This window comes from Mytilus galloprovincialis, chromosome 12 (genome assembly GCF_965363235.1).
Source record: "Mytilus galloprovincialis chromosome 12, xbMytGall1.hap1.1, whole genome shotgun sequence".
Classification (NCBI taxonomy): Eukaryota; Metazoa; Mollusca; class Bivalvia; order Mytilida; family Mytilidae; genus Mytilus; species Mytilus galloprovincialis.
Window position 1 is genome coordinate 45,798,236 of NC_134849.1, and position 144,179 is coordinate 45,942,414.

At 31.5% G+C, this 144,179-nt stretch overlaps 5 protein-coding genes and 1 long non-coding RNA gene across 9 annotated transcripts; 3 read left to right on the top strand and 3 right to left on the bottom strand.

The window, feature by feature from the left end:
- Window positions 1-5,011: 5,011 nt before the first annotated feature.
- LOC143053941 (uncharacterized) lies at window positions 5,012-9,065 on the bottom strand. The gene is made up of 2 exons (XR_012971513.1): window positions 8,894-9,065; window positions 5,012-6,867 (listed from the first exon to the last, which is right to left on the bottom strand). It is a non-coding gene; the product is annotated as an uncharacterized LOC143053941 (long non-coding RNA).
- Window positions 9,066-12,923: 3,858 nt separating this feature from the next.
- Window positions 12,924-50,687, bottom strand: LOC143053943 (exocyst complex component 3-like). Of its 3 annotated transcripts, XM_076226755.1 has the most exons (26): window positions 50,451-50,687; window positions 47,742-47,839; window positions 46,531-46,587; window positions 44,924-45,036; window positions 43,527-43,617; window positions 40,887-40,993; window positions 39,958-40,039; window positions 39,402-39,550; window positions 38,883-38,996; window positions 38,288-38,393; window positions 36,915-36,998; window positions 35,009-35,082; window positions 31,941-32,036; window positions 29,830-29,896; window positions 28,877-28,969; window positions 27,986-28,079; window positions 26,539-26,609; window positions 25,210-25,364; window positions 24,534-24,611; window positions 23,313-23,465; window positions 22,418-22,526; window positions 21,074-21,085; window positions 17,770-17,853; window positions 15,740-15,832; window positions 13,286-13,341; window positions 12,924-13,166 (listed from the first exon to the last, which is right to left on the bottom strand). In XM_076226755.1, the coding sequence occupies exons 2-26, from the start codon at window positions 47,826-47,828 to the stop codon at window positions 13,142-13,144; spliced, it is 2,250 nt and encodes a 749-aa protein (XP_076082870.1). In that variant the 5' UTR covers window positions 47,829-47,839; window positions 50,451-50,687; the 3' UTR covers window positions 12,924-13,141. The 3 variants fall into 3 exon arrangements, with proteins under 3 accessions (XP_076082870.1, XP_076082869.1, XP_076082871.1); XM_076226754.1 differs by having other exon boundaries at window positions 12,924-13,341; XM_076226756.1 differs by lacking the exon at window positions 21,074-21,085 and having other exon boundaries at window positions 12,924-13,341; window positions 50,451-50,686.
- Window positions 50,688-50,735: 48 nt separating this feature from the next.
- Window positions 50,736-66,433, top strand: LOC143053942 (uncharacterized). Its single transcript, XM_076226753.1, has 8 exons — window positions 50,736-50,789; window positions 53,033-53,143; window positions 53,998-54,288; window positions 56,221-56,450; window positions 57,077-57,687; window positions 58,048-58,170; window positions 59,122-59,244; window positions 61,914-66,433. Exons 2-8 carry the CDS (start codon window positions 53,033-53,035, stop codon window positions 62,726-62,728), a joined length of 2,304 nt encoding a protein of 767 aa, XP_076082868.1. The 5' UTR covers window positions 50,736-50,789; the 3' UTR covers window positions 62,729-66,433.
- Window positions 66,434-77,219: 10,786 nt separating this feature from the next.
- Window positions 77,220-80,909, top strand: LOC143053944 (C-type lectin domain family 12 member B-like). Its single transcript, XM_076226757.1, has 5 exons — window positions 77,220-77,324; window positions 78,141-78,220; window positions 78,657-78,750; window positions 79,721-79,972; window positions 80,870-80,909. Exons 2-4 carry the CDS (start codon window positions 78,161-78,163, stop codon window positions 79,795-79,797), a joined length of 231 nt encoding a protein of 76 aa, XP_076082872.1. The 5' UTR covers window positions 77,220-77,324; window positions 78,141-78,160; the 3' UTR covers window positions 79,798-79,972; window positions 80,870-80,909.
- Window positions 80,910-85,544: 4,635 nt separating this feature from the next.
- On the top strand, window positions 85,545-105,890 carry LOC143053945 (uncharacterized). Of its 2 annotated transcripts, none has more exons than XM_076226760.1 (11): window positions 85,545-85,907; window positions 87,895-88,002; window positions 91,574-91,714; window positions 93,112-93,231; window positions 94,870-94,989; window positions 96,853-97,011; window positions 98,093-98,227; window positions 99,173-99,222; window positions 102,186-102,283; window positions 103,286-103,474; window positions 105,489-105,890. In XM_076226760.1, the coding sequence occupies exons 1-11, from the start codon at window positions 85,736-85,738 to the stop codon at window positions 105,712-105,714; spliced, it is 1,518 nt and encodes a 505-aa protein (XP_076082875.1). In that variant the 5' UTR covers window positions 85,545-85,735; the 3' UTR covers window positions 105,715-105,890. The 2 variants fall into 2 exon arrangements, with proteins under 2 accessions (XP_076082875.1, XP_076082874.1); XM_076226759.1 differs by having other exon boundaries at window positions 85,547-85,907; window positions 93,031-93,231.
- Window positions 105,891-109,765: 3,875 nt separating this feature from the next.
- LOC143053686 (uncharacterized) lies at window positions 109,766-130,916 on the bottom strand. Its single transcript, XM_076226473.1, has 14 exons — window positions 130,903-130,916; window positions 126,081-126,202; window positions 125,005-125,112; window positions 122,956-123,063; window positions 121,977-122,084; window positions 120,318-120,533; window positions 116,632-116,739; window positions 115,820-115,927; window positions 113,356-113,463; window positions 111,827-111,934; window positions 111,437-111,544; window positions 111,120-111,227; window positions 110,549-110,662; window positions 109,766-109,937 (listed from the first exon to the last, which is right to left on the bottom strand). The coding sequence occupies exons 1-14, from the start codon at window positions 130,914-130,916 to the stop codon at window positions 109,933-109,935; spliced, it is 1,443 nt and encodes a 480-aa protein (XP_076082588.1). The 3' UTR covers window positions 109,766-109,932.
- Window positions 130,917-144,179: the final 13,263 nt, after the last annotated feature.

Below are 144,179 nucleotides of genomic sequence, written 5' to 3' on the forward strand. Positions count from 1 at the left end.
TGATAGAAGGTTACTGCTCATAAGGAAGCTATTAAACCAAGAGTTCTAAATGGTGAAGTTGAAATCATCCCTTCGTAAATTTTACGGACGCCATCACGAGTTAGTTGACCGTTATGGAATAACCGTTTCACAAATGATATCGGATATGTTCCTTATGTCGTAACTACAACCCCCTTCCCTTTCATGAATGTGACCTATCGAATTAGACTATTTACCGGATTTTTTATAACATGAGCAACACAACGGGTGCCACATGTGGAGCAGGATCTGCTTACCCTTCCGGAGCACCTGAGATCCCCCCTAGTTTTTGGTGGGATTCGTGTTGCTTATTCTTTAGTTTTCTATAATGTGTCATGTGTACTATTGTTTGTCTGTTTGCCGTTTTCATTTTTAGCCATGACATTGTCAGTTTATTTTCGATTTATGAGTTTGACTGTCCCTCTGGTATCTTTCCTCCCTCTTTTAAGGAGGAGGAGGTATCATTTAAGGTTTTATTTAACAACTTGAAGTAAGGATTTGTATAGAAAATCAAGTTACAACACTAGACTTTCGATCTATCTAGTTTAGTTTTCAAGATAAAAGATCATAAAAGGCAAATGGCAAACAATTGTTACAAAATTATCATTTAAACAATAATTTTATACTGCCATACATAGATCTTACACAGAGCTGCATGTTTTGCTTATATTATTTTTAAAGCTGTTATCCTATCTATTATTGTTTTCAAAATTATAAATAAACAACGTAAAAATTTAGTAAATTATCTAATTGTATATTTAACCGTTTACTCCAATAAGAAGTAATCTGACATTTTTTTTAAATAAATTATTAGAAATAAACCGTGACAGTACAAAATGTAGTATAAATACATGCATTTGTTCAATAATTTCCTTAATATTACACTATTACAATTATAACATGGTAAATCGTTTCATATTACTTTAAACGTCAACGAAAAGTTGAGATGCGGAAAAATTTAGTTTTAAATCAGTGAGATGTAAGTGGGACGCCTGTACCTTTTCTTCTTTAAAAATTATCTTGTCACCTCTATCCAAATCAAATACATTTATGTCTTCTGCGTAATTGCGGAAAAAACTAGAATCAATACTAAAGGTATATATTTTATAGAGATCAACAGTAGGTGACGCATAAATAGTTTACAAAAGCACCCTTTGAATAACAAAGCTGTTTGCTATTATGTCGAGTTTTTCAAGTTTTCATTTCTTGGCTATATTGGATATCTAAATTAAACTTCCTTATACTTTTTAATTTCCTTGTACTACTGCACTTTTTACCTTTACATACTAAAGGAACACTTAATAACATAAATATCAAAGCAAATAACAGGGTAATGGATACATAATTTTCAACCTAAAACTAATCCAAGAATTTATCATTATCAAGAATTCCTATTATAATAATATTTTCTTCAGTATAGATTTGATGATTTTAAGACAAAATTAAGAACATTTTTTGTCGAGTTATTTACTATGTGTTTTTTTTTATACAAATGTGCACATATTATGAAGGAGCTAAAGTTTCCGCCAAAGCTGTATACAAAATACTGTAAATTGACCAAAAGTCTTTGTTTTTTTTTAAGGAGGACTCCAGCCCATGAGTAATATAACGTGAACTTGATTAATCTTGACGCTAGTAGCTCAAAGGGATAAATTTGTTACAAAGTGTATTTATTCTTTCTTTATCATTAAATATTATATCAAGCTTTACCAATTAATTGTTTTCGCAGAATGTTTTAGATATCAGGTAAGGTTTCATTAGAATCATTATAGATCATCATATGACTGAAGATTTAAATGAAACAAAACTCTATTTTACTTTCATCAACGAGAGTTCATATATATACAGTCCGCCAAAAGTTAAGCACCACCTACTTTTATTGCATCGATTTTTTTTCAAATTTAAAAAATCAATTGTTCCTCGAAAAATAGAAAACAATCATATAGCAATTTTGCTAATGTATACCATAAACAAACCACAAATATAATTTTGGTCACTTATGAAGGTTCTATGCATATAGGTTTTTCGTTCATAGAAATAGTGTAAATTACACAATTAAGAAATGGAATTTAAGTTTCACTGTGATTTTATTTTTTTACAACAATTAATCACCCAATACCATTAAAATTTTCTACACATAATCTTTGGTATGTTTGGCAAATTTAATGTCAATATTTGAGTCAATAGCATGTGTAACAACCTCATTTCCGGTACAGTTTCATAACACGACCTATCTTTCTCGGTACAAGCCTTCAAGACTTTAGTTGAGGAAATCTGTTGCATTAAACAACAAATGCCACTTTTAAATCGACAAACTTTTGTAAAGGTGAATCTCTGCGATTGAGATTTCCGACAATGGCATCTCAGACATGTTTGATAGGGTTCATGCATGGAGTCAAGGAAGGCCAAAAATTAGTGTAAATGGCTGGTTGCTCTTTGGACTCGGTTAAAATTCTTGCCCTGCGTGGTATAACGTTGTCATTCAGGTACAAGTGTCTTGACAATGTTGACGCAAGTGGGGGATTACTAAAATGACGGACTACAATATGTTAAGGCACCAAATCTCTGTATGTCTGTCCGTTTATGTTACCCTGCAGAATATGCATACCCAGCTTATAACGGTATAAGAAGCAATCCCGTACTGGAACACAACCAGCAATGCATGCAGTCCTTGTGCAAATATTGTTTTTGGTCATAGGCCGTTTTTTTCCCCTGCGAAATTCGTATTATGGCGTCTTCTGGCAGTAAAGGAAACTGACTCCCATCTGACCAATGAGTGTTTTGTCAGGTTCTTATGTTCAAGCATAGATGTTCATTATCCCATTTAAACCTGACGGTAGAGTGCCTGCTTGAAGGTACAGGTCTCTATACACCACGACGTGCTCTTCGTTTGCCTCTATAAAGTCGACGGACCAATGTACGAACACTTACACGACCACCTGGAGAAACAGTGTATTTATAAACGCACAATATGACCTTTGATAAAAGGTTGGTTGACTGCTTTATCGGAGTGCAATCTTTTTGGTCGTAATGAATTTTTTTAGTGTATGTTAAAGGTAATTCATAACACCAAACATTAATATTTTTTTTGCAATAGTTAAAAAAATATTGCCAGTTATATTTCGGTGGTGCTTAACTTTTGGCGGACTGTATATATATGGTCTGCATTGACTTGAAAGATGTTCTTTTTAGATAATTCCTATAAATCAATATCATGCATCAACATAAGTCTGCTTGTGATTAAGACAAAAGCAATAAATTGACTTCTTCGGTAACCTGGTAATAAAATGTAAAATAACAATAATACCGAATAGCAAGACAAATCCAAAGGAAAGTCCTTGATAAAATTACCAAATAAAAAGCCGAAACACATCAAATGAATGGGGAACAAATGCATATTCCTAACTTGGTGCATGCATTTTCATATATGTAGAAAATGGTGCATTAATTCTTGTTTTTTAGCTAGCTAAACCTCCCACTGATATGGCAGTCACATATAATTCCATTATATTAGCACACAATTACCTTCTTTCCAAATGGGCGTCTTTTTAATGATTTGCACGTCTTTGCATAAAGTTTTTTTATGAAGCAAAATGTTACATTTATTATTTTTATGTTGTGCCATAAATTATTTAACTTACTTTTTTGGCTTATGGCTTGCCGCTTAGTTATACATATTTTAGGATTTCATCATTTTTTTTAATATTGTCTCTTACTTTTCATGTCGCCTTTTTATCATGATTTTGAATTGAATTGTAAAACATTTATAAAAAATGTGTATGGTAATGATGAATTAATCAACCACAGACGGTTTTTGACGAGTTTGAAAATCAGCACTGATCAATTATTTTCTAGGAGTAATGTCTCCTTGAAATGTAATTAACATTGAACATTCGATTTGCAGTGTTAGCACTCTCACATTTACTTTTCTTTTCTGATTTTAAACAAACAACGGTTTACAAAGATAGCAGCATTGATTTTGTTGACCAATTATTTTACCAAAAATTATGGCCATTGGAAATATATTTCATATGAAAACAGTGTTAGCGGCTTGAATTTCGTAATTACATTGTCGGGAGATGATGAAATGAAATGAAATGAAAAGTTAAATTATTTGCCCTCGAACAGATAAATTGTAAACCACAGGGGACATTGAAACTTTTTTTTTTACTATTAAAACTCCTAACTAATATTGAATTTTAGGTACTAGCTACTTCAGATCGCATAATACAACTCAACTATAAATATAGCAAGTACGTATAGCAGCACAAAATATAATTAAATTCAAATTTACGATTTCGTTATACAAATAAGAACATACAAATTCAGAGATCTACATTTCAATCAAACTCAAAACAACATGTAAATGTTTCAAACCGTTCAGAGGAATAAATTGTGCTCTGCATTCATTTAGAAAATTAATAAATTTTGACCTTATAATCACTATTCATGAACAAACTTTGACATTGAAAGTTCCACCAAAAATGGTATACGAAGGACACAATTACTTTCCTTTCTGTTAACATGGTTAACAGATAAAGGCAACAGTAGTATACCTCTGTTCGAAAGTCATAAATCGACTGAGAGAAAACAAATCCGGGTTACAAAATAAAACTGAGGTAAATACACCAACTATAAGAGTAAACATATTCTCCTTCTTTTACTATTTGTTTTTAAATATCTATATTCATAAATATGCACGACATATGCAACTTTAAAATTGAGAATGGAAATGGGGAATGTGTCAAAGCGACAACAACCCGACCATAGAGCAGATAACAGCCGAAGGCCACTAATGGGTCTTCAATGCAGCGAGAATCTCCTGTACCCGTAGGCTTGCTTCAGCTGGCCCTAAACAAAATTTTTCACTAATAATGGACGTCATACTTAATTCTGAAATATGACCGTTTGTCAAATGAGTCGCAGTGCTTTGCTTACATATTAAACAAAACAGAACTTCCATTCGTTATACACTAAGCAATGACCTAAAACCTAACCAAACTTATTTATTGATTTAACATTTACATCATATTTTTGACAATATAGAGACACTGGTTTGCAATTTTTAAATTGGGCTCGTTTGGAATGATAAAATATTTATCTCGAATCGTTAGCTCCAGATTTCGCAGCGCAGTATGTAACCCTCGAATATCTTCAAGATGATATGAACACAAAAATGTTAAACTATTTAAGTACACAACAGCAGGAATAAATTTAGCATGCACAACGCTTTCAATCAAAGGAGTAAGTTCTACAGGCAATAACGTAAACGGTGGTCGAAACCAAACATTTTCAACAACTAAATGTTTGCAAGTTGATAAGAATCCAACTGATTTTCTCATTTGCTGGAAATACGTTTGATCCTTAAAAGTTTTATCTAAATGCAACAGAATTTTATCGGGAGTACATTTTGACAAACTGTAGTTAATGATATCTATACATTCGTGGAATCGTCGATATTTATAATATAATGATGCTAACAGTAACCAAGTGGCTGTAACATTAAAGTGTATCCCTGCCTTGAAGCAATTTAAGCTTATTTGGTATTGTTCGTAAACAGATTTATTACTTTCCGTAAATTGATATCGGTCTGGTAGTTGTAACAATTCGTTGAAAACCTGTGACATCATGTATGCAGAAAGTTCTTTATCTTTGATTTTACGTAAAAGAGCTATGTGAATAGGGAAGACAGGACTAAACGAACATTTAGTGTATGATAAGCATGCGAACGCAGATGCTGTCAAAATAGGCGAGCTAGATAACATATTTGTCAGTTTATGTTCTATTATAAACCTTTGAAATGTAGCCGTATTGAAAACACAAGTCCATAGCGAATTGTATATATCATGTAATTTATCCAATAAAGATCTGTGTTGGTAATCAGTAAATCTGCCTTCAAATAAGTTATTTTCGGGAATAAAGTAATGAAGACACGTTTTATATTGCACACAGTAAATCAGTCGCCTCAGACAGTTCATAAAACAGGGAATCATATTCGCAGGATTCCAATCTGAAGGATTTGATTCTTCACATAACCAGAACATTATAGTTTTAAGGAAATATGAACAAATAAGATCACTGTGTTTTGTCTTAATAATGTCTTTCAAAATGATCTTTAACAAGGCGTAACATAATAACTGTGTATGAGAAAAGGAAAAAATAAGTTGTTTTTCTGCCATGGAAAACGATATCCGCCATTCCAAATCTTCATTTGCTGATCCTTTACATCCAATAGGAACAAATAAAACGCCGTACTGCACAACAGAAGTAACGAGATTGTTATCGGGCCAAGACGATCTGGATCTATGTATCCAATGTTGAGCCGGTCTTATCCATTCCTTACATCTAAAACTATTTGCAAAATCATGTGTACCGTTTGCTGTAGATGTACATGGTCCATGGATAACATAATCGTCTATTAAACCATACTCCCGATAAAGTTTACTTGAAAAGTATGCATCCCCTTCTTTAATCTCGCAAAATAGGTATGTGTCCGGTAGGTCTGACATGTCATAAAGCTTAAGCTTCGTAAACCCTGGTTTTGTGTCATTGATGTCCATGATTATGGGTATTTCATCTGTGAAGGTTGACGCATTATTTGTACTATCGTAAACACGACAAAATTGACAAACAGTCATTTGATCATAATCACTACCTATGAAGTCTATACCTTCTGCCTTACTCCCACTACTTACGATAATGTAGGAGGAATTTCTACATAAACTGTCTATTGCGCAAAATATCTTTCTTCTTGTATTTACAACTTCTTCTGATCCAACTACATTACATAAATATTGATAAAGCTTGATGGAAAGTGTTTTATCTGCTTTGCTCATATTGTTTTTGAATCTGTAATTGATAAAGGAATACCCTGTTAATTCTAACACTTTTTTTACACTTTCAAAAATGGTATATGCTCGGGCTAGTCCTGAGTTTTTTCCTTTTGGGTTCTATTGTACTAATGAGTCAAACGTAAGTTGTGTATGCTATTGGGTCAGTACGGAATGCACTTTGTGTATTTCGAATTTTCCTTCGGATAAAGTATGTAAAAATGTGCTTGTTACTTTCATTTTAACATGTATCCCAGTGATTATTAGGTAGGCTTCGATGAAAAGTGTAAGCCAATATTTTTCATTCGAAATTGTCTCGGGTGGTAATTTTTTGACGTCAAATAAGGAACAAATATGGAAAAAAGTTTTTAATCTTTGGAATCTTTATGTATCCACATATAATTAACGCCGCCACTAAAGTAGGTAGTTTCAGAGTAACTTTAAAGCCATGCTTTGATTGCTGATACAGTTAATGTTAATAAGTTCGAAAGAATTTTCGTGGAGCATTTAGAAGAACAATGGATGTAATCAAAAACTCAACCACTTCAAACAAACGAAAAACAACTGCCATATTTGGTATTTCCATAAGTACAACATGGTGGTTTAAACCTGGTTTAACGGCTCGCTAAATCTCTTACTTGTAAAAACGTTACAGTCGCATATATATTTCCATTATATTGACAACAATGTGTGAGCAAAACAAACAGACGTTATTGTATAAAAATGTCAAAGTTAAGATACAATATAAAAAAGAAGATGTGGTATGATTGCCAATGAGACAAAATCGTACGGCCTTCAACAATGAACAAAGCCCATACCGCATAGTCAGCTATAAAAGGCCCCGATAAGACAATGTAAAACAATTCAAACGAGAAAACTAACGGCCTTATTTATGTAAAAAAAAATGAATCCACAATGTGTTATAATGTTCCGAAACAATAAAACTATTAAAACAAACAAAAATTCCAACAAAGAAAGCACAAAGGTATATATCATATTTGGTTGAAACTTCAAAGGAAGCATATTTGGTTGAAACTCCAAAGGAATGTGATGTGTGATAAATCTGGATTCCCTCCCTGGTAACTGCTGTTCTTTTAACAGAAAATCAATGTGATATTTCTTAATATATTACTTCTTAATCTTGTAGTGTTATTCGTCACAAGATTTTAATCATTGCATGAAAATTTGTAAAAAGTAAGGTGAAAAGTAAAATTACTGAACTCCGAGGAAAACTTAAAATGGAAAGTCTCTTATCAAATGTCAAAATCAAAAGCTCAAACACATCATCGAATGGATAACAACTTTCATAGTCCTGACTTTTCTTATATAGAAAATTGTGGATTGAACCTAGTTTTATAGCTAGCTAAACATCTCACTTGGAAATGTATGACAGTCGCATCAAATTCAATGGTATTGACAACGATATGTGAAAAAAACAAACAGACATTTCGGGGCCTTTTATAGCTGACTATGCCGTATGTGTTTCGCTCGTTGTTGAAGGCCGTACGATGACCCATAGTTGATAATTTTTGTATCTTGTGGAGAGTTGTCTCATTGGCAATCATACCACATCTTCTTTTTTATATAACAGGTAAAAATGTCAACAATGGGGGTACATCAGTCAACATTGTGTTATAATCTAAATCAACAAAGAAGCACACAAAGGCATATAGACAAAGCACACGAGGTAAAAATGAAAGACAATTATACCTTGAAAATTTGAGGTTAGATATTCAAATAGCTGAGAACATTGAACACGCTGAATATATAGGGCTTTTCGAGAGAGAATAGAGAAACAAAACTGAGATTGCATTTAAATTTCATTTATCTATAGGTCCACGGCAGCCATTCTGAATAAAACTCCAGGTACACAGGATTGTCTTAACTCGGAATGAAATTGGTGTAAGTCCATAGCTTCAAAAGTAACCTTAAAAGGTATTGGACTAACCGTCATTTAATTATATCATATTACAATTGCACTTTCCGTATTCCTGACGACGTAAATTTGCATCGGAACTATGGTTGTTTTTACTTATATCACTTACCCCTGTAGATTTGCTGTTGGTTTGCCTTTAATTATCTTTTCGATTACTGTGTCTTGTTTCCTTTGTGTACAGATATTCTGTGGCTTCTACTTGTTCAAGATGAATATCTATCACCCCACACATCATGCATATTGAACAAAGCAAATTTCTATTATGACCCAGGTTTTTCCAGTTTCCACTTCCTGGTTGTAGTACTGGTTGAAATACCTTATTAGGTTATACTTCTTTGTTACAATTGTTAACTTTGCATCAACAATAAATTACTATCAAAACAGTGTAACATCTGACAGTTTTTCAATCAAGATGAATAAGAAATAAAACTACTTTACCTTTACACTACGAGATGATTTCAGGTTATATTTCCGCAACTGGATAAAAGTTGTTATATAAATGAGTTAGTTTAACCAAAGAGGTTGTATGTAGTAATACAATCTCCATTTTAGTATACCGATCTTAAATTATCCGTTGTTAAATTGAGAAATTATTAAGAAACTGAGGTTCTCACTCACTCAGGTAAAGTCGACATAAATGGATTTGGCAACTCCGTTAATAACAATTTTTTGTTTCGAGTTTCGAACAGCGGTATACTACTGTTGCCTTTATTTGTCATATAGCTCCTCTGTATTTTATTTCTTATTGAACTATCAAAAGTATTAGCGCATTCCTTACAAAAAGCTTTTCATTGTGAATTCACAAGAAAAGACCAGATAACAAACAAAATCAAAATGAAAGCAAAAATACCTAATGGAGCTAATGTAATGGACCTCTTGAGAGATTTATTGACATCATAATGATTGTTTGCTGTTATTTAAATTTTGCGTTACTTCTAAACATATATATATATATATATATATATATATAGATACATAAATTGAGCTTTACAACTGCTTCTTTCAAGTTGATCATGTCATGTACACAATGTCAAAAATACTTGGTAATGTCAACTCGCCATTTGATAAGGGACTTTCCGTTTTGATTTTCCTCGTAGTTCAGTAATTTTGTGATTATATTTTTTGGGAAGGAATTGCGGGATTAAGGCCAAGTAGAAAATGTAATCTTGCCTTCAATAAACGAAGAGACTAGCAGTTTTACGAGTAAAACGTTAAATCATATGGTTGATCATTACCAAAGGCATAGCAGCAAATGTTTAAGCTAGATAAATCCCCCCTAAAAACAAACCAACTCACGATAAAAATGAAATATTTCAAATGAATGGTAGGAAGAAGAAATGTGTACTTTCTCAAACAAAGAACTTTAATGTTGTCCAAACTGATGAAAACGCTGTAATATCACCGATTTTGTGAGAGAGAAAAAAACAAGGCAAAACTCTTTCTCTTGGCAATATGCAGAGCCTGATAGAGTTAACAAACAGCCTGTTGAATAAAAACCATTATTTGCAAAATAACTGAAAGTCGAGTTAGAAAAATGTGTTGCAATGCTAAATTCGAAAAGAAATCGTTATTTGACTGTTTCTAATTTCTATCATCATACAATGATTAATATCTTATGATTCTCATCTGATGTTGTGAATGATATTTACTTTTCTATTAAAACAGGCTTAAATCTTTTGTGTAAGACTCTTCTGATAATTCTGGGAAGCGGTTAAGCCATCGGTGATACAAAAGTTGGACAAAATGATGACAAAAAGGACGGAAAGGTGGATAGATGGCAATCTATAAGATATTACAACAGAATTAAGAATTGTAGGGAAAAAAGTGTAAAACAAAGCTGTATATACTCTCTACTAATTAATAAACTGTTATTAGAGAGATATGTCTCGCCTTTTTGTTATTTTGATTATGCAAATGTTGACATTAAAATCATAGGTCCTTGAGGACAGGATCCTGTTATGAGCCCCCATTAGTCCCTCCCCCTTATTATTATAAATCTCATATTTTTTAAAAGAGGGACGAAAGATACCAACTAGGGGTGATCTCTGGTGCTCCGGAAGGGTAAGCAGATCCTGCTCCACATGTGGCACCCGTCGTGTTGCTTATGTGATAACAAATCCGGTAAATAGTCTAATTCGGTAGGTCACATCCATGAAAGGGAAGGGATTGTAGTTACGACGTAAGGAACATATCCGATATCTATCAAATATATACTAATATATTCCATTCTCAATTTTATTTAATATACCATCTTTTTACTCTATGAGATTTATGATAATAAGGGGGAGGGACAATGGGGGGAAAATTGGGGCTCATAACAGGATTCTGTCCTCAAGCACATATGATTAAAATAGCAATACTTAACATGTTACATAAGTTAGGCAAATATTTGAAGTCAATGAACCATAACTGAGGTACATGGCTAAACAATCTCCATATAAATGAGTTGTGCCAATGCTAATTAAACTGAATACCAAATATCATTGACTTATAATAAGTCATTCCCCTTTTAAAACAAACCTAAACACAAACATTAACTTGTAAACTATGAAAAAGTTTCAAAGTCGATGAACCATGAAGAGGGGTTGGAGCTATGTTAAATATTATAAATAACAATAAATTTGCATATCTATTATCAATGACTTTAAATTTGCAGTTCATCTTAAAATGATCTAATCACAAACTAATACATGTAAGCTAAGCAAAAGCTTTAAAGTCAATAGACCATGACTGAGGTGCAGAGCCAAATAATCTCCATAGAAATGAGATATGCCGATGCTTACAAAACTGCATATTAAATATAATTGAATTGACCTACCACTTATGGTTCCCCATGAACTGACCTAATCACAAACAAATACATGTCAAATAGGCAAAAGCTTCAAAGTCAATAGACCATGGCTGAGGGGGCGTAGCCAAATAATAACCATGGAATTGCGATGTGCCAATGCTAATACAACTGCATACCAAATATCATTGACTACCACTCATGGTTCACCACAAATTAGACCTAATAACAAACTAATACATTGTTGATGCCGTTCCTGGAAACAGCATACCTATGTCTCCCTTTTTGACTCCATCAGTATATAGTATCAATTTTAATTTCTTAATTTTTACCTAACCTCACCTAAGTACATCCTTAATTGTAATAGATATTGGATGTGAAACATAGTATTATCCTATACTGTATGCTTTGGGTTTTAATAACAAATTATTTCAAACATCAAATGTATTTATAATCACTTGATACACAATTATAGTCACATTTAGGATTACACATGCTAAAATGTCTCTCCTCCTTTACTGACCAAAATTAATTTTCATACCGAATCATTTAGATCAAGGTTTTACTAAAAGTAACAACACAAGAAGTTCATTATAAATGAAAACAAGATCATGGCGAGATGAACCTATTGCCAAACTGGCATGTACATTTTCAAATCTTTCTATACATTATTAAAAATTACCTATTGGTTAAAGTCTCTTAGAAACAGACCTCATAACAAAATTTTGTGAAACCAATAAACCTGGAATATGAGGTCGAGATAAGATGAACCATGCCAGACAGACATATATACCTTATAATCTTTCTATATACCAAATAGAGCTCATTATTGTCTCTGTAAATATGACTAAATTTAATGTTTACCAATGAACAATGAAAATGAGGTCAAGGTCAGGTGAACCATGCCAGACTGATATATTTATTATCCATTATTCTATACACAAAATAGAGTTGATCTATTGCGAAAAGTATGTAAGAAACAGAACATAAATGGCATCTCAATTTTGAGCATTGATCCATGAAATGAGGTCAAAGTCAGGTAAATTTCTAATAAATGAGGTACATATGCAAGACAGAAACTTCATAACAATTTACAATGCCACAAGATAAGCATCTATATGTCTTACTTTTGTGACATTTATCAGCAGAATGATTGAAATCATATGTTAAAATGTGTAACCATCAAAGAGTGAGTTTTGCACTGATTATGTCTAAATATTATAAGAAAAAAACCCATTGAAGTATGTTTTTGAATATGGAAAGCCTCCAAAATTACTCAAATCTTAAATAAAAGAGTAAGTGCACAACTTCACGTCCAAATGAAGAATCTGTCAAAAATTTCTTTGACACATTTTGTAGTTTATATATTTATTATAAATACATATTCAATAATATTGCACTTCATGAAATAACAAACATACGAAACAATTATAAACATTGAAAAGCAAATGATGGCAAACTTAGACAATAAATGTAAATAACAAAGAAAGCACTATGAATTAAATTCTTTGATATATTGTCAATTTGAACATTCATTAAATTTTGCTATATCTTGAATTGCTCTTCTAGTTATGACATAGCGAGTTCAGAGAAAATGTTGGGTAATTTGAACATTCGTTAAATTTTGCTATATCTTGAATTGCTTTTCTAGTTATAACATAGCTAGTTCAGAGAAAATGCCTTTAGGTTTATGACATAGCAAGTTCAGAGAATATGCCTTTGGGTTTTGGTCGTAGTGGATCGTCTTCTCCAACAATATCCTGAACCATCTACAATACAAAAGAAATATTACACCAATTGATGATGACATCATGTCTAGAGTATAAATTATAAGCCTGGTATCTTTGATAATTATTTACACCACTGGGTCCATGCCACTGCTGGTGGACATTTCGTCCCAGAGGGTATCATCAGCCCAGTAGTCAGCACTTTGGTGTTTGTTTGCAAAAGCATGAATTATTCAAAATACTAAGGATTTTCTTATCCCTGGCATAGATTACCTTAGCTGTATTTGGCACAACTTTTTTAAATTTTGGAGCCATAATGCTATTTAACTTTGTACTTGTTTGGCTTTATCAATATGCTGATCTTAGCGTCCCTGATGAGTCTATAAATGTAGACTGACTGGCGTATCAAATTATAAGCCTGGTTAAATTGATAACTACATAGATAAGATAGCTGACTAAGAGGTAATTTTTTCTTTGTCAAATATTAGATGCTTTTGAAACTGTGGCATGATTTTTCATCATTTAAGGGGGCTCCTGGGTATAAATCAATTTTTTTTTCTAATATAGGATTTGGCTATATTTTTTTATAAATGAACTTTATCATATACTTAAAAGAAAAATGAAATAAAAAAATGGGGTCACCGTTAATTTAAGCTCACAATTTGCCTCCGGAAGAAGCAAACATTTTTGTTAATGTCCTTTTTTTCTGTTGAACTAATAGGAGAAATAGAGGTAATATCGAAATAAAAAAATAACCTAATTACAGAAATCGCTTAAATTTTACAATTATTTAGTTTATGTACAGCTTATATGAAAACAATAATAAAAATTATAGGTCACCGATGAGTTAAAAAAGATATTTCAAATTTAATGCAAAAAAATGGCATTTTTGCACCAAAGGGAGATAATTTGGAGCTTTTTCATAATATAAACATTTTAAAGTCATCTGGGGCCAAACCGAATCGATTTTTTGGGTTGATTTTTTGTACCATATCATAAAGTAATAACTGATAGTGTAATAAATAAAATTTGTAATGAAAAAATAAAGGTTCAATTTTTTGCTGAAACTTTTATACCCACGAGCCACCTTAAATCATGGGTAATATGTTTACATTTTGTGTCTTCCAGATATCTTCATTATGGATAATCAGTACTTTTCAAGTTCATTTGTTTTGTGTGACACTACATTTGATTTTCAGTTTATTAATCATTACTACCAAATTATTGAATTTTGTTTTTTATTTGCATTTTTGGATTTCTAGGAAACGTCAAAAAAATATTATTTATCATTCATCTTTTGAAAGGACTGCTTTTTGATGGTTTGTTATTGTTGAGAAACCTTGTGTGCAAATCCTTATCACCCAAGAACAGTTCAAACTGAAATTATCGTTAATATTTATTTTTAAATGAAACATTTATTTGTGTTCAGAAATCTTTCAAACAAGTCTGCTGCAATACCAAAACATGAAATTGCAACACAGCTCTGACCTAGCTAAAAAATTATATCTCTTAATAATGCTCAACTATTTGTATTGACAATACTGAAAACAACAATGCTTCAACTCTTATCAACCTATAACAGTTTTATATAATTTGAACATTTAGACAATTAAATATGCTTTTTTTTAGAATAATCTATCATTTACTCCTGATTAAAAACATCATTATTGTAGAAATAAACCATTTTTTACATTTTTCCTTTCACAATCATTAAGATGTTAAAGATAGAGCATCTTAAGGATGTTCGCTGCTCAGTTTCAAAATAAATAACTTTTCATAAAACTAGTAAGTATTGATAGGGAATAAATTGAGGAATCAAAAATGCAAAAAAAATATAGGAGTCAATGTGCTTGTTTTCGAGATATTAGCCATCAGAATTTTGGCGGGAAAATGTTCTCTCTTGATTTTTCATAGCTTTATCATTGACCAGTTAAAAATCTCAAATACTATTAAAAAATAAATAAAAGTTTATAAGACTTTTACAAATGACTTATAATTATACATGTAAAATCTTTATAAAAAGAAAAATGGGGGTTCATGGAGAAAATTTTTTAAGGCATTCAAATGGATAAAACCAGAGGATTCCGAAAATCTGACAAAAATTCCAAAACATGACAAGCAGACATCCTTAATGATTGTGAAAATAAAAATGTCTACCATATAGTTAAGAAGAAAAATTAAGAAACTGAAGATAGCCAAAGGCTGATATGTCTTGAAAATTAGTTTATTACTAAGATAATGTAGTAATATGTTCCCTATTGGAATTTTTTAAAACAAGGTAAAAATATCAATTTAAGATTACCAAAAATATCTGATTTTTACATCTTACTGTCTGTAGCGGTCTGTTTATTAAATTGATAAAATTTATCCAATGAAAGGACAAAAAAAAAAAAAAAATAAAAAAAAAGATGAATTTTCAAAGGGCTAAAATTATCCATACCTGTCTTGCATCAGCTCTATTCATGTCTCCTCTCAATACCAACAAACTGATCAGGTGTTCTACACGTATATCAGGGTACTTCTTCACAACTCCCTATATACAGAGATAAATTGTTATACATACATATGTGCCTTTATCACAATACATGTAGTGTACATAACAACTTCTTATACTTACTGTCAGAACTATATTTTTTGATAGTAATACATGTATAAACCATTACATTTTAAATTAAAATAAAGGTTCATAACTGCAATTCATATTAACTCTTATTCAAATGAATTTATTGTTCTTTAGATTCACATGCTCCTTACAAATGGTTAAAATTTTGAAATATAAAACAATCATTTTATAATTTCATTCAATTTCAAACAAGGGAAACTCAAGTTACCACCTGGGATCAATTGCCCCTCAACCAAATGTATTATTACTAACAGTGACCATGAACTTTGACATATTGACCCAAAAACCAATATGATTCTTACACACCCCTTTATCTTCCATTTATATTAGATTTATTCTAATCAAGCAGAGAATACTCAAGTAATTATCAGGAAACCATTTGTTTCATACCCACAGATTGATGGAGGGACAGACTGGCATATGGACAAACAATGACCAAATTCTTCGAGAAGAAAACAATCATTCAATATGCTATATGTTCCAGACCATATGAGTATTTGGACCGTATACGTATACTCGTACAGTCCGACCATACAGGTACGGTCTGACCGTATGAGAATACATGTATGGTCCAGTACGAGCTGACCATACATGTTATTGGATCATATGGGTTAAATTTAAACAAACATTTATGACAATCTTTATTTTTAGTTTTACAAATAGTTATTATTACAATAACTAGTAGATGGATAAAATGAACAAACGAACAATTGAAACAAGTGAAACTGCCAGTTACTGCTCACTGATGATACTCCCGCCACAAGTGGATAATTTTAATAGTGTAAAAATATGCAAGTGTTAGGTTAACAGGAAATTGTTGAGTGATGAATCTGAAAACGCATCACACGGTAAAGCTGGCTTGTATAAATCCTGAAACCAAACTTCAGAAATCCTTGTATTGTAGTTCCTGAGAAAAATGCGACAAAAAATATTCATGGGACAGATGGATGGACGGATGGACTGACGGACAGACAGAGGTAAAACAGTATACCCCCCTTTTTTCAAAGCGGGGGTATAATTAAATATTTGTTTAATTGTATATCTGAATCCTATTTTGGCACTCTCGTCTAAGGTGACACTTGCTACCACAAGTTACGTAATATGTTCATAAATATACAGTTTTTATTTCAATTACCATTGAACTTTTTTTTATAATAATTTGAGAGTTAAGTTATGTTGATCTTTTATATGCATTTGTATCTAATAAACTTGACCAACTTCCTAATATCAGTCAGACCGTACGCGTACGGTCCGACAGTATGAGTATTTTGAAAAAATACGCATACGGCCCAGACCGTACACGTACTGTCCAAATACTCATACGGTCTGGAACATATACATGTAGTTGACCTAACTTAATGAAACTGAGAAACAGACCTCACCACGTACTCAAAATTTACCAAAATATCAATTCCAACGAGAAAATTAAAGGTCTTATTTATGTACGAAACAAACAATAGAAAAAAAGGATATACAGTAAAAAAAAACAAAAAAACAGTCAGTTGCAGGCTCTTGACTAGGGAGAATCTCATACAGAATGCGGTGGAGTTAAATGTTAGTGTGCATCCAATACTTCATCCATTTTTAAAAGAATTTGATGTTGATTGCATATTTGATAGCTGATAGCTTCTGCGTGAATAATACCTACTTAGTGACAGCAATTGAAAAAAACAACAAAAAACAATATTATACAAATTTCAATGTGCATGGCACATTTTTTTAGGAATCAAGCACACTTTCTTTACCATTAATTATTCATGTGTCATACTGTGTTTTACCTTACATATCAATAAATTAAAATAATGGTCAAATCATGCATATTTAAATTTTATATACTGTCAGCTTACCATAATTTCTAAAGATATCATAGATGTATCCTTCAGCTTCAGTACCTCTGCCAGTACTGGTAATACATTGAATATATTCTGTGTCTGTAAAAATAGGAGTAAAGTAACAGATAAAATAGAGGCTCTAAAGAGCCTGTGTCGCTCACCTTGGTCCATGTGAATATTAAACAATGGACACAGATGGATTCATGACAAAATTGTGTTTTGGTGATGGTGATTTGTTTGTAGATCTTACTTTACTAAACATTCTTGCTGCTTACAATTATCTCTATCTATAACAGTACTTTCTGTGGAAAATGTTATTGAAAATCTTCAAATTTTAAGAAAATTGTTAAAAATTGACTATGAAGGGCAATAACTCCTTAGGGGGTCAATTGACTATTTTGGTCATAGTGACTTATTTTTAGTTCTTACTTTGCTGTACATTATTGCTGTTTACAGTTTATCTCTATCTATAATAATATTCAAGATAATAACAAAAAAACAGCAAAATTTCCTCAAAATTACCAATTCAGGGGCAGCAACCTAACAACCGATTATCCGATTCATCTGAAAATTCCAGGGCAGATAGATCGTGACCTGATCAACAATTTTACTTCCTGTCAGATTTGCTCTTTATGCTTTGGTTTTTGAGTTATAAGCCAAAAACTGCATTTTACCCCCATGTTCTATTTTTAGCCATGACGGCCATCTTGGTTTGTTGGCCGAGTTACCGGACACATTTTTTAAACTAGATACCCCAATGATGATTATGGCCAAGTTTGGTTAAATTTGGCCCAGTAGTTTCAGAGGAGAAGATTTTTCTAAAAGATTACTAAGATTTACGAAAAATGGTTAAAAATTGACTATAAAGGGCAATAACTCCTAAAGTGGTAAACTGACCATTATGATCATGTTAACTTATTTGTAGATCTTACTTTGCTGAACATTATTGCTGTTTACAGTTTATCTCTATCTATAATAATATTCAAGATAATAACCAAAAACAGCAAAATTTCCTTAAAATTACCATTTCAGGGGCAGCAACCCAACAACGAAATGTCCGATTCATCTGAAAATTCCAGGGCAGATAGATCTTGACCTGATGAACAATATTACCCCATGTCAGATTTGCTCTAAATGCTTTGGTTTTTGAGTTATAAGCCAAAAACTGCATTTTACCCCTATGTTCTATTTTTAGCCATGGCGGCCATCTTGGTTGGTTGGCCGGGTCACTGGACACATTTTTTAAACTAGATACCCCAATGATGATTGTGGCCAAGTTTGGTTAAATTTGGCCCAGTAGTTTCAGAGGAGAAGATTTTTGTAAAAGTTAACGCAGGTCGACGACGACGGACGACGACGACGGACGCCGGACGCCAAGTGATGAGAAAAGCTCACTTGGCCTTTCGGCCAAGTGAGCTAAAAATGTATTATTCAGTTTTGTATAAGAAATAAAATGTCTGCCTTAAACACAATCACTGAACAATTCTTAATAACTTTAAAAGTATTATTATTGGTAAAGTCATTTTTTTCTATATCTGATCATGTACTGTAGTTTCTCCAGACATTCATGCTTTTTAATCAACATAAAATTAAGTGTATCAGATAAACATTTTTTTTTTTATATAAATAAGGCCGTAAGTTTTCTCGTTTGAATTGTTTTACATTGTCTTATCGGGGCCTTTTATAGCTGACTGGGCTTTGCTCATTGTTGAAGGCCATACAGTGACCTATAGTTGTTAATGTCTGTGTCATTTTGGTCTCTTGTGGACAGTTGTCTCATTGGCAATCATACCACATGTTCTTTTTTATATATACCAAAGCAATGTCCTCTGTCATAGGTTGGGCATTAAAACAGCTTTTAATGCATTATATGTTACCTTTCAATACCAGTATTGTTTTGGCTTTAGTCTCATGTATATATTCTCCATATCTCCCTTTACTCAAAACTCAAATGTTACACAAAAGTTTAAAATGCTTTTTTATATATTAAATCTGCATTACAACAGCATCTGAATATATATATTTTTTTAAAAAGCAACTTAACCAAATGTTACTGTTTCATAGAATATAAAGATTCACTTTCCACTGAAATTTTGAATTTAAGTAGCATATAAGCAAAAGGTCAGTGCTACTTGGAAGAAAAATGTTGGTACAATGTGCATGTTCTAGGTTTTGGTATGGCCTGTATATAGAACTTATTCTGATAGAAATAGATTGCCATGCAAGTATCAATTTTATCATTTATTTTCTACATAAACAACATTTTTACAAATATTTATTTTTTCATGCAAATAAGTATACACTTAAACTTCTAATAGATGTAAACACCAAAATTTCTTATTGATTTAATAAAATATTTGCAAAATATTGATTAAACAATAAATTTGCATAATACATTGATTTAACAATAAATTTGCATACATTGATTTAACAATAAATTTGCATTATGTTGATTTAACAATAAATTTGCATAACATTGATTTAACAATAAATTTGCATAATGCTACTTTAACAATAAATTGGCATAATATTGATTTAACAATAAATATTGATTTAAAAATAAATTTTGATAATATTGATTTAACAATGAATTTGCATAAAATTAACTTATTTGTTATGTGTGAAGAAATTGTTGTGAAAGAAAAGAAGATGATGTTGTTATATAAAAGGACTTGTCTTGTATATGTAGGTCATGCATTGGAGGTCATGGCACAACAGACATATGCCAGAGAGACTGCTTTGTACTACATTATAATTTACTGTATTTTCTTTCATTATTTTAAATATTGAGTTATGAACTTCTTTATAAAGTTGAATTTTTCTTCTTCAAAAATTTCTAATCCATTAATTTCCAAAACAAACCATCATGTTTATTCCTAATAATCATAAAGTTGGTATGTACTCAAAATCAATAAATAATTACTTCAAAAATTATTGTGATTTTGACATTTTAGACCAAAATGTGATTTTAATTTTTGTGATATTGAGAAAAAAACCTGCTCCATTAAAAATTACAAAATGCTAGTTAAAATAATTACATTTACAACACATTTTCACAATAACAAAAACATCCCAACAATTTCTGAATTAAAAGTAAAGATGAGAATTTGTTTTGGTCCTATTTTTTTAATAAATATATGTTTTACAAACAATTTTAAAACAAGCATGATTTTTCATGAACTATGTAAAGACATATTCATAATGAGCAAATAATCAAATAATTAATGAAGAGAAAATATAATAAACCAAATGTAATACAAAAACAGATATACAAATTTTGGAATTATTTAATAGGAAATACAACAAGATATACACTTACTGGCTCAGATCCCTAAAAATACATGTTTTAATGTATATTTTTACTAATACATTTGTGCTATATGTACAACTGTTAAACTGAATCCTTCGGAAGTATCAAATTTAGATTTTTTCTTATAAAGATAAACCCAAAATATTCAGTCACCGAAATTGTTTATCTAAATAAACAAATCTCCAGAACTTTCTTTTTATTAATGAGTTACAGCAGTTAACCTGAGGTCAGTTGGCTAAAATGATGTCATTGAACAATCAACTCTTACTGTGATATAACATAAGCATTGTTACTTCTGAAATGTACAGAAAATGCATGAATTTGAAATCGTCAGAGGAGTTCACACATAATCTGTCCTTAACGGCATACCATAGAACAGGGATCTTGCATTGAATTTCCCCTGAAATTTTGACACTTAGTTCAATAGAAATTGTATTCTACAAGAATACAAAGAAAAATTTTCAAGATACTTTAGATTTATTCAACGAAGGAAAAACATGAAATATCAATATCAGGGTTTCCCCTGGGTCAATTAATTTCTTCGCCACCTCTTTCGCCACTTTTTAATTTTTTCGCCAAGTAACATTATATATTTTTTGTTTATATAACTCGTAAAATATATTTCTTTCATCAAATTCTTTCGCCAATGATGAATTTTAATCGCCAAAATTATTATTTTTTTCGCAAATTGCAAAAAGGCGACCGCCAGCGGAAACCCTGATCAATATTCAATATTTCAAAAATGAGCACATTATTATGACAACTTTTATAACTTTCGACCCTCTTGTAGATTTCTCCTACTGTAATAAATGACATTCCATTTCACATGCAACTGCTTTCAAATTATTGCAATCAGATTTTATAAAATCAATGGTTTTTCCACAAATTTGGAATATCTATCATTTGCAATGTGGAAAAAAAATGAGAAGAAATCACTAAAAACGGATGTTTTTTTTCTATCTGAACCTTCTTCCAAATCGTACGACCTGAAGTTTAAAAAAATACATTCTCAAACATATTTGTTAGGTAAAAAAACAATCTATTACTGTGAATTCATCATTTCTTGTGGGAAACCATTTTTTTGTGTATTTCTTGGATAAAGTTTAACCTTAAATTTGAATGTACAACAAAGTACCAATTTCAAATTGGCTTGTAAGCAGGGATTGGCAAAGACATGAAATTAGATATCAACAAAAATACAACCTTTCCACAATCCACAATAAATTGGTACTCACAAAAATAAATGAATACATATTATTTGAGAAAAAAATAAACTGTTTGAATTTCGATTCATCTTGTTGATTTGAAATCAGTAAGCAAGCACCAAATTTATTTTCATATAATTATACATACTACTTTGGAAGTACCATATTTCTGGAAAAGTTCCCCAAGCTGGGATCCCTCTTTAATCAATTTTTCCGCAGCTGCTTTTCTTTCATCGTAAGTTTTAAACTGCAATTTTCTGTAAATGATTTAAACACAGGTTACTATAAATATCTATAAAATCACATAATTAACCCCAGCACCTGGTGTTGATTCATAACCTGACTGGTTTCTGTCCCTCACAGACCTTCTTCAGAAGCGGTACAAAAAGTTCTATTCAAAGTTTTGTGTTTAGATAACTCTGATTTTGAAATATCATTATTATATTACTCATCAGATTAAGTAAATGCCATTTACATACTTTTTTACAATTCTTTTCTGTAATACTGTCTTGGTGCTATTTAGTTTACTATTGTGATTACAACTGTAGCAGGCATTTCAACCAGTGACATGATTATTTTCTTTTTGGGGTAGGAATAAGTAGATTACCCATACATTGCCATAGTCCTTTAGATTTTAAAACAGCCAATCAAAAAGTTGAATAGGCTTAGCAGCAGTAAAAAGCTTTTGCTTGGACAAATTTATTATTTTCTAACAGTGTATTAGTAGTTTTATTGCTCTCCTTTTTTCTCATTCTAGATGTCAGTAAGTGGAGAATGCGTCTATTAGACACACTTGCATATAATTTTATAAAGGGCATAATTCAAGAATGGTATAAGTGACGCCATCCAAATTTGCACTTTATATGGTAATAGCCATTGTGTATAAGTTTCATAATATTTTGTAGAGACAAACTTAAGTCAGAAAAGGAAACTACTTTTGGGACATGCGTACGTATCCACAAGGGGGCAAAAAAACTTAATACTCTTTGACCTACTTAGTAAATAGTGATTTAAGAAAATCTATAAGTACTCGTTTGACTTACTTAGTAAAGAGTGATTTAAGAAACTCTATAAGTACTCGTTTCTGTCCTGCTTCAACGACTTCACCATTAAACCTTGGCTTTAAATGTACAAAGTCATTACTATAATCAGCCCATGTGGCACAGATGATATCTACTGCATGTGTTCCTGTTAACCTATTAATAATAACATTCCAACAAGTTATCGACATAAAGAGATGGAGTAGACAGTATTGTAGGCTAAAGGTTTTCTCTTTTATTAGTAAAATTTCCCTCTAATTTTCAATTCAGTACTGTGAAACATTAATAGCTACCAATAGTACAAGCTAAATTAACACACTTTCATCTAATGCATTCTGGGTAATAATTTACAAAAGTGTACACCTTCCGCTATTTTATGCTTAGGTCGGGTTGTTGTTTCTTTGAAACAATCCCCTTTTTTCTTTCTCAATTTTACACTAACTATATATATTGGTAAACATTTTCATTAACAATGAAAACCTTAAACATTAGAATATTTGTAATCTTCAACGCGTAAAGGAGTAGGTCCGGTAAGACCCCTTTTTGGCCCCAAAATATAACAGTTTTACAAAATTGTTAAAATGTAAACTTTTAGTCATTTATTGGACAGTTGAATGCTTCTCCTACATAAATATGGGCTGTTTTTGACAATACAATGCATATATATCGGGTTGTAGCACCATTAAGTCATGCTAAATTACTGAAATCTTCATAATTCTAGCATTTAAGTTAAATTTTAGACGGTTTCCTTGTAAAACGAAAGTGGCCGCATTCGTGTTCATCCTTAATATTGAAATGTAAGTTGTATTTTATGATAATACATAACATATATAAAGGTTGTGGATGAACACGGATGCGGCCACTTTCATTTTTGACAAAAACCATCTGAAAAGTGACGGTTTTTGGCATATTTGAGAGATTTTTCATATTTGAGCTTGAATCGGATCGTTTTTAATGACTAAATCAGTTAAAATCTTTCACTTATACTAATTAAATCAAGTGAAATAGACACTTAAGTCTTCAAAAAGTGGTCAAAATCTTTCGTCCGATGAAACTGAAATTTGAGGCCAAAATGAGTCCTTACCGGACCTACTCCTTTCACAATTAACAGTAATTCTTCAGTTATGCAGGTATGAAATGTTAATAAACAATGAGCAATGCAAGTTTTAGATACTGGTTACCAGATTTGGACCAAAATGATGAAGTGTTGATAAGCAGACTTACCAGTTTTTTGTGAGTATTTCCTCTAAACATTTACTGTTCTTTAAGTCAATAAACACCTCTTCTATAATAATTCTTGTTCTGGAGAAAAAAACATATCAATTAGTAATTTGTAAATTTTTTACAGCAGGTAATATTTAACAACAAACACAAGGGAACTGTGATTGATTTGTTTTGTGTTTTATACACACTAAAAAATACATTAGCTGTGTTGTAAGTTTCTTAATTTTGATTCAGTGTTTTTGTTGTATATAGATATAAGAAGATATGGTATGAGTGCCAATGAGACAACTCTCCATCCAAGTCACAACTGTTATAGATCAAAGGTACATTGTTCAACACAGAGCCTTGGCTCACACTGAATAGCAGCGTCCCAAAAATGAGCATGAATTAAAAGCTGAAATATATTAGCTACACATGCTTTCAAATATTTGCACTAGTTTTGTGTACTCATCACCACAAATTAATCTTAATATAAAGCTGTGAATTTTCTGATGTTCAATTTCATTGGCCGTGTATCTAATCATTGCATAAAGAATGAGAGTTAGAATAGTTAAAATAGTAATTTCATTTTGCAAAACAAAACAATATATAGATAAAACTGCTTGCGGTAAATTTATATACGATATAGTTTTTAAAGTTGGTATCAATAAATTGTTGAAATCTATCTTTTACTTACCCTATTTTAGCTATTTTTAGAAAGGTGTCATTAAGTTTCTGAAATCTATCTTTTCGTATATTTTCCTCATCTTCCTCAAAATCTTCTTTCAAATAGCGATTTCTCAGTTGTTTCATGTACTCTCCAAAAGACAAACTGTTGTTTATATTGGCTATCTACAAACAAAACATAACAAATTTAGTTTATAATTCCATATGAAATCAAGTACATGTATAACCTTTAACCAGATCAAGTTCAGAATAAATGTAGCTTTGTACATAATTCTTAAACGAGAAAGAAATATAAAAGTAGTCATCAAACTGCATTTTCTAACACTAGATTTGTTACTCTGATGTTATTTTGTTATTTCTTTGAAATTGAACTGAAAGGGTCCTAAACTATACATAATCAAATACAATTTAAGAATTATAGTATGTAGCTTTTTGTAAGCTTTCTTAACTTTTGTCTGACATATGTCCTTGGTGCAAGTCTGCTGGCACTACATATATATTTGTTATGCATTGTCATAGGTTTAAGAGAAATTGATCTTAAGAATTTCTATATCCAACAATCATTATGAGTCATCCTTCTCTCATTTGGAATTACAATATACTGCAAATCAACTCATGTTTGCAAGCGATTTATTTTTGAGACTTTCAAGAGTATAAAAATAATGTATTAAAAGTTGCAAATATATTAATGGCTGTACAGTTGCCTATAATTGTTTACTTCTACTCCATTTAAACTGTGGTTGATTATTGTCTCATTGGCAATCTAACCTCATCTCCTTGTTTTATTAACATGGATCCTGCCTTATATAAATCTACAGCAAATTGGACAATCACAAAATGTAAATTGCAGTGAAGTCAACTTGAAAGAGCTGAATGCGAAAAAAAAAAAGAAAAAAAAAAAAGAATTGGGATAATTGGTTGGTTTCAATTTTCATTAATTTTCATGATTTTTAAAACATCTATTTTTTCCAAATTTTAAAAATAAACAATACATTTCTAGATTTTGTATAAAAATCTTTCCAATTTTATTAGATCAACAAAGTAACATTTTTTTGGGGCAAATTTTAAAGGTCAAATATAATGACCATATATATATATGTAATTTCAAAAATGTCTTACACAGAAAAAGTCATTTTAAACAAGATACATGCATTCTGTTGTCTGCTCTATGGTCGGGTTGTTGTCGCTTTGACACATTCCCCATTTCCTTTCTCAATTTTATTCTTCTTGCTTCAGTGGTTCTATATTTTCTAACAGATTAGTTATTTCAAAAGTGCAATTCAAACAGATGAAATATACAGAATAATATATTTGAATTCTTCTAGTAAGCACCACCTACCATATAATGTAAAAAGAATTTGATTTCTGATCTGTCTTGTAAATGTCTGTCTTTGTAACTTTCTATCTCAGCTGAAATTGAAGAAAATATAAATTTTGCATCTGTAATTATGTAATTGTAGGAAGAAAGATTAGTTTTTGATCCTATTATCAATAATTTAATTAAGGATGTAACAGGTCTTCTGATTGCCTGAAAGTTCTTTTTATCAGCTCATAGTTATATATAGACATAACTTTGTCATGTGACCGTGACATTATCAAAGTTTTTTAAATGATCTACTTCCTTAAAAATGAAATCTTGAAACTGTTTATTTTTCTAACTTAAACTTCTCATGTGGAACTTGGATAAACCCAAATAGAGGTCAAATCAATCATGCTGATTCCAAGAAATAAAGATTGTTTAAAATAGCTCTACACAAATTTAAATTATCCACTTTTCAGAAGTGGGTGGAACATGAATGGCTTGTGTTGTAAATTTGGTGATTTTTCCAATGTTTTTATTCATGTATTTGATCTTAAAACTTGATCTTTCCACTTTCTTATTTTCTCAAATTTGTAGAAAAATAAGTAAAAGGGTAAGTGAAGCAATAAAAGTAATTGATTTCAGATTTTAGCACAGGTCTCATCTGTTTTGAAAATCGCCGTTTCAGAATCTAATGCATCCTGGGTAATATTTTCAAAAGTATACTCCAAAACATCGTGTTTGGTTTAAAATGTCATTAACAAATCATTTTGGGCTAGGAACAATGAAATTACCCATGATTCTTTAGATTCTAAAAAGTCAACAGGTGAAGTTTAGTAATTCAGACAATTTTGTGATTATTTATTTCCCTTATCTTGTCATATCAGAATGGTTAAGTTTCAACAGTAACAAATCTTTCCGGCATACATTTTCAATTCAAAACAGTCAAATTCTTTTTTAAATCAATCAGTCAGGGGAAAGTGTATTTCATATTCATATACTTTATTGCAACAATTGAAACCCTGACAGGTTAAAATGTAAACATAATATACACAAAAAACATACAATACATGAAAAAGGTGCTAAACAAGTCAAGTATATGATAAACTTGTTAAGAAATTAGGAAAATATTTTTAAAGAGAACATTTCTAAGGTTGTCCATTCTTGATTAAGATTATAAAACAATGTTGACTGCTGTATATTTGACATTTTTACCTATTATGTCTGTTTTGTTCACACATCGTTGTCAATATAATGGAATATGATGCGAATGTCATACAAGTGAGAGGTTCAGCTAGCTATAAAACCAGGTTTAATCCACCATTTTCTACATAAGAAAATGCCTGTACCAAGTCAGGAATATGACAGTTGTTATCAATTTGTTTGATGATTTTGAGCTTTTGATTTTACCATTTGATTAGTGACTTTCTGTTTTAAATTTTTTTCGTAGTTTAGTATTTTTGTGATTTAACTTAAAATATCAAACCTATATAATCCTTAGAGAATAAGTTAAGTTCATCAGCAAACAGTTCCAATACTTTCTTTACAAGATCTTCACTAATTAATCTGGTAACTTGAAGCTAGAAAATAACAAAATCAAAAACTTAAATCAATTTTTTGAAAATGAACTTTTCTTTGTTGCTATAATTCTACAATACTCGAATGCTACTGAAATGCACTAAAGCTTTATCGAGCTAGCTATAGATGGAAGGTTCATCACTTTAGTAGTCAGTACTCCGGTACTGACATGATTACTAATCAATAACATAACTTTACAAAATTGCCGCTTATAAATTTTAAAATTATAAGGTTTTTACTCTCTCAGGCAAGGTTGGATTTGAATTTGTTTTGGATGCTGTTTGATTATATAGCTCTTCAACTGTTATGGTTCTTATACATCCTCAGCTTCCTCAGCTTTTGAATATTCAGTATTGATGTGATTAACAAAGTGTTTTTGAGTAAAAAAAATTTATACAACACACATATTGTAAAAGGGTTTATTTAAATAAATCTAAATTCAAAGAATTTAAAGGATAAACCTGCTTGTCAGTTTTTATATTTGAAGTTTTTCCAACAATTCTGATCTTCCTTAAATATGAAAATTACACAAGGGTATATAATTCAGTGTTCTCCACAGGACTTTAAAGCACTGTGGTACCCTGGTGCTATATTTTCTACCATGGTTCTATCTTGGATGATTTTATAATAGATATACAGGGGCCATGGTGCTATATGTTTTTGGACAACAGTCAGTGCTATACTAATTTCCATGGTGCTATTTTAAAATTCTGGGGAAAACACTGACTATGTTCATGATTATTTCAGGGGGAAAAAAAAGCAGTAGCTAATTCATACAGTGTATGGGTACCATACTTACATTTTGTTCCATCATCTGGAATATAATAACAGGTAGAGATGTAGAATAATAACCATCCCCATCAGCATCTGGGTGTTCTACTCTAAACCAGTCCTGTAAAGACATAGACATGATAGGTTTAAGGATGTTTGCTCCTCCTTTTTTTTATTTTTTGTCAGATTTTCGGAATCCTCTGGTTTTATCCATGTATTGTCATTAAAAAAATTTGCCCACTAACCTCTTCTTTTCTTTTCATAATTTTATTACATAAAGTTTAAAAAGCCATATTTGAAAATTTTATAAAATTCTTGTTATTTTTCATAGTTTTTGAAACGAATAAGGTGCCAATGTTAAAGATATGAAAAGCCTAGAGAGAATTATTTCCCGCCAAATTTTCAATGGCTTATATCTCGAAAACGAGCACACGGACCCCCCATTTTTTTCTTCTTTTTTAGTTTTTTTATCTATATACTATCGATTCATAATAGTCTTTAAAAAAGCTTGTTATTTTTTAACAGAGTAGCGAACATCCTTCAGATGATGTGGTTATTTGTGGTATGAGTGCCGATGAGACAACTTTCCATCCAAGTCACAATTTGTTAAAAGTACAAAAACAACAAAGTCATGAAACTTATGACTATATCAGTTACACACACCTACAGGATAGCATATTCAAATCAGTGCTTTGCCTTGCAGATATTAGTAAAAAACACATTATAGATGTACTTTACAACAAAGTGTAACCAAAATTGAATGTAAGTGTTTACTAAGAATTTGTCTCTATTCTTTGTTAAAAATCATATTTAAAAAAAAATGGTTGATTGGGTAATTGTTGGTGGAGGAAGCCAGAGCACCCCAGAGAAACACCAACAATCAGTAGGAAAATTTACAATCAACACTTTTACACCCCAACAAAATTACAAAAAGAAGCATTCATTTCTTAAGTGATTTTAGAAGAAAAATAAACAACAAACCTTTTTATCCTGAACTAATGAATTCTTCATCCATTCCATAATATTAAATTTCATAGTTCTTAAGTACCTAAACATATATCATTATATTTCAATTCAATTCAAATCTTTATTGCCATAAAACTACATATTTATAGTATGTGATGCAACATAACAAAATGAAAATAAAAATAACAACAAGATCATTAATATACACAATAACAGTAAATATTTTAAGAGTCCCCTGTTCTCAGTTCAATAGACTGTTTTAAAAAGGATCCTAGCTTATTTACCTGAATGTGTGAAATTGGGTTGAGTATATATGTTATTTTATCTATGTCATTTAAATTTATAAAGTGGATATTCTCATTTATCAAAAAATCTAAATAAACTTTTCTATTATTATGGTTTCTATTACAATATAAAAAGAAATGAATTTCATCTTCAATTTGTTTACAGTTTTTGCATAATCTTTCTTCTCTTGGTATTTTAAGGTATCTTCCCTTTTCTATTAATAAATTATGGCCACTTAATCTAAATTTTGTTATCAGTTTTCTGAATTCAAGTTTTGAGCAAGTTAAATATTTTTCTTCTGTGTTATTGATTTTTACATGTTTATAAATAGTGAGTTTGCTGTTATCCTTTATATCTGATAGTTTATCATTTACTAGTTTTTCATAAAAATGCTTCAATTTTAATTTTATTTGTTCTCTTATATTTTTAGTTATCTTTTGTGAGGAATATGTTTTCAAAGTGTCCAAATCCATACCAGTTTCTTCTACTATATGTTTCACATATGAGAACCAAGGATAAATTCCTGCCGGGGTCTAAGTTTTGAGACAAAATAAAGGATTCTTTTAAGAGAGGATTAATTTCATCAGAATATAATCTAATAAGATACAATATAGATTGAAATTTAATATTAAGTTCCAGAGAAGTCTCCCCAGATCAGCTCTTGCACCTAAATTTGATGAAGTTTTCCTTATACCAAGTGTATATTTACAAAACTGTAGGTGTAACTTTTCTATAGGTGTTTTGTTTTATCAATGAAATAAAAGGGGTCCAATTGTTTTCTAGAGTTATTTGCTCTTTTTTGGCCCTAAAATATGTTATATAGGAGTCTAAAAATGTAACTTCTGAATTATATAAAGCTATAGGTTTAACTAATGAATCAAAGAGATTATTTGCCACGTAACTGATATATTATTCAATGGACTAGTATATGACTTCATCGCAAAGAGAACTTTTTTTTAGCTTTTTTTGTTAGATCTATGGTACTGTGCGAAAGATTTCCATTATTTTTAACATTCCTAAAAATTTATACTCATTTCTGTCTGATATTGGAATATCTTTGTATGTTGCAAATGAGTTAGCTGTTTTGGAACAGTTTTGCTTTAAAATCATAAAAGTCATAAGAAAAGAATAAGACATAAAAAAAGTACTTAATTTCAACGATTCTCAAGGGACAATTGGAGATTACATTTCATAGTCCTTTCTTGCTACAAGCACTTTTGAATAAAAATAGTTGTTTTCACCAAGCTTTACAACAGATCTTTTTCTATTTGAATTGTATACATTTTATTATACCTGAACCTTTCATTGGTTTATACTTTTTATAGGTTTATACTGTACAATATTGCTTTGCTCATTGTTAAAGGCTAGATAGTGATCTCTAGCTGCATACTTCAACATTATTTGGTCACTGTTGATAGCTCTCTTGTTGTCATTCATTTTAGATGTAATTTCTATATTTATAATACACAAAACAGAAAGCTTGTTTCACAGTTACTTCAACTCCATATATGTCACTTTGGAATCGTCCCAAATAAGGCATTGCTATGGGAACTAAATATAAATCCAACATAACAGATATCAATGCAAAAAGAATAATGATAAAAGAACATTATTTTGTAATTGCCAATACTAATGATTAAAAAAATGTTAATCTTTCAGTTTCAATAATTCAAATTAAGAAAAAAAAGAAGCAATTTAACATTTCTAAAACTGATTTTTTCACATTAAAACACACAATTTCTAAAATTCAACAAGGATCAATTTTTTTATAAGGGCATCCAGATGGATATATTACATTTTTAAAATACCTCATTGGAATATTGAGGGTGCATAAAACTTACTGATTTTGTAATTCATCTATGACATTGTTTTCTAACAGTGGTCCAAGCTCTGATATGTCAATATTTAGATCTGGATGTCCCATCAAATCTGGAGAACTGAAATCAAAAATTATATTTGTTTAACTATATTTTTAAACAACATTTTTCATGAAATGATATTTATTGAATAATTTATTGAATAAACAGCTGCGCCATGAGCGCATGATACGCCCAAAGCCTTGTGTGGAAGTTTTATGCAATAATCATAAATAGTTTCTGAGAAAGTTTTAAGCAATAACCATATATTGTTTTTGAGATACGGCGGGACATGCGAAACCCCCCCTCTTTTTTTTTTTACAAAAAAATAAATATCACTAAAATAAAATTTTGAATCAAAACCAAAAAATATACAGATCTTAAGATTAATATAACAAAAAAGTGTGTAAAGTTTTAAGCAATAATCATAAATTGTTTTTGAGATACGGCATGACATGTAAAAAAACCCTCCCCCTTTTTTACAAAATACTCAATAACTCAAAAATAAATTTTTGAATCATCACCAAAAAGTATACAGATCTTCAGATTAATATAACAAAGAGGTGTGTAAAGTTCTAAGCAATAATCATAAATCGTTTTTGAGATACGGCGTGACATGTAAAAAAACCCTCCCCCTTTTTTACAAAATACTCAATCACTCAAAAATAAAATATTGAATCATCACCAAAAAATATACAGATCTTCAGATTAATATAACAAAAAAGTGTGTAAAGTTTTAAGCAATAATCATAAATTGTTTTTGAGATACGGCATGACATGTAAAAAAAACCCTCCCCCTTTTTTACAAAATACTCAATAACTCAAAAATAAAATATTGAATCATCACCAAAAAGTATACAGATCTTCAGATTAATATAACAAAGAAGTGTGTAAAGTTTTAAGCCTTTTTATACAAAATACTCAATCACTCAAAAATAAAATATTGAGTCATCACCAAAAAGTATACAGATCTTTAGATTAATATAACAAAGAAGTGTGTAAAGTTTTAATCAATAATCACAAATCGTTTTTGAGATACGGCGTGACATGTAAAAAAAAACTCTCCCCCTTTTTTTTACAAAATACTCAATAACTCAAAAATGAAATTTAGAATCATCACCAAAAAGTATACAGATCTTAAGATTAATATAACTAAGAAGTGTGTAAAGTTTTAAGCAATAATCAAAAATCGTTTTTGAGATACAGTGTGACATGTGAAAAAAACACACCCCTGTTTTAGTTACAAAATGCCGTAACTCAAAAAGTTTTAATCTTATTTTCACCAAAAAGTATACAGATCATTTGACTATCATAAGAAACAACTAAGTTTCATGAAATTTGGATAAGTCGTTCTCAAGTTACGGTGCGACATGTTTACGCCGGACAGACAGACGGACAGACGGACGGACGCAGGACATTTGTATACCATAATACGTCCCGTCAAAATTTTGACGGGCGTATAAAAATTGTAATGATTATATATGATATTCTTATTTATCGAGGAATCCATTGAGGACAGCATATCTCATATAATGTATTCCTGATTGTTCTTTAGGTGTGTTCTCACTGATATGTTTGACTCATTGACAGCCAATGTGGCTGTCTAGTCAGCAAATATTTTTTTTAGCTGAAAATTTTAAAGGATTCAATAATATTTAAGTGCCAAGGAGACATCTCTCCATCCAAGAAATAATTTATAATTGTAAACAGTTATAGGTCAAAATACATTCTTCAACATGGAGCCTTGGATCACACCAATCACCAAGCCATAAAGGGCCCCAAAAATTTACTCACTAGTGTAAAACCATTCAAACAGGAAAACCACAGTCTAATCTATTTAAAATACGAGAAATGAGAAACACTTATAAACCACATCAACAAACGACAACTACTGAACATCAGATTCCTGACTTAGGACAGGTGCAAACAATGGCAGCAGGTTCAAACGCTTTAATGGTACCAAACCTTCAACCTTATCTGAAACAATAGTTTTACATCACAACATAGAAAGACACACTATAAAATATCAATTGGAATGGCATAACTCAATCAAAAGACATAGTAACACAAATGAACATACACTGAATGAAAAAAATTGACCTATGATACAATGTAAATACAAAATTGATAAAAATAAGGGATGAATAATTAAAGTTACTACTGGACCAAGTTCATTATAGATAGAGATAATTGTAAGCAGCAAGAGTGTTCAGTAAAGTAAGATCTAAAAAAGTATTATTCCACTGTGGAATGATAAACAATTTAAAAAAAAATGCCATTTGCAATATCAAAAATATACACAAGTAAATGAAAATAATTTTGTTGATAAGTATACTTCTTCTTCTGTCTGTACAACCTTCCGTAATATGCCAGTATAACTCTTGTCATTAAATCAAATGTTGATTTTTGTGTTAAATACCTGCACAAGCTAATTTCATTGTACAAGATACACTTTTTGTATTTAAAAATGTACAGAACATCAAATTAGGAAGAAAAAATGATTTTTTTTATTGTTTGCAAATTTGAAAATAATGTACTATACATATTTGACCTATACTGGTTTACTTTTACAAATTGTGACTTGGATGGAGAGTTGTCTCATTGGCACTCAAAAAAGTTTCACATTGTGTTGAGCGGCTGATATTTTACGATATCTTTATGAAGGAAACCTTAATATCTGTTTATCGTTCTATAACTGGTCTTTTTCCCTCTTTCTAAGATAGTTTTACGCTTGACAAAAGCAAGCTTGATAATGTCTCCTCTCGCATTGTGACGTTGCTGATAACTTCTCCTCACATTGTAGCGTCGCTGATAACTTCTCCTCTCACATTGTGATGTCGCTGAAAATGCCTGGTCTCGTCTTGAAGCCTTAATATGAGAATTACCGAGCGACAGAGCAGGGTGATATAGGTGTAGGGAAGGCACTCATATCACATATCCTATATATTTTTACAATTACATCAGAAATAGCTTTATCATTTAATCAAATTCTTTTTGAATCGTTTATTGGTTATGAAAGTACCACATCTCTCTGAATATATAATCCCACTTACTAGTAATTATTAACCCATGAAAGAAGGGTAACAAATTCATTTCCCTCTAATCCTTCCCGTATCATTTCTTCAAGCTGAAAAGTATAAATGAAAAAAAAATAATATTTCTAAGACAAATATTGCAATCTGTTACTTGTTTTAACCTATGCACACTCTGAAAACTGTATGTCACAAGTACAATTCAAGAATACAATCTTGTTTGTAATTTAAGGTGGTAGACCTTGGTTCAGGGAGATAACTCTTTAAATCAGTTAAGCGTTTGTAAAAGTCAAGTTTCCTCTATGAATTTTAAGCATTTACCTGAAACAGATTAAAAATAATCTATGTAACCTAGAAGCTTAAAATATATTTATGAAAATGGTTGACACAAACGTACTGATGATTTTAAGAGTTATTTCCCTTAACCTAGGTCTTCCTCCTTAAACGTCTTTCTTTCTGTCTTAGTTTTCAAGATAATTGGGGAAAACACCAATAAACTGTTAGTACAATGATATCTCCTGCTTTTTTGTTATTATGATATAGTAAAATGCAAATGCTGAAATTAAAAAAGCAAAACTTTAACATGTAAGTTATGTAAAAATATTCAATCTCAAAAGACCATGATTGAGGTGTCAGGGACAAATAATTTCATGGAAATGAGATGTACCAGCATTAATACGACTGAATACCATGTATCGTTGACCTGCCTCTAGTAGTTCCCCATAAACTGAACTAATTACAAACTAATACTAATACATGTAAACCAAGTCAAAGTTTCAAATCAACAGACCATGACAGAGGAGGCAGAGCAAAAATAATCTAAATGGAAATGAGTTGTGCCAACAATAATACAACTACATACCAAATATCATGAAACTACCATTAGTGGTTCCCTATAAACTGACCTAATCACAAACTAATACATGTATACTAAGCAAAAGTTTCAAAGTTTCGGTAATTTGAGTTATTGTACAAAGTGTTGACAGACAGACATCTGTACATCATATGTTGCGTCGTCAACAGGCAGGATTTTTTCCCCTAAATTTTATGTTGATAAAGGACAATAACTCTTTATTAAGAATTCATATGACAGTTTTGATGTTAGAACCCAGGTTCATCATTCATAATATTTTTGCCCTTGTTAAATATCAATACTGTAAACCAACTTATTTTCGCAGATACATTTTTTTCGTGTTTAGGCCTTTCTAGCCCATTTTGTGGCGATTTATTATCACGTTTCTCAAATGTACTTGCTTTAGTTAAGTAAGGTTAAATCCAAATTTTTCATGTACACGATATTTTTCTATTTGCAAAAGTAACGAAAATAAATCGCTAGCGAAAATTAGTTGGTTTACAGTAGTGGTTTTCATGATTATAGACAAAACATGCATGTTTAATAATCCATGTCGGCGATATTAGTAGGCAGGACAGGTATTGACTATTCAGACACACTTTTTAAACTGAGTACCCCAATGATGATTGTGGGCTAAGTATGGTTAAATTTGGCCAAGTAGTTTCAGAGGAGAAGATTTTTGTAAAAGGGAACGAAAGACCATGACATACAACAAATGAGGGCAAAAGGTTCACACTGACCCCAGGTGAGCTAAATATTGAGTAATAAATTTTGGTCCAAGTGACCGATTTTATATATAGGAGTTTGACTATTTTCTAAAATGTACCTTTTTCTAGTTAACATCATTGTAGAGCATTTACTATCTGCAATAAACTCAAGTCACCTCTACAGAACTATATGAACATTTTCATATATTAAAAGACTTAATTTTACACATATCCAACTATATGTAACGACCACCATATGATTTTTTGGGAGAGGGGCAAATATGAAAGTTTCAGTCAATCAAATTTGTACAAACTGCTGTTGGGTTGCTGTCATACTTTTTAATTCTGTCTTCCTTAGCATACTTACATGACCAGCGAGAGCTCTGTGGTACATCTTTACATATGTTTTCACTATGTTGTAATCTGGCGGGAAAATAGGTGGTAACATTGTCTGTAAAATAACAAAATAAAGCTTTCAATTCGTCGTTTCAGAATCTAATGCATTTTTGGTATATAAGTGTACACCAAAACATTATGATTGGTTTAAAACTTACTAACTAATGGAAATTCAACCAATGACGTAACATTATTTTCATTTTGGTGTACGAATAATGAGATTACCCATAGTCCTGTAGATTCTTAAACAGTGATTTGTGGGATACTAGATTGTTTGAAATTGTTAGCATTGGATATCACATAACACAGCACAAGAATCTTGTATATATTTAGAGAATAAAAAGTAAAGTGGAATGGATGCACTGAAGCATAAAAAACTAATGACAACATTGGCTTTAAAACATAATAAAAATTAATTATTAAAAAACCAACATTTAATGAAGAAATGAGTAAAATTAAATGGTAAATTTAGTGTAAACAAGCTTCAACCATTTCCATCAGTTATGATGTCAAAATTGCACATACTAGTGGTCAAATTTAGACTTTTGACTAATGGAATAAAATTCAAAACAGTGTGCCTCCGTGGCTGTGGCCATTGATTGACACATTAAATTCATCCATTGACTGGGACAATTTAGGTGAACGTTTGTATGTAACGACCACTGCTCACTATGTACTTTTTTAAGACGCTTTAACTATGGGGTCACCAAAGGTTCTCAACACCTTAATAAAGTAATTCGAAAAATTAATCAGAAATAACACGATGTTTTGATTTATATCAATTATATAAATCAAAACATAAAGGTTATTCCTGATTAATTTTTCGAAATTATTTTATAATTAAAGGCGTTAAGAAACCTTTGGTGACCCCACAGTTTAAATGTCTATCGTAGGTACATCGTGAACAGTGGTCGTTACAAACGTTCACGTAAATTGTCCCAGTCAATGGATGAATTTAATGTGTCAATCAATGGACATAGCCACACTGTTTTGAATTTCATTCTATTTGCCAAAATTTTGGAAGGTCTTGATTCATATAATATTGGCCACTAGTATGTGCAGTAATGATATCATAACCCAGAGGGGACAAGACATCTAAAATGAATTTTAACAGTAAATACCGGAATATTTTAATACTTTCAAATCTATCTAGCAAATAGTTAGCAGAAATAAAATTGATCTGTTAATTTTTTTGTTAAATCAGATTTGTCTTAGAATATAATGAACATGTATGGAGAAAAAAAGACAAGAGTAAAAAGTTTGGTTCTCAAAACCTCATGTATAAATATCAAATATTTAATTCATGATCTAAGAAACAATTGCCATAAGAAATAATTGTCATACCACAACAACTCTCAGATCATCCACCATTATTTGTCTTGTCAGTTCTAGATGTCTAACCAACCACATCTTGTTTTTATCTCGGTCTTCTAACTGGTTCCCTTCTATTCTGAAATTGGAAAAAGGTAACAGTTAAATGGAATTACAAATGAAGTAAAAAGCAAATAAGTTTTACATTTAAAATTTAAAATTTGGGGCTGTCCACTTAGTCCAATAATATCTCATAAAACAAATTGCTTCTCTAAATGTTTTGAATAATACAAATCATTATAGAAATCAGTAACAACAGAATTGCAATCGAAAACTGAACAAGAATGTGTCCCAAGTACACAAATACCCCATCCACACTATCATTTTCTATGTTTAGTGGACCGTGAAATTGGGGTAAATAAAATTAGAAATATCATATCAAAGAGAACATGTGTACTATTTAAAGTTTCAAGATGGTTGGACTTCAACTTCATCAAAAACTACTTAGTTTAACCCCACAGACCGAACAACATAATGCCTATAATGGGGCATAAAAATCTGTTATTGCTCAGAACAGTTTCTTAATGGTCACTAAAATTGATGATTTCCATGAATATTTATTACTTACTTGTTAGAAATACAATCTTCTAGAATTTCAAAGCATTTGTTTCTCCATTTCTTAGGTCTGCCTGGTGGCATAAAACCAGACTGTTGTTTTCTTTCTTCAACAGCTACATCCATTCTGTAAATTCAAAACCATTTGAATAATATCATATAAGTAGTATTATTATCAATTTATTGCTAGATTTCAACATAACTGATAAAAGTCATGAATAATTTTAAGTTAATTTTAAAAGATATAAGAAGACAAGGTATAAGTGCCAATGAGACAACTCTCGATCCAAGTCACAATTTATAAAAGTTAACCATTATAGGTCTCAGTACGGCCTTCAACACAGAGCCTTGACTCACACTTATGAACCACATAAAAAAAAACCCATTAAAATCAAATCACAAAGTCAGAAGATCAATCTTAGAATTGAAAACGGAAATGGGGAATAAATAAAAGAGACAACAACCTGACCAAAGAGCAGAAATAGTTTAAGGTCACCATTGGTACTTATTCAAGTTATTGATGTCATCCTACCTTTCTTCTCTCTCTACGATTCTTAATGCTGTAACAATCAATGTTGGTTCTCTTCGTACTGAACTTAGTGTCCTCTGTATTATAACCCATAACTGTTTACCAAGAGACTCTGACAAATGAACCACATCTTTGAAATATTTCTCCAGTGTCTGTAAACAAAATTGCAGAAATTTCATTTTAATACAGTTTTGAAAATTAAAAACTTTAATCTATCTGCAAATCATAACAAATTAAATAATAAAGGTATATATATATATATATGTTGTTTCAGACAAAAAATAACTAGATGTTGCAAGTATTGTTATGCGAACCATATCCTTACTTGAAATTCATTTTATTCAAAAGTCAGAGCGATTTCAAAAATAACTTTTACATTACTAGTCACCACTCTAATTAGTATTTATCTGACAAACATTCAACGAATAACATATATTCAATAGGCTTTGTATACAGATTGTAAAAACCACGAAATCATATATCCACGAATATGCTTTTAGCAATCCACGAAAAATTGATACCCACAAAAATAAATGAATCCACAGTATGTAGGACTTACTGAGTTATCTGTTGGACTTTGTTGAGGTTGTTTAAATAACTCAAACATCAATTCATCCCTGGCTGATTCTAAATCTGTTAAGCTAAAACACAAATAAATAAACAATACTTATAATATAGTTTTATAAGTCTTATACAAGAAAAGTTTATTATTACTGTAGAGGCCACTTATTATGAAGTAGAGTTGTCTCCCTTAGACACCAAGAAATGTTTTTTAGAAATTAATATTTTCCTTAGCTTCATTGCTCTCAGATATAAGAAGATGTGGTATGCGAGCCGATGAGACAACTCCTCACCAAAGAGAATGTTTTTAAAAGTGTCTGTCTTTATTGTTGTCTTTTTTTATAGATTAAAAGTTAAATTTCAAGGACAATTAAAATATCATTTGCCTGGTTTTTCTTTTTCAGGATACAACCTTTTTTACCAGTTCCTATTAACCAAATTTTTCAATGTTGAAAAAGTAAATTCAAAGTAACTAAATTAAATGTTTCAGTATCACATACATTAAGATGACTTGTACATTATAGCCTGTAACTTAGGAGAATCCTACTGAAACATACAGATAATTTAATAACGGAACACCATGACAATTTAGAGATTGACATATTGTATTAATTAGATATAGGAAGATGTGGTATGATTGCCAATGAGACAACTCTCCATCCAAGTAACAAATTATAAAAGTAAACCATTATAGGTCAAGGTACAGTCTTCATACAGAGCATTGGCCCACATCGATCAGCAAGCTATAAAGGGCCCCAAAACATACTAGTGTAAAACCATGAAAACGGGAAAACCAACATTAATAAACATTATTGACAACTGTATATTTACCTCTGGTTTGTGCTTTGGATTTTATCTGTTGTTATTTTCTGAATCTTTTTTTACTCTATATAAAGGCAATCTTTTAAGGTGCTGCCTCCTACTTACTGTTTATGTGCCTGCAGGAGTTTTCCTTCATTTATCAATTCTTGTGTTTTTCTTACACTCTCTGGTACTGTGAAGATATGTTTTAAATTCTCCATTGCAGCAGCAAGCTGAAAAGTTTGAAAATTGAATAGTTATGCCTATTCAATTCGTTGTAATTAGTTTATATTCTTTATTATAATCACTCCAGGGAAGATAATTTGAAATTTTTAAACTAGATGTGTCAAAGCAACATGAATGGCCTGTCTCGTAAAGTTGACAAATCTGCAATTTCAATAACACATGTGGACACAAACATGATGGTTGTCGCACATATCAATCAAAGAGCTGAAGAGCTCTGAGGGAAAAGACGGCCATTGTTTCAATTTTTAGGGGGTATCTTTTGATAGTCTACAAACAAAGAATGAGCAAAAGAACAACTAGAACTTATAGAAAGGCTAACAATAATGAAACTAACTGTTGTCTATTGTTATTTCATTTCCTTAGTCAAGAATTCATCATAGAGACAATTTGGACCAATGAGATCTGCACCTTCTAAATCAAAACATTTGATTAAAGTTGGGAGTTAATTATCTAAAATTCAATTGAATTTAACAACTACTACAATATATTTTAGAATTTAAATTATGTACAACTGAACAGCAGGCTAAGACCATTCTCAATTTTTTGTGACAGTATTCTCAAGAAAGTGAGGACTGAAAAATCTATTCAGTTTTAATTTTCCATTGATAAAGTTCACAGTTACAACTCTCATCACAGGGATACATGTACTTATAAAATCAAATATGATTGATATAAGCTGTGTGAAGTTTGTTTCCAGATCCCATATTTTGATATATCTGTAAAATTCATGAATAAATAGCTTTAAACTACAAAAAACAATAATTAAAAAAAAAAATGCAAAAAAAAATGACCACTACAATAATTATGTTGGTACGCAAAATTATTTTTTAATTGATGACTACTTATCATATATATACTTTATGTGACATTTTTAGTGTTCAGATACATTAACTTTCATTTTAGTGGGTAATTACTCATCAATTGAGGTGCTCCTTAATTGGAGAAAGATTCTAAAAACATAACTTTACAGAAAGAATGAAAACTGCAGTTGCTCTCCCCAATCTCAATAGGTATAAACTACAAAAAGCAACATTTAATTTTTTTTATTTTTTTTTTAACCATTTCAATAATTATGTTGGTACACAAATTTTTTTTATATAGAAGACTACTTATCATATACTAAATGTCACATTTTAAGTGTTCAGAAACATTTACTTTGATTTTAGTGTACAATTACTCATCAATGGAGGTGCTCCTGAATTGGAGGAAGATTCTAAAAACAGAACTTTACAGAAACAATGAAAACTGTCGTTTCTCTCCCCAATCTCATGTATCCCCATTGACATTGTTTACCGCGAAAGTTGACCTACAAATTATCTGATTATAGCCTCAGATTAAAGCATTGCATGTTGGTGTGTGAATGATCTACACTACAGCAAACATCATTAGGTTTACATTTAACAAATACGGATTTTAAATTAGTATACAAATACTGTGACTGGTTTTTATAATGAATAAAGGATATCCCTGTGTGGCATTCCAACAATGACGTCACTAGGTTAGATATATTTAGAATATTTCGTAATACTGATTTTTCCGGACTGTAAAAGAAACGTATATAGTGTAAGGGAAAGCTCAATATACGATAATTTCACGATAAACAGAAGGGAAATGTGTAAAAAATGTATCTAAAGTCAATCTGTTCTCTTTGTCATCAATTTCAGTATGACATTTTGAGGGGGTTTCCAAACTATCAACACAAAATGATTGACGTGAGGGAATGATACTCTGGCCAACCCCATTAGGGAATTGACGGCTTGAAGCCGTCTTTCCCCAAAAATCAGCTCAAAATCTGGAGACGTGTAGAAAAATGTCCATATAACTGTGATTTTCAACAATTTTCAAAGTTGAAAACCCTTAAATTTGGCATAATATTAGCGAAGCGATACGAAACTTAAACTTGATCTGTAACTCATCATGGTTAGCTTACATACCAAAAATCAGCCAAATATCTGAAAGCGTTTAGAAAAAAACTCTGTATAATAGTTTGTTGCAGAATGACTGAATGACGGATTTACAGAATAACCAAATTACGGAATGACGGACAAGGGTTAAACTATATGGCACTGACAACTTCGTTCTGGGGCCATAAAAAGAAAACAAAATCCATGTAAAGGAATTATCAGATCATTGAGTGTTTTTTATAACCCCACTGTAAACAAACCTATACAATGCCAACATAGTAAACAGATATTTTTCTCTATAATACTACTAGGATATGTATGTCCCTTATCTTACAGTTTAAAAGATTTACCCACAATTCCTTACTATTTTATATTCTTTCCAAAATTCACAGCTTATATCTTTTTAACTTTTACAAAATTTCCTACATTTTTAATACCTTTTCCAAATTCTCTACAATTTTCAAAATTCCTTTCATATATTTGTGACATTTTTTTCACTCTATAATTAAATTGGGAATAGAAAATGGGAATGTGACAAAGAGACAACAACCCAACCAAAGAGCAGAAAACATTGATTCTACATTTTCCCATCCAACAACAAGTTTTGACCACCTACCTGACAAAACCTAGAGTTTTCTGTGTTGACTTGTATCAGTTTATTCTGAATAGGCTGAATTGACTTATAGGTTTCTTCTACTTCATCCAAACTGGAAAATAAAATATTTATTAATAAAAATGTGCATGTTAGAATTAAGATTTGTTGTCAAATTAATTTTTTAACAACAGATAAAAAAGTACAGTTAATTTAGAGCTTACCATATGGTTTGGATGTTTTCCATTCTTTCTGAATTTAACAAATGGTGATCTATCAATGTCTTTTTTTGGTAACATGTGATTAAGAGTTGCTGTCTGGTTAATTTACTGTGAATTTTTGAAATCCTAAAGGCTTTTCTATCTCAGGAATAGCTTACCTAAGCTGCTTTTGGAAAAACTTTTAGGAATTTTTGGTCCTCAATGCTCTTCAACTTGGTCCTTTATTTGGTCCACTTAACTTTTTTTTTATATATGAGCATCACTGATGAGTCTTTTGTAGATGAAAAATTCATCTGGTTCAAATACAAAATTTCTATCCTGGTATATATGAGTTTATTTTATCACTTATCTCATTAAAAATTCGACATGAGTTTGATAAAGATTGGATTACCTCCCTTTATTCATTTTTACACCAATATACATGTATGAAAATTTTGTTTCATCAATGTATTTCTCAATATATATAAAAAAAATTAAAACAGTTTTTTTCAAAAATTATAATTTGTGTACACATAATTATCTTGAGGGTAACTTTTGACTCTGACAGGACAAGAACAGTTTTATTTGCGTTGTTGAGTTGCTGTTTCTTCTACATACATCCCACATCTCCTTTTATTCTTATTTATTCATATTTGTCAATGGTGAGGTTGAACCTTGTAGATTGTTTTTTGGGTTAAAATCACATTAAAATAGAAATAATTAATTTGACATGGAAAATCAAATTAAATTATTGACATGAGATGTAACTGTAAGGGATAGAAATGAATTCAAAATTTTGAATTTTTTTCTGACCTTTCCAGCAGAGTTGCCTTCACATAACTTTTTAGTCTCATCACTTTATTTATAATGCGAAGCATTGTTTTGCATATAAAAAATATAAACTTGAGATAATTGCCAATGAGACAATTATCCACCAAAGTTCAAATAAAGTGGATGCAAACATTTATGGGGTGTACAACCTTCAACAATGAGAAAAACCTATGTGTTGGCTATAAAAGGCCCAGACATGAAAAATAAGAAAATATTAAATTGAGAAAACTTATGGCCTAATTTATATCATAATATTTAATGAAAAACAAATATGGCAGTCAATAAATAATGACAACAACTGAATAACAGACTCCTAATTTGGGACAGGCACATCAAGAATGTGGCAGGTTAGACATGTGTAGATGTATGCCTGGCTATGCAACTGTTTACCTTTGCTTGATTTCATAAACATCTTGTAAAGCACTTTGTAGCTGGTTCAGTCCTGTCCTTACACCATCTAACTGTGACTGTACAGCTGTTTTCAGCATAGTGTCAACAGAAGCCTATAACAAATACAATTATACCAAAATATGGTAAGAATGAGTAAGCTCCCTTGTATAACACTGAAACTTTTTCAATCCTGTCTAAACTATCTTTTAATTTGATTGTCATTTAAACGTTATTTTTTGTGTTTTCACCATAGTTTCAACAGAAGCCTTTAACAAATTCAATACACAAAAAAAATGGTAAAAATGAGTAAGCTCCCATGTCAAACACTGAAACTTTTTCAATCTTGTTTTAATACTATCTTTTTAGTAGATTGATTTTCACACAAATGCTATTTTTTTATACATTGTACTATAAGACTATCTGTATGATTCTAATGACAGAATTATTGAAAATATTGGTAAATAACAACAAATATTAGTTGTCTCCCTTGGTAAAAACTTTGAAACAAATTTATCACCAAGTCTTTCAAAAGAAATGTGTTACAAATAGATTGTAATAAAATCATGCATGTCAGTATTCACCTCAGAAACTTACAAAATCTTTGAATAGACTTATTAAGAAGGGATATAATTACGATACTGTTGTCAAGTCATTAAAGATTGCATATTTTGGCGTTAATATTGAGTCACTGATAAGGTCTTTGCATTGGAACTAAACACATTTATTCTAAAAACAGTTGTTGGCATGACACGGGTTATGTTCTTCTCATATATATGTTATGATGGTATGATACTAAACCCCTAACGGGAAGGATTGTGCCTGATGTTCATATGATGAAATCATAATCTTTCAGTCAGTTTAATTGAAGTCTGGAGCTGGCATGTCAGTTAACTGCTAGTAGTCTGTTGTTATTTATGTATTATTGTCATTTTGTTTATTTTCTTTGGTTACATCTTCTGACATCAGACTCAGACTTCTCTTGAACTGAATTTTAATGTGTGTATTGTTATGCGTTTACTTTTCTACATTGGTTAGAGGTATAGGGGGAAGGTTGAGATCTCACAAACATGTTTAACCCTGCCGCATTTTTGCGCCTGTCCCAAGTCAGGAGCCTCTGGCCTTTGTTAGTCTTGTATAATTTCAATTTTAGTTTCTTGTGTACAATTTGGAAATTAGTAAGGCGTTCATTATCACTGGACTAGTATATATTTGTTTAGGGGCCAGCTGAAGGACGCCTTCGGGTGCGGGAATTTCTCGCTACATTGAAGACCTGTTGGTGACCCTCTGCTGTTGTTTTTTACTTGGTCGGGTTGTTGTCTCTTTGACACATTCCCCATTTCCATTCTCAATTTTATGATTCATTTCTGTTTCAATATATATTTTCAACAGGCTACAAATATAAATTTGAAAACCTATCACGATACAATTCATAAAAGTAGGTAGAAAAAAAAAACAGACACTCTTTTTATGTATTTCTTGTTTTGTAAATAAAAGCAGAAGTATTTTCAGACAAACATGTGCTTCAAATTTACAAAAATGTGATAACATTTAACTAACATTTTAATGATTAACAGTTCTTTAAATTAGTTTTTCAAATTGAAACTTACCTTTTTTCTCATAATTCTTCTTTTATACTGGTCTACTTTTTCCAATTGGTCAGGTCTCTGAAAAATATAGCCCAATGCATACAAAACAAACAAATCTGACAAAGAAACTGTATAAAAGTGTATGTTTTGTTTTATTTAGTTTCTTCTGTTATCTATTCTGACATCAGACTCAGACTTGTTTTAAACTGAGTTTTGCTGTGTGTATTGTTGTGCGTTTGTTTTTTCTACATTGGCTAGAGATATAAGGGAAGAGTTGAGATCTCAAAAAAAATGTTTAACCCTGCCACATTTTTGCGCCTGTCCCAAGTCAGGAGCCTCTGGCCTTTGTTAATCCTGTTTTGAATTTGAATTTTAGTTTCTTTTATATATTTTCTGAGTTTTAGTATGACATCCATTATCCCTGAACTAGTATACATGTTTGTTTAGGGTGCAGGATTTTCTCGTTGCATTGAAGACTCATTGGTGGCCTTCGGCTGTTATCTGCTCTTTAGTTGGGGTGTTGTATCTTTGACACATTCCCCATTTCCATTCTCAATTCTAATGATTTTTAGATTTGAACATTTTGTTCTGACAGTGTTCTCTCCAGTGAGGGCCTTTTAAACTTTAACTTTCCATTGTACTTATAATTATCTGAATAAATTTCCTAATATTAGAATCAATGTTTTTTTAAATGTACATGTACATGCATGTAGTGACATAATATTTAAGGAAACAGTGATGTTTCAAAATACTTTGAAGAAAACTTGTGTATATACATTAAATGAAAGTTCGACCACTTTACAACTTACATGTAGGTACATGCAGGGTTCTGTCTAGAATTTGTACTCATCATGATTTTTTTAAATAATAATAACACACTTTATTGTGTCCAATGACATAAAATGAACAAGGCAGAAAAATATGCTAATATATTGTAAACAACACAAAATGTAGAAGTGAAATTACATTACCCTCCTTAATATTGGAAAATGATCATGATGAAGAGTTTGACTCTCCAAAAATATGTCCTATTGGAATAACACAACAGACCTGAATCATTTTCTCTGCAATTTTATTGCAATTATATCAAACCATTTTTTTTAACACTGTTTAAGTTCATTAGCTAGAATTGTACAATTTGTTTGTGTTGCAATGAAGGTACACATACATGTACATAATTTTTTTTTGATATTGTGAATATGTAAAAATATAAGTGTTTGTTAAGCGCAAACCTGGAGCAGATTAGATATATGTTTAGAGGCATTTTCTTTAGCCTCTGCCTCCATTCGTCCCAGATCTAATGGTGCTGGTAAACTCATTGTGAACAGACCTGAAAAGAGAATTTATATCTTTAATTGTCAACACTCTATACATATTTGTTTATAAGTGTTTCTCGTTTTTTTTATATAGATTAGACCGTTGGTTTTTCTGTTTGAATGGTTTTACACTCGTTATTTTTGGGGCCGTTTAAAGCTTGCTGTTCAGTGTGAGCCAAGGTCCCCAAAATGATTTTTTCTTTTACTAATTGTGACTTGGATGAAGAGTTGTCTCAATGGCACTCATACCACATCTTCTTATATCTACATTGTATGTCATGTATATCATGTATATAGACCAAATTGAAAATAAATTTGAAAGATTTCTAAAAATAAAAATAAGAAGATGTGGTATTGATTGCAAATGTAACAATTTTTTACCGCAGTCGATTGTACATGTACATGTTCAAGTAAATACATATTCATTCATATACATGTTTTATAGTTATATACAAATGTAAGTTATAAAAAAGCAACATTGATCATTCAATCTATAGACATTATTGAGGTACATGTAGTTACTGAAATCAAATTACATAACAACATACAAATGTATGATTGTATTGCATGTATTACATTTGTATATAGAATTTATGCATTAATAACTACTGAAAACATGAGTATAACCAGTCAGGGATATAACTCTATAGGGTTATTACAGAAAAATAACATACATTTGTTATTGTGGACTAAAAAATCAAAGAACTGTGATAACATATGTATGTTACATGTTTCAAAGGGACAATATACATCGTTAGTTTAGTTAAAATGTATGCAAGTTCTATTGATATTACTATTGTCTTTATGTATAATTAACTATTGAAAGATATAACAGTTCATAGTTTGCCAATTTTGCATAGTACACCTACATGTATATGTTATTACAGGAAAAATATGCCTGTAATAACTAAAGGGTGTTATCACAGCTTCTCTATATATATCACTTCAAAGCATTTGCTCAGACATACATCATGCTTAATTACAATTTATTTTAGTTTATATTAAGAAATAATGACCAGAGCATGTATTGAGGTTCTGCGCAAGTTTCTCAGTAATTCCCAAGTGTCTTATATAATGCGTTACATTCCTTTAATAACTGAGCCATGTTATCACAGCTAAGTTTATCCCTTAATAGCCTTGTCTCATTGATTTACTTTGGTTAATCAAATCCCTTAATAGCCTTGTCTCATTGATTTACTTTGGTTAATCAAAAATGTATTAATGTAATTAAAAAAATAGTTATCAAGGCTATGCATTTAGTTTCTGCGCAAAGTCTCAAGAGTTCCCTAGAGCCCACTATAAATTAAATAATCTTACAAATAACAAACATATGTTATTACAGATTTAGAAAATTTAAGGAATAAAGAGTAGACAACTCATGAAAGTATCTGTAATAACACACGCAAGTTATTTTCTGTAATAACCCTATAGAGTTATATCTCTGACTGATAACTGAGTGAGGGTAAAAGATTTTATAAAAAGATTGTTACTATCAGAATCAAGGAATTGAATTTCTCTAATTTTTGTGCTATTTTCACATTTCTTGCTCGGTGAGAAAAAAAATTCTCCTCACTAGTGAAATATCTGTTTTTGGCAAATGATTACCGTAGTCGAAATTTGATAATGACGTCAAAAAGTTTTGTTTTCTTCTGAAATTTCCTATTGCGATGTCATGAAAAAAGGTGACCATGCCTGATGAGGTTGCATATAAAGAACACAAGACAAGTTTCAGAAAATCTTTGCAAAAGAAAGATAAAAATCATCAGAGAAACAGATTCCGACACTACATTGTATAACTCGTGTATTACAATATCTCTCCACTCTTGCCAGTTAAAGTTTAATTATTTAAAAGCTCGGCAAGACTGCGCTTTGAATAATAAAATATTACTGTCTTGAGTGGAGAAATATCATCATACACTTGTTGCAGTGTAGGAATCTATATACCATGTATACATGTACATACAAGCTGCATAATATTTTTACAACCATCATGGTTATTTGAAGTTTTTACTATGAAATAATTTTTCTTGTTTTTAACCTGACAACAACAAATTTTAATAAAAACATTCATATGACATGTATCTCCAGGAAATCATTTTTTCAGTTTTAATAAGTAAAACCAGATGATTCTTCTAAAGTTTATTGTTTTAATGTTGCTTCTTGATGCTAATTAGTGAGACTTCTGTAATCAAGTAATTGTACATTCAAACTTCACTTGAATTCTACAGCCTTTTCAGGTATTTATCAAGTAGGAGTTTGCTTTTTAGGGAGATAGATCGATTGATCAATACATGTAAGAATATTTTTTTTTGACAAAGTAAAGACAGTAAAAAAATTTCCAGTTGCACAAGCCTGTCATGGTTAGTCATAGTCCAAATAGTTATGACATCTGGCAAGGCTATATTTTTTTTTACTGGGATACCTTCCTACTTTATTTTGTAGGTTTGTCAATGACAAATTTTGACTTGAATGTTTTGTGTCTTGTCTTTCATGTCTTTACTTTCGATTGTCAACAGGTCATGACGAATCTTAAACATGTTAAACAATTATAAACATTATGCAGTGTATTAAATTAACTGGGATAACCGTTTTGCCACCAAAAAATTATGATAACACGACTACTACCTGGTGTTTGTGCCCGTTGTAGAAATAAATTTTGGCGTTAACCAATACCCTACGCTGTCCCTCTGTCTGTGAAGTGCTAAAAGTATTTTGCACACAACAATTACTACAGTTAATAAACAGTAGAAATATGCAATTAACCACTATCTATACTTTTTCCCTCGATAAATCAATGACGTTAAAACTTTCAAGTGGGGATTTGTTTACATCATGAACTTCCCACTTCCGTTTTCCGTCAGTGTCGCGTAAAGTCTCGCACACTACGAGAGTCCACGTGAATTACGTGTGCACCAAGTAACGTACGTTGACGTCATAGGAAAAGCGTGCCATTACATTCCAAAGGTAATTGTTGAAGTTGTTATTAGCTAATTTAGACAGAGAAGAATCATTTTAAGAGGGAACGAACTTATTTTGTTTACATTTTGTGGTAAGGAGGTCCCCTCGGGTAGACGTTCACATGTTTGTTGAACGAGGAAGAAAATATTGAACATCATGGCGGTTTTACCTTTATGTGGGAATGAAACGTGAAGCGATCCGCTGCTAGTTTTGCGTGAAACGTCATTTTATTTGCAATTCTCAAAAATCTGTTATATTTTAATGACTTTTATCGGTCTCCTAAAATATGTGTTACCCAAGTACAATGTAAATAAAAACATACATAGTAAATAAAAATATACATAGTAATCATTTCATGACAATGTCATTCTGTTTGTGTTTTATGACAATGTATTGACTTTGATATATTTTATACTGCAAATCATCATGATAATCTTGTTTATTTTATCTAATATTATAAACTTCATTGTTTAATCATTATCAAAAGTTTGTACAATATAAAAAATAGTGAGAACACATGTATGTGTTATAGCCAGTGGTCAAGTTACATTTGTAATATCAACTATAGTTAAAAAAAAATAAACTGGAGTACCAATTTAATTCCTTTTCCATGTTTTCATCATAATTTTTTTCCTTTTTCAATGATATTTAGGCCAAAAAATATACGCTTAATTCCTGTCGCCTGGCAATATTGACATTGGCATTTTTGCGCCTGTCCTAAGTCAGGAGCCTCTGGCCTTTGTTAGTCTTGTATTATTTTAATTTTAGTTTCTTGTGTACAATTTGGAAATTAGTATGGCGTTCATTATCACTGAACTAGTATATATTTGTTTAGGGGCCAGCTGAAGGACGCCTCCGGGTGTGGGAATTTCTCGCTACAATGAAGACCTGTTGGTGACCTTCAGCTGTTGTTTTTTTCTATGGTCGGGTTGTTGTCTCTTTGGCATATTCCCCATTTCCATTCTCAATTTTATAAAATAACAGTTTTTTTTTTTTATATATACATGTTTTTACCAGGTGATTTTTTTTTCAACAATAAAGGAGTAGGTCCAGTAAGACCCCTTTTTGGCCCCAAAATATAGCAGTTTTACAAAATTGTTAAAATGTAAACTTTTAATTATTTATTGGACAGTAAAATGCTTCTGCTACATAAATAATGGCTGTTTTTGACTATACAATGCACATATATCGGGTACTAGCACTATTAAGTCATGCTAAATTACTGAAATCTTCACAATTCTAGCATTTTAGTTAAATTTTAGACGGTTTTCGTGTAAAACGAAAGTGGCAGCATTCGTGTTCATCCTTACTATTGAAATGTCAGTTGTATTTTATGATAATACATAACATATATAAAGGTTGAGGATGAACACGGATGCGGCCACTTTCATTTTTGACAAAAACTATCTGAAAAGTGACATTTTTCGGCATATTTGGTAAATGTTTCATATTTTAGCTTGAATCTGTGCGTTTTTTATGACTAAATCAGTTAAAATCTTTCACATAAACTAATTGATTCAAATAAAATAGACACTTAAGTGTTTAAAAAGTGGTCAAAATCTTTCGTCAGATGAACCTGAAATTTGAGGCCAAAATCAGCCCTTACCGGACCTACTCCTTTGTGCTGGCTGCCAATCTGGCTGAAAAATATATAAGCACAGTTAACACACACACACACACACACACATATATATATATATACAATACTACATAAAGCTAAATTAATTAAAATAATTTCTTCAGAACAAAATGTTAACATTGATCCATGTGGGAATTATCAATTGTTTTATAAAAAAAAAACATGCACTTTACATTGACTTTTTATGTTTATTTGAACTTTAATCAAGTTAACAGTGCTTCACCAAAAAAAAATCAATGTAGTGTGTATAGGTAGTGATGTATGTAAAAAAATATTTAAATGTTAATGTAGGTCTACCAAGGATTTGTATAGTAAGTTACTATACAAATCCTTGGGTCTACTAAGAAAATTTTCCAGACCATTAAGTGAAAATATGTTTACCTTGCTTGTGTTTAGCAAATTATTTTTATGAGAATAATTTAAGATTTTTCAAAACTTTGTGGTTCTCTTAATAAGATTTAAAAGTAATGTTATTTAAAGACAGTGAATACACATATATATATCAAAAAATCATTTTAAATTTATTTGATCTGAAATCATGGTGGTACAATCAATATAATGAGTTGTAAGTTCTTGCATAATCATGTATATGTTTGATATTTTTATCTAGATGGAAGACAGTCATGACAGTGATACTAATGATTCTAAAACTTTAGATCATGATGAATTTGAAAGTAATGGAAATGCTGGCATTGAAGGACCAGACTCACCTGGATCATTGGTAGGTACTGACTACAGATCATATTGATGTCACTTGAGCATACATGTAGATACATTGTATATGCAGGAAAAAACTTAATTATTTGTACAACACTTTATAGGACAGTCAGGGGTACTATTTCAAGTACTTGTACAAGTAAGTTTTATTTACTTGAAGAAATAAATAGAATAAACTTATATAACATGTATAAGTGAATTATAATGTTTGAATAATCTTCCTTTAATTTTCTCAAAAAAATACTTGTATATTTTATCAAATTACCTCTACTATAATTATTGTAATATGATTCAAATCGAAAGAGATATATCACAAAGTCATACTATGCGGTATGAGCTTTTCTCATTGTTGAATGTCGTGCAGTTACCTATAGTTGTTAATTCCTATTTCATTTGGTCCCTTACAGAGAGTTGTCTCATTGGCAATCATACCACATCTTCTCTTTTATATGATATAGGAAACAAAGCATGTATGCCTATCACCATGCTTACATGTATATAGTCTGTCTCCAATATCTGGATATATATATATTGTATTGTTCATTGGTTTAATCTTTTTTAATTGACATACCATATTTTAATATTTTTATATTCAGAAAGTTTCTTTTCTTATCAAAGCCAATGCAATGTTATTGCCCTGCTGTAAGCAATAATTTCATAGATATCAGGATTAATATTTTGTATGCTTGTCATGTGAATTGTCAACTGAACATAAGACTCATCAATAAGACTCAAGTATGAAAAGTTTAAATTTCAAATAAAGACCAAAGTTACAGAGCATTTATGAAATCGAGGACACAAATTTTGAAGATTTTGCCAAAAAACACAAGTAACCATAAATTTGCCTTTTTCTTACAGTGCCCGGAATATGAAACGGAGGAAGGACACCCAGGAGAAAGTGATTTGATTCACAATACTCCAATGACAACACATATAAAACAAGAAGTTATTGATGATGACCTTCAGTATGAAACTACAGAATATGATCCCATGGAAGACATGTCTCATGAAGGTTTCCTCTCCCACGAAGATCAAAAACTAAAATTGGACTATCGTCATGAAGCCTTACTCTCAAAATCTTCTAAAAGAATATCTCCAACAGCAAACAATAAAACACGGAGAAGGCCAAGGAAAGATAAACTTCTTGATGTAAGTTGTTCCTATCAGCAAGATAAGATATTTTGGTATTTCTTTTGATTTTATTTTGCCACAAGAAGCTGTGAAAGTTCTAAAGAATGCTCTTTGCTCATGTTGATTGGTTAAAAACTGTCTTGGGCTAAATAAAAAAGTATGTGTGGTTCCAGTTACATCTGAAAAAAAGTTAGGGTAGGTAGGTAGGGATTTTTTTTTTATTTAATGGTTTTTTTTTACATTGAGTCTATGGGAGCAACATTCTGACTTTAACAGTACTTAATGAAAAATGACAATAAAATCTTTAGGGTAGGCTATTTTTAAGCCGAAAAAGTAGGGACGGTAGGGTTACTGGAACCACACATATATTTTTATTTGGCCTTGCCTTTATTTTACTTTCTATTGCTATGCATATTTTGTAACAGTCAGAGCTCAGACATAGATAAGTCTGAATCTGCTTTTGACTTGTAGAGGTCTTAATTTGAGATTCAACGATATGTCTCCCTTTAATTTAAGACAATTTATGACTTCAATAAGTCCATTAGTGTTTAGAAAGAAATATTTTACCTTAATTAAAAAGTTGCAAAAATTGACTCCTACAAGTCGATAAGTTAGCAAAATTGGTCAACTTCAAGACCCATGCATATTTATATAGAGGTCATGCATCTATATGAAATTATGACAATATTGGAAGACAATGCTTTGTCTTCTAAGGAAAAATATGCATGAGAGCCTAAAACAATGAAAATAATGAGGCAATAATCTTATGTTAGTTAAAAATGTTCAATAAGATACTAAATATAATAGATCATGTAGAAAGCTCATGTCCTTGTCCATTCTTGTGAACCTTCAGACAGGTTTAATTATGATGTCACAGGTGGTACACTTTGGTCAGCCAATGAAATTAAGTCTTTTCATAAACATAAATAGACTTAAACAAGTCCGTCATTTTCTGACTTAAATAAGTCAGCAAATGAAACACAATTTTATGATAAATGCATTTTTGACTTCTGTAAATGGAAAACAAAAACGATTTGTTTATGTCTGAGCTCTGACTGTTAAAAATGAGCTCATGGTACTGTAGATTCACTATTATTTGTTGGATACCAATTTTCGTGGATTTTCGTGGGTACAGGTGAACCACGAAATTAAATGTTCAACGAATAATAAATTTTCTATAGGCTGGTATGCAGACTTCGGCAAAATCATTGAAAATCATGAAATTAAATATCAACGAACGTGTAAGTTTTCCTTAATCCATGAAAATTAATGAATCCATAGTATAGTGTTTTTCCCATGTATTTTTTTGCCTTCTATAGCATGTATAGCTGGGCATATATATATGACTAAATCTTCTAAGTGTATATATAGTGTTTTCTTTTTGTTTGTTCATAAGGAGATGCTGTATTCTTTCTATTTCTCCAATAAATCTTGATAACATAAAAAAGAAGATGTGGTATGATTGCCAATGAGACAACTATCCACAAAAGACCAAAATGACACAGACATTAACAACTATAGGTCACCGTATGGCCTTCAACAATGAGCAAAGCCCATACCGCATAGTCAGCTATAATAGGCCCCGATAAGACAATGTAAAACAATTCAAACTAGAAAACTAACAGCCTTATTTATGTAAAAAAATGAACGAAAAACAAATATGTAACACATAAACAAATGACAACCACTGAATTACAGGCTCCTGATAATGCTTACTTATAAGGCAATACATCAAAACATAATTAGCAAATGAAAACAATAATATTCAGAAAGAGCAGAAAAGATACTGTAAAGCAGGTTATTTAAGCCAATGTAAAATTTTGCTATTTCTATTGTTGTGTTTCAATACCATAAAATATTTTTAATTTCTAAATAGATATATATGCAGCTTCATATTCATGATATTAATTGAAGTTATCACATAATGATATGAAAATGTTTGTGTTGCAGACGAACTCTGAAGAGATGGACCCAGCTGATACCATCCGTGTGACCTGTGGCCACCTTACAGGCCTTCTTCATAAAGAGTTATTCTATTGCCCAGGCATCCACAGAGCCTGTGTAGAACTAGATGATGGCTCAGCCACATTTGTTACACCAAAGAGATTTATGTTTATGGGAGAAAAAGCTAGACTTAAAGATTGGAAAAATGCAATCAGATGGAATGGTCATCAGTTAAGGTAAACAAATGTGTATTTAATGTGGTACCTAACACTACAGGGAGATAACTCTGTAAATCAGCTAAACATTTTAATTACGTTGTGTTGTTAAGGGAATCTTTTAAAAGCTTCTGAATGATCAAAATTAGTGTTTGTCAAACTGCTATATAACCAGTGTAATTTTTCTGATCAATAGGTTGGTTCAAATATTTTGAAATTTTTATATTTTTGTCAAAGGGTCAAAGTAAATACTTTGTCAAAATTTTATGAAAATTAAACGAGCCAAATAAATTTTAGTGGAAGTGTTGGGTACCACCTTAATGTGGGAAGCAAGGTACAGGTATCCTACAAACATTTTAGTTAAAACTCGATTTGATATACATTTTGTTATAGAATCTTCAACAGACTGGGTTAATTCTGAAACTACTGTGAAACCTGTCAAAACTAAATCCTGTACATGTATTATAAGAAACCTGTCTTACTACATTGTACTTTAGTCTGTACAAAAAAAAACATTTGATGACTTCTAATTATATGATCCAAATAAGTTTTGGGTTTACCATATCAAATCATAATTATGCATAGACTTTGCCATATTTATACAAATGGGGCAGTGAGGATATACATTTTTATTTTTATTTATTTAGGAAACACATTGAGGCTGGAACTCTTGCTTTCTATAAGCATGAAGAACTATGTACAGGGAGATGTATGGCTAGGTCACCATTTGCCACTAGAGACCCAGCTTATATGACAGAGCGTGCCAAATTAAGGAGGGAAAAATTTGAATTTGAAACATTAGGTTTCAGCAGTGAAACAGATGGCTCTGGATTCAGTGATTTGACAGCAGACGCTAAGAAGTTAAATTTTGTTACAACAGTCGAGGAGAATGGCTGCATGAAAATCCAAAGTGTTTCCGGTGGTGATGAATCAATGTGGAATAGTATAGAAAACAACGAGACTGATACTGAGCCTCCAGATATAAAACCTGATGTCAAGCAATTGCAGATCCAGATGATGAACTCCATGCAAAACAATAAGGTTGAACCTGTTCTTATAGCTCCTAAACCCCAGGTATCACAAAATATGCCTACAACTCTCAGTCAAACACAGGTCAGGCCATTGTATTCGTACAAACCCAGAGCTGAAACCCAGAAGACTATAGCTAGAACAGAAACTCTGAAGACGTCTCTGCTACCTCCTTCCATAATGAATGCTGTCATGCCACCTGTTTCAGAAAATGATAGTAATGCAGAGGGTAGGTTCACTTTTGTAAACTTGAATCCTCTTCTGAAATTTCACATACAAAAAGGATAGCATAAGAATTTTTTTACAGAAATTTCAGCCTGTTTATGATGTTTCTTATGAAAATTTACGCATCATTATAATAGTACCATAAAAATTACTTATGCTGATTTTCACTGCACAGCCTCTAATAATGTACAAAACTTGTACTTTTTGGTAATTTACATGATTTATGAAAATCGATTAAAAAGATGATAAAGTGAAAAAGTTCAAAGAAGAAAACTAATCTGGTGTAAAATAATCTAGTCAGTCCGCATATTTTAACCATTAAGACAAGTTTTCAAAATTGAATTTTTCTGTTTTATTTTTACAGAGGACCGACTGCTGTGGCAGGGTATAGTTGAACTAGGATTGATTGATGAGTTTTTCAGGGAAATTAAAGCTTCATTAGATCTCCTGAAAAATACAATGGTTAAAAGGCTGGTTCCACTGGAAGGTAGGAAGCAATGGAGTTGCAAATGTGATTTTTCATAGTTTTTGACTCGTGTCATGTCTATTTAAAAAAAATATGCAGGTGAACAGATCAGAAAATTTGTATCTTATTTTGTTAGCCAACTTTACAAAAAGAAACAAGAGTGAGCTATACTGATTACTTGGTGAATGTGTTGTCTGTTATCCTTTTATGACACAACACAAAGATGTCTATATCTATACAATTTGGAATATATGAGTTGAAAATTGGGGGGGAAAAAATCTTTTTTCACTTTGGGATTGGGGCTCAAATTTGCACCCAAAATGAGGGTTGGAAAATCCCTGTCTGCAGTAGGGGGCATTCTTTTTTCAATGTTAAAGTTGAGTTTTTTGGTAATTAGAAGTTTATTTATAGATAGATATAGGAAGATGTGGTATATGAGTGCCAACGAGACAACTCTCCATTCAAGTCACAATATATTCAGGTGAACCATTATAGGTCAAGGAACGGTCTTCAAAACGAAACTTAGTTATTAACTTAGTACACATGTTTATTATAAAATATGCCAAATTTGGGTTTGGATGAGATTTTGTGTTTTTCTGCACATTGAAATGATTTACTGTGATCAGGGAAGGGTATCTATAAACACATAATCTTTGATGTAATTGTTCTCAAAATCGCAAAGGTAGAGTAAGTATGATTTAATGACATACTTGCGAGTAACTTATTTCTGGTGTACACATTCCAAAAAGGTGCATTCTCTACATTATTGTTGTATACATTTCATTATCAAGACTTTCCAGCTACTGAAGAAATATGGTGGTTAAAATATATTAAGAATGTACACAAAGAAATGGTATGCCTAATATGAAGTGAGTACACATTTGGTGTTTATATATGCTATTGGTGAATGATACACTCAGCTTTTTGTTTTACTAATTAATTCATTACACTACTTATCTTCTGTTATTGAAGATTCCAATAGAATATCAATCATTGTACGGCAGCTAGGATTGATGCAGAAATTGAAGTTTAAACTAGAGGCCCACAGAACAGACATGGAGAAACAGAGACGAAGACTGGACAGAGAAATGATAGGTATGTATTTGTATATACTGAGGATAAATAGAGAAATGATAGGTAGGTATTTGCTTATATACTGAGGATGAATAGAGAAATGATAGGGGTTTATTATGGTAAATATACTGAGGATAGATTTATTCTGGTCAGCGAAATGATAGGTATGTATTTGCATATATACTGAGGATGAATAGAGAAATGATAGGTAGGTATTTGTAAATATACTGAGGATGAATAGAGAAATGATAGGGGTTTATTATGGTAAATGTACTGAGGATAGATTTATACTGGTCAGAGAAATGATTGGTATGTATTTGCATATATATACCGAGTATGAATAGAGGTATGATAGGGTTTATTATGGGAAATATACTGAGGATAGATTTATACTGGTCAGAGAAATGATAGGTATGTATTTGTATATATACTGAGGATGAATAGAGAAATGATAGGTAGGTATTTGTATATATACTGAGGATGAATAGAGAAATGATAAGGGTTTATTATGGTAAATGTACTGACGATAGATTTTTACTGGTCAGAGAAATGATAGGTATGTATTTGCATATATACTAAGGATGAATAGAGAAATGATAGGGGTTTATTATAGTAAATATACTGAGGATAGATTTATACTGGTCAGAGAAATGATAGGTACATGTATGTATTTGCATATATACTGAGGATGAATAGAGGAATGATATGTTTGTTTTGGTAAATTTACTGAGGATAGATTTATACTGGTCAGAGAAATGATAGGTGCATATCTGCATATATACTGAGGTTGAGTAGAGGAATCATATGCTTGTTTTGGTAAATTTACGAAGGATAGATTTACATGATAAACTAAAATAAACATGACAGCTTTTCTCATTAATGCTTCTTATATAAAGTTAGCTTGCAGCATTAGTGATTAAGCTTTAACATGTTATATATTACTGTGGTTTTATTTATTATACCCCACGCAACGAAGTTGCGGAGGGTATAATGTTTTTGACCCGTCCATCCGTCAGTCCGTCCGTCCGTCAGTCCGTCCATCAGTCCTGTTTCTTGTCATCGCAACTCCTCTCAAACCACACAACAGAAATTCACGAAACCTTTTCAGATTATAAGGACATACTATGTAGTTGTGCATATCGACGGGAAATTGCGATTTAATTTTTTTTCTAGGAGTTACGCCCCTTTGAACTTATTTACTTTAATGTACTACTGCAACAGTTTGTCATCGCAACTCCTCTCAAACCACACAACAGAATTTCACGAAACCTTTTCAGATAATAAGGACATACTATGTAGTTGTGCATATCGACGGGAAATTGCGTTTCAATTTTTTTTCTAGGAGTTACGCCCGTTTAAACTTATTTACTTTAATGTACTACTGCAACAGTTTGTCATCGCAACTCCTCTCAAACCACACAACAGAAATTCACGAAACCTTTTCAGATAATAAGGACATACTATGTAGTAGTGCATAACGACGGGAAATTGCAATTCAATTTTTTTTCTAGGAGTTACGCCCCTTTGAACTTATTTACTTTAATGTACTACTGCAACAGTTTGTCATCGCAACTCCTCTCAAACCACACAACAGAATTTCACGAAACCTTTTCAGATAATAAGGACATACTATGTAGTTGTGCATATCAGTGATATTGTTGTCTTTTTTCAAAACTACCTCTACCGTTTTTTATTGGGAAAAATGCATATTTTTTATTGAAATTGGGAAATTTGTATTTTTTATTCTAAAGACATCTCCGATTTTTTGCTGACCTTTGCTGTCTTTTTTGCACTATTTTTTCATGTATATTTTGGTTGTCAGACATTTTCAACCTGAAAGGTTCTTTTCGGAGAGGGGAAAGAAACCAAAACAATGATGGTACTTAATGCATTGAAAACCACATGTGTTACAAACACCATGATGATTCTGATCAGAAAACTGGATCTCAAAAGTGCTTTCTAATATCAAAATAATAACATGAATACGGTATTTACAAACATTACTACCAATGCCATCACTGTTTTTGGAAAATGTAAACGTTTTTGGGAGGAATTTTAAGCCATTTTTTTTAGTAATTGGGAATTTTCTCTGGGGGAAAAGGCCGAATTTCGGCTGTAATTTGAGGCAAACAATATCACTGCACATCGACAGGAAATTGCGATTCAATTTTTTTTCTAGGAGTTACGCCCGTTTGAACTTATTTACTTTAAGGTACTACTTTAACAGTTTGTCATCTCAACTCCTCTGAAAACACACAACAGAATTTCATGAAATTTTGTAGATAATAAGGACATACTATGTAGATGTGTATATTGACAGGAAATTATTATTCAGTATTTTTTTATTATACAATTTTTTTTTTTTATACTTATTTAATTTCTCCAATGACAATGTGGGGACGTGGGGTATGTGAGCGTGCTCACTAAGGTTCTTTAATTTTCTTGGTTACCAATTTCCTTTGATTGATTGAATATTGCACTTTGATGGTTTTGTCAAAATTCACAAGACAGGCTTATTGTAAAATTTGTGGTTCACCTTTTTATACCCAGGAAATCCATGAAAATTTGTATCCCATAATATAAATCTACAGTATTTAATGATCTTGCATAATTTATGTTTTAACTTTTGTGTCAGATAATTTTATATATTGTTGGGTACTTCATCTTATTTGTGATATTCAAATTTTCAGATTTGCAAAAGAAAGTGCAAGAGTACGAAATTAAAAAGAAAGTGTTAGAGAAACGATCAGAATGTTTTGAACAAATTCTTGAAATTCCTGCAATGAAGAATAATTCCTCTACTTCACCAGCGGTGTTTGCAGCAAACCAAGGCCCGCCAAGATTATCTCCCAATCAGAAAGGAACATATATTTTATCCTCAGCAATGCACGGTCAGAGACCAGGGTCTATTGTTACCACAAGTTTGAAAGCTGTCACCACAAATAGTGTTTCTCAGTCACAAATCTCACCTGGAACTTGCTCATCTTCAGCTATAGGAAAAAATGGGAGAGTTCAAACAGGACCTGGGGGAACAAAAATCCTTGTGTTCCCAAAACAAAATACCGAATTCCATTCAAATCCCAATGGAAGTCTGAAAATCACTTTAAAGAGAAAGCAGGATTTTTCAGATGATGAAATGCCAACAGAGATGGAAAATGATTCCCAGCTGAAATCAGCTTTATTATCAAAAGGTCTAAAATCTGAAGAAAACAAAGTTGAATCAAATGATAAAAATGAATCTGTGAATGATTCTGAAATCCAGTTAGACACTTCAAATCAAGATGATCTCATAAGCAAGGAAAGTTCAGAGAATTGTACAGATAAAGATTCAGTTCAGGAAGAAATAAATCCTTCACATGATGAGTTGAATTCCTCTCACGAAGAAATTCCTAATGCTCATTCTTGTGATGGTGATCAAACTTCGGAAGAAAAAACAGAAAATGCGATTAAAAGAAGCAAGCGACGAAGATCTGTTAAAACTTACAGTGATGATTATATTAAGTAGAAATGTATTTTGTTTACTTTGTCAAAACTCCAAAAATCACCTCAGTAAATAAGTTATAAAATATTTTGAGAATTGCTTTTGTGCATTTTTTTAGTCGCTTTATCTGGGATTTTTTCATACCACCTGCAACAATTGTAACAAAGTGAGACATTAGCTTATCTTTTTTCATTAAAGGTGTCATCACATCAATTATTAAAGTTTTGTTAGTTCCATTTTAGAATGAATGTTTATAAGCATCCTTTCTTTTCACTTTGAGTAAAATATAGGACAATAAGTTCTCTATAAGGTATACTGTTAGGGGTTCTTCCAAACTACTGGGTACCAGCAGAACTATATTTCCTCGTTTTATCATGTTTTTCCTGTTATTTGTTAATAAGTGCAATATTGTTGTATAGTACATGCTGAACACCTCTTGATCCTAAAGGGCAATGTAGGCATGCCATATATTATAAGTAATTTTTTGCAGTGACAATTAATAAATATCTGTACTGCATTTTTATTGGAAATCATTTTACTAAAATTTCTCCATTGACATTCTGGAACTAAAAAGCACTTTTGAAGATAGAAGTGAAATCCTTAATGTTTTGAAATGGATACAAAGATATTATCTACAAGGAAGTATAAAAAACATTAAACAATGCAGAGTTAAGTTTGCAAAGCAATCATGTAGCTACTTTAAATGAAATTAACTTAAGATTTGATCATGCAGAAAACAAATTACATTTTATTCTAAATTTGAGGCATTCAAATTTTTTGACTTCTCATTAAAGATTTTTTTTTCTTCTTTAGATTTTGGACCTTTGATATTTTGTATTTTCATAGTAAGATAGGTATTACAATTTTAGTCGAAGGTTTTTGTAGGTAATTTTGAAAAATCACAGAATGCAAAATTCCAGTAAAAGGGAGATAATTCAATATAGCAACTTACTTTAACATCTACATACAGTCAGTTTTGAAACATTACTTCTTTCTATACAATACTGGTAAATCACTTTGCAATATCTTTTTATATGGGTAGTTATATAAAAATTGTCACATCAGGCAGTATTTTTTTTTTCTTAATAAAAAATATTGTTTTAATCGGTTTTTTCTTCATGAAAATCATTTCTTATCAGATGTATACCATTGCTATTTGTATAATTTCAAAATCCTTTCATGTTGAGGCTTGAAAATGAAGATGACATGACACTTATATGTTGAAGTTAAAGCCTGTCTACTTTTTGTTATTTTATACCCTATTTCATGTATTTGTATCTTTAATAAAAGCTAATATTTAGCAGTGGAAAATTTAGGGTTATTCTTTTAATCAGAATATACATTTTCTTATGAATATTTCATTAAAACAACATTTTTCATATTGAGTTTTCATTTTGCTTATAAATGTTATTTGTTAAAAACGTTTTCCCTCAAGTTATTGAATTTCTATGTTTTCTGTAAACAAGAATGTACAATTTTTATAAGAATCATTCATTAAAACAACATTTTTCATATTGAGTTTTTCTTTTTGCTTATAAAATGTTATTTGTTAAAAACTTTTTTTCTCAAAGTTATTGAATTTCTGTGAAATTCATATCATGTTTATATATCCTTACAGTGCTTTGTTATGTGTATATTTTTTTTTATAAGATTTTGAATTTTTTGCAATGTACAATGTTGTGTAATTTAGATTTAGATTGTTTTTCCCATGTTGATCATGTGAATATTTACAAATGTCGGTACTTGTTAACTTGAATGATCGAATAAATTATCAGTAATGTTTGAAATTTAAAATGATTTTTTTCGAATTAGAAATCCAGTTTTTACCTGTTTTAAGATTTCTATTTATTACCTTTATTTGGTATTGAAACATCCTTAACTTTTTATGCCCCACCTATGATAGTAGAGGGGCATTATGTTTTCTGGTCTGTGGCTCCGTTCGTCTGTGCGTCTGTCTGTGCGTCCGTCCGTTCAGGTTAAAGTTTTTGGTCAAGGTAGTTTTTGATGAAGCTGAAGTCCAATCAACTTGAAACTTAGTAGACTTGTTGGTTATGATATGATCTTTCTAATTTTAAAGCCAAATTAGACTTTTGACCCCAATTTCAAGGTCCACTGAACATAGAAAATGAAAGTGGGAGTTTCAGGTTAAAGTTTTTGGTCAAGGTAGTTTTTGGTGAAGCTGAAGTCCAATCAACTTGAAACTTAGTAAACTTGTTGCTTATGATATAATCTTTTTAATTTTGAAGCCAAATTAGACTTTTGACCCCAATTTCACGGTCCACTAAACATAGAAAATGAAAGTGGGAGTTTCAGGTTAAAGTTTTTGGTCAAGGTAGTTTTTGATAAAATTGAAGTCCAATCAACTTGAAACTTAGTACATATGTTCCCTATAGTATAATCTTTCTAATTTTAATACCAAATTAGATTATTACCCAATTTCACAGTCCATGGAACATGGAAAAGTATAGTGGGAGTGGGGCATCCGTGTACTTTGGACACATTCTTGTTATAGTAGTTCCTTAAACGGGCAAATGTCATTTTGTATCTGTTAAACTAGGGACAATTATTCAGTGGGAGAATTAATAAATATATTTTGAAGAGGTTTCTATGATTTTTGTTTATTACTTTGACAACAATTATGAAATCACTATAGATGTTATAAGAATGTTATTTTTTTCTTCAAAATCTGGTTATTACCGTGGATTATTTTGTTTGTGGGTACCTACTTTTGAGGATTGAGGAAAATTATATTTTGTGAATATGTTATTTCAGGGTTTTATCCAATTCTGAATACAAGATGATAGAAAATTTGTATTCAGTGAATACTTAAGGTGGTACCCAACACTTTAACTAAAATTAATTTGGCTCGTTTAATTTTCTTAAAATTTTGGCAAAGTATTTACTTTGACCCCTTGACAAAAATAAAAAAAATTTAAAAATTTTGAACCAACAGTTTTATCAGAAATATTACACTGGTTATATAGCAATTTGACAAACACTAATTTTGATCATTGAGAAGCTTAATATTCCTTTAACAACACAACGTTATTAAAACATTTAGCTGACTTTACAGAGTTATCGCCCTGTAGTGTTAGGTACCACCTTAAATTTACAATTCACCTGGATAAACAAAATAGTACCTGGAAACTAATGATTGATCCACAGTTTTGTTGATAATATTAAAAACATTTGTTATTACATGTTGAATAACTCCTATTATATAAAATGTTATTGTGTTGGCCACACCTTACTGATTTATGACTCTTTAAAGTTTCCCGCACAGAGCCTGGAAACTCCTATCTCTGTTTCTATCTTTTCAAATTTGCTATCTTTCACAAAACCTAAATCTATTTAATGACAAAACAATTTTGAATTGAATTGTATTTAAAATTTCATCTAATTTTATAATACAAATGAAAAATGAAATGGCTTTATATTTAGGTCAAAAATTAGTTTTAATTTAAAAAGAATCAATAGAAAAAAACGATAATCGTAATTTTATCTTTATGTTTCATGTATCCATATTTTAAAACTTACATCTTGAAAAATAACAATGAATTTAAAAGAAATGAAGAATGACTCTTGTGTGGCTTCAAGTATATAAATATATATTATGTTTGTAGTTGTGGTTATATATAATTATGTGCATTTTGTTTACATTTGTTACCATTGTATAATATGAATTTTTGAAAGTTGATTTTTTTGTAAAGTAAAACAACATATTCATAACACGTGTTATTGTTTCTTCACTATTGCATATAACATAAATTTGAAGATTTTATTGAAATCCCTTGCCTGTAGAACCTAACTAGGAAGTTCTGTAGAGATTTTGCCGAAGTTCTAAGCTGATTTATTATTGTTCTTAATCTATGGTTGGTTTGATTTCAGTTCTTTATTGATCATTTTCATCTCACCTGGCAGAGTCAGTTTGAATTATAGCCATTAATTGGCTTCGGTCATTGCAAAAACATTTCTTCTCTGGATATACTGGGCAAAAGTGTATTGTCAAATTCTCAGAAAAAAATATAAAAAGTAAAATAATAAAAATACTGAATTCAACTCCAAGGAAAACCCTAAATCAGAAAGTCTCTTATCATGGCAAAATCAAACTCTTAACACATCAAATGAATGGAAAACAATTGTCATAGTCCTGACTTGGTACAGGCATTTCTTTATGTTGAAAATGTAGGACTAAACCTGGTTTTACAGCTAGATAAACCTCTCACTTGTTTGACAGTACATAAAATTCCATTATATTGGCAACAACGTGTGAACATGTGTGAAATACATAGACATTATAGGTACAAATGTCAAAATAAGGGCTACAGCAGTCAACATTGTATTTTATTCTTAATCACTATAAAAAAAAAACAAATGTGTCAACAAAGAAAAACATTATGGCATTTAGACAAAGCAAATACCAGTAAGCAAAATTAAAAGACAAGAATACAAAAAATGACCACAGCACAACATATTGGCAGACACATACTGGTAGGTACGAAGTCAGGTCAAAAGGATAATACCAAAAATTGATTAAACACTAACAGTTAATAATTTACAAAGACAAACAAAAGAACACTATAACACTTAATGAAGATGACAAACAACATCAGTACCTAGAATCTATACTTCAAGACTCTCATGTATTTTTTGTGAAGTTGATACAGGTTCTTTGACATAAACCTTGTTCATCAACTTTCTGCTCAGGCACTGGTGACGTTTTAGAATATGGATAGCAGCTGCAAGCTCTTGAAAACCTAATGAGATGGGAAATGTATATCCTATATGCAGGTGGAGAATATTGCTACTAAGATGGGGGGAAATTGATAATTTCAAAATTAAAATCTTCTCTTTTGTCATAGATTCTTGTACTGACATGACCACTTATGTCAAATTCGGGATAGAAGTCTAGAAATGAGGTAGAGCAAGCTGAGACTATTGTCTAGAAGATCATAAACATTTCTGAATGTAAAATTAAATAATCTGGCTTCTTTTGACAACTGTCTGAAGGAACTCTGACTCATATGAAAATAATAATAGGTCAGTATGGAGGGTACTTGCAATTTCCACCGAAGTCAGTGTGTCTTCAAAATTTGTGTTTAGTTCATCAATAACTGGTTTAATGATCTGAAATAATTACTTAACAGTTTCTACAATCACCATCACAAAATGGTTGATTGTTAATTTTTTTTTTATTAGGAAGTTCTGATTTATTATTGCTCTGAACCTATGGTTTGTTTGATATCAGTATTTCATTGATAATTTTAATCTTACTTTGAATTATAGGTAAATGTCCTGTATTCACTTCTAAAGCGTCATGCGTTTGACAAATATAAGTGCTTTCTTGCAATTTTCATCATGTGTCTACAAAAGTAGTCAAGTCCATCAATATTTGGTTGCTGATCGTTTTTGCTATTAAAGTTTCTATACATCTATTTTACATGTTTTAGTAACTCATAAATGATAAATATAGTTTTTTGACAATAGAAAAAAATGAAAAAAATTAAGATAAATCGTCCATAATGTAAGAAATTATCTTGTCCTCGTGTTCTTTATATCAAATTAAGAAGATGTGGTATATGATTGCCAATGAGACACTCTCCACAAGCAACCAAATGAAAAATTACGAACGAAAAATAAATATAACATACAGCAACAAACGACAACCACTGAATTAGGCTCCTGACTTGAAACACGCAGATATAGCATGCGGCGGATTTAAACATATTAGCAGGCACCCAACGTTCCACTAACACAGGAAAGTTGTGTAAAGTACAATATATGAACACAAACTAAAAAAATCAGTTGAAAAGGGCGTAACTCATCAGATCGATACAAAACACAAAAATAAGTAACAAAAACACAGAGTGACGTGACAGGGTAGTGTACATTCCCACAACAAAAAGACATTGAGTACAGATTTGAGTGTACTCGCAGCTATTGACAGCTAGTTTAAAGCCATTAACAACATTACTATATTATAAAAATGTCCATGTTTCCACCCCGCTTCAGGACAATATTAAATGTACCGATTTTTTTTGGAAGATCGATGTCATGAGGTACCTCAGAAGAAATGGTTTTGAATACAAACTTTCGCGTGAAAGTAACAACTTTCACATTTCCTGCATGTACTAGAAAATAGACAATATAGATGATGATGAGATTGGTATGTAAGGGCAGTGGCAACTATTACCTGACGAACACCATGAGAACATGGGAATGGGATATGAATATAAACCTTACTTTGTTCAGTACACGCTGAGTCGGAATGTTTAAGTGTTTGTGCACCTTTGCCATTGCTAAAACGGTTTACCAAAGTGCAGTTAGAATTCTTCTCCAACTAACATTAACTGATCAACTGATAAAATATGTTAGCAGACTGCTCAAGTGAAAGGTTGTTAGTATGAAGTGAGTGCTGTGAAAAACAAATAAATAATTATCATTTTAAAGAACCACCCAGTTCCAGATAGATGATGTCTTTGTCATGAGTTTCAAACAGAACGATTACTTACCATAATATGGCATTAAGGGGAAATAATCTTTATTGGGTAATTGTAAATTGAAAATTAAATGAATAATACCAGGCTTATAGTTCGTTTCTTAGTGTGTTTCATTGTAGTGCTGTGTTTCTGTTTTGTCGAAGTTCTATTATATTTGAATTTGTTTCCCTCAGTTTTAGTTTGTAACCCGGATTTCATTTTTCCTCAATCAATTTATGAATTTCGAACAGCGGTATACTACTGTTGCCTTCATTTATGATTTTGCTTACAAAAAATTCATCAACACGACTTGAATAAAAAAAAATTGAAATGCAAAATTAGTACAAAGTTTAAGAGCATAGAGAACAAAAACATCACGAAAGGTTTCGCCAAATAATGCTTATACTTGTTAATTTATTTTGGTGTTTTTGCTCAATCGATTTATGAATTTCGAACAACGGTATACTACTGTTGCCTTTATTTATGATTTTACTTAGACAAGAGAGGATTATAGTGATTACAGTGATATCCATACAAATTTACACAACAGGATTATGACGATACAATTATATCATTACATAATTTAGACAAAACGATTATGACAATACAGTTATATCATTACACATTTACAAGAAAGGATTGTGACTTTACAGTTATATCATTAACACATTTACAAAAATGGATTGTGACAACACAGTTATGTCATTACACATTTACAAAATATGATTAAGACAATAATGTTATATCAATACACATTTACAATAAAGGATTATGACAATACAGTTATATCAATACACATTTACAAGAAAGGATTGTGGAAATACAGTTATATCATTACATATTTCACAAAAAAATGATTAAGCAAAAACTGTTATATCAATTTTAATACACCTTTACAAAATGAACTAACTACTAAGCAAATTATCTTATTAAAAAGACATAATGAAATGTGATAGAACAATAAGAAAAAAGTCTATCCTTCAGCTTAATAGTGCTTTCTTCTATTATCATGCAATCCATAATAAACTTTGCAGTTAATTTTGGACAATACATGAAAATATCTTTGTATGCGTACAACGAAAATGATAGCAGCTACTTTATATACCTCTGGACAACAAGTAAGACAGTAAATTATATATATATATATATATATATATATATATATATATATATATATATATATATATATATATATATTATGTATTGAAAATCAGATCCTTGTACATGTTGTATGTTTGAAAGTGTTCATAACGTATTACAAACACGCCATTTAAATGACTTCATGAAAAAAACCACTAAATGTTACGTGTCTAATTACTTAATGAAGGATTTATGTAAAAGGAGTAATGTATTATTCTTGATTAATAAAAGCTAAATGCACTTTTTTTATTCCAATTATTGTTTTATTATTTAGATATCGTTATATATCTAACTTCGCAATTATTTTCGATCACAAGCGAACAAGTACATGATTTAGTATTTCGGTGCTGACATGATTTTAAAATAACAAACTTTACTAAAATTGTCCGTTTATACATTTTGAAATTATTAAGAAACTAAGGTTTAAACTCCCTCAGGCAAAATTGGCTTTAGATGAATTTGGCTATATATTTTAGGGTTTTTGACATAGAGCTCTTCAACGGTTTCGGTTCTTATCCATCTTCGGATTTCAAATGTTTGGCTTTGAGCGTTCCTGATGAAGTTAAATCCAGAAAAACGCTTAGGACGCAAAAAAATTATTAAACATGTTGTTTTTTAAAACACATTTTTTTTACAGAAACACTTGATGTCCTTGACATGGACACACAATTTGGTATCATACATTCACAGTGTTCCGTCTTTTTAAGTTTAAAGAAGGAAAAAGGACGTTGCACTTGTAATAAGCAGGCTTAAAAATATCAAATATGTTTTAATAATTGGCTAGACGATAGCATTAAGTAGGAGCAGTTAAAATACAAAACTTCCCCGGATTAAATTTGGAGTATTTTCCTTGTTTTACAATGTAAATATAATTTAAATACGTTATCAGCCAAACACACAAGGTAACTAGTAAACATATTTCATACATATTTCACATAAGAGATTTCCTGGTAGAATGAAATAAAAGTATAGTATTGAACTCCTTTTGGTCAGACAACCATGTCTTTAATTCCCGTCTGGTTGGTGACTCTGTTCGTTGTCTGCAGTGCAACTACAATACCTACTACAGTTGATGGTCAATGTGACTGCAAAAAGATTCAAAGTAGCTAATTTAATGTTAACACCATTTTCCACTTCTTATAGTACATTCCAACTATTAGAGCAGGGATATGATTGCATTTCTATACTTTGTTTGAAATAAAATATTTATTCTCGAGTAGTTGCTGTAATGTTTTTTTTAAATATATAGCGATCTTGCAAATTTGAAATTAAACAAAAAAGAGAAAAATATTGAAAATCTAAGATCATTTCAAATGCATATACGGGATCGACTGTAATATTGTAACCCTATTTATTGTTTAGTAATTTCAGAAGTATATTTGTCAACCGCCTTTTATAGATGAATTTTACGTTATAAGCTATAAAAATCAAGAACAAATGCGAAAGAATAAGGCTGAATGTTTAAAATAATACAAAATGGAAGGTATCAAAATCATTTTTTGTTAGGCATGAAGGATGAAGTGACTCGATTGACCGCGGCAATTACCTTGGCAGAAAGAACGTGTAAATCTAAAGCAGGTATGTAAATAGACATAAATAAGCAGGTCCGGGGACACACTTATCGTCCTTTAATTTTCGTTATCTAAATTGAATATTTCGGTAAAGTAGTGATTTATTCCAGTCTGAAAAGGAAAAAAAGCTAGTATGTATGAAGCTATCAAACTGAATTATAGACCCTTTTAACATAAAATTGTCCATATTTTGAGTTAGAGCCGATATTTTTTCCGATAACTTTGATATACTTTGTCCAAAAGTAGCAACATACAATGTCAACATTTTTTTGGAATGATTTATTTTAATTTGCGTTTTTTGTGTAAAGAAATTCACTTCAAAATAACTTATTTTCTCAGGGTAGCTTTTATATGAAATGTTGAATTTTCAATAAATATGAGTTTTGTCTGCTTTAGATAAATAACTAGGTATATAAACACAACGGGCTGTATGGTATAATTGGTAATGAGACAACAATCCACCAGCTTCCATCAATATGAACATAAACTCTATAAACGCTATGAAAACAAATAATATGGTAGTAAGCAGTCTGCAAATGATAAATATAATCACAACATTAAGTATTGTTTTTACGATATTTTTCAGTGGAATGCTGGTCTGATTACGGTCCTTGGACGGATTGTACCAAGACATGTAGTGGAGGAACAAGAACCAGAAATAGAACATGTGCCAACCCTTCTCCATCAAATGGGGGCGCTGTCTGTAGTGGGAGTGCTGTCCAAATAGAGGCGTGTAACACGGATCATTGTCCAGGTCTGAAGTCAACAAGGGTTGCTTGTTTTTAAATATGAAATTGACTGGACTACTTGAAATTGAAATTATTGACTACGGTTTTTCATTAAATTGGTTATAAACCCTAACACATCTGATCTTTCGACCGTATTTGATAGATTATGAAAGCTATTTCCACAAATGATTTTCTTTATTGGAATTATTTTAGCCGAAGAAATAAATTATGACTGTGGTATTTTGCAGCAACTGTTTTGTTTTACCAGCAGACATAAAAATTGTCCATAGTTTTTTTTCTATGATATATTAAAGGCGACTACAGTCAATGATTGCATAATGTTGAAAATAAAGAACTGTAATATTGAAAATTTTAATTACTGTTATTTGTGACAGATACCTATCACATATGACTTCACATGTAAATTCCTACCCTATACGTTCAATTAATCTTGTTTTAATTTTTGAAAGTAATGGAATGACGAAGCCAATTTGCAATTTTTCATTAGTTTTGATTAAAAATAATTCAATTGCTGTTCGTTTCTAAAATTGTAAATACTTGTAGTTTAAATTTATTTACATTAAGATATACAAACGGCAGCAACGAAAACTCCGTTTGACCAGTAAAATCATATAATATTGTGAACATACAGTATGTTATAAATGAAGCCAATAAGTCAAATTGTCGATCTTTTTTTTAAAGAACAAACTCACGGTTAGAGTATTTGCTATTTTGCTCCGATATTTATTTATTTTTTTGAATTTAACAGTTCCCGTATTATAAAGCACTGTTATAAACCATCTCCGTTAACCTTTCTACAGATTATTGAGAGGATCAACATCGAAAGCTTTTGAGCAAAACAATGACTGATATTTGTTTTATTTCAATTTTAAAACATGCTCTTTTTTCAATTTCGATTTTATGTTTTAAGATGTGACTACAAGATGACTAATGTAAAAACCGTTTCAGAATCTAATGCATCCTGGGTAATATTTTCAAAAGTGTACACCAAAACGTCGTGAATGGTTAAAAATGTCATAAACAATGGAAATTCAACCAATGGAGTGACGTTATTTTCATTTTGGGGTACCAACAATGAAATTACCCATGATGCTTTAGATTCTGAAACGGCCAATTACATTACCATTACTTACGAGGTTCTGTATGGGGTATTTCATATCTCTTTTTAGTATGTAGTGCTAAAGCCGACGTCGTCTTCCTATTGGACTCTTCTGGAAGTGTTGGAGCCACAAACTTCAAGAAAATGTTAAAATTCATACAAGGAGTTGTGAGCAAATTTAGCGTGGGTTTAAACAATATCCAGGTTGGCATTGATACATTCCAAAGTACTGTAAAAAGTGAATTCAAGTTGAACCCGTTCCTAGACAAAAATGATCTTATAACTGCAATTGGAAATATTGTTTACAAGACTGGCGGAACAAAAACGGGCCCAGCTATAAAGTTTATGACGACTAATAGTTTCAGTACAGCGGCAGGTTAGGAATTTTTCTCTTTCAGTATTAACCTCGCGATGCTTTTTTTTTAAATTTGTTTTATGCTGCCTGTATCTGTAATGCGTTGTTTTCAAAAGAAATATTAGGACTCTTAAAATAAAACTTATCTTTTTCAAATTAAATGAAAACCTTCTTCTTCAATTTATCAACAAGAAAAGTAAAAAAAAACAACGGTGAAAGTCTCTTCATAAGAGAATTGAATTTAGCATAATTTAATCAGGATTGATCAAAATATCGGTATGCAATTAAGCACAGAAATAAAAAGTTTCATTAAACATGTTAAACATGTTAAATTGTATGAAGTAGTATCGGTTATTTTGAGTGACATTGATATAATTGAATCATATGTTTTTCTTGTCTTTATATTGAACAGTACTAGCTGTATATTGTGTTCTTACACTAATTTGAATGTAAGTTATAATTTTGGCAGATTTATAAAACTTTCGATCACAACATAATTAAACATATTTTTATACAGGTCATAGGACCGGTGTTCCTAAGATTTGTATTGTTATCACAGATGGAAAATCAAATGACCAGGCTAACACTTTGGCGGAGTCCGAGAAAGCACGTGCAAGTGGTATACAGCTCATTGCTATTGGCGTTGGGGATGGTATAAATACCATGGAGTTAGAAGGCATCGCCAACAAACCAAAAACCGAATATGTGTACAATGTAAAAAATTTCGATGTGCTAAACATATTGCAAGCGTCACTGTCTTCAAGGACTTGTAAAGGTCTCTTCATAAGAGAATTGAATTTAGCATAATTTAATCAGGTTTGATCAAAATATCGGTTTGCAATTAAGCACCGAAATGAAAATTTTCATTAAACATGTTTAATAAACATGTTGAATTGTATGAAGTAGTATCTGTTATTTTGAGTGACATTGATATAATTGAATCATATGTTTTTGTTGTCTTAATATTGAACAGTACTATCTGTATATTGTGTTCTTCCACTAATTTGAATGTAAGCTATAATTTTGGAGATTTATAAAACTTTCGATCACAACATAATTATATAAGATATATTTTTATACAGGTCATAGGACCGGTGTTCCTAAGATTGGAATTGTTATCACAGATGGAAAATCAGAGGACCAGGCTAACACTTTGGCGGAGTCTAAGAAAGCACGTGCAAGTGGTATACAGCTCATTGCTATTGGCGTTGGGGATGGTATAAATACCATAGAATTAGAGGGCATCACCAACAAACCAAAATCCGAATATGTGTACAATGTCAAAAATTTCGATGTGCTAAACATATTGCAAGCGTCACTGTCTTCAATGACTTGTAAAGGTATTTTTTCTCTTATTTATCTTTAAAAACGTTATTTGTTCATGTATTTTAAAGTTAATGAAAAAATAAGAGATAAACAGTGAGTTCACTAATTTGTTTATTATAAAAATAATGACTATAGAGCATTTGTTAATCAAAGGCATAATGAAGCTGATTAATATTTATAGTTTTTTTCAAACATAAAAGGGGCATTGAAAGCATTAATCAGTATACATATATATATGTTTTCAGTATCAAAAGGTAAGATTTTTTTTCATTGTCTTTTCTAAACGTATATTGTCTTTTATATTGACTTTTCGAAACGTATATTAACTTTTCGAAACGTATAATGTGAGTATCATGAATGAAGACTCTTTCATTTCAAGTATATTTACAGAGTTACTGCTACGCGACTATATTTTTTCTCATGTCAGTATGGATTGACGTCAGTACGTATACAGGTGTTCATATATGTTCAGTAGTTTTGTAATAAAATAATTGTTGAATATGACAGTTATTTTAAGACAAAATTGTCAGTTACTTTGATAAAAACTGTCAAATATATACCAACTTATCCTACTGTCATCATTACAGTATTGTCTGGTTAAAAAAAATCTGATTTTGAAATATGTTTTATTTCGTTTTTAAAAGCATGCATACTATCATTTACAAATATGATTTAACAGCAATTCTATTTTCCGTGTCTTTTGTGTATCATTTTGTTATTGAAGTCTTGCACAAATTGATATATGTCACAGTGATATTCATTAAAAACTATTTAAGAGCATTTTTATATTTACAGTTACTGCTACGTGACTATATTTTTTCTCATGTCAGCATGGATTGACTTCAATACTCATACAGGTGTTTATATATTTTCAGTAGTTTTGTAATAAAATAATTGGAAAATGTGAAAAAAATTTAAGACGAAATTGTCAGTTACTTTGATAAAAACTGTCAAACATATATCAACTTCTTCTACTGTCATAATTACAGTATGGTATTGTTAAATAAAAAAATTCTGATATTGAAATATGTTTTATTTCGTTTTTAAAGCATGCATACTTTTATTTACAAATATGATTTAACAACATTTTTAGTGGACGGTGGCTGGTCTAATAACAATCAATGGTCAGATTGTACCAAGACATGTGGCGACGGAACAAGAACCAGAACTAGAACATGTACCAACCCTTCTCCTTCAAAAGGTGGTGCTCCATGTAATGGAAGTGCTATACAATCAGAAGCATGTAACATAAACCCGTGTCCAGGTATATGAGCTTTTCAGTTGTTAAAAAAATCAACAACCAACAGAAATTTTCCATTGTCTTTTGTGTGTAATTTTGTTATTGAAGTCTTGTACAAATTGATATATGTTACAGTGATATTCATTTAAAACTATTTAAGACCATTTTTATATTTACAGAATAATTTCTATACGACTATATTATATTTTTTCTCATGTCAGCATTGATTGACTTCAATTCTCATACAGGTATATATATATTGTCAGTAGTTTTGTAATACAATAATTGGAAAATGTGAAAATTATTTTAAGACGAAATTGTCAGTTACTTTGACAAAAACTGTCAAATAAACCAACTTATCCTACTGTCATAATTACAGTATGGTATGGTTAAATAAAAAAATTCTGATATTGAAATATGTTTTATTTTGTTTTTACAAGCATCCACACCTTTATTTACAAATATGATTTAACAACATTTTTAGTGGACGGTGGCTGGTCTAATTTCAATCCATGGTCAGCTTGTACCAAGACATGTGGCGACGGAACAAGAACAAGAACTAGAACTAGAACATGTACCAACCCTTCTCCTTCAAAAGGTGGTGCTCCATGTAAAGGAAGTGCTATACAATCAGAAGCATGTAATATAAACCCGTGTCCAGGTATATATGAGCTAGTCAGTTGATAATAAAATCAGCAACCAACAGAAATTTTCCATTGTCGTTTGTGTGTAATTTTGTTATTGAAGTCTTGTACAGATTAACATATGTCCCAGAGTGATATTCGGTCAAAACGAATTAAGAAAATTTCTATATTTCCAGAATACTTTCTGTACGACTATAATATTTCTTAAGTCAGCCTGACTTCAATACGTATACAAGTGTTTATATATTCAAGCAGATGAATTAAAATGCATAGTAAACAAACTCATCATAGATGCCAGGATTAAAATTTTATATTTACGCCAGACGCGTTTCGTCTACAAAAGACTCATCAGTGACGCTGAAATAAAAAAAGTTTAAAAGGCCAAATAAAGTACGAAGTTGAAGAGCATTGAGGACCACAAATTCCTAAAAGTTTTACCAAATACAGCTAAGGTAATCTATTCCTGAGGTAAAAAAAGCCTTAGTTTTTCTAAAATTCAAAGTTTTGTTAACAGTTAATTTATAATAATGAACATATCAATGATAACTTAAGTCAACACAGAAGTGCTGACTACTGGGCTGGTGATACCCTCGGGGAAATTAATCTCCACCAGCAGTGGCATCGACCCAGTGGTTGCAAATAAACTCATCATGGATTAAAATTTTATATTTACGCCAGACGCGCGTTTCGTCTACATAAGACTCATCAGTGACGCTGAAATAAAAAAATGTTTAAAAGGTCAAATAAAGTACTCGGGGAAATAAATCTCCACCAGCAGTGGCTAGATTATATGAAATAAGCAATGTTATTTGTTTAATGCTCATTAATTTCAGCTTGTCCATCGGGCTGGACTATGTATGGATCTAGCTGTTACTTCTTTAGTTACACTTCGGAAAAATGGACTGACGCCGTTGTAAGTAGATATTATACACTTGTAACATCATATAAACTCTAACATTTGAAATACTTAAACAATGTTTCCCGCCACTTTTCCTCAATTTTTGTATTGTAAACATTTTTTGTATTGACAGATCGTCCTCCTAAGCGATTTAGATTCATTCTAAATCTAGTATTCAGGCGTAAATACTGTTTTTTTCTTTCTTTCAAAAGTCAGCTTAATTTGCCATCATCTGTTACTTGTAAGCAACGCATTTATTCAAAATGTTGAATACGGTGTTTGATATTGTAAAAAAGCCCAATCGCGACTGATATCAATATCATAATGGGTGACAAAAATAAAACGATAGCAGTTGATTGTATAGCCATGGAATAGTAGATCAGCAGAATATATCGACTTAAATATTCGATTTAAAAATATATATCTTATATTTCTTTTTTTGTCATTTAAGAGGATTTGCCAAACAAAAAATAGTATCCTTGCTGAAATTGGATCTTCCGGTGAAAATGGATTCTTGAAGAATACGGCATCTAATTATGGAGGAAGTAAGCGAAAACCATAGCCGATTCGCCGTTTCAGAATAAATAATGCATTCTACGTAAAATTTCCATAATCATACACACAAACGTTGTGATTGGTTGAAAACGAGATAAACAATAGAAATTAAACCAATGACCGAACGATATTTTTATTTTGGTGTACGAACAATGAGTTTACCCATAGTCCTCAAGATTCTGAAAAGGCGAATAAATTAACTTATAAAAACCAGGGACTTGATATAATTAGCTGTTAGTAAGGGCTTCATACCAAAGGGTCAACAAAACACAACAGAGAAAACAAACAAAAGAATGACTAACACAAACACCACAAAGGCGAAGGTGATCTCAGGTGTTCCAAAAGGTAACAAGAACCCGCTTCCCATATTTCACCCGTCGTGTACAAATTCAGCGAAATTGAAGAAATGACTACGCTACGACAATAAGAATATAACCATGTCATCTGTTACATAGATATTCTATACCGGTCAAATTACCAATCGCTTAAAATGTAGAAGTGTCCTTTTAAAGATAATGGACTGTCATCATCAAACTATTATTAAAAACTTGCTTTTTATTACACAGTTACTGTTATGTAATTTGCTGTTTAATATTATCACTTTTCTTGAACAAATTTATCAAGAGCTTCACTGGTATTAAATAATTTGAATAAAAGAAACAGTACTTTTTTTTCGATATCTGAAACTCAAAAATTTGTACAATAAACACACCAAGATAAAAAAAAACTGATGGAATAGAACGAATATATTTAGTCCAAATGGAACAAACCCGGGTGAATCGACGGCGTAACATTTCCGCCGAAATCCGGCCAAATTATCACGATAGGGTATAACACTCAATCTGTTAACATATATATCTCCAATGATAAGATTGGTTAACCAAATAGCGATGAAGTCCGAAAAACATACGAGATTTAACACTATGGTATCATTTTGACCATGCTGTTTTTACTTATTAGAGTTTTGGCTCGGGGGAACAGATAGTGGAAGGGAAGGAACTGGTATTGGAGGACCAGTGGTAAGAGATTCAGTGTAACTGATCGGAATAGTTCTACTAGAAACAGAGGATGGTTTTTGTCGTCTAAGAAGGTCACTATTCAAGAACCAAATAACCTTGACGGCAAGGAACATTGTCTTGAATTTGCGGATGAAAACCGTTACAAATGGAACGATAACAGTTGCTGGAAGAGTTTTAAATATATTTGCGAAAAGTGAGTATCGTTTGTCATGTTAAGGAATTTTAGGTCAGATGTTCGGACTGCGTAGATTTAATCAAACAACACAGGGTCAAAATACCACAATCACCCATTTTTCTTTTCAAAGAACAATAATAGCTCATGAAAAGGTAAGTATTAGAATTAAAGCAGATTCAATATTCTTTTCTTACGATTTTAGACCTAAACAATGTCAATGCTATATATCAAGTAAAAGTCCGTATCAGCCTTTTCCCGCCTTTTCGGCCAAAAAATATCTCGAAAATGAGTTGCATTATCTTACAATATTTCTAGCTCATTTTGTTCCTAGATGATGCTCCTCTGATCTCTAGGTGTCAATTATAAATTATCGATTTTGTAAATTTTACCTCAACACATTTTTTTAGCTCTTTTATATGACATTTATTTACAGATACGATTAAGTCATCATTTTGAAAAATGCGCTTTATGTTACACAGATAATGACAGAATTTAACATATGATACGATATTTTCCGTCGATGATCGATTGCACAATTTTTATAAAATGAATTCGAGGAGAAATACATCATGGAGACAGCCGACCGACAATTTTTTAACAACTAATTTTAAAATAACTTTGAAAAAAGAGACAAAAGAGTAAATTTAAAATAATACTGATGATTAATTTATACTCGCTGACACCAATTGTCGGGAATATTTGATTTTGATTTGTCAAAGTATGCATTTAAAAATACATGTATACTTACTGTGTTTTCTGTCTAACAATGTCAGTCGTATTTTATCTTCTTTCATGAAATCCATAAAAATTGTACCCCACGAATAAATGGAATAATAATGAAGACACAGTACTTGATATTTTGATTGAGTTTTAATAACAGCATATGTAACTTTAATCTTTGACTTCATGTTGTAGGCAGAAGCAGGTTTAAAACAAGAGCAACAAAAAAAAAAAAAAAAAAAAAAGGATGACCGAAAGAAAAATTTCCAAATAGATGACTGAACATGCTGAAAGAGTTTTCCTATCAATTTCTGTACTGTTTACTGATATATACTCTGAAATATAGCAACTGACTTCTTTCCTTCACTGAAATATTCTTAAAATAAAAAATGTAAACTAACAGTGTTTGATTTTTTTTATTAAGTGGCATACAACATCAGTACGAATGTCTAGATTGATGTTTATTCCATATGCTCTTCGCGCATAGTAACGACATTATTGAGAACGAATTAATTAATTTATTGCCTCGGCTTGTTGGAATAAAATGCTAGACATAGGTATTCTGTTTTCTTCGACTGCGTCGGCGGAGATGACGTCGTAGGCGTCAACAATGTTTTATTTTGCGAGAAGGTCAGTTTATGGAAAACCTCTAGTACACGCAGGTCAATGATATTTGGTATGTAATTGAAAAAGAATTTATACATCTTATTTCTACGTAGTTTTTTAAGCCCCTCCCCATGGTCAAATGACTTTTGCTAAGTTACTTGATTAGTTTGTGATAGGCCAGTTGTTGAAACGGAATCATTAGTAGGAGGTATATAAAATTAGGTACACAGCTGTATCAACATTGGCACATCTAATTTCAATAGAGATTAGTAGGCCCCAGAACAATATTTAGTATGGAGTTGTATTAGCATTGGCATATCTCGTTCCCATGGAGATTGTTTGGCCTTGAATCATCAGTAATGGCACATTGACAGCTAACATTTTGCATAACTTACACATTAAAGTATTGGTATTTTAATTTTAACAACTGTATTTCACTATCAAAAAGGCAAGACATAAAGCTGCGTTTACAATTTAAGGAATACGGTATCAAATATGTATAGATTATCGGATGTTCTACATATTGATAGCGTAGATATCAGTCGCAAACCAAAATACTGGTTGTTTCATCATACATAATGACGTCATTGCTAACTTCTCAGACATTGCACATTGATAATAAGTACCACTGACTCTAGAAACGAGATGATTACACAGGAATCGAGCAGGTAAAAACAGGGAATTAAGATATCTAATACGTTCAAGTAAGAGTACTCGTCTCACGTTTAATATTAGATATGAGCGACAAAAGGTACAAAACAAAGGAAATAAGTCGAAAACAAACTTACAATGCTATGGACAAAAACAAAAAACGACAAAAAGGAAAACAATAGTAAACAAAACACAGCATGACAAAGCACTAATCAAAAGGAATCCAATCAAAAACTGTGGGATCCAAGGTGCTAACGGAGGGGTTCGCAGATTCTGTTCCACTAGTGGCACCCGTCATGTTGCTCATATCATTTATATGTCGAGAATATTGAAAGCGCAATCCTCTATGTAAGGAGGAAATTTTCGGATAATGTTGGATGGAATAATTTCGGGTACCGAACGTCTAGTGCTTATTCAGGAAAACAAACCCAATATGAAACGATCTAAGATATCAATCTGACTATAATAAACTTTCGTCCGAAACTGCATATTAATTTTTTTTTTTTTTTATATACAAGATCCATCATGTCAAAAATGAATAAAGATGCATATTCTTTTGAACGTTTGATTAGCGTATGGATTGTTTGTTTAACGTACAATGAACATAACTGTATAACTTGTTTATCGGAACGAAAACATGATACTGTGATTTAAAAACGAACACCGCTTTGTACTTTCACGACACTTAACTTCACTTCCCTTACGTCAGGGAGATAACTCTTTAAATCAGTCAGGCATTTGTTAAAGGCGAGTTCATCAATGTATTTTAGGCATTTACCTAAAACAGATTGGTAATAATCTTTATATTATAGAAACTTATTACAATATATTTATGAAAATGACTGTTAAAAACATAGTAACGATTTACAGAGTTATTTCCCTTAACCTTTGTATATATACGTCCTTTAGTCTTTTGTTTGATCCTCCAATAAATATTATCTACGACTATCTACGACGCAGGGACCAGTACGCTTCAAAGATCTCAACGAAGTGGTTGTTATACCGAAGGGTTATCATACTTTTTCGACCGGAGTTTTCGTTATTAAGTTTTATTCATCAAGTAAAATCGTCGTGCAGTCCAATCATCTCCTGTTTAATTGCTAATATAGACAACCCTTTAACCATTGTCATGGCAAAACTGCAATAAATTCAAAAGGATATGTACGGCTTGAAAACTATAAAAATGACATGGTTTGAAGATATTTGTTTAATCACCAAATATAGATAGAGAGTATAAGGATTTTTACAAAAAATTTCAACAAGAAATGATATTAAGCGTATGACGTAGAATCCAGGCTGTGGTTTTATTGGTTCCCTTGAACTGCTTCAGAACGCTCTCTTTTCGAACTCTTTGTGAATCGTTGACATGTTTTAAAATTGTTTTTGTTCTTAAATATCCCGATGCTGTAAGTTATAAAACAATTTGTAAAATATAACAATATACACAGGCAAAATTTGCTAATGTGAATATCACAGGAATCTTACATAGAATTCACGTGAAATATTTCATGTGAGATTCACCTAAAACGAACTTAAAGATGAAACTCACGTGACAATTTTCATGGACTTTTTACGTGAACTGAGATTCACATGATACTCACATGAAATTTTTCACATGAATTATATGTTAGAATGAAATAAAAATGGTATTTTTCATGATTTTAATTCATTTTGAAATTTAGATGTTATTTGAATTACTTTTTTTTAAATTCATGTGAATGTCACGTGAAAAGTTCATGGACGTCGGACCCCAAATTTAGTACATTCGATATGAAATCTTTCTTCAGATGCCTCAACAGAAAAAAAACATTTTTAATATGGACGAAACGCGAAAGAAATAATTCAAAAATATACATAATGAACACTGTTTGGAAAAGTCAACTTTTTAAAAGTAACTTTCTAAATTATGTTTGAAACTTTTATTTAATAATTTGATTGTTTTTGTTTGTTTGTTTTTTGTTTGTTTTATTATTTTACAAAATATACTTTCCAGTATCCAAATAATTGTTTTGTAAATAAAATTGAGATTGTATACTACTTTGTAATGTTTTTTAGTGAAAATGTAGCATTTACGTATATTTTCCGGAATTTGCCGAGTATCACCGGAATGCCATGCGATAACGTTACGGAAAGGCATGTGATAACTTTCGAAGTATGTGATAAACTTTTCATATCAGCCCGCTAAGCACCAATTCGAAAAATATGGAATTTACGTTGATCTAATGCTATTATCATACAGTAAAAATCATATGTTATTTAGTCTAAGTATATGATATTTGTACTATATCATGCTTATGTTAGGTTTGGTACCGCTGCATTTTTTTTACACCTATCGTAAGTCATGAATCTGATGTTCAGTAGGAGTCGTTTGTTGTTGTGGTTTATTTGAATCGTAGTAATCATTGTTAATGCCTCAATCCTATTGCTTTAAATATTCGAGCAAAAACTATAGTTTATGGTTCGAATCTGATTTATAAAGGCAACAGTAGTATACTGCTGTTCAAAATTCATAAGTCGATTGAGAAAGAAAACAAATCCGGGTTACTAACTAAAACTGAGGGAAACACATCAAATATAACAGGTGAACTACCACACAACAGAAACACAACACTAATATGTAACATACACAGAAACGAATTATAATATGACAATGGCCATTTTCCTGACTTGGTACAGGAAATTTTGAGAAAAGAATGGTGGTTTGCACCTGGTTTTGTGGCTAGCTATATCGCTCACAAATTATAACTTGAAGTAAGTGCAAAGTCTGTGGGCATCAAAGTTAAAATATAGAACAGAAAGTTACATCAGGATGGCTTTAATTTACAGGACAAAGAAAATGGCAAGAAGGTAGCAGACTGGATGTTAACTCAGGTGTTAACACATATTTCCCTACTACATAACATATTACCAAAGAAAAGATACAGTATAAGCAACAGACAATCAAAATAAGATTAGTACAACATCACATCAAATATAAATTAATGGTTTTATAAATTAAGATCTTATTGTTATTTTACATTGAAAAAAAAGAAGATAAGATATCAAAAAAATAACATAATGCAATGACATTTCAACTTACATGTTCGAAAGTTTTTCAAATTCTAATAAAATTCTCATATGCGAGGTTAAAATATATAATAAGTCTAGAAATAAGCACGATGAAAAATATTCCCCTTAGAACTCTGAAAAGTTGAACGTTGAAAATTTAAAAATTTAAATTTTTATTTCTGAAGACAACATCGGTATCATTGGAATATCAACTGTACAAAAATCATATAAAACACAAATCAACGAACATGACGACATGAATATGCAATCGTATAAAGTATATGGAGTATCAAATTAACAGTGGTAGATGTTTAACATGTTCAATTCTAAATGTTTATTATTATTTAGAACTTATTTTGACAAGTAGTACATCATAATTATTCAAGGAAAAACCCTAACTATTTGTAAAAATAGAAAAGGGAATTTCAAAAGCTCTATAAACATTAAAGTTCACCGGATGAATTAAAAACATTTATATTCGTCTGCTTGTTAAAAAACGATTGTTATCACACACTTTAACATGTTTAAACTACACAATATGTAGCCCTTCTTCATTACGGTTTATGCAGCGTTTAAGTAATTCGACCAGCATTGTGTTCCGGTTTTCCGATTGGATTTTCCACATTTGATATTAAAGTAGATACAACATGTAGACCACGTGCATGAAGCATGAATCATTTGAAGGTATTTTTAGAAACAAAATACTAACAAAGAAGTATACATACACATGGTGTATTTTGTAAACTGTTGAGGAAAATGACGACGGAGTTCTATTTCGGACTAGCGTTTGCTGTTATCCTTGCTCTGTGTACAGGAGCTAACAACGCAGCAAACTTATGTGGAGTTGTGTATGGAATTAAATCTATGTCATTCAGGAAAATTTATGTTATTCTTTTTCTTACCAGAATAATTGGAGTAATTATAATGAGTAAGCAATTACCTTTATACTATTTGAGATATTTTCCTGCTAATTATTAACAATATTAAGCCAAACAACAAAATTGCTAGCATTTTATAATGTTTATCCAAAATGTAAGTGTGTTAATATAATTGTACATCTTTTTTTATTTTCATAGCCAACAGACTAAAATTAGGACTAAAACGTGGCCCTTCCAGGGGCAGATTTAGGCGGGGGCGTGGCGGGCGTGCGCCCCCCTAAAATTTGCAAAGCATGGGTTGTCCCCAGCTCAATAAAGTATCTGAACAGACGACGAAAAATAATGTCGTCGCATTGCAATCTGTTTTATCATTCAAAGAAGTATATAAAACAGTAAGTTTAACAGAACCAATGTGATTACTAATATACTGACCTACGGTTCATCTATAAGTTCTATCATAAATATGGTATACTTCAAAGAAAGGTGTCAAACGCGGACACATATCATAGGCTTTAATTGGCAGTTAAAGTAAAACAATTTATAAATTATTAACAATTTCTTTGATAATCGAAACTCCAAAACATCACTAACTCACTTTCCAACGAAGTAGGTGAAAGTGCCCTACCCGCGGTTGGGTTGGGTATTTCATCATTGCACAGCGAAGAAAACAGTCAAGGTAACTGGTTAAATTCTTTCTTAATGAAAGATAGAAATACTGGTTCAAGCGAAAGGTTAGTTTTTATTAATTTGTATCAATATTTAATATATCTGTATCAATATATGTTTCTCACTTAATTGCAACCTGTAAAGTTTGCCGAAGCATGCATAAACGATCAAGGCTCCAACTCGTATTTCCGTATTACATATAGGATCCCATGAAAATAAAGATCTCATTTTGAATTTAGTGGTTTGCTGTAAAAAAAAATGTACATAAAAAGTTTGGCACGACCTCCGAAAACAACAAAAAATAATAATAATAAAAAATTGTGAAAAGACAATGAAAAATCGCTGGCAAAAGTAGACCGTTTTTTTTTTTTAATATAATATTGGTCAGTTGAGCTATTGTTGAGTCAATGAATTGAAACTCGCACATTTCTGGTTAATTATGGTGATTGTAGATTGACAGGGGTGGATTTATGCGGTTTTAGCTTGAAACTTTAATTTCTCGCTTATTTTAACACAAAATATTCGCCACGTTTTGCTTGCCATGCAAGATATCTACATTGCACCCTCGTTAGAAGAATATTCCAATAATTTCGATAATTATACCTCAAAAACAAATTAGCCTCGCTCCGCTCGGCGAAATTTTTACAGCGCCCTCACTAATCTAAAATCCTGGATCCGCCCCTGCCTTCTATATCTTCTGTCGTAATTCAGCATATTTCACCATATGATATGCTTTGCTAGATGGCATTGTTCAACCTATGTTAAAAACTGAACTTATATAGAGCATATTAAACATTCGTCACATATACTTCGTAATGATAATAATTAAATATCTTTCAATTCGCCATTCAGAATCTAAAGGACTGTGTGTAATCTCGTTGTCATTGGCTGCATTTACGCTGTTTATCACGTTGTAAACCAATGACAACGTTTTGGTGTACGGTGTACGCGTTAGGAAATATTACCCAGAATGCATTATATTCTAAACGTCGAATTCAATCCGATACTACCTCGGGGCAACATTTATTTTGTTATTCAAATTATTTATATCATGTTAGTATTCAGTACCGTATTGATGCGATCACATATAAAAAATTAACGACAAAATTATGTATCATAATTTTTTAATTTCATATTCAACTTAAATTTAGCGTTGTCATGTTTTTTTTTTATTGGTATTCGTCTCAAATAAAGTACCATCAAGTAAACATTGTTCGATGTCTTTGTTCAAGTGGTCAACTTACTTATAGCTAAACTCTTCATCTTTGGACGTGTATTAATTAAAGGTGAAATTTTAGTTGGAATATGCATAAAGGTATAAGTTAATTTATGTTTGAAACAATAAATCTTTTGTATAACATGTTTCTTCAGGCTTTCAGTTATCTGAACTAAAGACTAGCTCTACAATGGCGAGCAGTTGTGTAGAATACAATTTAACCAACGTTGATTTAATGGAGAAGGGAATTGTCGTTATTGCTGGTAAGATCACTTTAACCCTATTGAAGGCAATACTTCATTTTTACAGAATACGCCAGATTGTAAAAAAATTCAAACACGAGCTTAGTTTAATCAGTCCATGAAAAGAAAAAAATAAATATGAAAATACTGAACTTCGTTCTCCGGCATATTCAAATCTACTTTGAGCAAAATCTCTCTTTTTTAAATATTTTTAGGATTTATTTCTCCCAGCAAATACGGGTCACCGAAAACTTTTATATGTTGAGAGTGAATAGAAAGAGAAGCGTGGTTCAGTTGGACATTTGCTTGAAGCCAAAGATAGAATGATGACCTTATGAATGAAATCACACTGGAACTGAAAGATTGGGCATATACAGTGAAAACTGGCTTAACCAAATTCTGCATAGACCGAAAACCAGTATTAAACACACATGTGCTTGGGCACCGTCATAATATCAAATTGTATGCTTTATGAACCTGCTGATACCGAACATCGATCAAAACCGAACACAATCCTAAGTCCCAAAGAGGTTCGGTTTAAACAGGTTTCATTGTAATAGTAACCTTGTTCTTTTTTCCCCGCCCGTCAAGACTTGAATACACAATATACAGTACAGCCTGTGACATTCTCTTAATTATGTCCACCCTCTTGCATGGTCAACATCCAATGGTGGCCATTTATTGGGGTATTCAATCTTGAGAAAATGGCCATTTATTGGGGTCATAAAACATAGGTTGATGTTTTATCTAATAATGTTACCTGTTGTAATCAATCAGGGTTGAAGTTTTCAACTTGTATGTTTCTTTAAAATTTACCTGTACAGGTAACTTAGGTTTCTTTCAAAATTGACATTTTACCTTTTTTTGAAAATGTAGAATAAGACATTGTTTTAGTCTTTGTTAATTAAATATTATTTTTGATTTTTCTATCTTTTGAATTTATTCAAATTTATTTTTTTATTTGTTTTTATTAATTTTTGTATGATTTTGTTTCTTATTGTTTTAATGTCTTCTTAGTGGAGCAGGATCTGCTTACCCTTCCGGAGCACCTGAGATCACCCCTAGTTTTTGGTGGGGTTCGTGTTGTTTATTCTTTAGTTTTCTATGTTGTGTCATGTGTACTATTGTTTTTCTGTTTGTCTTTTTTATTTTTAGCCATGGCGTTGTCAGTTTGTTTTAGATTTACGAGTTTGACTGTCCCTTTGGTGTCTTTCGTCCCTCTTTTAGTAAAAATCTTTAGAAGCAAAAAGACAAAAATGTCAAAGATAAAGTTATTGACTAGCATTTTAAAAGTAAAAAAAAAAATTAATGTACATGATGTTCATTGTATTTAATTGTTTATTTGCATTATTTAATGAATTATCACTAATAATAACTAATAATCAAGCAAATGATATTTTTAAAGAAACCATGAAGGAATTTTTAGCAAGCCTGTTTCTTAACAAAATAAAATGATCAGACAATATCAATCTACTTATAATAAATTTTTATAACATCGATTATTATTCAGGAAAACTACAAATATCATTATACATTTTTAATAGGAAAAAACTATTTGTGTCTATCTTTTTTTTAAAATCTGAAATCAGGAGTTAACATAATGGACATGTTGAAGAGACTTATTTTCCAAAAAAATATTTAAAGAAAAAAACTGTCTTGCTTTGCCTTTTTGAAACAAATTTGAACTTATTAAATATGACTATCTTCAGTTTGGCTAATGTCTGTCAGTTAAAAGCCAAAATTTGACAAAATACACTTATATAGATGGTACACTTTTATGGTCTATTAATTATATCATTTTTTTTCTGTATACATTTATATTGTTGGAAGTGCTGGACTGGTATGATACATATTCTTAGTATACATTTGCAAATATTTCCCTAAACTCAGGCCTTTTAGATAAAGTTAACAATTTCAGGGACATGAATGAATTAAGACTTTAAAACTCATGATAAAAAATCAATTTGGAGAAAATATAAGAACATTTTTGAAAAAAGATTTATAATTGTATTACTTACTTACTAAGTCCTTGTTATGCCTTTAATTGTATAGATTTATATAAATTTATTAAATAGATTTAAGAATAAAAACATTGGTAAAAACTGTATACTCAATTGTGTCACATAGAGAGTTAGTGGTCATAAAATTTTAGAAATAGAAAATAGTGGACAATATAAAATTCCTTTAAAGATAAACTGTGCCACTTGCTGGACAATGAAGACCACTCCTTCCTTAATTGTTAAATTAACAAAACAACTTGAGATAATCTATTTGAAAATTGTTCACCTTCTAATAATATTGTCTCTTACCCAAGAACAAAAAGTGAAAGAAATGCTAAATCTTTATTACATCAATATGTTGAAGATATTGGCTCCCTTATAAAATAGTCATTATTAGAACTGAGGGCAGAAACCCTAAAAAAAATCCATGTGTTTTAATTTCTTATAGAATTGTTAATTCTTTGCATTATAATTGTCTTTTTTTGTTTGTTTGGTTTTTTTTTGTCACAAACTAAATACCATATGTTTATATGACAATACAAATATTATCTAATGCATATTTTGAATATATTTATTCAATAGAGAAATAAGGAATTGCCTGAATTTTATTTAGAATAAGTTCTAAAGACAATCTTTAACATTTGTAAAACAGTATTGAATGCAGATAAGTATATATCTACTATTATTTAAGTATATATCATTTTGATTTAAGAAAATTAATTTAAGAAACAAGTTTTCAATAGAAAAAGGCAGGCATTAGGAAAGTTTGCATTATATTAGAAGATGATATTCATTTATTCTTCACTTGCCATAAAGTACATGTAAAAAATAACTTAAATTTATTAAAAAGGTAAAATGTCAAAACAAATATTCATGAGTCAAATTAAAAAAAAAATCAGCTATCTTTTCAACTAGTTATATTATTTAATTTTATTTTTGAATTTTCTTGTCATAATCACAGTAATTAAATTTCACAAACACATACATGTATATTTTACCTGAGACACATGACCTGTAAGTTATATAATTTTAACACTTCAATGCAGCCAAGATTTACCTTTATCCTTGACTAGTTTTTGATTAATACCTTGTGTATTAATTAAGCAACAGGGGGTATAATGATGGGACATATAGGGCCACCATGGTGGACATAACTTTTATGGCCACCATGAATAAGATAATGTCACAGGTAGTACTGTAGTCACCCCAGTTTTTGGTGGGGTTCGTGCTGCTTAGATTTTAGTTTTCTATGTTGTGTCTTGTGTTCTATTATTTGTCTGTTTGTCTTTTATATTTGTTAGTCATTGCTGCGTTGTCAGTTTATTTTCGATCTATGTGTTTGACTGTCCCTCTGGTAACTTTCGCTTCTTTTTCAAAACTTCTCCATCTATCTTGAAATATTTGAAGATTATTTTAAAGTATAGTTTCCATGATTTGCTGGTCAACCTATAACTAATTCTTATTTATTGAATGTTCGTAAAATTACAGCCCCTGAACTTCGAATGTTCATTAATCAAAAACACTTGTTCTGATAGATATATCACAGGTGTGTAAATAATACTAAAAAGGAGATGTGGAATTATTGTTTTCAGGGTCTTCTGTTTGGCTTTTGGTGTGTACGTTGCAAGGAGTACCAGTTTCTCTCACCAGCAGTATTATCGGAGCTGAATTGGGGTATCTCGTGACAAAAAATGGCATAAAAAATATAAATTGGCCACATTTCGTAAAAACATGTAAGTAAAACAATTCACAATATACATGCCAATTTAGATATTCTTGAAACATTGGGTTTTTTGTTAAGGGAATTTAGCTCTTTAAACAAACTTATTTTATTGTTTAATGATTGATATCAGTAAGTTAGAATGCTATCAAAACTTGGACGTCAGAGTGATTGGTTATGAGACTACCCACCTGTCCTGAAGAATATTCAGAAGAGTAAAATGGAATAGTTGCTTTGCATAAATAAAATTAAGTAATGTGGTATGGTTGTCCAAAAGGAAAGCGTCCCTCAATACACATCGCTTTAAAAAACTAAATTCAACCATAGTATCTCTACATACTGCAGTTAGTCTACTCACGTAATACCATACGGTGTGACAAGATTTTCTTTCCTTCCTTCTGTTTGCCAAAGGCATATTTTTTTCATTATTTTTTTTCTTAATCATTTTAAGTGGCAACGATCAATATGAGTGATTAGCACTTGCTTTTGTTATCTGAAATTCTTTGTATAATACTTTTATTTACTTTTTAGCTCACCTGGCCCAAATGTCCAAGTGAGCTTTTCCCATCACTTTGAGTCCGTCGTCCGTCGTCGTTAACTTTTACAAAAATCTTCTTCTCTGAAACTACTTGGCCAAATTAAATAAAACTTGGCCACAATCATCATTGGAGTTTCTAGTTTCAAAAATGTGTCCGGTAACCCGGCCAACCAAACAAGAGGGCCGCCATGGCTAAAAATAGAACATAGGGGTAAAATGCAGTTTTTGGCCAATAACTCAAAAACCAAAGCATTAAGAGCAAATCTAACATGAGGTAAAATTGTTTATCAGGTCAAGATTTATCTGCCCTAAAATTTTCAGATGAATCGACAACCTGTTGTTGGGTTGCTGCCCCTGATTTGGTAATTTTCAGGAAATTTTGCTGTTTTTAGTTATCTTGAATATTATTATAGATAGAGATAAACTGTAAACAGCAATAATGTTCAGCAAAGTAAGATTTACAAATAGGTCAACATGACCGAAATGGTCAATTGACCCCCTAAGGAGTTATTGTCCTTTATAGTCAATTTTTAACTTTTTTAATAAAATTTGAAAATTTTTACTTACATTTTCCACTGAAACTACTGGGCCAAGTTCATTATAGATAGAGATAATTGTAAGCAGCAATCATGTTTAGTTAAGTAAGATGTACAAACACATCACCATCACCAAAACACAATTTTGTCATGAATCCATCTGCTTCCTTTGTTTAATATTCACATAGACCAAGGTGAGCGACACAGGCTCTTTAGAACCTCTAGTTTATTCTTATTTTAATTCTTTTATTTCAGATATTGTCCTTGGAAGTATAGGTCTGATATTTTTAACATTCTTTACTACCATTGTGACATATCACATTTTCTCTAAGACAGTTTATGGAGTACAACAGTTGACGAAAAACAAGAGAGAATACCAATGGTGGATATCCTATTTACTAGAGTTCACCGTTTTGTCAGCCATGTTTGTTTTTATTACATACACACCAAGTTCATGTAGGTTTTTCTTCAAAGATATAACATTGTAAAACACTATTTTTTGCAGTATAACATATCAGCTAATGTTTAACGCAAAGAATTTGTTACCTTACTAAAACGATAGAACAAATAAATTGATAATATTTTCAAATAGAAAGCTATAGCTATGAATGAATCTATTCGTCTTAATACCTTGTTCATGTCTTGGTATACTAATATAACGTCAATTTTCTAAAGAATTTCAATGTTTGAAAAGTAATATTTTGATATACTCAATTGGTTAACTCATCATAGATACCAGGATTGAAATGTTAAATTTACGTCAGACGCGCGTTTTGTCTATATAAGACTCATCAGTGGTGCTCGAATAAAAAAATGTTAAAAATGCCAAAAAAAGTACGAAGTTGAAGAGCATTGAGTACCAATAATTTCTAAAAGTTTTGCTAAATACATCTCATTAGCTTATTATACACAATATTTTTGAAATGATGAAACCTTCAACTGATTTACCAAAATATAACAGTTTTCTGAAAGTTTGGTCAGGGTAACTAAAATAAAAAATCTAGAAGTGCAGATTTAATAGATATTGCAAAACATGATAATCCACTTCTACCTTACTCCACGTTTGTTTGCAAATAGCTGATCACACTTTCGAAGTTGCTGTCTCCCAAACTTCTTACTCACATACAGATGTATTGGTTTGTTAAGTACTATGCTACGACCATCATACTAACATGTCGATATAGTACTCTTTAACGTTGCTATTTTACTAACATCTTACTCACACATAGTTTAAGTGTGCTGTCTTACTTATCTCTTACTCACATATACATGTGTAGATCTATTGTGTTGCTTAGTTGCTGAACCACTCACCTCATATTCACATTTAGTTATAGTATACTGTTTAGCTTGTGTCAGAGTAACATATAACTCACTTATGGTTGCATTGTGTCGCTGATTTGCTTTCGTTTTGACCCCTTTCTCAAATTCAGTTTCATTTTGACATTAAGTTTGATATTTTTTTTTTATCAGATTTCTTTTCTTAACGATTGATAAGTAAGCCCTGCTCTCATGTTCGTACCTATTAACTTCTCATGTGCGTACCTACAAATTTCTCATGACAGTACCTATCATTTACTCGTGTCCATATATTAATTGCTCATATATGTACCCATTACTGTCTCATGTCAGTACCTCACAAATGAAATTGGGTTCTGTTGTTTAACATCGAATTAAGAATACAGTAAGCGTCCAATATCTGTTTAAATAAATTCGAAATATTGAGACTGTCAGGTATTTCATAGCATTACAATATAACAGATTATCGTATTATTTGTAATTATATCATTTTGCATAATTGTTCTCATATTCCCATTCTTATTCTTTATTAGTTTATATCGAATAATACTATATCTTTATTTATATATTCCGAATTGATTATCGAAATTTATTGTAAAAATCATGTGATTTCTTGTTTATAGAAATATAGAAAAATTAAAGACTGAGCAAATCGAGCCAACCAAACAACTGGGATATCCCAGGTGTTTCGGAATGGTAGGTAGATCCTGCTCCATTACTCCGCATTAACAGTGACCACCTTTATTATTACATATTTAGATAATGAGGATACTTTGTTTTTTTCTTAAATTTTCACAGTGATCAACTTCGAAAAGCAACCCTTGTATAATATACTGCCACCAATGGGAAGGGTTATTCTTGGTTTGTTGATTTTCTTTGTTTGGCAAAAGAGTAGGAAACTAATGATGAAAGGCAAAGGTATGAGAGTATTTTATGACTGTCACGCAGATAAATAAGATTTTACTATCGCATTATTTGAGCTCATTTTGAAGGTAGGACATTATAATCTGTAAATAAGAAATAGTCAATTTGTATTATGTTAAATTTACTCATATAGATAAAATGTTAAATATATTAATGAAATGTGAATATTACATAATATTTATAAGCGTTTTATCGAAATATTCACAAATAACAGCATATACTCTGCACCTTAAATACTCCATTTAAAAATAATGTCTGTATGTAGTTTGATGCAAATATATTTATTTACCGCCGTTAATATTTCGTTTTAATTCTTTTTGCAAAAAGGCAAAAGAGAAGCGAACGATACTAAAGGGCCGTTCAAACTCATAAGTAAAAAAACAAAGTTTTAACACTCCGACTAAAATAGAAAATCATCAACAGTACACAATATACAAGATAGAAAACTAAAGACTTAGCAACACGATCTCTACAAAAAGACTGGATGAGATATCTGTTGCTTTTGAAGGGTAAACACATCCTGCTTTATGTGGCACACGTCGTGTTGCTCATGTTAGTACAAACCTGGTAAAGGGGACTGGACCTTAGTAGCAACAGATGGAACACGTCCGCTATCATCTGTGAATCGAATGTTCCATATCAATCAACCAGCTCTTGATGGCGTCCGTCAAATTGACGACTGGGTTATTTAAACTGCATCCCTTGGAAATCTTGGTTTATTAGCTTCCTTTTGAGTAGCAACCGTCTATCAAGGAAATTATGACAGAAATCACAAGCCCTGGAATATCGTATCAACTTGGAGATATATACTCCGCGGGCAACGGTTGCCACTGGAACGTTGTTACATAGAAAGGGAAAGATCACAGAAGGGAAGCGTTGATAATCTGTTGTATCCTTTATCTGACGTTCGATTGAAAATAGCGTTTACATAGTCACGAAATGTTGAATTATTTAGAAAGATAACATCTGTATAGCGGCACGTTAAGTTAAATGATACTTCCAACTTCTTACTATCTTTGTAAATAGTTCTTGTATGACGTCAACCACATATGATTACAGATATTAAATCACAAAAAGAGGGGCACAGTTGGTTCCCACGGGAATACCGATTGTTTGTTGCAAAACACTTCCCCAAACAAAACAAATTTGCTGTCATTAAAAAGATCAAGCACCTTGACAATGTTAAGTTGAATCAGAGTACGATTTATCCCTCCTTAAGACAAGAGACTTGCACCTACGTTGGCTATCCTTTTTTATGAAAGATTTGCTGAAACGACACAAAAAAGCAAAGATATTGTATTAGTATGTTAGATTTCATAAAATGCAATGTTGACAAATTTCAAATTGGTGTAATGTTTGCATCACTTTTTACTAACAATTTCATGTTTAAATAGTGCCCTTTTAAAATCATATGTGGCAAAACATACAAAATACATTAACAATGTAACAAATTATTTCTGCTTTCATCACTGATCTTTATTCCGAAGAACTTCTTTCCTCGACAGTGAATTACGGTGTCGAATTAAAACGTTTGAAAGACCACAACACTTCTAATAAAGAAAGTATTATAATTCAAATAAAATATGGATTTTTTTTTTAACTGAAAGACTTTTTCTGTCAATTCTCCTGTTGACATCTACAGTTTCAGCATCAGTGTCGCTTAATCATATTCAACGTTACTACAGTAACTTAAATATAAAATTTCTAATTTTTGATCCTTTGCACTTTTGTTGTAAAATAAAATGAGTGACAGTACTCTGTTGTCGTTGTCCGTTAGCATGTATCCTCTCTATAGGCATTTCTTTTTAAAAATAATACTGCTTTTCATGTAAAACGTGATATGTAATCATTCTTTAGGTTTATACAGCAGATTTATTATCAGTTTTATCACGAGGTGTTTTACATTTCAACAAATAAACATATGTACCGGTTCTTGTAAAGGCAACTGTGACAGTTTTAAAACATCAGAATCTTTGCTAGAAGTGGATGACGAACGAGTAACACAGAACAAAAAAGGTAAAGGCATTGAATGACATATTAGGGAAAATTGATTAAATACTAATGTGTATATAAAGGCAACAGTAGTTTACCGCTATTCGACAGTCATAAATCGATCGAGAGAAAACAAATCCGGGTTACAAACTAAAACTGAGGTAAACACATCAACTATAAGAGGAAAACAACGAAACACTTAAGTGCAACCATCTTCGCTAGCCAAGGGTTACGATCCACTCCCGCTCTCTTCACCCTTGGCGGATTGAGATAATATTTCGGAGACACAAGGTAAGGATTTTTATTGGTTGCAGTAGAAACTCGCTGCATCCAATCAAAAAGCGCCTATAACATGATCACGTGTAAATGTAGAAAGTGTTTGTAAACAATTGCCACGTGTTTATTGTGCAACAAGTCTTTACATCACTAAACATACGACTATATTTAGTGACAACTTGAATGTTTTTAATCAACAAATGGAAGTTCCTGTGTATGTTTCATGCACAAATGCATGGATGTTGACGTATATTTTTGTTTCCGGCTTTACCAAGTGGGTAGAATCTAGACACTACCGTATTTTTACCTCCAAATTGAAGAGTTCAAGTGCTACCATTGGTCAAGAATAATGTATTCGGGATGGGCGTGACTTTAATCTTCCGATAGATGGCTCGACATTGATATCACAAATGTTGGCTCAATCTGCCAAGGGTGAAGAGAGCGGGAGTGGATCGTAACCCTTGGCTAGCGAAGATGAAGTGCAACAAAAAACGGCAATAAATGCAACATGCACTGAAACGAACTATAAGATAATAACTGCCAGTTTCCTGACTTGGTATATATAAAAGAGGAACAATGATTCTACGATTTAATACAAAGATGCTAGATTGGTTTAAATTTGTTACTCTTTTGTTACTTTTGATCTGCAGCAAATGTTCATTAAAATTAAGCATGTTTTGAATTGACGGAATATTGTAGGTTCAACAATTTTCATCTTAATTCCCGTTCTAATATTTCAAAGTGGTGGTGTTTTAAAAACATCAACATCTCAAGTAGCACAATAGAATCACGAAGAGGTCTTAATGAAAACTCAATACGTCTCTTTCAGAGAAGTCCTGTTCACTAAATGTATGCGTCATTAATATGTACTGTTCTTGTAACCAGTATATTATGCAACACTCAAAGTTAAAACAGACAAACACGGAGAGAGAAGAACAGTCTGGATCAAGTAATCAAGGACAAAGTAATATTTTTTGAAAATGTCACATATATCTTTTTGTAATTGTATCTTTATGTTTTTGTTATCGTATGTTTTGTTTCAAAAATATTAACCCCCCAAATTTCTGTCTGATAGAATGTTAATTTCCCGAGTCGTCCTAAGAGGGAAAATTCACTCACCAAATGTTTGCTAGGTACATCATCTAAAGGATACATACACCCACGTGTTTTAAAATCACAAATGCATTAAACAATGCTGAAATAACGTCCATACTTTTAAGATCTTTACGAAACACGATAATTCGATATTCAACGAGTTGTCGAAACGAATGGACCTACTTCTAAAGTGGTTTTGAGTAAAGTCATTATTTTCTGAAACGCACGTTGTGCCATTTGTTAAGTATAACAAAACTGCTAATATATATGTATATTGATATTTTATCGTATGTTTTTCTAAGTTGTGATGCTATTGTTTCAGAAAAAGGGAGAAGGTTTGGTACAATTAAAACGTTTAATCCCTCTGCAAATGTTTGCACCTGTCCTAAGTCAGGAATCTGATGTACAGTAGTTGTCGTTTGTTTATGTAATTTATACGTGTTTCTCGTTTCTCGTTTTTTTTATATAGATTAGACCGTTGGTTTTCCCGTTTGAATGGTTTTACACAAGTAATTTTGGGGCCCTTTATAGCTTGTTGTTCGGTGTGAGCCAAGGCTCCGTGTTGAAGGCCGTACATTGACCTATAATGGTTTACTTTTTTAAAATTGTTATTTGGATGGAGAGTTGTCTCATTGGCACTCACACCACATCTTCCTATATCTATATAATATATGAACAGTTTTAACAGTTATTTGTATGAAAACAAATATGTGCATACGAAAAATATGATCTATTTTGTTTTACATATTTAATCATTTTGTGCATCTGCAATGCATCTTTATATTTTATATCTTTATACACGACTATTTTTCAGATGATACTGAAAATAATGGAATTAAAACTGGATGTGATGGACTATCAACGGTAAGAAATTGGAAATTTTATACCCCTCCCTTTATCCATAAGTAACAAATAAAACATAACCAAAGCAATATAAGACCAAACAAAACATCACACATAAATCACAACTAAATAACGAGTCGAAATATATATAACCAAAAAGGGCAATAAATTAGAGAAAATATAGAATCATGAGGATAATAATCCCGAAACGCTTTAACTATCTAGACTCTTCTTTATGGAAATGCTATTTTGATCATCGATATCCTTAATAATTTCATTGTTATCGAAATAATTTTTCCGTGGTGGTCCTTGTGCTCTTTATGATATAACATACATCAATGTCATCCTAAATAAAAGCTCAAGCAATTTCATCAATTAAGGAAGATGTATGCTAAAAGCAATTATTTTTAAATATTAACATGTTTAACATATTTAATGAGAATATTTAATAAAATGTATTTCTGTAATTTTTTGCATGTTATGCTAGAACTTTGGAGTCAAAACGTAAACATGTAAATATATAAGACAGAATTTAAAATATCTTCAGATATCCGACATCAAAATGTCTTATGAACATTCAAGGTATTTTATTTTAGTGTTTTTTTTTAAGAATTGCATTATATAAATATTTTACTCTATCTCATCTTCGTTTGTGTTCATTTCGGATTGAAGTAGTCATATGTACATGCCCGGTGATCCTGTTCAGACTTATCTTTTCTAGGATGGCAACTTGTTCCAAACCATATCTGACAATATATGACTCCGACTGCTTTAAAAGAGGGACGAAAGATACCAAAGGGAAAGTCAAACTCATAAATCAAAAACAAACTGACAACGCCAAGGTTAAAAATGACAAACAAACAACAGCACACATGACAGAACATAGAAAACCAAAGAATAAACAACACAAACCCCACCAAAAATCTAGAGGTGATCTCAGGTGCTCCGGAAGGGAAAGCAGATCCTGTTCCACATGTGGCACACGTCGTGTTAATTATGTGATAACAAATTCTGTAAATATTCTGATTCGGTAGGTCTCATTCATGAAAGGGAAGGGGATTGTAGTTTCGACGTCAGGAACATATCCGTAATCATTTATGAAACGGTTATTCCATAACGGTCAACCAGCTCGTGATGGCGTCCGTAAAATTTACGAAGGGATGATTTCAAATTCTCCATTTGGAACTCTTGTTTTCATAGCTTCCTTGTGAGCAGCAACCCTTTATCAAGAAAATCATGATAGGAAATGCAAGCACGGGAATATCGTATCAATTGGGAGATATATACCCCGTATGTAGGTGCTGCTGGAATGTTGCTACTTAGAAATGGAAAGTTCACAATTGGAAAGCTGAAATCATCTCTTTTGTCGTAAAAATTTGTTTTCAACCGACCCTCATTGTCAATTTCTAGATGTAAGTCAAGAGATGAGGCCGACTTAACTGTATCTGTATTATCCTTTATTTCTAGCTCGATGGGATATATGCGTTCCACAATTTTGAATTATTTAGTGAAAGAACATCGTTTATATAGCGGAAAGTAACTTCCTAAGAAGTTCCTGCATGAAGTCAGCCTCATAATGATAAAGAAACAAGTCGGCAAGTAGAGGGGCACAGTTTGTTCCTATTTGAATAGTCATTCTTTGGTTTATTCATTAAAATAATGACATGTTATTGTATCGATTTTGATCGATTCGTTTTTTTTATGTAATTAAAATCTTACAAATAAAATGTGAAACTCAACAGAGAAAATGCGGTCAATGTTTTGTCATGAATCATGTGAGTTCACTCAGGAAACAAATACTTCCTTGCATTAAATACAAGTATAGATACATGATCTATAGAGCTATCGGATGTATAATCAACTGTCATTCAAGTGGGAGTGTATCTAGCTATTAAATAAGGTTTCACCTAACATTGTGAAAATTTTGTCCCCAAACAGTGACAGTTTATTTTCCTTACCTTCCCTTTTTTTATTTACTCGGGGTTCATTATTTTAATTTTTCTTATTAATTGATTATGTATTACGTTTAGAGGATACACATTTTTGTTTTTTATACTCCATTTGTGTTTTCCAAAATGACAATTGCACAATAACACAATGGTTTGAATGTATAAATACCTAGCCGTGCCAAAAGAGTATTACCAAAAATTAACTAAACAGTAAAAGTTAAATATCAAAAAGACAAAAACAAAATACACACTTTAACACGTAACTAAGATAATAAACAATGTAAGTTACTAGAATATATACTTCCAGACCATCATGTATTATTTGTGAAGTTGATACGGAATACTTTTCATAGAGATCTTTGTATCTTACTATGAACATTTGTTGTGTGACTTTCTTTGAAATTACCCTGTAGCTGGTTCGTTAACTTTCTGATCAGACTCTAGCTACATTTTATTAAGTCCGAGTAGTAGGTTCAAGCCCTTGAATACCGAATGAGTAAAAATGTGTTCGTGATTTTCTATGCTGTATCTTTCAGTGTAATGTTTGTGCTAAGTTTTCATCCGTCTAAACCTGCAATAGTCTTTGTATTGTATAACAGTTACTGTAAATTCGGATATCATTGTGAGGTTTTTATTAAATACTTTGTGAGTATCGTAAAAATTAAACACGCTTTCGTATATCTAATACATATGTGTGAACGCAGATCGTGCTGAAATCGCAATAATTAATCTAGCATTTAGGTCCAATCTTGAAAAATTGCGATGATAAATGCACGCCTTTATTTTCTGAATTAACTCTAAGTATAAATAAATGAATTCAATGCAAACACGATATTATTTTATTTTTACTCTTTAGTTAAAAATCACGTTGTTCATATAACAATTTCAAATGAAACTCATTAATATCTTCTAAAATTACCTTGTGTCTCCAATACTTGAATGAATCGGCTTAGTAGAGCGATCAGACTTATGTCTGTTTTGTAATGTCATGTGGCAAAGCATCTTTGTCTTAAAAATGTTCTTTTCTTATTTTAGACTAAAGATGAATCAATTCGAGTAAGACAGTGGTTTATTAGACTCACCCAAACTGTAGTGGTCTTTAGTTGTATTGCATATGGGGGTCATGATGTCAGGTAAGCATATTGATTAACAACTTGTTGAAATTTTATGTTGATAGACTGTTAAACGGTCGCAGGCTATGATTGCCTTAAAGAAATGTTTATCGGCTCAAGTCAGAGTAAAATTTAACATTTCTGCAAATCTTAACTCCGTAATGGATCTCATATGTGATCTGTTAATTATATAAAATGACTAATGTTAAATGATGTCACTTCAATCATACAATTAGCTAACTCTATGAGATTTGATTAGAAAAATAAAAAATAAAAACAGCTGTAAAAACAAAAAAATGCATTCTTTTTTTAAATATCTAATGAGTAGGATATGAAAATTATCCGATGTTTGAACGATTGAGACGTACTATTGAAAAAACAGTTGGCACAGCTGTGATGTAAAATAAAGAATTTTTAAACATAATAGTACTTCTAAAAAAAATCAAAAAAAATCATGGTGAATCAATTCTACCATTATTCAAATAAATAGTACATTTTAATTTGTTTGTATTCCAGTTAATAAAAACCGGACATCGCAAACGGATTTTTATTTTTAAAATTTCTGAAAACTCTGAGTAGGCTGGATTATTTTATCATACTGATCAAATACAAATATCCCAAAAACTGAATGTTGAATAGAACTGATGTCAAATTAGTGGGTGTTAAACATCCTTTAAGATACAAGGCATATACTTTTGTACTCCAGACGAACGTTATGCGTAAACAAGACTCATCCATGTCGCTCGAATCTAAACAATTGGAAGACAAATTTTACTGGGAAGTTGAAGAACATTGAAAAACCAAAATTCACAAAAGTTGAGCAAATTTTAGCTAAGGCCAGCGTATAAATGCGGCAGACACTCCTTTAATTTCAAATGAATTTCAAAAATACGCATGAATGATATGTATTATGTCAGCACATAAGTGCACGTGACTAATTCAAGTTCATCAGATACCCATAGGACTATATGTAAAAGCATTTTAACCACTAAAGTTTGCACGTGTTTAATTTGTCTTTTTCAGTAATGCTGTTGGTTCTGTATTTGTGATGATAAAACTTACAAATCAATCAGAACTGATACGTGATGAAAGGGTAGCCATAGTTGTTCTCCTTCTAGTATTTATTGTTATATCTCTTGGAGTTTGGTATTTTGGCCAGATTGTCATGAAATCCGTGAAGAAATTGGCCCGGTTTAATGATAATGCCATAGAGTAAGTATGAGCTCTTCAATTAATTATAATCTGTTGTTGGTTGCAAATATTTGATTGATCGTGTAGAGTAAAAAAATACTCAATAATTATCCTTAGTTTCTTTTGTCGGTAATCAATATTTGTTTGTCGTTAATCAGGACATACCATTAAAAACTTCACCAGATACCAGGTTTAGAATTTAGTACACAAGATGCGTATTTTGTCTACATGAGTTAACCAGTGGCGCAACTTCAATTTCACTTAAAATGTGTCAAATCTTGCTAAGGCCATATGGTAGAAAAACATCGTGTTTTGAAATAATTACTAGTAACATTTAATGAACAGTAAATGTAGTTAAACGTATGAGCGATGACTTTAAGTAATACACACAGGGATTAAACGTTCACACACGTTGCCATGGATCAAGTAAATGTAGAAACTCTATAATTGTCGCTTATTATGTAGTGCAGTAGCCACACTTTTTGTCTACATAAGAGTCATATGCGGCGCTCAAATCAAAACCAATTCAATATGGAATCTAAGATTATTAAAAGCCAAAAATATTTGAAGCACTGAATGGCGTTGTACCAATTAACTTCACCAAACGTTTAATGATATACATTGTTTAACTATCATTATTGTTTATTGTCGTGCAGTTTTATACTCATTAACAGTAAATAAAGGCAACAGTAGTATACCGATGTTCAATACTCATAAATTGATAGAAAGAAAACAAATCCGGGTCACAAACCAAAACCGAGGGAAACGCATTAAATATAAGAGGAGAACGACGACACAACATAAAAATTTAACACACACAGAAACGAACTAAGCATTAGACAAACTCCGATGATAAAAACTAATATACATGTAATATCAAAACTAAATACATGAATTTGAGATAGAAAAGTACCGTAACACGTCTTATAATAATGTGAATTCACACTCAAATATAAGAGGAAACAAACGACAAAAAAGAAAAACAAAACTAACATTGAATAACCAGCATAAAAAAATAAAGATGATAAAAATGGGCTCTTATTAATCTTAAATGTTTTAATGAACTCCTCATAGATACCAGGCTTAACAATTTTGAACGTCAGACACGCGTTTTGTAAAAAGGCCAAATTAAGTGCTAATATGAATAGTATTGAGAAACAAAACTCCGGAAGGTATTGTCATATACAGCTACGGTCATCTATTCATGGGTAGAAAATCGTTTCGATAACAGTTTTTTTGTATAATAATGACCATAAAAATGAGAATGCAATTCAACGCTTAAATTTATTAATCATTAGGATTTATCCTAGGCCCAGGACAACTTTTAACGAATTTCAAGGTACACTTACTTGTCTCAGGCTAACCCCTATTTTAATATTCATTATTTTGTGACTCTAAATCTGTCAGTTTAAACTGGAGATTCTCCTTGGGCAATGCAAAATATCAGCATCAAAGTAGTTACAAGTGATAAAAAATATGTGACACACATCTAGTATACGAAGGAAAGTTCGTCTTCAACAGTTGTCATCGATACATATATATTCATAGGGTCAACTTTTTTTGTCTGATACCCTCACAAATTTCGTATCTTCTGCTTTCACCTTTGAGTTTTCTTCATTTAGTCTATAACGGTACGTTACTGGTAGCAACTGCTGAAAGGTGTCGGTTTTAATAATGTTTTTAACAATAAAACCTTTCGCATTTTTGTGTATGTATTATATTTAGATTAGTCATCTTGCAATGATCAAAGTCCATTGTACCCAGGTAACACAATGTCATTTCCAATACCTGTTGGATTGACGCCTATTTGATAACAATAATACTCTAAAGGTGTTCTTGAAATTGCAATACCCCAGATCCTTAGAATTTAGCAAAATCAACGCATATTGAGACAAAGACGGTTTTTGTTTTTACCTCAAAATATATAACAGCAAAATTGAAAGCCAATTATTAAACAATTACAAGAAGAGCTTGCTAACTGACATTTGACAAATACACATAACATTCTATGATGATATATGTATTTTTATTTCAGTGGTTTCTGTGTGGAAATGAGTGCTGTCTTTACAATATTTACCTACTCACATTTATTCATGGTACCAGTTAGTATCACATATTGTAAAGTGGTTGCTATGGCAGCAGTCGGTATTGTGAATAAAAGATTTAACTGGAGTTTGTTTAAGAAAATTCTAATTTGTTGGTTGTTGACCATTCCAGTAACTGGATTAATCAGTGGTTTGATACTGAAAATTATGTTTTAAGAAATAGCATTTTTCTGTTTTAAAAGACTAACGTTTAATGTGAAATTGCTTTAAACACCTCTTTGTATTTAAAGCAACTTAAAATATAAAATAGTATTGGATTAATAGAACAAATATTCAGGCGCGTTAATTTTGTCGCAATCAAATCCTTCAAAATAACAACATTAAGCGAGTTACCGTATCAATTAATTAGGTCTTTCCATCTTTCTTGTGGAAAGACCTATTGAATTCGTTCTGATTAATTTTTTTTTCTTCCGCCTAATTTTTTTCTTGCGGTGTAAAAATGTTTCAAAAGATGTCGCTTAGTTTTTTTGTATATGATATTATTCAGTCTATACGCTTTTGAAACTGACCCTGTTTAAACGAACACTTTTCTTTGTAAGAGTTATCTCCCCAAACACTGTTTTTCTTGTTATCAGATCTCCTCCGCAACCGTAAAAGAAAGCGACAAATTTGTTTTTCCAAGTTGCTCGTTATATCCTCAGAATGTTACGTTTTATTTTCACCGAAGCTTTACGAAGACTCCATATGAGAGTTATTTCCCCTTTTGTAATGAAATAAATGAAATAAATTTGTTACTGGAAAACCATTAGTGATAGAGACCTTGGGTCTTTCGATTTGAGGTCATTGGTCCAAAAAAAATAAAATGAGGTCAAGGTCAAAGGTCAAGGTCATGTTCAAAAATATGATTTTGGCTTGTTATCTCTTCTTTTCAGAAATCCTATAAGATAACGACAAAACATTTTCACAAAATGTGTGTTACGACATGGCGTAACAAGTAAATTTTAGTTAAAAGGGTACGTAAACATTTGATGCGACTTTTCCCCCTTTTATATCTTATATTAGTTGTATGGTAATATAACTCATTATCATTATAAAGTAAAGGCTTAGGGTCTTTTGATTTAAGATCCTTGGTCCAAAAAAATGAAAATTAGGTCAAGGTCAAAGGTCAAGGTCAAATTCTAAATTTTGATTTTGGCTTATTTTCACTCTTTTTCATTAACCTTATAAGATTTCAACAAATTATTTTTACTAAATTGTTAGTTGCGACATGTCGTAACTTATAAATTTTGATTGGAAGGGTGCGAAGAGAATAAATGGGATTTTTGCCCCTGTTATATTTAGAATTATGCGTAAAGTGATATTACTCATGAACCATACATAATACAGACCTAGGGTGTTTTTATTTGGGATCCTTGGTTTATGACCTTGAAATTGAGGTCAAAGTCATAGGTTAATTGGACGTTCTAGATTTTGACCTTTGCTTGAAATTCATATTTATATATCATTTAGCCATAGGAACTGACATTTTCAACTGAATTTTAATATTTTCATATCAAAATAGATCCTTATTGGTGGAAAGACCTTCAATTGTTCTTTGAACAATTGGTTTTTAATTATAATCTGTTGTTGGTTGCAAATATTTGATTGATTCAAAATAACAACATTAAGCGAGTTACCGTATGCGCATTACCGGTAACCGTGTATTTCATATCATGTCATATCTTGCTACCTCTGTACAAAAACTAATGCTTTATATAAATGTGTAAAATTATTAAACTGTTTAACTGATGTATATCTGTTTGTTTTAAAATAAATAAACAATAAACCAAAGTTTTCTAACATTCATTTTGTATACAACAATTACATGATTCCAAAAATCTAAAGTATGACATATGATATTGTCAGCCACAAAACATGTCGATTTGTATTTGAGATAAGTTAAAACCGTCAGCCATCAAACACGTATCAAAGAGAAATGTGTCTGCTACAAACTAAAAGCGATGGTAACACTAAAGCTAGCATATTCTATAATTGACTTTAACATGTTTAACCCACCACATTCTGTATGTATTAGCCTGTCCCAAGTCAGGAGCTTGTAATTCAGTAGTTGTCGTTTATTGGTGTGTTACATATTTGTGTTTCGTTCATTTTTTGTACATAAATAAGTAAGTTAGTTTTCTCAGTTTTGAATTGATTTAAAATTGTCATTTCGAGGCCTTTAATATGCGGTATTGGCTTTGGTCATTGTTGAAGGCCGTATGATGACCTATAGTTATTAAGTTCTGTGTCATTTGGTCTTTTGTGTAGAGTTGTCTCATTGACAATTATACCACATCTTCTTTTTTTTATATTTATTGTTATTTTCAACTCAATAACAACAAATTAAAAAAAAAATAAAGCTAGCTTTGGGGACAACTATGATGTTATAAAAAGAATATCGATTATTTGAACGTTTTTATATCTTGCGACATTTGACAAGCAAGGATGTTTGGGAAGGGCTGTTGAAAGGAGATGCGGAAGATATCGATTATCGATATTCGAGTAAAAGATGACAGTGCCATGACAAAAAAAACCTTCTAAATAGTCTACTAAACAAGAACATAGATAACTTAAAACTTGGTAACGACAAAAACCGGGTTAGATTTCATATGCTCCAGAAGGGTATGCAGATTTTACGCCATATGAGGCCTTCGCCCCGCTACTCCTTTACAATACGTTGAAATGGTAAATTAATTGATCATACATCTAAAATTAGCAGACTGGTAATTAGTTAAGATTAAACCCTTAGACATCACCAAAAGACTATATTAGTTTGATTAACTTGTGCCTCATCTCTTTTGTATATTTAAGCAAATAAAATATGTTTAAACACAAAACATCAACACATTAATAAATCGTCGATAATGCAAATTTTAGAACTTTGAACTTAACCGAAGGTGAAATTTTATATTTGTGACGTGCTATTTTTTTCATGGCACAGGATTGATACTATTCCATCTTGATTGTTAATTCCCGTTGATATCATCTTCTCAGTAGTCAGTACCTCTGTACTATCATGATTTGAACAATATTTTTCTCAAGTTTCCGGTCGATATATTTAGACATTATTAAGAAACGAATGCTCCCTTAGGCAAAGGTTACCTAAAATAAGTTTTAATAACGCCGCTTCTACTCATTTTATCTAATATTTGACTTTTTAAGTGTTTGGATTTGAACGTTCATGATGCCGGTAGGTCAAGAAAAGGAGTAGAATCCTCCTATCATCATCATTGGAACTTAAAAAGAGCCTATACTAGATTTTTGAATGTTTTGTATATTTTCTTTGGTATGGTGGATTTCAAAGTAAATGTATAATAATTGATTTCTTTATCAAACAGTTAAAGTAATATGAGTTACAAACCAAATCGATAATTTGTGGTTATTGTCGGTAAGGACAACACTATTGTTGTAATTGAGTCACTGGAGCTTAGCAACATTTACGTTTTTAAATAGATGTACCATGCTGGTTATGCATCCATTATTTTTTTCAAATTTTTATCTGCATCAACGATGTCACAATCAAAATATATCCGGGGAGAGTACTTCCTGTGACAACGTCTACTTCGCAGCATTAATCTTATTTTCTGCCACAATTCGCAAATGAATCCATGATTATTTTTAATATTGTGTTTCAAATTAAGGAGGCAGGCAAACGACATTTTGGCAATAGCATTCACAGTAAACATGGTAAAGGTAACCACTAACAATACGGACACAAAGATGATTTATGAATGGGGAGTGAGTGAGCACGGGTGTAATTTTAATTTAAAGAAGTCAATAATGTGATCCTGCAACACGTGATTGTAGTTGAGGCTTCACAATACGTGTGGTATAAAAAAAAAGGAATAATAGAAACATAATACTCAGTTATGTATGGGACTGGTTTATAATAAAGGTCAGAGCCAAAATTGATGGAAACCATGATAGTAGTCCCAACTAAACAAGCAAATACGATTCGGTGTGGGCTTAGGCTCCATGTTAAAGGTCGTACTTTGACCTAAACGGCTATAAAAAATTGTGAATTGAATGGAAAGTTTTCTCATTGGCACTTATACCACACCTGCTTACATCGAAACACGTATATAAAGTAAGAAAATTAACATAGTCCAGGTCAACTCATTATTATAAATGTTTTCATGGGTAATCTAAAACACTCAATAGAGAAAAATTACAATCGTAAAACCTTAGAAAAGTTTAAAGAGTGCAAATAGGTAACTGAAAGGCGTACCAATAACAATGTTTGCTTTTATTCATGCATGAACCAACAGAAGGTTTACACATAAGTTGTAATATCACTGAATGAACTGCGTGGCATACTCATGCTCGCATACTGCCAACAATGAGTTATCCTCTTAGATGGTCTTCTTCTATGGAATAACAAAATTGTAGTCTTTACTAAGCTGCAATATAAATTTACACAATGTAGTTTTTTCAAGACTTTCAAGATAGTGTATTAATTTTTTTTCCAGTTTTATTTTATTATTTCTTCTATGCATGAAATGTTTTAGACCATGCAATTTTTTTAACTTATTTTATTGGAGCGTCACTAACGTGTTTTGTAGACGAAACGGGCATCTGGCGCAAATACAACATTTCTCTTTTCTATCATTTTAAGCGGATTAAATTATTATATCTTCGCAATTATAACCCAAAAATCACCAATCACATGTGCATTCATATACATGTATATAACAGAAAATAGTGCATGTTAAATAAGTCAAACTGCAAAGTTGAACTACCAAAAAAAATAAACCATGCCAATTTTTCAAAACATACCATTAAGGTTAATGTATATCATCTGACCAACTTAAAATTGTTTTAGCTTTATTCAAAAGCAAATCAATTAAACAAAAACTTTGTAAAAAACTACAAAACTTTGTTAAAAACTAAAAAACTTTGTTAAAATTAAAAAAATACTGTTTTAAAAATAACGCGACCATAAAATAATGACGTTTTTAAAAATCATTGAATATGAAAATATTTGATACAAATGTTATTCTGGTTAAATTACCTTCGCAGTTAGTCCCAGAAAAACCATTTGCACACATACAAAAATAAGTAGAACCGGAACCAGTTACTGTACATGTTCCATTATTCATACACGGATTCCCGCTGCAAGGTGTAACTATATAAGACAGCAATAGAAGAATTGTTTTAAAAACTTGTAAGACAATGGAACAAAAATAAGCGCAATCATTATTTAGATAATTTTTCAAATTTATTGGTTGACAAGCTTTTACAATAAGTCATAGAAACCCGCTATGGGTAACACACATTCTCTGATATCTAGAACCAAAAAAAGTTACTGTACATGCTCCATATTGTGGACACATCTCTTTATTGAATAGGGTAAGTTTAAACAATACCATTTCATAAATTTTCATAAAAATCATCATAAACCAATATAATACACTTGCAAAAATATCTAGAAATTTTTCTCTCAGTACACAAAAAAAAAATATACTTATTGAGCTTAACATCAATATGAATATTGACATGCTTTGCAACAAATATATGAAGATGCAAAAGGTGAAAAATAAATATAAACATATTTTTTTCTAACTATTGTAGATTTTATTTACCTTCACAGTTAGCTCCAGAAAATCCATTTACGCATGTACAATAAAAGCTGGAACCGGAAACAGAACATGTTCCATCATTTAAACAAGGATCCCCACTGCAAGGCGTGACTATAAAAAAGAAAGAATACATTAAGAAGTTGCATTTCCATAACAGTTTATAGGTAAACATTTAAAGAAAAAACTCTGATATTAAATGCATCATCATGTGATTTTGTATTCATGTAAAAGTTTTTAATTTATGATTTAATACTAACTAAATCTAAACTTAAAACAACAGATTTATATTTTACATTCAAATACTTCATTACCAGAATTACCTTCGCAATTAGTCCCAGAAAATCCATTCACACATGCGCATTGATAGCTGAAACCGGAAATAGTACATGTTCCTGCATTCACACATGGATCACCAGTACAAGGTGTTACTGCAACAAAGGAATAAGAAAACAAGACACATAAGCACAGTATAATAACTCATGTTCCGTTCACATCCATTATACTAAGAAAATGTAGAAAGACATTTATTAAATCTTGACATATTTCCTTACATTGTAAGAAGAAAAAGCAGAACAAAATTGAAGAATTAAATCTTGTTATATTGTATTAGAAAATTGTGTTTTTCATTGTTGTTTTTTTTTAACTTTAAACATAAATGTGTCAACACTATGTTTTTTTTTCTATATTAAGCAGTTTTTCTACATAACTACCTTCACAGTTAGTTCCAGAAAACCCGTTTGCGCATGTGCATTGATAATTTGAACCGGAAACACTACATGTTCCACCATTTGAACACGGATCCCCACTGCAAGGTGTTACTATACAGAAACGAGAAAAAGATACATGCATTTATAAAAATTTATGTTGAATTTACATTTATAAAATACACATTAAAGAGAGACAAATTGCTGTTAATAAAAAGTGAGATATTGACCTGTAAAGTTATATTTCATGTTTTTAAAAATCCTTTGATACAAATTTATCATTGTATATGTTTGGTTAACATTTTCGAATTTATACTTTCATAATTAGTTCCCTGGAATCTGTTTGAACATATCTAAATTGAACTTTAACCAGTACAGGTTCATTCATTCCGACATGTTCACAGCTGCAAGGTGTTGATTTAAGAAAATAATAAGTGAAGTAGATTAAAATAAGGGTTCTTTAAGTATTCTTAAATAATCATCTTCGTCATAAACATTATTAAACAAATACATGTTTTTATAAGTTGAATAAGGGGGAGTGAATAGAACGAAATTGAATAAGACATCGTGTGAGTCTGTTTTTGGATATCTTTTGTTTATTTTTTTTTAATTTGTAATAATTACATCAGATGTATGTTTCATTATAATACTTTATTTTGATTGGCTAACTGCACATCACGTGTTATTCCGTAAGCAGTTGCATTGCTCAATACAACTTTTCATTCATGATAACACGTGGTCCAACAATAAAGTGCACAGGTGAATTAAATAAAAAAATATATAAAATTTGTGTTTTCATGATCATAGCTTAAAAATGTAATTATAAGAATTGAATGCTTCTTTTTGTAACTTTATAGGGTTGTAAAAGCGTTGACCGTGCGTACATTTTTAGAATGAAGCGCTTTTGCGCTTCATACAAAATGTACTTCGGTCAACGCTTTTACACCCCAATAAATTTACAAAAAGAAGCATTCAATTCTTAAATAAAACTAAACATCTACCACAATTACTGTTTGGATTTCAAAAAACCTTACATGAATTCATACATGGATCCCCACTACACAGTGTTACTATAACATAGAGGAATCAAACATGTCAAAAGAAAATATATATAAACGGAGCATAAATCCTGTTCCATTTACATTCGTTTATACAGTGTATAGAGTGGAATGTGTTGTTTCATTGACATTTTTTCACAATGCAAGATGTTACTATAAAGAAAGCAAAACAGTAGTCACATATTGGTACAGTTATACGTTGTACTATAAAATAAACAACACATCATTTGAAAGGGGCAAACAATTCACACTATCTCTTTTGAAATGATCTTAGTCCATATTTTTTTGGTAAGTAATATAACAAAATACCGAACTTCAAGGAAAGTTCCAAACAGGACACCCCTCATCAAATGGCAAAATCAAAAGCTCAAAAAGAACAAACGATTGGTAATAACTGGCACATCCCTGACTTGATACACTTATTTTTTTCATTTGTAGAAAACTTTCAGCACAATAATACTATAATTTTTAAAATACCTTCGCAATTGGTTCCAGAAAATCCACTAGCACATGTGCATTGATAACTTGAACCGGATATAGTACATGTTCCTGCATTAAAACACGGATCCCCACTGCATGGTGTAACTGTTAAGAAATAAATAAAAAGAAAATATATATAGATTTTATTACAACTCTTTTGATTTATTCATCGGTATTCAATGTGTAACTTTATAGAAACACATATCGCGATCAGAGAAAGCGTTTTCGGCTCCTCTAGCCTATTTTTCTATATGATAAATTCTTGTTTTGTTGAGTGTAATAACGAATATTATCGTCCTTCCCTTCGCCTATATCACCCTGCTCTGTTGCTCCGTAATTGTAGTATCAAGACTTCAAAATGAGACCAGGCATTATCAGCGACGTCACAATGTGAGAGGGGACGTTATCAGCGACGTCACAATGCGAGAGGAGACGTTATCAAGCTTGTTTTTGTCAAGCGTAAAACTGTCTTAGGGAGAAAGAAACGACCAGTAATAGAACGATAAAAAGATAATCGGGTTTTCTTCGTATAGATATCGTAAAATATCAGCCGCTCACTCGGCAAAAAGGTTCACATTGTGACACGCGGCTGATATTTTCCGATATCAATGTGTAGAAAACCCGATAATCTATACCAATTTGCGTTTTAATATGGCCTGCAGTTAATAAAAAGGATAAAACTATAAAAAGGGTACAATTTAAATACATTCAAAAGTAAAACCTCATGCATACAAACTGCATACAAACTGACGTTCACAAAACACTTCACAGGAAACTTAAACTGTCAGACATAATTGCGTTGTGTTTATTGAAGCTACTTTATAGCTTAACTTGGAATGCTGCTTTTCTGTTTTCTGCACATTTAGTTTCTTGTTGGGATTTATTGCTTACTTTATATCGTTTCATCCAAGTGTTATTTATATAAATATATTGTCAATAATGTATGTTTACAGAATTATCTAACTAAACATATGAATTTTAGAGTGTATTTAACTCGCCTTAGATTGTCATCTCATAATTTGTTTGTTGAAGTAGGCCGTTATCATGGGGTAAATAGGTTAGATAGAAAGTGTACTCTTTGTACTTTGAATATCACTGAAGATGAATTCCATTTTGTTTTACAATGTGAAAGCTATAGAGACTTGAGGAGACAGTTTATTAAACCTTATTATTATAGACGTCCATCGTCGTTCAAATTAGTGCAACTTCTCAGCACTGAAAATGTAAAAGATTTACGTAATTTGTGTAAATTCTTGTTTAATGCACTTAATCATAGGACCAAACTGTTGGTCAATACTTGATATTTATTTGCTTCTCTGATGTATTATGTCATGTTGTGTTATAGAAATGTATTTGTATTTATTGCACTGATAAGCATAATGTGCTTAAAGTAATAAAGAATTGAATTGAATTGAATATCGATTTATCTTGCTATTTGCGGAAGATCTTAATGAGGCATGTAGATAATCACATCATTGGTTATTAATCTTAGACTCTAAGTGTCATTGGCAATTACCCACATCTTTTTTTTTAAATTTTTAAGGGAAATAACCTTTAAAAGAATGAAACCCAATTCACTCCTGTTCCACAGGTGGCATCTTTCGTGTTACCAGTAACATTTTTTGGCATATCGTATCAACTGGTTGATGTATGATTTGAGCTTCACATAAAAGTCTTTGGTAGATATATAAGATAAGATAAGATTTAAATTGGTCTAAAAACCAAAATAATAGGACTGTAACCAAAAAAACAAATACTGGCTATGCATAAACATACAATCATACGTAATTCAGGTGGTTTGCATTTTAAAAATCGGAGAGACTGTTGTTTTCAGAGGTCTGTGTAAACAGAGGGGGGGGGGGGGTTCTCCGTCCAGTCCACTCTTGCACGTAGAAGGGATGTTTTGACACTTATGTTATCATAGGATCACCGATATGCTCTTTTCAATCCTTTGGCTATCGGTTTGTTTGTCTCCCTGGAACTGGTTAAACATTTTATCTGCGGCCTATCAAATATCCACACATACATATTTTGTACATATACTTGTTGTATTATTAGTAATAAATATTTTATATTCTTTCTACAATTTGTATTGTCTGTTTTTCAGCGCCAGTAGTCCGTTTATTAATAGGACTGTAACCAACACAACAAATACTGGCTATGCATAAACATACAATCATATGTCTGTCCACATTTGTTTATATCCCATCCATTATTAAAAGAAAATACTGATTCAATAATATATGTTTATAATCTCTGCTGAGTAGGTGGTACCACAAAGTTGTTTATAACTCAATAAAGCATTTCTTGAATTGTACATGTCGCTTATGAATTTGAAGACGAAGCGCGCATCTTGCGTTCAAAATTTAAACCTGTTATAAATGATAAGTGAACTAATAAACGGAGACTATCAAGTATGAACTGAATTTAATGAATTATTAAAGTTATTCAAAGAAATTACCTTCACAATCTGTTCCAGAAAACCCGTTTGAGCATGCGCACTTGTATCCAGTTGCAGTAATAGAACAACTACCGCCACTTAAGCATGGATCATTACTGCATGGGGGATCTGGAAATCAAAATACTATAATAACGCTATTCTAAAATATGTTCATTAATACTACTCAAACTTGGAGCATTTTTGTTTCAATTTCATTTCATTTGTAAGTTAGGAACGTCATACGTGGTCGTTGGTTTTTGTCATTTCTTGAGATTATCACCTGCTTTTTATTGATAAATTAGATTACTTAATAAAAAAATATTTCAAAATCAATAAGGGACATAAATCGGAATAATGAAAGGTGTAAAATGTGTCATTGTTACACTCCCATCAGGTTTTGGTGTATGCCATTATGTTAAAATGTAAAAAGATTCGATCAATCGGTACTTTAGGTAACAACCTGAAATCAAAAATACTCTCCTACTACATGTATTTATTTTAGAAGTATAACCCTCGAACAGGAAGGTGTCCTATAAAATTTCAGCCAGCCTAATAATATTTAGACCTTTATACTATATCAAATTATAATCATGTCTCTGATCGAGCGAACGACTGCAACAGCATACCATCAACATAAAATTGTAACTTGTTTTTTTTTGGGGGAAACCTAATAATCCACTTTTAACAATCTTTATCTATTGTCAAGTACCATTTTTGAAATTTTCCAAATTAAACGAAATTTTTAAATGTATATTCTATGTTTTAATTTTAGCCATGCAGAATCAAGCACAATTAAGCATTTTGCAAAATAATACATGTTTAAAAATACAAACCTGCGCACTTCACTCCCAAATAACCATTCACACATGAGCATTGGTAGCTTGAACCGGATATTGAACAAACACCACTGTTAACACATGGATTGACAGTGCATGGCGTTACTGTAAAACAATCATTTAAAATATTAAGACAGAGATAGAGAGTTTTTATGTTTCTGTTTGTTTCTTGAACATGATTCATATCGAATTGTAATACGAGTTGAATTATATGTAGTCAGGCACATCCTACTATTTTTCCTTGTCAGCAAGTTGAATCTTTTGTAAAATAAAAAATAGCGGCAGTATAATTAAGTTAATAAAGATAGAAAGAGAAAAAAACCCAAATATAGATTAATGGAATTATATGCTTCAACCAAAAATTGTAAATTATTATATTTAAATCGAAATATTCAACGGAATAGGCCTAAATTAAAATATTGTTTGTTTGCCCTTTTCCGACCCTATGTTTTGAAACAGGGTAGGTAGGTAGGTAAAATATTTTATTTTTTCTCCAAAAAAAATAACTTGGCTCGGTATATTATTTTTCATGGGTAGGCAGGTAGGTTTAATATTTTATTTTATATACAAAATCAGCATAATGTCATTTTTTAGATATAGAAATATCATTTTTGTCTGTTTTGTTTTTGCAAATAAGTTTTCTGGGACTATAAGTTTTGAAGAAAAAAAATATCACGTAGAATGTGAAGCACATATATTCATATGCACTACTATTTTGTTTTCAAATATCAACATATAGAGCTGTGCCTCATATCTTCAACTTTTACATGCCTGGAACTTTGAACTTGCACTTATATTCTGTACTACGTACCTTGTACGCTTACCTAAGGTTTTCTGTAAGAGATAACTTTGTACTGGTAAGATATGTCCGGACAGACATACATTACTAGTAGAAAAAGTCCCTAGAGTGTTAAAAATTTCGTGTGTGCCTTTGTTTCCAATAAAAATGCTACAAGAATTAAAACTCAATTGTCACGTAGTTAACATCGCATTTATAAATGATTTGTATGGAAAACTTGGCGATTTTACTGCCAGATATTCTCTTCTTTACAGGGTTTTGTCACTTTTGGTTCATGTCAGATATAAATAATATAGCGGCATCGTTAACTTAATCATCCTGATCTGCGCATCACAAAAGGCCATTCCTACATAGAATACAACGTCCGTTTACAAATTAGTTTGTACACATGTAGATAATTTTGTATCAAACAAACTTTTTTTATAAATGAACCCTGCTCTTTAAGTATAAAGCCTTAAGATAAAGAGTAACGTACGTTATATTATGATTTCCTCAATCTCAAACAAATGCTTTGAAACTTCAAATGCAAGTGTTCATGTCAAACGCCCAGGTGATACCAAGCGGACTGGACCTTATACGTTAAAGATAAAACCCGAGGATTCCGGTAAAAAAGTTTTGAGCGGGAAATACAAATATAACATTTTTGGTAGGAACGAAAAAATAAAATAAAATAAAATATGCTTATAAATACAAATAAAAGAATTTCAGGCGGAACGAATTTATAGGGTCGGTCGGTAAAGGGCAAACAAACAATATTTTAATTTAAGCCATATGTATCATTCTAATGTAATTCGTTTGTAACAATATTTTTTATTGGTCATTTACAATAGTTATGAAAGGTAACAGGATTATAATTTAATACACCAGACGCGCGTTTCGTCTACATAAGACTCATCAGTGACGCTTAAAATAATTTAAAAGCCAAACAAATACAAAGTTGAAGAGCGTTGGGGACAAAAAATACGGTTAAGGTAATCTCTTCCTGGGATAAGAAAATCCTTAGTTTTTCAAAAAAATTCAAAGCTTTATAACAGGAAATTTATACAAATGACCATATAATTGATATTCATGTCGACCCAGTGGTGTCAATAGTTATCAAAGACTTAGATAACAGCGATTTAGAACAAATTTCAGTATGGTCTAAAGATTGGCTTATTAACTTTAACCCTAATAAGACAAAGGCTATGATATTCTCCTGCCATACTTCCCCAGATGATATTGAAATAGAATTTCAAAACCAATTAGTAGAATTTGTCTCCTGTCATAAACACTTAGGGATTACTTTTGATTCCAATGGTAAATTCCATACACATATAGAAAATATTTTAAAGTGTGCAAGCACAAGATTAAATGTTCTTAAAAAATTGAAATATGTATTGAATAGAAATTATCTTGCTCGTATATATTTAACTTTTATAAGACCCGTTATGGAATATGCATGTGAGTTATGGGATGGTTGTACTCAACAAGAAGCCGACAATTTAGAACATGTTCAGTTAGAAGCAGGGAGGTTAGTAACTGGGTTGCCCGTGTTTGCTAGTCGGGAAGCTATATATTTTGAAACTGGCTGGCAATTGCTTGTGGACAGAAGAAAATCCAGAAAGCTCAATATGTTCTATTCTTTACATAATGGGACTGCCCCTGATTATCTCTGTGATTTAATGCCCCCGCTTGTTGGTCAAGTATCTAACTACGATTTGCGAAACAGTAATAATTATGTAGTACCCGGTTATAGACTAGACATAACTAGAAAATCCTTTTTCCCATCCACTACTATTGAATGGAATAGCCTTCCCCCGACATACGTACGTCCAAAAACATAAATATTTTTAAACGAAAGATGAAGTCCAAATTGATACAGCCACCTTCCTATTTTAGTTGTGGAGATAGAAAACTTAATATCATTCATACACGTTTGAGAAATATGTGCAGTTCTTTAAATTCAGATTTACATCGTGTTAATATTAAACCAAGTCCCGCATGCAGCTGTGGCCACCCTGTTGAGGATAGTATACACTATTTTTTAGAGTGCGCTCTTCACAACGAAGCAAGAGAAATACTGTTTTCAAAATTAGAAAGTTATGCTATATCCATTGAGCTTCTATTGGCTGGTGACGGTGACCTTTCTTTTCAGCAAAACAAAGACATTTTTGAGTCCGTACAATCTTATATCAGAATAACACAAAGATTTAAAACAATCAATTAACATTCTAAATTTCTACTTTACAACCTTTCACTCCAGTCTAGTTGTTTCATTATTATTCCTTATTATATTGTATTTTTTTTCTTTTTTCTTTTTATTTCTAATTTTTGTTTGAAGTATGTATAACATGCATTACTACTATGTTGTATTTTTTCTTTTTCGCCATTATCTAATGTACTTTGTGTTTATATTTATATTGGGAGAGGACGTCTCTAATGTTGTTATAACTTGTGTCCAATCCCTTTTGCTACTTTTGCAAATAAAATATGTTTAAACTAAACTATCAAAGACTCATCAGTGACGCTCAAAATAGTATAAAAGCCAAACAAATACAAAATTGAAGAGCATTGACGATCAAAAATTCCTAAAATAAGTTGTGCTAAATACGGCTAAGGTATATTATGAATGTTTATATTCCACGTTTTACCAGTCCTTAACTAAGGGACGACATCAAAAGTTCAATGAAGGATAAAAAACTTAATTCACATCAGCGTTTTAAACTCAACCCTCGTAAAACTTGATTTTACTGTGGCATATATCCGTTCACCTAGCTCCGCTACGCGTCGCTAAGTAACATCCATTTGCGAAAGTAAAATCTACGTTTTACGAAAGCCAAGCTTAATATACAATATACGTATACAGTAATCTGCTAAATCACGTAAGGAAATAAGTGACACTTACCTTCACAGTTTGCTCCTGAATACCCATCTGCGCACGAGCAAGTGTAAGCAGCACCATTTATATTGCACGAACCACCATGTAAACAAGGGCTGCTACTACAAGGAGTAACTTCACAATTAGGTCCTGATATTCCAAAGGGGCACGCACAAGAATAGTCAGCTCCATTTATGGTACATGTTCCGGAATTTAAGCATGGAGGACCGGTACATGGGGTCACTGTAATAATAATAAACAAGTTAAAGGTAAAATATATGTCAATTGGTGGTTCTTCGGATTTGGATGATATTTTGTAAGCATTTAAAACTAGTTCAATAGTTATCAAGGTACCAGGATTATAATTTAGTACGCCAGACGCGCGTTTCGTCTACTAAGACTCATCAGTGACGCTCATATCAAAATATTTATAAAGCCAAACAAGTACAAAGTTGAAGAGCATTGAGGATCCAAAATTCCAAAAAGTTGTGCCAAATACATCTAAGGTAAGCTATGCCTGGGATAAGAAAATCCTTAGTTTTTCGAAAAATTCAAAGTTTTGTAAACAGGAAATTTATAAAAATGACCACATTATTGATATTCATGTCAAAACATTTAATAACACATTTCATTAAAACATGCATGTTTAAAAGGACAACAGCTAATGTTCAGTTGTTGTCGTTTGTTTATGTGGTTCATAAGTGTTTTTTCTTTTCTCGTATCCTGTTTGAATGGTTTTACACTAGTAATTGCTTTATAGCTTACTGTTCAGTGTGAGCCTAGGCTCCGTGTTTTAGACCATTCCTTGACCTATAATGGTTTACTTTTATAAATTGTGACATGGATGGAGAGTTGTCTCATTTGCACTCATCCCACATCTTCCTATATCTATGTGGCATTATCACTTCAAGAGAGACAATCAGTAGACTTTTTTCACATTACCGACTGTTTTGTGCTGTTGTCTCTTTACAGACTCCGTTTCCATTCTCAGTTTTATTTTGACTCCATAGTATATAGTTTTTCGACAGGTTACCTAATCTGTGTTAATACATTCTGGTACTCAGTTAGGTAAGCGAAAATCTAGTTTAAAATCAGGCCATTTTGGGGAACATAGACAACATGAAACTGTTATTTACATTTATTTTATTTAGCTGAATTCACTTTGACGATTGACTGGATTAACAATTTTACTCTGACATTTTGAATATCATCAAGTAAATATTGATTCTACTAAATTCTCATTTAGCAGCAATTAACATCAGCGTGAATTGAATATTGTTCGTGGGCATACATGACTTAAAGCATATTTATGCAACAGTTCCAACAAGTTATAATAATAATCATCGATACCTGCAAGATATCTAAATTGAACATTTGTCTAGACAAACTCTACGCTCAAGAAGAAATGCGTGACATACATGTAAAGGGTCCAACAATCACAGATCTTTGTTCTTTCCGGAAATAGCTACCCTCAATATTTGAAACTATAAAATTGCCAAGATAAAAAAATCATTAAAAGTGGACCGCTCAGTCTTTCTGTAAGCATTGCCAGTCCGGTTTCCAAAAGATCTTTTTAACACGAAAATATTTGATTAAAACATTAAAACATACGGCTATCTAACTCTCCCTTGTTGTTAGAGCCAAGCAGATATAGGACAGTGAATCAGGTTAAAAACATTACTTTACCTTGACATTTTTTTCCAGAGTAGCCATCTATACAGGAACAGATATACGAGACTCCAGATAGTGAACATGTGCCGTTATGTTTACATGGGTTTATTTCACATGGTGTCACTGAAAAAAACCATATGCATATGTAAACAAAGATGGTCCGGATAGGGTCTTTCTTTGTAGTTATTATGCCATTTTTCTATTTTGTTGAAATATTTGTCCGTTGTTCTTTTTATCAATTATAATGTCTAAATACAAAAGGCTCTACGTAAACAAAGATGGTCTGAATAGGGTCAGTGTTGTAGTTGATATGCCTTTTTTTTCTTTTTGTTAAAATATTTGTCCTTTGTTCTCTTTCTTTTCAATTGTAATTTATACATGCTAAAGACTCTTTGTGAAATCCTTTCAGACCATTATCAATGAAAAACGTAAACGAATCCGCATTTTATAAGTTTCCAGCAGCACTTGCATACGGGGTATATATATCTCCCAATTGATACGATATTCCCGTGCTTGTATTTCTTGAAAGAGGGTTGCTGCTCACATGGAAGCTATTAAACCAAGAGTTCCAAATGGGGAAGTTGAAATCATCCCTTCGTAAATTTTACGGACGCCATCATGAGTTCGTTGACCGTTATGGAATAACCGTTTCACAAATGATATCGGATATGTTCCTCATATCGTAACTACAATCCCCTTCCCTTTCATGAATGTGACCTACCGAATTAGACTATTTACCGGATGTGTTATAACATAAGCAACACGACGGGTGCCACATGTGGAGCAGGAACTGCTTACCCTTCCGGAGAACCCGAGATCACCCCCAGTTTTAGTGGAGTTTGTGTTGCTTAGTCTTTAGTTTTCTGTGTCTTCTATACTATTATTTGTCTGTTTGTCAATTATGTTAGCCATGACGTTGTCAGTTTATTTTCAATCTATCAGTTTGACTGTTCCTCTGGTATCTTTCGCCCCTCTTACATATATATATATATACCTTCACAAACAGATCCTGAAAATCCATTATGGCAGCCACAATTATATCCATAACCATCTATATTACAGGTTCCACTGTATAAACATGGTTGGGAAGTGCATGGTGTAACTAGAAAAAATATTTCATTTAATCATGTTATAAATATTTAAATTTTCAAGCAAAATACTGTTTGTATTAGTGTCAGTATGTCATTGAAATACACACCATCCTGTCGATAACGGCAGTGTTAATATATTCATGTACTTAAGGGGGTAGACCTTGGTTCAGGGAGATAACTCTTTAAATCAGTTATGCGTTTGTTAAAGTCAAGTTTTTTTAAGCATTTTCCTGAAACAGATTGGAAATAATCTATGTATCCAAGAAGCTTAGAACATATTTATGAAAATGGCTGACACAAACGTACTGATGATTTTAAGAGTTATTTCCCTTAACCTAGGTCTACCTCCTTAAAATATTCATTTTCTTTAATTCTTTCCTAGCACTCTTACTTTGTATACTTTGTATACTTAATCGATCTTAATTATTTATAAGTGTGGATGGTATATGTATATTTATGTTGTCTATTGCTCTGTTTATGTCTTTCTAATTCTTGAATCTTGTGGTAGCTGTTTAATGTTCTACACCTCATCGCTTTTTATCCAAATGAATACTTAAATATCACATTGAAAACGAAGTATCATTCCGGGATTGTATGGTAATTTGTATGCGAGTTTTTTTTGTATTTTGTTTTATTCTGCTTCATGTCGATCTGACAGCTCAAGCCGTTTTTCTCATCTTGTCACGGGGAAAAGCCTGACAAGGCTAGATAACACCAGGCGAGACTAAAACTAATACACCCCTTGAAATAGACTGCATTCTCGTAATCAAATAGGATAAAAAAGAGAAAAAAGGGGAAAACAAAGAACTGGACACTCTGAAACAAAAATTTCTATATAAGCGCTCCCTTTTTATCCGTATTCAGATTCTGAAATTTCTATAAATATGAAAGTATTTGATCTAAATATAACATTGCCTTTTTGTTTATAGATTATACCTTTTGTAGGTCCCTACCAAATTAAAAATGAAATACAAAAAACTGAAACGAAATTCAAAACGGAAAGTTCCTTATGAAATGACAAAATCAAAAGTTCAAATAAATTATTCTTGTGCAGAAAATGGTGAATAAAACCTGATTTCATAGTAGTTAAACCTCTCAATTTTATGACAATCGCATAAATAACAATTAAATTTTGGGAACAGAACAAACAGACGATGTTTTGTTATCTAATAGTATCTGTATTGTATTTGATTAAGAAAATTGGTCATCATTTGACAACAAAAACACTCATCAGATCGAATTTAATGCACTGTACAAGTTCTTCGTATTCTCTGCTGTTCCTTTGACAAGCAAATTGCAGGGTATAGAGTAGTGCATTATCATAACACATGTCAATCAGTTCACTTCAAGTGCATGGCTTAAAGTTGAGGGCCAAAGGAAAAACCACAAATATACTACAATGATGTCTATTGTAATTAAAATAGTAAAATGCCAAGGAAGATATTTTTTGTTTAATGATCTCGCTATGTTTAATGCAACAGTGAGAACTTCTTGAATCCATAGCCGTGATATTACAGAATTTGTTTTACATATGAAATATTCGGTTTATTAGTTAACTGGGATATCACGGTATTTTACTGTAGTGTAACCACCAATGGAATAAAACCTGTGATTTCCTAAATCGAAGAAAAGTTAACAACAGATAGCCTCTGAAAACAGATATCCAGACTCACAAGAACTCGCTTGTTTTCCTATATCAAAAGTTGCGAGCTTGGCAGAAATGTATTTAGAAAACTTGGATATAAGCCGAAGTAGTAAACTAATTTAGGGTTTTAGTTTTCTTAAATGAATTGTGTGATAGTTTTCACGTCGGAGGCTTTTATAGACTATACTGTATGGGTTTTCTCATTGCCTATAATTGCTAACATTCACTTTATTTGACCTTTGGTGGCTAGTTGTTCCATTGGGAAATATACAACATCTCCTGATTTTTTTCTGACATGATGAATTACCTTCACAATTGGTTCCATTAATTCCTGCAGGACACGTGCAGTTATATGTTGATCCATCTATTGTACAAATACCACCGTTTAAACACGGCACAGGTGTACAAGGTGTCCCTGGAATTACAATAGTTGTATAAATAAGTCAAGAACTTGAAAAAAGCTAGTACCAATAATATTGCTTGAAAAATATAGAAAGTATGATATTTTAAAATACTGATATTACAACTGTTCGTTAACATTCTGTAATCTGGGATGAATATATCTACCTATACGTATTTGTTTACATTATACAATAAGCAAAGGCAACGAAACTCAATACCAGATTACATTCTGTGGTTACAAAATCTACAAAACTAAACAGCTAAATGTCAGCTTATAGTCTGTGATAAGCGAATTTATGTAACTAAATACCAGCCGGCTAGAGTCTGTGATAAGCCAATCATCAAAGCTTAATACCAGAATACAGTCTATAATAAGTAATTCAACGAAAATAAATACCAGCTTGCAGTCTATGATAAGCAATCAAACGAACATAAATACGAGCTAACAGTAATAAGTAAATCTCCTAAACTAAATACCAGCTTACATTCTGCGATAAGCAAATGTACGAAACTAAATATCAGCTTTATAATGTTATATCGAAACTACGAAACTAAATACCAGCTTATAGTCTGTAATAAGCAACTTAGACTGGGGTCCTGGCGTAGCGACGCGCAGCTAGATTGGGCCGGGATGCCAGGCTATAAGCAAATCTACTCAACTAAAATACCAGCTTGATAATGTAATATCGAAATTACGAATTTCAAACTAAAAACCAGCTAACGTTATGTGGTAAACGAACATATGAAAATAAATACCGGCTTACATTCTGTGATTTACAGAACAACGAATATTGAAGCAAATATCTGATTGGTGTTGATTCGGTTGTCTCATGTTTTGTATTTTACTCTGTTAATTGATAAACTGTGTATAAAATTCGTTTTAATATACATGAGGTAATGTCGCTAACAATATACTAAACTATACAATATACTAATCATAAATTAGCATGTAAACATTAATGTTCTAGTAATCACACTTACCACCACATCTCCCACCATAGTATCCAGGATGACAGGTGCACGTGTATGAAGATCCTGCTAGTACACATGTAGCACCGTTAAAGCATGGCGCACTGGTGCAGGGTGTGACTACAAAACAAACTCTTACATGTTAATACAACGCATGATAAAATTATGAATTGAAATGGGAAATATGTCAAAGAGACAACAACCCGACCAAAGAACAGATACCAACCGAAGGTCACCAATGGGTCTTCAACGGGTCACAAGAATACATAAAGTTAAGTAAATAAACAAATTATGTGTTTTTTGAGAGCGCAATTGACATGAGATTAATTAATTTGTAGAGGAATTGATTTGTGATATAAAGTTATTCGGGGTTGCTTTATAACACACTATATGCTCTCTTTTATTTTTTTTTATTTAAGTTATGTACAATTTAGTGTTCAAACTTGGATAGTGAGTGTACCCCTTTGAAAATTAAAGGTGGTTTTGTATATAAAGATTCCACTGTACCGTGAAGAAAATATTCTTAACAAACTTTCCTTATCATGGTCATTTGAAAACAAATATCCTGCCAGCAAATTTTGGAAAATAATTGCGAAAGAAAATGGAAATGAAATATTGGCAAATTATCTGAGAGTAAAACTTTTAGATCCAATCGCGCATAAATTCGTAAACAGACGCGATACAACCGTCATTTCAAACTTTAATATAATGACTCGCATCATGATTTTAATTACTGTTGCACAAGTTTCAGTGCTACGAAGAATTTGTATTTCACTCCAAAATTATAATTTGTACAAAAAGATAACTTATACACAACATATACAATTCGTGAAAATGTTAAAAAGACTATACAATATACAATCTGTCGATTGTCGATACCTGTATCGTGGCTTTGTACAATGTCATGTTTTTCTCTGACTGTTTATGACGTCTTTATACTAAATCTATTTGATGTTAACTGTGTACGGATTGATGGATTGATAATTCAGTCCTAGATGCCTAGGTTATTAGTTGTTAGTGGCTTTGAACGAGCTGTCAGTTAAATGCGAATACTCTCAGATTTGTATTACCTAGTGTCTTTTTGTTGTTTGGATGTAGAAGAACCCGGCCATGAGTTAAGCCTTTTTCAACTAATTTGTATAGTTCGTTCTTATGTTCTATGATTTATATTTCACAGATGCAATCAAAAAAAAAAAATATTGTAAAATTGTATATTCTATAAGCTGTATTGCTCCTGAATAAAGTATTATTATTATGTTGTACTGTTATACCACTGTCCCAGGTTAGGAGGGTTGGGATCCCGCTAACATGTTTAACCCCGTCACATTATGTATGTACGGACCTGTCTCAAGTCAGGAGCCTGTAATTCAGTGGCTGTCGTTGATCATATATGTTACATATTTGGTTTTCGTTCATCGTTTAATGAAAATTACATAATCAGAGTTATCTCCCTTATATTGGGATGTTTAAACCCCCCCCCCCCCAAAAAAAAAAGAACAAAAAAAAGTAAATTAAGCAACACAAATATTCCGTATTTGTCAAAGAGAAGCAAGCATTGTTTTTCTGTGATACTGAAAGTTTAAGTAAAGGATGCCAGATTTTTCGAAGTGTGTCCAGGTGTGAGATATATTATGGATTATAAGATGCGTTATCAGCAAACAAATATTGAGTTTTCAGTATTCTATTACCTTCACAATTATCACCAGAGTATCCACTAGGACATATACATCGGAATCCGTCACCGACAGCATTACGACAAGTACCGCCATATAAACATGGATGAGGTTGACATCGGTCATCTGAAAAGGAACAGAGGTATTGTGGATCCAATATTTTTTGGATACCATTTTTCGTGGGTTTCGTTGGTACAGGTAATACTCTCTTGATTTTCGTACATTTTACATAGGCAAAATATGAAAAACTAGCAAGGATTTTATAAGAACTTTCCTCAAAAATGTATTTTTAAACTATATGTAATACCTTATGAAAAGAAAAGTAGGGGTTAGCAGGCTGAATTTGTATCATTTAGATTTCCTATCATGCTTTCCTTGATAGAGTGTTGACGCTCACAAGGAAGCCATTAAAACAAGAGTTTCAAATGGTGAAGTCAAAATCATCCCTTCGTTAATTTTACGGACGCCATCACAAGTTGGTAGACTGTTATATTCTAATGCAATTATTTTGTAACAAGTGTTCAAAATTCTCTATCTCCTTGTCTGTAACTAAGGAAGCCGACATTTTGAATTTCGGAATGTATTGACATGTTATTTCTACAATAATAAACAAAAAACTCACTTGTTGCGCCTAAAAATCTTCTTTTTATCAAATTTTATTACATTCTGAAGCGTCGCCAGGTAAACTATTTGCGACAGTAAAACTACCGATGGACGCCCTTAAAGTTTCAAATACAATACAGTTATCTCTTAATTATAGACGGAAATGTTCCATATGTCGTAACTACTATTCCCTTCCCTTTTCACCAATGTGACCTACCTAATTAGACTATTTACCGGATTAATAATATCATAAGCAACACGATGGGTGCCACATACATGTATGCAACAGGATCTGCTTACCCTTCCGGAGCACCAGTTTTTTGTGGGATTCGTGTTAAACTTTAGTTTTCTATGTTGTTTCTTGTGTACTTCTACTTGTTTGTTTGTCTTTTTCTTTATTAGCCATGTCGGTGTCAGTTTATTTTCGATCTATGCATTTGACAGTGCTTTTGGTATCTTTCGCCCCTCCTTAATGGCACTACATTGGTAAAGCAAAAGGATTCCAAAAATCTGACAAAAAAATCTAAAGCAAAAAAAAAACATCATAAAGACAGGTTAGGCACAACTTTGTGGATCTTTTGGTTTTTAATGCTTTAAACTTCTTTATTTGAAAAACTGTTTGATTCGGCCGCTAATGGGTCACGTGTAAAGAAAACGAGAGTCTGGTGTTATAAATTATAATCCTGGTATATTTGTTAACGATTCAAAATATAGGAGTTTTAGAAAATTGTGAAAATGCAATCTTTAAGCTATATTTTGGAAAGTAAAATGTTTCTGCTACATAAATATGAACTGTTTATGACAATACAATGCACAAATATCGCGTTCTATCATCATTAAAATTTAAGTCATGCTAAATCACTGAAATCTTCAAAATTTTAGCATTTTGGTTAATTTGTAGACGGTTTCCGTTTAAAATGAAAGTGGCCGCATACGTGTTCACTCATAATATTGAAATGCAAGTTGTATTTGATGATAATACAAAACACATATAAAGGGTGAACACGGATGCGACCACTTTCATTTATGACAAAAAAACATCTGAAAAGTGACGTTTTTTTTGGCATATTTGATAGATTTTTCATATTTAAGCTTGAATAATATAACACGTTCTTACGATGATAAACAACGTCAGTACGCAACATCTACACTCCAAGACCATCGTGTAATATTTATGAAGTTGATTCGGAATATGTATCAACAAGTTCTTGGTACCTTCCGATGAACTTTTTTAGAAAAAGGACGAGACGTTCTTTGACATACCCCTGGTTCATCAACTTTCTGCCCAGACACTGGTGACGTTTTACAAAGTCTGAGTAGGAGCTGCATGCTCTTGAATACCGAATAAGTTCGGAAATGTATATTCCATATGCAGTTGAAGTTGGTATATTGCTACTAAGGTGGTGGAAATTAATAATTTCAAAATCAAAATCGTCTCGTTTGTAATAGATTCTGGTACTGAGATGTCTGTGTATGTCAAATTCGAGGTACAAGTCTAAAAATGAGGCGGGAAAAGCCGTGTTTGTTGTCTCTTTAATTTCTAGTTCTAGTGGATATCTTAATGGAACCCAATCGAAAAAGTTCGGATTGTTAATGGAAAGAACATCATCAATATATGTTTTAAGCCATTGGCCCAAATGGGCGTAAAGTGCTTTTCAATAAAGGAACATTTATAATATTGCCAATGTAAATTGTATTTGGTGATAACACATAACATATATAAAGGTCGAGGATGAACAGGGATGCAGCAACTTTCATTTTTGACAAAAACCATCCGAAAAGTTACGATATTTTGCATATTTAATAGATTTGTCATGTTTAAGTTTGAATCGGAGCGTTTTTAATGACTAAACCAGTTAAAATCTTTCACATAAACTAATTGAATCAATTGAAAAAGACACTTTTAAAGTGTTTAAAAAGTTTCCAAAAACTTTCGTTAGAAACCTGAAATTTGAGGCCAAAATCGGCCCTTACCGGACCTACTCCTTTTTTCGTTCGGTAGATTCATTCATATATTTACTTTATATATGTTATCCCAAATAAAAAGAAAAAAATCAGCGATGCTTGTTATTTTGAATTTCATTTGGTTAACGTCATTGTTCCATTAATTTAGATTTAAAAAAAAAAAGATTTTAGCACTTGAAAAATAAGTCGTCGTAAAAAAAACCCAAAGAAAGGATAATTTCAACGATTCTTGTTATATTGAATTTCATTTGTTTTACGACGTTGTTCCATTAATTTAGATAAAAAAAAAAAAAGATTTTAGCACTTGAAAAATGAGTCGTCGTAAAAAAAAAAAGAAAGAAAGGATAATTTCAACGATTCTTGTTATATTGAATTTCATTTGTTTTACGACGTTGTTCCATTAATTTAGATAAAAAGTTAAAGCACTTGAAAAATAATTTGTCGTCATCAAATTTGAAAAGTTTTTCAAGTCAAGTTATTGACAAGCAGACGATCAATCGAAACATGCGACTTGTTTACTAATAAAACAACATGCAGTTAAAAAGACAGTTCAATTTAATCATTGGAGCAAGTGTGAAAGGCAACTTACCTACAGGGATACAGACATGATAACCGTATTTGGCAATAACACATTCCTCTCTATTAAAACACGGATTAGGCCAGCATTGATTAGATTTCTGAAACATAAAATGTAATGGAATTTAAGTAAATAGACTTAAATTCAGTTATCGCTGGGGCCACTGACGGATTGTGTTTCATGTTTTTAGATTTACCTAACATGAGTGACGTTATATTTTATGACGTAATTTAGTCCTTTTTAGAATTTCATCGCAGCAAGCAAGCTGTTTAAATTCATAACCCGCCCTCCCACTCTTTTTTTTTGTACGAGATACTGCTCTTTTGTATTTATTTTTCAGGTTTGTGTCGGTGACAGTGGTGATACAGATTTGACTGATGGTGTTAAATTGTTCGCGATTAAGAAAAGTTACTTTTATTTGAACTTTGAGCACCATAAATAGATTCCCAGTAAATGGAAGAATTCGCTGCATAGAATCTTAATGTTAACTATGAAATTTTATGTTTTTGGATAATACAGACTACACTTGTGTATACCACGGTGTTTTTTTTTAATTTAAAGCACCAGTGTATCCCACGGTGCATCTTTACATTTTCATATATATCTATCTATCTATCTGGTTGCCATATTATCTTCGGGTAACCGACCATAGATCTATCTACATATACATCTATGGTCTATCTATCTATCTATCTATCTATCTATATATATTATATATCATATGAATCTATCATATTATGAATAAAAGCTGTGACCAGATATCGCCAAACCATATATGTATTTTGTTTTAATGGCACCATCTGAGATAATTGTTTAATAAATCTAATTCATGGGGATTTTTTGACGTTCTATTTAGTTGTCAACAAATGAAAAACATTAGTATATGCAATATACAGCGTAAAATAAGTAAAAAGCTACAGATTGAAAAAAAAACCAAAAAACAATTGATCGAACACTGAAAGAGAAATTAATTACTGAGTCAAAACTTATTAACTTATCTAGTCTTTTATTAGGAATGAGTTTTCTGTCTATGAGGGAATAACATAAAAAATGTGGTGCAAACTGAATAACCCGCGTAGCATGTTATTATAAAGTGTGCACCACATTTGTTATTTCTAACAGACAGAACAAATATGACAGATAATCCTTATAACTCAATTCTAAATTCCATTTTAAGCCGGAGTAAACCATGAAAAACATTAATGACGTCACGGTCAAATGACAAAGTTATTTCTCTGAGCTGATAAACAAAACACTGTCAATAGCGTACTTATAAGTAACAGTTTTGGTGCATTGTATGTGCTAATTCAATCCAACATAAAACCTGTGAGTCTTTTCTTTTTCTTTTGGTCTATATATTTTTGATTTATTGCACTTAAATGTATCAAACAAGCAACTTTAATTGCATTTAAAATTACTCGAGAAACAAGAGAATATTACAAATTGTGCACATTTTTAAAATGTTGATGAAATTTGTAATACGTTGGTGATATTGTACAATTAATGTCTTTTGGTGAGGGGAGTATGTGGTTGAACTGGCATTTGAAAAACCGATACTTAATATTCAATTAGGCCAAAGTCCGATTTGAATTTCAGTTTTAAAAAAGTCAAATAAACAACACATTTACAAAGACAGTAATTGTTTTATTCCGTAATCCGAGACAGAACTTGTATTTTGTAACAGTCATTTACCAAAACATATTGTACATCAAACGATTTTACCATAATTATACACGTAAGAGCACGCGACGTTTTGAGAAGTGTGAAAATGCCGTATTATTCAAAATCCAGTTCAGATATATAAAAAAAAATAAAAAAAATAAAAAATACCGAAGGTCCTATCAAGATAGAACAAAACACAAATATTCACGAAATAACACAAAAAAGAAAAAAAGTATATACATGTATGCGGCGCGTAAACGCTTCCCGTACAGTACTGTTTTGACAAATTTTATTATGTAGAATTGAAATATTTTCAATAAATAATTTTTGAGATTTGTTAAAGTGTTTTTTGACAACATGTACATGTCTATTAATGCCTCGTTCATACGTTCATTAAATTCGAATTGAATTCGAATCGAATGTAAATCGAATTCGCAAATCGCGTTTTTTTTTTTTTTTTTTGGCTGAAATGCGAATTTGTAATTACGAATTCAAAGCTTACGTCGTTTGGACAGTAAAGCGAATTTGACGAGCATTGTAATTCGAATTAGAATCGACGTTAGGACGTAAAACGTTTTTATTGCGAATTAAACTTATTCGAATTAGTTCATGCGAATCGATTCGAATTACTTGGAACTGAGCCTCAGTTAGACGATAATAGCGTTTGTATTCCATAAATTCCTTACATTTCTTTCCATAAAGTTCATAAAAATATAGTCTTACCATAGTCCACCCAGTAATGGATGAATAAAAAAAATCTGCTTGTACCGTCGACTGATCCCCTCCTGAAATGGATAACAGTTCACACGTCCAGTCTGCTTTTTTGAAATTTACGGCATTGCAATCTGATTGTAATAAGCAATCTCTAATACACATTTTCGGCCCGGTACCAGAGTGCGCCCTTATGACATATGAATCCATATAGGTACCATCGGTGAAGGCACCACCGGTAACATTTTCATCGTTGTTGCAGTAACAGTTGCAGATTTTGAGTATTCTTGATATTATGCAAAAGAAGACGATTGGCAGCATATCCTTTTGGTTGTGCATTATGAGAATAAATGAATGACTAAAATCCAAAATAAAACTGAGGAATTCTTAATTGTTTTAATAGTTAATAAAAGTTAAATGCAGTCGGCATTACACATTTTGTGACTAGATTGTCGATTTGTACTGTGCTTTGAACCTTTTGAAAATTTAATGTTGACTCTATAAACACCCATTAAAATCTTTTGTATTACTGTCATTACAAATATTCTGAATCAAGAGAAATCAAAAAATCAAATTGCAAAAATAATTAAATAGACACATAATGGCTTGTTCTGACGGGGGTTGACGTAACACTATGTTAACATTTAAGTAACAGTTTAAACAAATAGAAAAGAGCTTTGAAATATTGATTAACAATAACGTAAGCAATAATTTAATGACAGATAGCACTCATAAAACTTCTAAAAGACACATCAACGTATTGGTAATACAATCAAAATGACATCATGTAGCACTGTTTGTTTGTATTTGACCAGAAACTGGAAACGTATAATATATACCATAGGATTGAGTAAGTGCTCATGTGAAACTAATTTTGTTATCATTTATTAATGCTTTAAATTAGGTTGAAACATATTTGATGATGTTTAAAGTCACCTGGGAATGAAAATGTAATAATTGAAATAGAAAGCAAAATGACATTTGTGACTTATTATGTGATATGTTTTCTATTAAACTAATTAAACTACAATTTAAAACAGACCGAAAGTATTAGAGTATTTGATTCAAGCCACAATAATGTATATACATGTACGAAAGCCTATTAGGGTCACAAAAAAAATAATTATCACGTAATATGATATTTGTTTCATCTCGTAATTACGAGAAAACTATCGCGTATTTACGAGTTTATAAGTGAACGAGATAATTATCGCGTAATTACGAGAAAATTAACGCGTAATTACGAGAAAACTATCTCGTATTTACGAGATAAAAATTCATTTGGCCAAGTAAATTAGGAAGAGAAAATTTTTGTAAAAATATTACTTAATTGTATAAATAATTTTAAGGGGCAATAACTCCTTAAGGGAGTAATTGACAATTTCGGTCATTTGACTTATTTAAAGATCTTACCAGGGGCGGATCCAGCTTTTTAAAAAAGGGGGGGGGGGTTCCCAACCCAGGACAAAAAAGGGGGGTTCCAACTATATGTACCCATTCAAATGCAATGAGCGGCCAAAAAAGGGGGGTTCCAACCACCTGGAACCCCCCCCCCCCCACCCTGGATCCGCCAATGCTTACTTGGCTAAACATTTTCCCTATTTCTATCTATTATAATATTCAAGATAATAACCAAAAACCGTAAAATAATCATTAAAATTACCAATTCAGGGGCAGCATCCATACAACAGGAAGTCTGATTCGTCTGAAAATTATTACCCTTTCATATTTGCTCTAAATGCGTTGACCTCATTTTAACAACCCCCACACTGGTTCTATTTTTAGACATAGTGGCTATGTTGGTTGGTGGGCGGGGTCTTTGGATACATTTTTAAACTAGAAACCCTAAAGATGATTAAGGCCAAGTGTGTTCAATTTGGCAAATTGATTTCAAAGAAGAAGATTTTTGTAAAAGTTTACGGACGCCAAGTAAAGAGAAATATCACTTGACCCTTTGGGTCATTTGAGCTAATAAAACAGGCGTTTCTCATCAGGTGCCCCGGAAGGGTAATCATGATCTGTATATCTATACGAAAAAATTACGAAAAGTGTGCATAATTATTGGTAGCAAACTTGTGATTTATAAAACACATTTACTTTTCCTCATATTCTTAAGCTATATACACCTTCAAGCGCTGAGCCAATTTGCTAGTTTTATTAAGATTTTTAATGAATTATTTCATATATTTCAAACATTTTCAAAGTACAGTTTAAAATCACCCCTAGTTTTTTGGTGGAGTTCGTGTTGTTTATTCTTTAGTTTTCTATGTTGTGTCGTGTGTGCTGTTGTTTGTTTGTCTTTTTCATTTTTAGCCATGACGTTGTCAGTTTGTTTTAGATTTATGAGTTTGACTGTCCCTTTGGTATCTTTCGTCCCTCTTTTAAATTGTCTTAATTTGCAAAATATAACTAGAACTGATGAAAATTATTGACTTTTTGTCTCTATAGTGTCTTACATTTTAAGTTTCTGGTCAGTATAGCATTATTCCGGGAAACAAATGATTTTACAATTGCTCAAATACAAAAATATCAGATACTTCTAAGTCTTTTTCTGTTTTAATTGACAAATTCGGGATAGAATTGACAATTTTATGAATGTTTACATTAATGTATTTTTTTCGGATAAAATCGTTTTTCAAAAATATTATAACAAACTTTAATAACGTAAGTTTATCAAAAGGACTTTTTGTACCTTTTCGCATGGAGTGGCTGATATATATATATACAGAATGAACACAGTCATGTATCACCATCACTGCTGGTGATCCGATGGATAAATCTGTTGTACCCGAAAGCTTTATTTTATGTGAAGCCCAGGTGGTTGTGTGGTCTAGCGCACCGGATACAGTGCAGGCGATTTGGTGTCACGATATCTCAATAGCATGGGTTCGAATCCCGGCGAGGGAAGAACAAAAAATTTGCGAAAGCAAATTTACAGATCTAACATTGTTGGGTTGATGTTTAGACGATTTGTATATACATAATGTACACAGCTATGTATCATCATCATTGTTGGTGATCCGATGGATAAATCTGCTGTAGAGTTGTCACTGACTCAGACGTACTTATAAATACATTTTTTTTTCTGTGACTGTACCTTGCATTAATTTGTAGGATCCTTTACTATAGATAATTGATCTGATCTGTAACGATAATATCTTCATGCCTTATATAGCATGTACTGTATTACGACGCTAGATTAAAACTGACGAGGAAAGGTAAGACCTGGCCACCGAAAGCTTTATTATTGTGAAACCAAGTCGGTCGTGTGGTCTAGCGCACCGGATACAGTGCAGGCGATTGAGTGTCACGATATCTCAGTAGCATGGGTTCGAATCCCGGCGAGGGAAGTTTATTTCGTAATTAAATACGAGATAGTTTTCTTTTAACGTAATTACTAGAAAATGATTATCTCGTAATTACGTGACATTTTACTTGTAATTACGCGATAATTATCCCGTAATTACGCGATAGTTTTCTCATAATTATGAGATATTTATTACGAGATAAATACTTTTTGTGTGTGACCCTTATAGGCTTTTGTAGGTATACATTATACTACATACATAACCATTTTGAATCATTTGATATGTTTGATATACTCGAATGACTAAGTTTTACTATGTAAACAGGTGCACGTGAATGTCTTTTTATAGAAAATCCTTTAACATTATCCAGATCTTCATAAATATACTGCTATTAGTTTTATGTTTTCTCGTTCTCTAATATATCGCAGTAATGCCATATGCAGTGACCTTACAACTACGATACTTTTTGTTTAAACTTCGGCCGTCGCACAGCGCACGTGAGAGGAAAAACCGCGATGAAAGAATGCACTGGAAGATAAATAGTACCTGAAACTGAAAGAACAGGTTCTTAAAGAACAAATCAAAATACCAATATCATTTAACAACTGATTATAAACTGATGGGAATGCATGGAAAATATTCTAAAATAATATCGTTCACTTATTTGTCACGTGGTCCACGTACTCTGTGTTGATTGCTTATCAATGTCACGACCCGGTAAGCTTTGGCAACAATATCAAAAAGTAGTTATCCAAGGTGGTTGCTGCTCACAAGGAAACTAATAAATCAAGAGTTCAAAATGGTGAATTTGAGATCATTCCTTCGTAAATTTTACGGCGTCATCCCTTGTTGGTTGACCGTAATGGAGTTACTGTTTCAAAGATGATATCGGATATGTTCCTTATGTCGTAACTACAATGGCATTCCCTTTTCACGAAGGTGACCTACCGAATTAGACTATTTACCGGGTTTTTATAACATGAGAAACAAGACGAGGACCACATATGTAGCAGGAAGCTGTACCTTTCGGGAGCACCTAAGATCATCCCCAGTTTTTTGTTGGCTTCGTGTTGCTCAAGTGTTTAGTTTTCTCTGTTGTGTCTTGTGTACTATTATTTGTCTGTTTGTCTTTTTCTTTTGTAACCATGCCGTTGTCAGTTTATTTTTTGATCTATGAGTTTGACCGTCCCTCTGGTGTCTTTTGCCCCTCTTCCAAAGCAGCAATGGCAGCCATATTTTTAATGTCGAAAGCCATAACACCTGAGAAGAATCAACGACTTACGGCAAAAAAATCTTCGTCATTTGAACTCCGCAACGTAGATAGTTGTCTCATTGGCAATCATACTACATCCCTATTCGGCAATCCTCGGTAGAATCCGCTAGATGAGGGTACGGAATCAGCCGAGTTGAGACAAATGACTACAGCAAATGATCCTTTTATTCATATCTATGTCACTAACCCTGAATATCAATGTGTCAAATAGCTAGTTAAAACAAAGAATACGGTCAGTTAATGTATAATTCATTACTATAATTGAATCCCATTTGTTTTGTAAAGTAAAGTTCAAATGAAATAAACAAAGGGCAGTATTTTAAAATTTACGTATTTAACACATTTCTGATCGGACAAATAACTAATTCATAAAATTCTAATTGAAATATATCGATAAAAAATAAAATTCAATAAACGATTATATAGTATGTTCTCATTTGTTCTATTCAAACCAATCATAGATAATCTACAGTACTGTAATAATAATAAAGATCTATCAGAAAGAAAAAAAACATGCATTGAAACTTATTAATTCCGTGCAGTGCAAACTATACGATCTTACTAAATGACAAGTTTACTTGACGGATTTACAACCTAAGTACATGTAGTTGATTGTTTGTTGATGTCTAACGCTACTTTCATCACTCTTGGGTATATCTTTGAAACCATTTTTACTGATTAAAGATTAATTTAGGTGAGGTTTTGGCATTTGTGTCAAATGGTTGGACTCCTCAGTGTTTTCCCATACAATACAAGGTAAAATAGTTTGCCCCATAACACCCATGTATTTTTTCATACACGATTTTTACATTGTCATTTAAAGGCCTTTTATAGACCAGGTGACTTTGCCATATGGGCTTTGCTCATTGCTGAAGGCCATACACATGAAACAGTGACAATAAATGTTAATTTCTGTGTTATTTTGGTATCTTGTGGAGAGTTGTCTCATTGGCAATCACACCGCATCTTCTTTTTTTTATATCTTATCAGCATGTTGAATTGGCAGCTGTCTGTTCTTATAGTTACTGCAGCTGTGCTATTTGAGCAGTAAAATTGCATTGACTGTATATTCATATGTGATATACAGTATCCGACCGTATATTGCCTTGTTTATGACGTTGACAATGCGTTTCTGTGTTATCTTATTTATGACGTTAATAAAAGATACAGGTTCATGGAAATTTTACGTCATCCGCTCTAAATTAAAGAATGATAGTTTTTGCTCTAAATACTTCATTTAGAATAGTTATAAAAGTTGCAGTATATAAAGAATAACCATACATTGTCTCGAAATATAAATATTATTTGTAATCGGCTAAAAACAAGTAGAAATGCTTGACACAGCCTCGCTTTCTACCTGTTTCTAAGCCTTGTACAAATAATTGATATTTCGAGACAATGTATGGTTATTCTATATTTATCAAGATTGTGTGTTATACTTTTGCATTCATGGTGAAAAATTCAGGTCAATTTTCCATTACATCAAGGGTTATTGAGTCTGTCATAACAATTTCACTCATTTTTAGTTTTCACAGATAATGATCCTGAAAGCAAAATGAATATTACCTTCCCCATCTTGTGCTTCACAAAAGTTATAGGTTTTGATTGTCCCTTTCAAGGTTTTGTGTAAGGCAGCTATGGTAGTGGTACTTTTGTAGCAGCCTGTATTGTCAGAAAACAAATGTACATTCGAAAGACCTTGGTTCATTTGAATTAAATCTTGGACAACATCAGAAATGATAGAAGATGTCACCGATGAATCCTGAGCAACAGTTGAAGAGAACACATGTACATGGGTGATAGACTGGTATGTGTCAGATGGTCCTTTCATCAGTGAAACACTGATATGGCAGTTTATGCCTCGTTTTGCGAACCAATCTTTTGCCCTTCTCTGAATTTGCGGGGCAAGAACTTCATTGCCCAGTCTATGGTTATCATAACATCTTTTTTTTCTTCTATGATTCCAAGAGTATGCCTCCTTGCCTCTTACTGATTTCTTGAGCGTAATATGTGTCCTTTCCACTCTTAAATGTCATCAACTGCCTTTTCTACCTGTGTTAATGAAAATAAAGGTGATTGTCTTTCAAATAAAGCAGTCTAGATGTAACTAATACTCACACTATCTTAAAAATGTAAGAATAATTATAAATTTTGATCTTACACTTTGTGTCAGGAATAACAAGAACAGGTTTAAAACTGTTTCTTTGGAGGACACTGTACTCAACTTTATTCTAGGTTTTACTTATCTTGATTTATTGCAGTCAAATTTTAGGAATTAATTAATAGGTGAAAAATGCTACAATTTTCAATTCGCTCTAAATTCATTTACTTGTAGTAATCTTAAAATATTAATATAACCTTTTCAAATCAACTTTGATTCTGATAAATCTCTACAACTATCTTAATTAAACATTGACCCTACAAAATGCCAGATTATTTGATAGTTTGGTTTTATTGCTGTCAAAATTAAGCATTAAGTAAATAGGTGAATAAAAGCTAACATTATCAGTTCTAACTCTAAAATTCAGATGGTTACCAAAATAAATGTCTTTTCATTTTTCAAATCAACTTAGATTTGCATAAAATACTTAATTGTATTTTGATATCATATGTTTCTGATTTTAGTCTAAACTGACAGGTCCATCATTTTTTTTATACCTTAAACATAACTTGATCTCTGTGGTCCCATTCTTTGTTGTTGACTTTAGCTAGAACATCATCCATAAAAGATTTTAATAAAAGACACTGAGTACAACAAAGTGTATGTTCATGTTTACAGTCATTTCTGAAATTACTGTCTATATCACTCAGTGCATATGATCTGCAATGGTCTGCAATTTGAGCCATGTCTCGTACATGTACCTGAAGAAAATCAAAATTATGAAGATCACTCACGAAAAGATTATTTATACACGTGATAATATTGAGAATTGAAATAGGAAATATGTCAAATAGACAACAACCCAACCAAAGAGTAAAAACAATCAATATTTGACCTTTGATGGCAATGTCTAATTTCAATTCTAATGCAACATCATTTGTAAAGTTCATTTTGATTGGATAACGCCAAAAATTTCCATTGCATCAATTCGTTAATGTCAATTTCTGGTCATACAAAAAGTAGCAAAAAACAACAATGTCCTTAAATTTCCATTATTTTTACCTGGATTCAGAGATGAAGGTCATATGAAATGTTGTCAAAGGTGAGATGTATTATAGTAGTATAAAATACCTTATAATCAGACTTTAAGTATCTTTTAACTTCAAGAAGATCAGCCTTCATCTTTTTAATATCCTCATCTTCACAATCAAATCCTTCCAAAATTTCTTCAATATCTCTAAACGCTCTTCCACCTTCAGCCACATAATAGTCCAACCCTTCCACAAATTGTCTAACAGAAGCGACACACTCTTCTAGAATCTTATACATTGTACTTGTGCCTGAAAAAAAAAATCTACATTATTATTCAGAATTTTGAACATGTTATTTGAGCAGTCACTAAATAGTTTGTATGTTTATCATGTTAATGAATTAAGAATAAGAACCCTGCTTTGTGTAAGACCCACACGTTGAGCCAGATTTTAAACATGCTAGTCACAAGGTAACAGTCTGCAAGAAAACTTGTCACATTACTTGTACACATTATTCCGACTCTGAGCTGACCAGTCTTTGTTCTTACTCCTTAATGTCACATGTTTAGTAGAGAAGCAGCAAATACCAAGTAATTTAGAACTTGAAAATTCCTGCTGTAGATGAGTTGCATGGGTGATTTAAAATATTGAAACACAGGAAGTATGTCACTTGATATTGTTCCAGTTGATATTATTAGTTACATAGTGTGCTAGTGACCTAATACGGTATATATGGGGTCAGTAAATTCCATATGGGGTGAGAGCGAAGCTCGAATCCCCATATGGAATTTACTGACCCCATATATAACGTTTTACGTCACTAGCACACTATGTAACGAATTTATCTTACCGACTATCTTAACGTGTGAAATTAAGACTAGTGATTCTCATAATGAGCAAGTCTTCAATACTGTTAGCACTAAGAAAATACGTCCATTGATCCTACAAAAACAAATGCCAACAATAACGACTTGTAAGGTTTAAATGTGTTTTATGAATTTGTTTCAATCTTAATCATCAATTTCTTCGTCTGTTGGATCTTTTAAGATTTTTTCTCAGTACCGTTTTGTTTTTTATAAAGGGACATAACACCATTACTAACCGTGTATAAAATAAGCTCCGCCCCCTTCTTACCTAATAAGGTATAAAAAGGGACGTAACTCCACTACTAACCGTGTATGAGATAATCCCCGCCTCCCTACTAACCTAATATCAAATATACACGGTTTGCACGCGGACGCTTTTAACCAATCATATTCCTGGAAATGTATAGAAGGTAAGATAAAAATGTATACATAACATGTTTATCAGAACAAAAGTGTTTTTTTTCATTGTTGAAAGCCATACAGTAACACAAATATACATATAGTTGCTTACTTTTACATCTCTTATTCTTGTTATTGGCAAGCAGACCACTGTGACATCTTCTGATTTTCATGAATAGAATTTTGTCTTATGAATAACAAGGATTGTAAAAACTAGGAATAATACAAGAAACAATGTACATGTGGTTTCTATTTCATTGTTGAAGAACATAAATAAAAATTACATTTATGAATTGAAACATTGTGATTTTGATAGTGCTTTACATTCAAAATTGTATGAAAGCAATCAAACAATCAAAACTAATATTTCTTAAATTTTGATATAAATATTTTAATCTAATTAATCATGTTTATATTATGCATTAAGGATGTACACCTCTGAGGAGCCAAAAATTTCTAGAATTAAACTTTTTTTCTTAACCTGATTTTTGTGACTTCTTTTTTTGCTACGGCCCTTTGAAAATGCCCGATTTTGATGATTTCCCCATTTTTCATCGATTTTTACCTATTTTTGGGCTATTATCGTGAAAAAAATCACAGTTCCACAATTTAACTTTTTTTCATACTTTCTATAAAGATGAAGTGGACAAATCTGAATAAATTTTACTTAAAAAAACTATAGGTAGGTGTTAATATAAGAAAGTTTTATCTTATTTTGAGGCTTTTTTGTGTAAAATTTACTACATGTATGCTTTCAATTTTGTATTTTTGTGATTTTTCTCAATTTTAAGAACAAAATGCATATTATTAAGTTTTTTTGTTATAAATGATTGAAAAAATACATATCTAAGAAATTTGAAAAGACAAAAATGATATGGGATGTACATAGTTTATGTAAAATCATTTTTTGTACCCCTCACCCATTTTCAGTTGTTATCCATTCGTTTGATGTGTTTGAACTTTTGATTTTGCCATTTGTTTGGGGACTTTCCTTTTTGAATTTTCCTTGGAGTTCAGTATTTTTGTGATTTTACCCTTTACTCTGGGTTGAGGCCCACCCCTTTTTAAAATGGCTGGATCCACCCCTGCAACTATAATTGCAAGGTCGACGAGTGGCGAATTTAAGTGGGACAGTGTAGAGGGCGCACCTCTTTGATTGTACATTATTACTTTTCTTAGTATAAAATAGTCTAAAAAAAATCCTTTGCTGCGCTCGAAAGTATTTAAGAAACCGCCCCACCCTAAATAACGATAAAAGTACATTTGAAATGTCTGGTATATCTGAAGTAGTTAATGCAAGCCTTAGCTGTGCATTATCAAGATTATATCCAGATTATGCAAAACGTTTCCTCAGTGCAAAAACGGATGTTTGTTTTAACATGCTCAACAACGTACATTTACTCCATTGGGCACGAAACATCGTATATTGTACATGGTGGATAATAATGCTAATTTATATCCTCGAGCTACGATGGTTTCGAAAGTTACAGAGCGGAACGACTTTTGTGTATATGTACAGGAATGGCTTTGCTGAACTAGTATGCTACCATGATTTTCAATGTTGTCTGCTCTATGGTCGGGTTGTAGTCGCTTTGACACATTCCCCATTTTCTTTCTCAATTCTATAGTATATAAAAAAGAAGATACGGTATGATTGCCTATGAGACAACTTCTTCACAAGAGACCAAAAAGACATAGAAATTAAAAGCTATATATCCACGTTCGGCCTTCAACAATGAACAAAGACCAAAGTTATCTCTTCGGATGCAACGCTTTTTGTCGTAGGGGTGAATAATCATGTCATATTTCATTCTTGAACTCTTATGTATAGAAAAGTAGAAAGCAAAACCTTTTTTTAAACATGGAAAGGAGCGATTAGGTTGAATCAGAGACATATTACACATGCCATTCTGTATAGAATTATATTTGTTTTGTAAGTGAC

Bases quoted from the DNA above. Each gene is read 5' to 3' on its own strand.
- LOC143053945 (XM_076226759.1), top strand. From the start codon at position 85,736: ATGACGACGGAGTTCTATTTCGGACTAGCGTTTGCTGTTATCCTTGCT. The intron at 88,003-91,573 runs GTAAGATCACTT...TATTGTTTTCAG, and splicing joins GGGAATTGTCGTTATTGCTG to GGTCTTCTGTTTGGCTTTTG. The intron at 94,990-96,852 runs GTATGAGAGTAT...ATCATTCTTTAG, and splicing joins ACTAATGATGAAAGGCAAAG to GTTTATACAGCAGATTTATT.
- LOC143053942 (XM_076226753.1), top strand. From the start codon at position 53,033: ATGGAAGACAGTCATGACAGTGATACTAATGATTCTAAAACTTTAGAT. The intron at 54,289-56,220 runs GTAAGTTGTTCC...TTTGTGTTGCAG, and splicing joins GGAAAGATAAACTTCTTGAT to ACGAACTCTGAAGAGATGGA. The intron at 56,451-57,076 runs GTAAACAAATGT...TTATTTATTTAG, and splicing joins TGGAATGGTCATCAGTTAAG to GAAACACATTGAGGCTGGAA.
- LOC143053686 (XM_076226473.1), bottom strand. The intron at 116,740-120,317 runs GTAAGTGTCACT...ATTGTTTTACAG, and splicing joins TTCAGGAGCAAACTGTGAAG to TAACGCCATGCACTGTCAAT. The intron at 115,928-116,631 runs GTTTGTATTTTT...TTTGATTTCCAG, and splicing joins TTTGGGAGTGAAGTGCGCAG to ATCCCCCATGCAGTAATGAT.
- LOC143053944 (XM_076226757.1), top strand. From the start codon at position 78,161: ATGTATGGATCTAGCTGTTACTTCTTTAGTTACACTTCGGAAAAATGG. The intron at 78,221-78,656 runs GTAAGTAGATAT...TTGTCATTTAAG, and splicing joins AAAAATGGACTGACGCCGTT to AGGATTTGCCAAACAAAAAA. The intron at 78,751-79,720 runs GTAAGCGAAAAC...TTTACTTATTAG, and splicing joins GGCATCTAATTATGGAGGAA to AGTTTTGGCTCGGGGGAACA.
- LOC143053943 (XM_076226755.1), bottom strand. From the start codon at position 47,828: ATGAGTTTACCAGCACCATTAGATCTGGGACGAATGGAGGCAGAGGCT. The intron at 36,999-38,287 runs GTATGACAATTA...GTTATTTTACAG, and splicing joins ATGATCTGAGAGTTGTTGTG to ACAATGTTACCACCTATTTT. The intron at 29,897-31,940 runs GTAAGTTTTATG...ATATATGTTTAG, and splicing joins ATAGATGAATTACAAAATCA to GTACTTAAGAACTATGAAAT.